General features: G+C 43.3%; 2 long non-coding RNA genes across 5 annotated transcripts; both read right to left on the reverse strand.

Annotated features, from left to right (window-relative positions):
- Positions 1-16853: 16853 nt before the first annotated feature.
- LOC310840738 lies at positions 16854-80346 on the reverse strand. Of its 4 annotated transcripts, none has more exons than XR_014562070.1 (5): positions 79779-80346; positions 64893-65022; positions 32023-32200; positions 28102-28214; positions 16854-18130 (listed from the first exon to the last, which is right to left on the reverse strand). It is a non-coding gene; the product is annotated as an uncharacterized lncRNA (long non-coding RNA). The 4 variants fall into 4 exon arrangements; XR_014562072.1 differs by lacking the exon at positions 79779-80346 and adding an exon at positions 72900-72976 and having other exon boundaries at positions 17446-18130; XR_014562071.1 differs by lacking the exon at positions 79779-80346 and having other exon boundaries at positions 64893-65551.
- A 9-nt stretch (positions 80347-80355) lies between these two features.
- Positions 80356-89140, reverse strand: LOC310840775. Its single transcript, XR_014562119.1, has 4 exons — positions 88874-89140; positions 86487-86687; positions 85186-85288; positions 80356-80487 (listed from the first exon to the last, which is right to left on the reverse strand). It is a non-coding gene; the product is annotated as an uncharacterized lncRNA (long non-coding RNA).
- Between the last annotated feature and the right edge of the window lie 55039 nt (positions 89141-144179).

Genomic DNA, 144179 nt, shown 5'->3' on the forward strand with positions numbered 1-144179 from the left:
GAGGAAACATTGGGGCCTGTCGTTTATTCTGTGGTGAGACTTGCATCTCACTCAACTAATAGCATTTTACTGCTCCTAAGAATGTACTCATGCTCATAACAGTTTTAGTGAGAGTAGAAGATTAACAAAATAGGAATTTATAGTGGGGCTTAGTAATCAATCTCTTTAGTGAAAAATCAATCTCTTTAGTGATAGGAGGTGTTGCTCAATACACATGTTCTAAGTCCCTTCAGTGCAACTGATAACAAGTTTCTGGGTGTGGGAACATGCTAGGAGGAGAACACCGTGATTTTTTGTTTCACTGGGAATGCAGAAGTCCCAAAATATGGACCACAAACACTAGCAAGTGGCCAGGGCATTAATTAAATTACATTTGGGGATATGGGGAGGAAAGAAAATTGAAAAATAGCAATCTGGCAATCTGCTTTGACAAAGTGCACAGACTGTAGAACAGAAACAAATTTTGGCAAGGGAAACAAACCAAGCAAAATCTCCTTAGTTGGAATTTCAAGTTCAGCATTCATTTCATTTTTAGCATTTCCCATTCAGAGTGCTGTGGATCGGGGGATTTAAGAGGGTGGCAGAGGTTTAAAAGCATGCAATTAATTATTTGTTTTAATGTCTTTAACAAGAATTTAAATTTAATGTCTAAGTTACATATCTCTGAGTGTCACACTTTGTAAGCAAATGTTAGAAATTCTGATTCATAAATTCTGGTTTGTAATTTTAAAATGGCAAGAAATGTAAATTTCCGATCCGTTTACCTGGTGGGAAATGCAAAGAATCCTAGAAACTGCAGGTTCCTAATGCTGATGGGAATTGTAGCCCTCTGTTTCCAGGATTCTTTGGGTGCTGCTTTAAGTGCAAGGTGTATGTGAGCCTAGATTTGAACCCAGGACTTGAACTCTAAATTCAACCTGCCGAATTTAGGGTGAGAGTTACTTGATTTATGGAACACACACCCCCACACACGTATGTTGGGCCTTCCTAAACTGCCTTTGGCACTCTTGCAGCTGAGAAGGAGGGGGAAAGTCCATGGATCAATTCTTTGATTTGGAGAGAGACCTTGCTGGAGCAGCTACATTGACAAGGGAAGGAGAAGTTCCAAAACTGGCTTTACAGCAACATGGAAAGGGGAAACAGAGGAAGAATGGGAAAACTCCCTTACAGATCTTCAACCCTCCTCAGAAGAAATAACAAGCCCCAAGCTGTTCCCTTCCATGAGCCTGGCAGCTTCCTTCCTGCATTTCTTTCCTGTCCCCGAAGGGATAGATCTGACCTTGTTTGGAGGACGACAGCGGGATAAATTGGCTGGATTTTACACTTTTTTAGTGTGACGACCATACCCTCCAACATTTCTCCAATGAAAATAGGGATGTCCTAAGGAAAAAGCAGGACATTCTGGGATCAAATCAGAAACCAGGATGGCTTCTGCAAATTCACAACTGTCCCTGGAAAATTAGAACATTTGGAGGGTCTGTGACTCCTCTCTCAGATCAAAGGCCATCTAGCCCAGGCAACACAGCCAACAGTTAGGGATGACAAAAGGTATTTATTTTTCAGTCTGCAAATTGAAAAAAATCTGTGTTCCCAAATCTTGCATGCATCTCTTACCCCGTGGCTGTAAAAAGGCAGCTTGGGAAGGGCAATTTTGAACTGGTTACACAATTTATCTCTGGCTGTCTGCCCAAGCTAATGTCAGCTTTTTAAAATGTGGCGTTGGGGAAAAAAATGGACAGAATTCAGTGTAATATGCACTTTGAGCCCAAGATACTGGTATAACACAGACCTCTTCATTCCAATCCTGTAAATATATTACACTGCTATTTGGGGTTGCCAGATTATTATTATTTTCTTCTTCTTCCTCTAGCAAACCTCTTGTAAATGTTCAGAAATTTAACAAGTGAGGCATATTAAATCCCTGCATCTCCATGTTCACAAAAGTGCTTCAGAAAGCTTTACATTATTTTTATTTGTTTTTTCATATCATGCAGCAGTTAAAGTGCGCAGGACGATGCCAGAAATAAAAAGGCATTCCTGCTGCTTTTCATGAAATTATGTTTTCATCGAGTTTTAAACAAATCTCTTGGAATGTCTCCTCCTATTTACCAAATACTTGTCTCTTTCCTCATTTTTTTCACTGCCGGCCATTGGAAGATTTCAAGAATGGGCTATGTGGAGAGGCAGTCTATTCTGGCCACCGTCCTGTGCAAGGCTTGTGTTAATATTCCCTGAGGTAAATATTTTCACATAGAAAGAACAAATTTATTTAAAGATACTCTTGAGATAGTACAAGGGCTTTAATGTAAGCATTGTGTCTGTCAGGCACTCGTGTCCAAAGGTTCGAAAACACCCGGAGTGGAAACTAGACAGAAGATACGCTGACAGGAAAAGGAATGGTCTGGCCATCTCCATCCGTGAAAGGTTACTTAGGGTATGTTCACTTATGCTTCACGTGAACTCACCACATGTTGAATGAAGTATTTTTGTGTTCACATAATGTTCTCATAATGCATGCACACCCTGTTTCTTTTGGGGTGGGAAATGGTTGAAGCTTTTTTTCTTTCTTGTCAAACTGGCTTCGCAGACATTAGAACCTACATGTTGATGCAGATTTGTCTTAACTTGGGCATGTTGATCGGAAGGTCGGCAGTTTGACTCCGTGCGACGGGATGAGCTCCTGTTGCTCTGTCTCAGCTCCTGCCCACCTAGCAGTTCAAAAGCACACCAGTGCTAGTAGATAAATAGGTACCGCTGAGGCGGGAAGGTAAATGGCATTTCTGTGCACTCTGGCTTCCGTCATGGTGTCCCAGAAGCGGTTTAGTCACACTGGCCACATGACCTGGAAAGCTGTCTGTGGAAAAACGCCAGCTCCCTCAGCCTGAAAAGTGAGCTGAGCGCCATACCGCATAGTCCCCTTTGACTGGACTTAATCATCCAGGGGTCCTTTACCTTACATGCAACAGCACTAACAGGAAAGACATGCAGACCCTCCAAATGTCTCTATTTTCCAGGTTTACAGAAGCCTTCTCCTGGAATGTTCCACTTTTGCTTAGAATGGCCCTATTTTCATGAGAGGAATGTTGGGAGTGTATGGAGTTATGTGACCCACGCACCCCCAGGCAAGGATAAGTAAATACACAACCTTTAGAAGACATTTGAAGGCAGCCCTGTACAGGGAAGTTTTTTTTTTTAAAGTTATTATGTTTTATTATGTTTTTATATCTGTTGGAAGCTGCCCAGAGTGTCTGGGGCAACTCAGTCAGGTGGGTCAGATATAAATAATACATTTATTATTATTATTATTATTACTACTACTACTATCAATATTATTGAATAGGACATCCCGATTAAAAACGTAAGAAACAGGAAACCAGCTAGGGAGATAGTTAGACCTTTGGATGACCAAGGAGTCAAAGGCTGGATCTAGACATGTCAAAGAAGCAAGGCATTTAAACGCGTTGTAAACTCATACAGGGAAATCTGGTAGGGAAAGACGGGACTCCACAGCGCCATCTGGTGCCACAGTGTTATATTGCATATACAACACATATGCAACGCTTTTTCTTTACCAATCCAGCCAAGTCCAAAGGAGAAAGTGGTGATTGTAGAGTAACTGAATTATTTGTGCCTGTCCCCACAGCAAAATATGCAGGGCAGATCCCTGCGCTTGAACTAACCTTTTCAAGCAGAGAGTCTGAGAAACTGTGGCAAATAGTTGTGACGAGATTAAGTTCTAGTCCTTATTGACAAAAACTGACTAAATCACCAAGTCTATGTGGAATCCAGCCAGAAGTTCTAAAGGAACTCAAATGTGAAATTGCTGATCTTCTAAATACACACACACCCTAAGGTGGATCCCAGGGCTGAAAAATGTTTAATGCAACACCATTAAAAAAATAATAATCCAGAGATGATCTAGAAATCACAGGCTGCTTAGCTGATGTCTGTTTTAGTAAAATTGGTTGGCCGTGACATCTAAAATCCTGATTTATAATAGCTATATTCATAATACTGACTGTGCCAGCAGAAGGCACCATCTAAGATACACTTTTTAAAGTGAGCTTTCCCTCTTTCGGAGAAGTGAAATCAGGCCATGGGAGGGAAATCAAAATATTTCCAGATTATTTAAAGACGCACAAGATAATGTGAGTGTAAACAAAAGCTTAATGTTTGCTGCTGCTGTGAATCAGAACAAACAAAAACAGCCTTACCTGAGAATCTGTAGCATGAAAACAAACACTTGGATGTCTGACAAGATTTCGAAACAGACTCAAGAAATAAAGCTTAGCTAAAGGGCTGGCAGCCTTTCCTTACTTCAATTGCAGAATCTGAAGTGTATTCCAAGAAAGTTCCTTCCTCCAGTGTGAGGTGTTTCCCCATCCACAAGTCATGCATTTTGACTTGGGTGGAATAATGTGCTCATACATTACATAGGAAGTGTAGACAGGGTTGGCACCAGCGCCTGGCATCCTTGGGTACGTGCCAGACCCTCACTGTCTGTGGGGCTCACAACTAACACATGCTCCTGGTCTTCTTCCTTCACTTTTCATACCAGTGCTGTGAGCCGCACTGGCACTTGCCTACGTGTTATGTAAATTTCCCACAATGCTCCTGACATTGTGTCACCCTGGTGCATTGTGGGAAATTAAAATGGTTCTTCCGTAACCACATTGTTGCTACCAATGGTCCCTGTTGCCATGTAAGCCTTCCAGGATTCATCAGAAAAGAGGGGGCACCAGAGTGAACTTTGTCCAGAGCCCCCTGAACTCTTGGTAGTTTGGTATTTCCTTTATATTAGAAATGTGATTGAAAGGACCAAGAGATCGGAGAAATCTGCCTTGGGATCTAGGAGCAGTTACTCAGGACGGGAAATACAATCATTTGGGAGAAAACATGGCTCCCCTGGAGCACACACAAAATGGTTTGTCTCCTGATGGAAGATAGAAAAGTCTTCATTACAGTCTTGGTTCTTAAAACTTGCTTTAATTTGTTGGAAGCCGCCCAGAGTGGCTGGGGCAACCCAGTCAGATGGGCGACATATAAATTATTATTATTACATGAAAAGAGCAGGAATGAAGATGATGAGCTGACCCTAGCTTACAATTCAAAACACAGGTTAGGCACTGAGGCAAAACCTTTGGGTTCAACCTATCTTTCTACACAATGCACCCCCACACAAAAAAATTGGCCTCTACAGACACACACATACACACACACACACAGAGGATCCTGTAATATTTCCAGCTTCTCAAGCTATCACATTATGTTATCCAGGAAGATAAATACACTAATCTGCCTCACCTTTTCCAGACGCTCCAAGTGTCCCTATTTTACAGAGACAGTCCCAGATTTATAGAAGCCATCCCGGTTCCTGGTTTGATCCCAAAATGTCCCACTTTTCCTTAGGATGTGCCTGTTATCATCGGAGAAATATGGGAGAGTATGGAGTGATGTGACGCCCCAAGCCGAGGAGATAAGTAACTGTACAACTTTTAGAAGACATTTGAACAGTGCTTTTTCTTCTTGGGGGGACGCATACCCCTAAACATTTTGTGAATCTAAGTTTGGCCTCATTGAGGGGCAGTATTCATATAAATAATAAAATTATTGTTATTATTATGAACAAGGACGTCCCTGTTTTCATCGGAGAAATGTTGGAGCATATGGTTTCCTAAAGTTCTATTCTCCCTCATGCTACAATCTAGACAAAGCAATATGTATGTCAGGAATCAATGCTGCTGAGATGATGGGGAAGTATATCTAAAGGTAAAGGTAAAGGTACCCCTGCCCGTACGGGCCAGTCTTGACAGACTCTGGGGTTGTGCGCCCATCTCACTCAAGAGGCCAGGGGCCAGTGCTGTCCGGAGACACTTCCGGGTCACGTGGCCAGCGTGACATCGCTGCTCTGGCAAGCCAGAGCCGCACACGGAAACGCCGTTTACCTTCCCGCTGGTAAGCGGTCCCTATTTATCTACTTGCACCCGGAGGTGCTTTCGAACTACTAGGTTGGCAGGCGCTGGGACCGAGCAGCGGGAGCGCACCCCGCCGCAGGGATTCGAACCGCCGACCTTTCGATCGGCAAGTCCTAGGCACTGAGGCTTTAACCCACAGCGCCACCTGCGTCCTTAGTATATCTAAAGGGACCCAAAATAAATTTTAGCAGGGATGCGCATAGAAAGCTGTTTCATACCGGGTCAAAATATTTGTTCACCCAGTCCTGTCTGGCAGTAATACACCAGGATCTCTGGCTGACATCTTTCACATCACCTGCTACCTGCTCACCTTTTTTAAAAAGCAGAAATACCAAGGGTTTAACCCACAACCTTCAGCATGGAGAGCAGGTGTTCTGACATGGAACTACCAGATCCACCTCAGCAGGTCTTGTATAGGATTTGAACCCAGGAATTCTTGCAATAAACATACCCCTAGAGCAAACCATTCCTTCTTTGTCTTTGGAGGTTCTTTCAAAAAAAAAGTATAAGTTCAAGATGAAGTAATTCTAGTGGCTACGTTATGCGATAGTGCCCTAGAAAAGAGAATTTTGTTGTTACCAGATTGTTTCAGATATTTGATCTTTCCTGATTCCATGAAAAGGTTTCAACTTCTAAGCATAAGAGGCTAGCAACAGATGAAGTTTGTTTGAGGTGCTCCATTCAATTTGGTTCCGAAAGTCACAGTTGCTCACATAAGTACTCCAGTGACCAAAAGTAAATTTATGATGATGGTTATACAGTGGTACCTCGGGTTACATACGCTTCAGGTTACAGACGCTTCAGGTTACAGACTCCGCTAACCCAGAAATAGTGCTTCAGGTTAAGAACTTTGCTTCAGGATAAGAACAGAAATCGTGCTCCAGCGACGCGGCAGCAGCAGGAGGCCCCATTAGCTAAAGTGGTGCTTCAGGTTAAGAACAGTTTCAGGTTAAGTACGGACCTCCGGAACGAATTAAGTACTTAATCCAAGGTACCACTGTATTGAAACGTATTTCCCCATGTCTCTTGGAGACTGAGGTGTCAAAAAGTGGGGCCGAATAGGAGGTTGAGTGGACTTCTGGGATCATTTTCTTCAATGGGTTTGCTTGTGTTTGTATGCATGTATAGATTGAGTTTTTATTTCCTCGTCTTATTTTTATTCTGTGATGTTATTGTTGTACTTTTATCGAAGATATGGCTCCCTGTCCTGAGATACTTAGGTTAGGAGTGGGATATAAACATTTTAAAATAATTTTAATTAAAATTTAAATATTTTTCAACAACATACGCACACACAGAGAGAGAAGGCTACGACTGGGAGTAAGAATGAAGAGAGTTGCTCAACCTCTCTGTTGATAAACCATCAAGTTGCTTTCATACCTAAAGAAAAGAATGTATGGGGGAACATTATCTTTTCTTCCCTATGGAGAGAGATATTTAAACAATCCTTTGAAATGGAGCCATTTAGTGCATGTTCTTTAAATTTGATTTGATTTGTTAACATCATTGAGCAAGTAACTAGATAGAAATATGTATTTTTTTTCTTTTAATGAACAGCATCCTATTCCATCAGCTAGAAATTTCCATGGTAATACATCTCCTTTTGAGGCATGAGATCTCTGACTTGCTTTTTTTCCCTAATGAGGAATAGTGGGGAGACCATCTGACTTATCGATTAAGCTACTATAAAGGCATATGTTGGTTCTTTTCCTGCTGCTGAGACAATGGCCTTGGCGTTAGAAGAGCAAAATGAGCTCAGTGAGAGTTCAAACTAACCCAGCAGAAGTCTTTCGGGGCACTTGGAGAACTGGGTGTGGTGCTTTTTGCCTTCTCCGTCTCTGTCTTAGCTTGTAGACAATTTTAAATGTACACAAATTCAAAAAAGGTATGTGGACAAGGGATAAGTCTTTGAGGGGTGAAACATGACAGGACACTAGGGGTGGGGTGGTGGCAGCAGGAGAGGAACAAAAGACTTGTCATAAAGGCATTATTTAATCAGTCTCTTCTAGAATGCCAGGCTTCATTTCCACACCATGACCTCCCTAATCAAAAGCCATCCAATTAAAGCAGTGAGAGGGCAATGAACCTATGCAAGAAATTCATAGGTCTCCTCTGTGGATTGTTCATTAGTCGTTCCCAAGTGCCCATTACGGACTTTACCCATGAAAATGCACCTTGAGAATAAAAGATCTACAGCAACAGCACATACACAGCCGCCAGGTGAATGGTATTCACTTTTAAAATCAACCCCTCCAGAATGGATAAAGTACAATAACCTTTGCCTACTTGAGAGGGACAAGTGATTTATCAGCTGAAACAAAAACAGAACCCAGTAAGATTAATTTCATACTAATCATAAAGTATTATATGAAAAACTAAACACACAAGCACAGAATGTGCAAAAGATTTTTAAGGAGACGTCTATGTAGCAATTAAACACAAGCATATGGTCATGTTTCAATAACTGCACGCTGATATATTCTAGAACTTCTAACAAATATGAAGTCACAATAATTAGCACTTCCAGTTTGACATCATTTTACAAATGAAAAACGAAGAGATTTGCCATTAAGCAGTATTGACGATATGCGTACAGTACCCATATTTGTCAATTTCATTAACCTTCCAAAATTCACAGTGCATTAATGATAGCAATACACATCATTCCAATATTCAGTGCAATTTCGCGGGGGCAAATTCCACATCCCCTCTTCCTTACAGCTGCTAGGAAACATTATACTTTGCAAATATCCCATTGGGGTAAGCAGATGCTAAACAGTTGAATCTGAATAGACTATATTATGCCCCAAAATCAATCCCAGATAAAAAGTAGGGAGCTGTTTTGAATCTATTCATCCTTTTTGGATACAGAACCTGCACAGGTTCTTTCCACTAAACATGGTCACTTCATCTGGAAGAAGGGATCTTTCCAGTATCAAAAGTAGGCTACTTTTCTAAGCCACATGAAAGGGATATCAGCCTTAAATACATAGTTGATCTAGGCAAAGTAATAAAATAGTATCCCATCTGGTTATAAAGCACCCATGTTTGGGGTGGCCACCCTCATCCATTTTAAGGCAGGCCCCAGGCTTGAGTAGACACTCGGCATACTGCTGCAAATGCCCCCTGTGCCTATCAGCCTCCCTGGAGCTACTGGGGACCCATCACCATCCCTCTTGGTATTGCCACCATCTCCTGATGCTGCTTGGGCCCCCTGGTGGCAGGAAAATTCATCCTGCCGCTGCTTATTAATCTGGGCAGGTAGCTCCTCCAATTGGTGCCAAGCAACAGCCATGTTTTATCTCCACAATGCAAATGAGTCAGAAAATATGGAAGTCGCCCAGCAGAAGATAACAGCTGTTGAGTAAACCTGCTGGGGCAATGGGAAGAGGGAAAATGTTGGTTCCCAGCTGCAGAGCTGCCGGGGCCAGCACCCATCACCAGCTGAAACAAGTGATGTTGGGAAATATGCATTGTTATTATTATTCTGAGTTGACACCTAACTTTCACTTTAAGGTCCAAGGATGGTTCTGGTGGGCCCTGACAGTGGCCACCCCTCCATATTCTATAGTGTGTTTGGTCTTTGGGTTTTTTATTACGAACCAGATTGCCAATTGCCATAACAGCCTCTTCCTATCTTCTGGCAACATGCACTGAACCCCCAGGTTCAGTCGCAGACGACTTGGGGGTTGCTCGCTCATCTCGCTCTATAGGCTGAGGGAGCCGGCGTTTGTCAGCAGACAGCTTCTGGGTCATGTGGCCAGCATGACTAAGCCGCTTCTGGCAAACCAGAGCAGCGCACGGAAACACCATTTACCTTCCTGCCAGAGCAGTGCGTATTTATCTACTTGCACTTTTGACATGCTTTCTAACTGCTAGGTGGGCAGGAGCTGGGACCAAACAACGGGAGCTCACCCCATTGCGGGGATTCGAACCGCCGACCTTCTGATCGGCAACCCCTAGGCTCTATGGTTTAGACCACAGCGCCACTTGCATCCCCTGAACCCCCAGCCTACCTGGCAGAAAGTCAGTATGTCAAATCTTCAGTCCTGGCTCAATCCACATGCCCAAAGTCCAAACCGAAGCACAGTCCCACAGAGATCCTGAAGCATCCAAGCTGAGGCGCACCAACATGGGCAGTTGAGCAGACACAGCCCCTCAGCTCTGCTTCCCTTTTGTTCTTTGAATGCTGATTGCAGCATCTGCGCTTGATGAGGCAGGTGACCCTCACCTGTCCTGAGCCTACTCCAGCTGAGGAATCACACCCCTCCTCCCTGTTGTCATGACACAACAGAGCTGAAACAGAATCCCAGCCCAAAAGTACTGCTAAGGCTGGATCTAGACACATCAAAGGAGCATTTCAGTTTAAAGTGTTGTAAATTTAAATATGGAACGCCTGGCGTGTTCTGGTCCATGGGGTCATGAAGAGTCAGACATGACTAAACGACTAAACAACAAAACAACAACAAATTTAAACATGGAAAACAGGTAGAGAAAAACAGGACTCCATGTTGCCACCTAGTGGCACAATGTTATATCGCACATGCAACACCTATAAATCGCTTTTTCTTTACCAGTCTAGCTGACTCCTAAGTCTCAGTACTGTTAGCTCTGTCTCTCTCCCTCCCTATGTTCACTAGCCAGACTGGTTGGACCTAAATAACCTGCACCCTTTTTTCACTTGAACTAAAGCATGCAATGGTTCAAAGGTTTTCTCCTCCTTGTGCCTCTCCCTGCCAAGGGTCTTCAAAACACATTGTTCTGCTTTTAGGGGAGGGGGGGACATATTCTATAACATGAAGAGATGTTAACATTGTAATCCTATCTGTATCTACTCAGAAGTAAGTCCTGTTGGGTTTGGTGGGCCTCACTCCTAAGTGAGTGTATATAGGATTTCAGTCTAAGGCTGTGCAAACCTATGCCAACTTACTTGGAGGTAAGCCCTATTGAACTCGGTGAGATTTAGTCTGAGTAAACATACATAGAATTAGGCTGAATGGCAAGTAATGAAACTAGAAGAATTCAACTGCTGCCACATTCTAGGAGCCAATACAGCATTTCCCCAAAGAGGTGTGATGTATATAAGCCATTTCCTTTTCCTATCTTGAATTAATGTAATTTCACACTAATTTAATATGGCTTTATTTCATTTTATTTTACTTAAAAACAGGCACCAAAGTTGCTTATTGGCTTGATAGGAAACCTTTCAAAATGTTCCCTTTTGTCCCACAAATCCACACTTATTTTTGTGAGCTCTTTCTATAGGATCAGTTGAATTAGGCAGGCATTCAATTATTTCTAGGAAGATTTGATTTTCAGTCTTCAACGTTCATTGTTTCAACATGATGAAAGTGGGAAGGGGAGGATGACAGCAGCTAAGAAAAAAAATGTTTGCACCGTTTTGAGCTTCTGTTATGATGAACAGAGAAAGAAATTAGTGCAATTATATACATGTCCGTGCACACAGATCTTGACATATTTATGTGTCAAACATTCCTCCAACACACACACACACACTTTTTTCACATTGAGGAGTGGAATATTGTCACTGAGGCTACTTGGCTTGTTCCCATACAGAAAGTGCTGAGGCTACTTGGCTTGTTCCCATACAGAAAGAACCTTTGGCGTTCCCATATTCCAATGGGCAATTCAGTCTTGGCAGAAATGTGCCAATGGATGTTATAAAGCAGCAGGCAGTGGGTGTGTGGTGTGTGCAAGCATTTCAAAACTGCTAACAGCAGCTCCGTTGTGATCCAAACAGCTGTGAGCAAAGACACAGGTGTGCTAACCCAACAAGGCCTGCTTGTGCCTTCCCAGTGTGGTGTTGGCCAGGTTTGCAAAGTTGCAGCTGACCACATAACAAACAAGGCTGCCTGAGAAACATCCGCTTGGAGTAAACATTGGGTATGCTTAGTGTTATGTTCAACTCTCCATAACTCTAAAGAGCAAAACACAACAACAGCAAATCCCATTGTCCTAAGCACTGGCTGTTATGCTGAGAAGGTCCCTCATCTTGGTTTGTGGACAGGTTGGGGTTTTCCTATAGGTGCAAATGTACCTGTCCAATATTGCTGGTCCGCCATGCCAAGCTGAAGTGTTCACCTGCCTTTTTATTGACAAGTCCATTCTCGTGCCCATTCTCAGACATCAGCACAGTTAAACAAACTTCAGAACAGGGCCTTTGGATATTTGCATAAACAATGCATTCCCTTGCCATTTAGAGGGGGAGAGAGAGATGTCTTGGCAGTGTAGATTAGTTGGAATTCAACCAGCTTACACTCCACAATAAGAGTTCAAATTGGGTTCCCGCACTCACCCTCCACAACAATTATCACCACGTAATGAGAGACTGCTGGATTTGAAGTGGATTGTAGAGCTAAGACTGCTTGCCTAATGAAAACTAAAATTTCTTTGGTGTGGCTAGCTGTGGATCTCCAGCTCTTGTTGGGTCTACAGCTCCCATCATCCCTAACCACAGGCCATGTTGGCTGGGGCTGATGGGAAGTGGAGCCAAAACAAAAATCCAGAGGGGCTGCAGGTTCCCCATACCAAATGTCCAAAGAAGACGCTCTAAGAATTCGTGCTGGTGCAAGTAGAGTGCCAAGCTAGCATTCGTTCCTCTCCTTCATGGCATATTCCCCCTTTTTTGTGACACGCCATAAAGCACAATGTACACCGAGGTAATAAAAAATATAATCATCTGTCCATCATCATTCTGGTACCCTCGAGAGATCCATGTCAAGAAAATTATTCTGCCCTGACTAAAAGGCACACACACACCTTCAACTCTGCAGACAAAAGCCCTTGCACATAAGTTTTGATGAGATGCAATGACTCTCCATCAACAAACTGGAACTTGACTAGTTTATGCACACAGTTCTCTGCAGTTAGGACCTAGATTAGTCCCTGCAGAGTGTTGAATGTGGCAGTTCTATCTAGGAATTCAGTTCACTACTACCTAGAAATAACTAAGGGCACCCCCTCACAAAGGTTATAGGAACAGCTTTTACATTCTTACAAGCATCTGAAGCCAGAAACAACCCTCCACAAATTCACTAAAATTAAATCGATCCAGTTACCAAAAGTAATAGGACCGATCAGACTTGCTTCACAAGAAACAGAGGTTTTTAATAATTGTTTTCTGTGCTTATTTTTTGAACAACTGCCTTGAAGAAAATCAGATTTCTAGTTGTGATTTCTTTTCGAAATGTAATTATTGCATCTAAACCCTTTCTTTCCCACATACACCATTTTTCAACTAGTCAACAGTAATATGATCATAATGTGCCATTAATTATTTTTTTCAGAACAACCTGGAAAACTTGACATTATTTTATCATGAAAGGATATGTCCCAGAATTTGATGGAACTTTTGTCCATCATGACCCCAGTAATTTCATAGAATTCCTTCCATTTACAGAAATCTTACTTTTAGGTAAGCACACATGGGATTGCAACCTAAGGTTGTCTTGGTAGTAAATTCTGTTGAAGAAGGTGGTACTCATGTTTTTAGTGAAAATTCATAGGACTGAGTGATATCCGAGCATGGCCAATGGCCAGCGACAATGGGAACTGTACTTCAGCTCCCTCTGAAGGGCCAAAGGTTCCCCACACCTGGGTTAGGAGAAAGAGATTTAGCATCCTGCTAGCCATAGATCTAATTGCCTGTTGAACCTCTTCTTACTGCTTGATTCTTCATAGAGCCTAGAATTTACTTCACTGTAGGAAAACTTGTCTGGATCCCCATGTATTCTACTTGTGTAGAGTCATACTGCTTGTTCCTATTTTCATCAAAACATTTGGTTTCCTTTCCCTATCTTGCATCAGAGCCAAGTTCTCTTGCTCTTTAACTTCTCTGTCACATGTCAGAGGGATTTACGTCTATGGATCCAAGATCGAAAGATGCAGGCTACAATAACTACAGCAGAAATAGAGAAAGGGGTGGTCAGTTTGGGGGGCGGGGACAAGAAGTCCATTTTTTTATTTCATGAAGCATGATTTCTTTTTTCTTTTCTTTTTTTAAATCCCTATTATTATTATTATTATTATTATTATTATTATTATTATTATTTTGTACCATTTCTCCAAAGCAGGCCACAGAAATTAAAATCAATTCACTGTTGTAGCAATTCATGCTAGCATAGTCAAAAAGCATACACAAATCGGCCTCATGTCAGCCTTTCATCATTCAGAGCAGTGAGCTCAGTGGCGACAATAGAGCTCATGCTATTGCATAGAAATGTGAAGCCCAATTAACATCAGAACACACGCTAATGTTCTAATGAAGTAAATGGACTTCAGATGAGGAGGGGGGAAATGCCTATGCACCAATTAGCTGACACCGAAGGCATGTGAAGAAATAGCACGAATAGGAACAAAACAAAAGAGAGGTAAAAGTCACAATTTAAAGTAATTACACACAGGGGCTTATGCCAAGATGTTGCAGTGCCCTTCATCACAGTGAGAGGCCAGCAATTCTTGTTCGTGGGATGTGGGCAATTCACATTTCACATTGTCTTTCCATGGTGCCCACATGCTCAATTTTACTGAACAACAGGCCCCACTGTAGTTTATTTACCTACTGAAGCGAAAACCCACTTTAATGTAAGAACGTACGCCGAGGTGTCGGCTTGAGCAGAAACCAAGCACAAAAGAACTCCTCCAACTTCATTTGAACAGCTGGGGAGAGTCTGTTATGTATCAGGGGAAAAAATTAACAAAGGCCAAAAAGGAAAGAAAGAAGGGAGGTGGGGGGGGGACAACCCAGCAGCTCAGCATAGAACTAGAGAGATAGCACTGCCCTTGCCCAGCTGTTGCACGATATGGAAGCGTCAGAAGAGATGGGGAAATGGAAAAGCAGCAGCACATCTGAGCAAAAAGGATGCTTCTTCCTCCCCCACATGAAGATGATAATATTATATAAAACGAAAAGCAAAGTCAACTCTGTTTTGATCTAAAAGCGGCCTCAGAAGACTGCGAAGGCAGTAGCTCTAAACAGATTGTGCACCAGAGGAGAGGAGTATTTTGTGGTTGTTGTTGTTGTTTAGTCGTTTAGTCGTGTCCGACTCTTTGTGATCTCATGGACCAGAGCACGCCAGGCACTCCTGTCTTCCACTGCCTCCCGCAGTTTGGTCAAACTCATGTTCATAGCTTCGAGAACGCTGTCCAACCATCTCATCCTCTGTCGTCCCCTTCTCCTTGTGCCCTCCATCTTTCCCTTCATGGATCACTGCCTTGCCGTGGTGAAGGGGCTTGAATAACTCAGAGAAGCTATGAGCTATGCCGTGCAGGGCCACCCAAGATGGACAGGTCATAGTGGAGAGTTTTGACCAAACGTGATCCACCTGGAGCAGGAACCGGCAAGCTACTCCAGTATCCCTGGCAAGAAAACTCCATGGACAAAGACAACAGGCATATAAAAGCTCATGTGGTACAAGAGGTTAAAAAAATAATAATCTGAAAAGAGTCTTCTTTGAAAATCTGGGATCAGGCTCACTGGTTTCAAGAAAGGGTTGGTTTTAAAAAACAACAACCAAATATTTAATGAATTCATCCTGTATATATCTGATCAAATCAAATGTTTAATTAAATAACTGACAGAATATGCTTTTGCACATTAGGTTTCTTATGTATCTTATTCCAGTATTCAATAAGGGGTTTCCTGTTATCTCGAAAAGTCCTGGCCTTTTGTTTCCCTTAATATAATCAAACGAAACCTGACAGTGTATCCATTATATGCTTTGCTGAACCCATTACAAAGATCAGGTGCCTTTTTATTTTGCCAGTTTTAGTCAATATTACCTTCAGCATGATTAATGAATTTCTTACCAGTCCTGCTGTTTTGCAATATCTTTAATTAATCCAAGTAGTAATACCTTGGGATCCAAAAGGTAAGCTATAGCTAATCATTTCTTTTAAAAGAAAGTATTAAAATAAGTCTATAACTCAACCAAACACTGTGTGTATTTGTATTTTGTATTTCAAACATGTATTCTCTTTTGTATCTCAAACAGCTTAACAGATACTTTCTGAGATGCATGCACAAAATGTACCATTAATATACCATTCTATAGGGGGAGAAGAGGAAGTTCCCGAAAGTGGAAATCTAATATTCAGACATACTATCGACCATCTCATGAAGGCTCTCCATCTAGTCAAAATAGATTAAAATGACTGTGAAACCGAACAAGAATTATCCTGATTAGTTAGGAGGATCATCAAATATCAGTTCAAAGATGGTTTATCTGCATTAGCTCAAAGCAATGAGAAAGTGCAAAGCTGTTGAAACCAGAGTCCTTTTCGTTGGAAATTCCCAGGTGTCAAAAAAGCTCATTTATGTATGCCACCACTGCAGCCCATGTTTTGTTAGCCCCAAAATTGAAAACAAGCAAGGTCCCAACTAAAGAAGAATGGCAACTTAAACTGATGGAATATGCGCAGCTTGCAGACCTAACATATAGAATAAGAGAACAAGAAGAACGTACATTTAAAGAAGATTGGAATTAGAAAATGTTTATTGAATATATGGGGGGCAGATTGTGTACATTTGGAAACTTTGGCAGGCTTGAGATAAATTCAACAGTGTAAACAAGTTTTATTGGTTGTAATAATGGAATACTGAATGGTTTAGCTTATGTAGAACATGCAGGGATATATGATATGCAAAATGAACCATGGAAAGAGAGGAGGAAAGTCACTGACATTTTAAGGTTGTCTAAATGAATATTCTAAAGTGTGAAACAGAAAATTTAATTTAAAAAGTGTGTGTGTGTGAGAGAGAGAGAGAGAGAGAGAGAGAGAGAGAGCGCAAAGCTGTTGCGCACCCTCCAATTCCTTCCCCACCTGCTGCGCACCGCCCCAGGTGCCCTAGCAGCTTCCTCCACCACTGGTAATGTGGAGACAGTCTAGCTTTCTTCTTCTCTGTGGTTTCAGTCAAGGTACTAGCACAGAGGGACTCTGCCAGAACAGAGTGGCCATATTTGTAAAGGGCAGACACTACGGCCAGGGTAACCAATATGGAACCCTCTGGATGTCGTTGGACAACAATTACCATTGTCTCTGTCCATGACCAATGGCCATGCAGACTGAGGCTGATGGGGAGTTGGAGTCCAACAATATCTGGACCATACCTCTGCTCTATAGAAACAGAAGTCTTAACTTCCATGTTATGGAACTATTGTTGATGTGATATCTATCCCAAGGGGTTTTCTAAAGAAAGTCACTAACAACAGGGAAGGAAAATACATTACAGAAGACTCACCTAGGGCAAACAAAACATGTGCCAACCAACATTACAGCTCATTTCCTATACCAGCACATCACAAAGTAGTAAGGATAACTTTTAAACTTCACCTCAATAGCCAAAGCTGGTAGCTGGCTTCAGTTTTTCACACCGTGTAGTGTTGTTCTAAAGGGATGTCTATTTACAACCTTAACTGTACCCAAAGAAGGTGGTGGTGCTTGTTTTTGTCTGATATTTATAGGCTATACTTTATAGTTAAAATATATAATTACTGAAGAAGGCATAATGAAATCTATTGTTAGACAACACACAGCAATTCTAATTAACAGGGGAACTGATAAAAGAATTTACAGTGGCACTGCTGCAGGAAAATGCAATTTCTTAGTATGGCTCTTGTCGTTTGTTTTACGGCACTGCGGTTCTTTTTGCATTCATGGTTGATTTGGGGAACTCATCTACAGCAAAACATTTTAAGTACCACCAGCCGTGTCAAAAAATACTACAGTGTAACAAGCAACAGAATTTCTGGGATGACACCACAGCTAGCAGCAGACAGGATGGTGGGACGGAGGCACTTACCTGACCTCCTGGCGGGTGAATAGTTGCTGATACCATGAGGACAAGGCGTGAGGCAGTGCAAACACACAGGCAGGAACCAGATTGGTTCAGCTGATTCATTTTATATGATGAACCGCCCGATGATCCTTGGATGAAGGGCGGTATAGACATTTAATAAAGAAAATAAAAAATAATTTGCACCACATTCCCATTAGCCACATTCCCATGTTGTGAAGTGTGAAAGGACTCCTTTAAAAAGTGTCAAGTGTGTTTTGAGAGGTTGTTGTTGTTTTTTGCTCCACTACATCTGCAGGAACAAATCCTTCCAGCTCTACAATTCTACGACTCTATGATTCTGTGAAAATAAAGAGTATGTAAAAATTAATTTCATGATCACCCCATGGTAAGATTTTGTCTGTAAAAGCTGATTGCATGAACTTACCTTTAATGCAAGGTACTTACAGCAATATCATCCTTTAAATGTTTGTATATTCACCATCAACACAAACTTCTGGATTAAATGAGAATAACCCATCACACCACATTAGATGTCAGAGTGTTGGGTTAGGACTGGCAAGAGCTAGCTTCCAGTTCCCACTTAGCCATAAAGCTCTCTGGAAGGGAAGTGTGAATCTTGTCACTTTGGTTTTTCTTTCAAATCTTAAATTCGGTTTTCTACACTTCCACATCAATTTGCAGCGTGTGTTTTTTTAGACAGTCTGCATAAGAATCCATCAGCATGTTAGCGTGACTTTCTCTTAATATGCAGAAATGCAATTTTGCCTAATACCCATGTTTTTGCCATTTTTCTCTGAATATTTACATTTTTTACACACATTTCATGCGAGTGTATATGCATTTTTTATATTTTTTACATATTACTTGTCTGGAGATCTGCAGATCTGCATTGCAGAATTTGGAGAAGTGCAAATTCTGAAGGATGTCTATTTTGGTTTATGTCTTGTTTCCAAAAAGAGGAAATAAGGCAAGTTTGCCTTGGAAGGCAAACTGAATCCAATTTCTTCCCCATCCCAGCTCTCTGGTGATATGGGCCCAGTCACTATCTCTTTCCTTTACCCACCTTGACAAGGTTGTGGTGAGAATAAAAAGGGGGCATGTACCTTGAGATCCTCAAAGCAAAGGCTGGATATAGCTGAATAAAATTAATAAATAGTGCGAGAATTGGGGTGAGTTTTTCTACGGCTCTGTTAATAACTCAAGAAACACAATGATGATGATGATGATAAATTTGTATCCCGTCCATCTGACTAGGCTGCCCCCGCCACTCTGGATAGCTTCCAGCATATATAAAAACATAACACAGTGGTACCTTGCTTTAAGAACTTAATTTGTTCTGGAGGTCCGTTCTTAACCTCAAACTGTTCTTAACCTGAGGTACCACTTTAGCTAATGGGGCCTCCCGCTGCCGCCGCCACACAATTTCTGTTTTCATCCTGAAGCAAAGTTCTTAACCTGAGGTAATATTTCTGGGTTAGCAGAGTCTGTAACCTGAAGCATCTGTAACCTGAAGCGTCTGTAACCCGAGGTACCACTGTAAAACATGAAACCTTAAAAGGCTTCCCTATACAGGACTGCCTTCAGACATCTTCTGAAGGTTATAGAGTTGCTCATCTCCTTGACACCTGATGGGAGGGCATTCCACAGGGTGGGTGCCACTACCGAAAAGGCCCTCTGCCTGGTTCCCTGTAGCTTCACTTCTCACAGCGAGGGAACCGCCAGAAGGCCCTCAGAGCTGGATCTCAGTGTCCAGGCTGAATGACAGGGGTGGAGAATACAAGTGTGCAGTACTGAGGCCCATGCATCAAGCAGCAGTCAAGAGCATCCAGATCTTATTAAAACAAAGAATGCCTACATCTGTTACTCAAGTTATTACAAAGCCACCAGTGTCATACTTAATAAATAACGAGGCAGGCTCTTTAAACACAAACCTGATGTAAACTTAACACTCACCAAAAAAAATGTAACGTTAAAAGCGAGCTGCCTATGTAGAAAGACTCCGACAATTTTCCACGCAAAGGAGGAAAGTGGAGCAGCCTGTGCCAAAACCTGGCTCTTTTTGCCCTAATCGCTGTGCTGGGATAGCTGTGCTTTAGTACTATTTGTGTAAAACAGCATCCCAGTGAAATGTGGGCCAGGAGTGAAGGAGGGGAAAAAACACAGAGAGAGACCAGCCCAGACACTGCTGGTTTATTAAAGTGCCCTTCAGTCACCTGCTCCATCCAAATCAAACAGCTCTGATTGGCGTTCCGTCTTGTAAAACGGGTATTGTGTGAGCAGTGGGCAGCTGGAGTCCTCTGAGAATCTTCACTTGTCAGAGATGAATCAATCATCTAGAAAGATGTCAGCATCTGCCCAAACCATTTTATATTAGAATAAATGGCAGATGGTGGTGTTTTTATATTTAATCAGTTCCACCAAATGCAGTTTCATCTCTTATAAAACTAAACCATCTGCAGCGTGTAGGTGTACAGATCTAGCTAAATGCCCGCTGCAGAACCCTCTTCTCTTAAAGGTAAACGGTACAAGTTAGTGGCAGCATTTTGGCACCATAAACTAGGGGAGGGGGGGAGATTTGACTTTTGCTTTTTAAATATCAGTGTGTTCTTGCAAAGGCTTTCAGTGTAATCATGCCAATAATTTATGTGTAGTATCAAGGCCCGTGCTTAATTCATAATTTAGATGGCACATATCTGCGTCAGCCTGCCCTGAATTACATGAAAAAAATCACCTCCCCCACTATGTATGTATGAACATACTTTTTCTTTCTTTCTTTTTTTTGCAAAGGCCTTTGGCTATGTGCAATGAAGTTTATTTACTTCGCTCTGGGTGTAATATTTGTCCATCTGCAGGCCAGTGTGATGAATCTTTTACTTGGAGGGAAGTCCTGCCAACGTGACAGGTTGCAATGCACACTTACCTTGGAGTGAGCTAGATTGACTAAAACAGGACTTACTTCTGATTAAACATATATAAAATAGCACTTACCTTTAAAAGGTTGTACTTTTATTCCCCGATAAGTGAGCACAGAATGATTTTTTTTTAAAAAAAATTATCATTGCTTTAATCTATTGCTTTTACTTAGCATTTTATTGATCAAATGTTGATAAATAGTTTTATCATTTTTCGTCATGAGCATTTTTCCTCATTGTTTTCAGGGCAGGGAGATGCTCGAATCCTCTACTTCAGGGATGAGGAGACCTGTGGCTGCCAGCTCAACAACTTAGTCTGGATTTTCACTTTGGGGAATATGGCAGCCCTACCTAGACTACAGCTTTCATTAACCCTTCCCAGGGGTGCCAACTTGAATCAACTATTGGGGAGGGCCTAGGTAAGCCCTGCCCTGCATAACTGATCACATGACACGGTGCATGCACACCATTTGAATGGCAATGCCCATGAATTTGGGGGGGCCCAGTCCCCTCAAATATTTTATTCGGGGAACCAAAGGGACCTTGGCCCCTAGGCTCCTCTGTCCCTTACCATTGGCATGGCTGGATGGGGCCAGGAACTTGCCTTATACCAAGTGAGGCTGCTGGTCCATTTAATCCAGTATTGTCTACACTCTCCTGGGTTCCAGGCAGGAAACTCTCCCAGCCCTACATGGAAACGCCAGGAATTGAACCTGCGACCTTCTGAATACAAGGCAAATGTGCTACCACTGAGCTACAACCCATCTGCAAAACCGATGGGAGTCAGGAGGGCTACAGATCCCACCCCCCTGCTCTCACCATATAGTACAGCGGTACCTCAGGTTACATATGCTTCAGGTTACAGATGCTTCAGGTTACAGACTCCACTAACCCAGAAATAGTACCTCGGGTTAAGAACTTTGCTTCAGGATGAGAACAGAAATCGTGCTCCGGCAGTGCGGCGGCAGCAGGAGGCCCCATTAGCTAAAGTGGTGCTTCAGGCTAAGAACAGTTTCAGGTTAAGTACGGACCGCCAGAACAAATTAAGTACTTAACTCGAGGTACCGCTGTATATGTTTAGCTGCAGAAAGGCACAGTTTCTACCACTCCCAGTTAATCTCTCTTTCTTCCTTTCTTTTTTTTGGTCACGATTTCTGAGTAGAGCAGGTTGGGTACATTGGCTGCATGGTATTTAACCAAGATGAAAAATAAAAATAGACACCCACAACTTTAACGTAGATTATCTTTTGAGCGCATACGTCTGAGTAGCACCATCTGGGTGGGGTTTGACCAACAGCAGGTTAGAGAGCTGATTTCAAATACAAGCAGATGGATTTCCCCTTACTTTTGGCTGTATGAAGCAAGTACACATCTTACCACCAACTGGACTATTTGTGAGCAAGTAGCATCGTGGAGAGATCAACTATTTCAATATATTGGACTGTGTTCCAGTGTATGCTTCGACTGCAGCGTTTTTGATGCTTCTCAATTCTTGGCAATCAATGTTTTGAATTGGAGTGTTTAGTATGTTCCAAGTCCAGTATCTTAAAAGTGCCTACAACATGTCAGAGGACATTTCCCCCTTCTTGTTGGTGAACTAAAGTATATGGGCAATAACATTACTAAGTTGCTAAGAAAAGTCTGGATTTCTTTAAGCATGAACAAACACACAAACAAACACACACACACAGAGAGAGAGAGAGAGAGAGAGAGAGAGAGAGAGAGAGAGACTTTTTTGGAATACCATCCTAAGCACCACTGAACCCAGTGGGACCTTTTAAGACGGTCAAAAACTAAGAATGCTTCTAGGCCACTACTATTTTTGCTTGGGATTCAATCACATGGTGACAAATTCAGGTTGTACAAATATAGTGGATTTCACAGTCCTGTGCAAAAAGGAAAATCCTGCTTATTGGATCAAAAGATCAGGAAAGAAGAAGAAGAGTTTGGATTTGATATCCCGCCTTTCACTCCCTTTAAGGAGTCTCAAAGCGGCTAACATTCTCCTTTCCCTTCCTCCCCCAGAACAAACACTCTGTGAGGTGAGTGGGGCTGAGAGACTTCAGAGAAGTGTGACTGGCCTAATGTCACCCAGCAGCTGCATGTGGAGGAGCGGAGACGCGAACCTGGTTCCCCAGATTACGATACTACTGCTCTTAACCACACTGGGCCAGGAAAATGCACTGGGAAGTAGGAATGTGGGTTACCATCTATTCAATTTGCATTTAAAGGCAGACATGCATAATTTGCATTTTCCAAAACAATATGTGGAAGGTCATACTCTGGACTTTGTTTTCTCAGCTGGGTGGGAACAGCGTGATCTGAAAGTGGGGGATCAGCCCCTTGTCATGGTCAGATCACTTTCTGCTAAGCTTTAGGCTTTCAGCACCTTTTCCCCTCAGCAGAGGTGGGGGACCTGTGAGATCATCATCTGAGACCTTCTCCGTGTGCCTCATCCACGAGGGGTCCAGAAGGTGGCAACACAAAAACAGGCCTTTTCTGCAGTAGCTCCTTGTTTGTGGAATGCTCTCCCCAGGGAAGTTCATCTGGTGCCTTCATTATACACCTTTAGGTGGCAGGCGAAATCATTCCTCTTCAACCAGGACTTTGGCTGATTAACATCCAATACCCTTTTAAAAGTGTTGTGGGATTATTGGTGTTATGTACTGAGTTGAATGGGATCCAAAATGCAGAGTCTGATTGGTCCTAGAACAATAGGATTCAGAATGCAACAGTCTGATTGGTCCTAGAACAATAGGATTCAGAATGCAGCAGTCTGATTGGTCAACAAGAGCCACCCAATCCAGCTCCACCACTGGAAATGAATCCGCAACGTGATTGGCCTACAGGAGAATCCCGGAATTAGCCAATCACGTGGGGCCCATTGCAGTGGCGTAGCGTGGGGGGGTGCAGGGGGGCGGCTGCACCGGGCGCAACATCTGGGGTTAGGGTTAGGGGGCGCAAATCCACGGGTTAGGAGGCGCAAATCCATGAGTTAGGGGGCGCAAATCCACGGGTTAGGGGGCGCAAATTACTTGCCTTGCCCCGGGTGCTGACAACCCATGCTACGCCACTGGCCCATTGTGTAAATAATGTATATAAAGCAGACATTCTGGGGGAACTTCCATTCCTCCTCACCACTATGAACTGAATAAAGAGCATGAAATCCACTCTCGACTCAGAGTATATTTCAATTGGTTTGCTTTGTTCTTATTATTATTATGCATTTTGTGTTTCTAAGGTCATATTTTTATGTTGTGAACCACCCTGAGATTTATGGGTGAAGGGCGGTACACAAATTTCATAAATCAACAAAATACAATAAAATAAATAAAAAGCCAGGATCTTCAGAAACGGCAAGTTTTACTCTCAGCTACATATAATTGTGTATCTTAACAGCCTAATGCATATAAACAACACTTCCGATTGCCAAATACATTTCGACCATACGGATGTAATTTACCTATCAATATGTGCCACTGAGGAAGACCGTATGGTCAAAATGTATTTGGCAACTGAAAGTGTTACTTGCATTAGGATGTTAAGTGGCACTCTCTTCTGTCATTAAAAAGACCCCGAAGGATCGGTATTGGGGTCTGTGCTTTTGAGCTTGTTCAAAAATGATCTGGAGTTGGGGTAGACAGCGAGGTTGCCAGGTTTGCTTGTTCAAGGTGGTTAGAACAAAAAGGGATTGTGAAGAGCTCTTAAAGGACCCCGCCAAACTTAGAGAACGAGCAGAACAGTGGCAAATGCAATTCAATGTAAACAAGTGTAAAGTGATGTTGGGGCAACAACAACAAAAATCTTAATTTCACATGTACACTCAACTGGCGTTGACTGATCACGAACAAGACCTTGGGGTCATAGCAAACAGCTTAATGGAGACGTCGACCCAGTGGGCGGCAGCTGTGAAAAAGACAAATCGCATGCTAGACATTATTAGGTTGGGAATTGAAAAACAAAACTGCCAATATCATAATGCCGCTATACAAATCTACGGAATACTGTGTACTGTTCTGGACACCTTACCTCAAAACAGATATTGTAGAGCAGGAAAAACTTCAGAAAGGGGCAACCAAAAGGGATGGCGCGACTCCCCGATGAAAAATTGTTGCAGCGCTTTGGACTTTTGAGTTTAGAGAAGAGGCAAATAAGAGGTGACATGATAGAAACTTATAAAATTATGAGTGGCTTGAAGACAGAAGGTTCTTGTTATGCTAAAACATTTGTATTTTCTCATTTGGCTCAGAAGCTGTTTTTGATTGGTATATACTGTACAGAAATACGTTGAGCAAAATTTACAGGGTAGGGTTGGTAGGTCTTAACTTGGTACATTTTGTTACTCAACCAATCTGTAGATCAAGCAACAGGTCAATAAGATCTGACTGCTCAAGACAGCAGTCCAATCAATGGAGTCTGGGATTAACTCAGAGCACTGAAATTAAATCCAGCTCCTGGAGCTATATCTGCACTGATCACCCACTGCCCTGGAAGATAGCCTTGTATGTGTGTGAAGCTTGGGGCAGCCACCCTTGCTTTCCCCCAACACCACTCCAAATGGCCTGTCACCATAGGCCATGGGTAAGCAAACTAAGGCCTGGGAGCCGGAGCCGGACCAATCGCCTTCTAAATTTGGCCCACGAACGGTCCGGGAATCAGCGTGTTTTTACATGAGTAGAATGTGTCCTTTTATTTAAAATGCATCTCTGGGGTATTTGTGGGGCCTGCCTGGTGTTTTTTACATGAATAGAATGTGTGCTTTTATCTAAAATTCATCTCTGGGTTATTTGTGGGGCATAGGAATTTGTTCAATTATTATAATTATTTTCAAAATATAGTCCAGCCTCCCACAAGGTGTGAGGGACAGTGAACTGCCCCCCTGCTGAAAAAGCTTGCTGACCCCTGGTCCATAAGCACTGGCTCCTGGGAGCCAAGGCACTGTGGGCCCCCCAGTGTGTTTTTAGGGGGCAAACCCCCTTAATGTTCAGAGGGCGTTCAGCTCCTCCCTCTGGGTCCTCACAACCTCGTGTGTGCAATGTCAGGACATTGTGCGACCTCAGGGTATTGTATGACGTTGCACACATAACACCAGGATGTCAGGCCCAATCGGTCGTCTGGAAAAGCTGGCATCTCTGCCTATCACCAACTCTCTTCGTCCCCAACCACTAGCAATGTACAAGGCAGGTGAAGGCTGGTGTGCTCTAGCCAACAGTGGCTCTTCAAGGTCTGAGCCGGAAAGACCTTCTTAGCCTGTCAGCTAAGATCCTTTAAGTGGCGATGGAACTCTGCTGTGACCTTGTTCTATCTGCCTCTGTATTTTCCTCCAAACCAGATGGAGCTTTGATAGTCTGTTTTGTGCATCCTCATCTATGGCATTTTCAGGACTCAAATAAAAAAGAATACTAATAATTGTTCAGAGACACCCTAAAAGAAATCAAAACATCAACCAGCAGTATGTGGGGGTTTGAGTTTGGTTGGTGGTTGTTGTTTTTTTTAGGAAATTCACAGCTTGCAACTTTTGGCTAAGCAGGCTCCTACCAGCACACCCTTTAACTAAGCCAACCAACCACACAGGAAGACCACCACTGCTGAGAATTCAGCGGATCTTTTATAGAAAATGACAATTATGGCACGGGGATTATCTGGAGCTCTCCTGTTGTTCTAGTGAAACATGCAGTGGCCCTGTGATGCACGTCGCAGCAAAACTTTGTGAGCCCCCCCCCCCAAAAAAAGTTGATGCAAATAAATTGCAAAGCCTACTGGCTCAGCTAGGGGGGCAAGTCAAGATAACAGAGACAAAACCTTTGGTTCTGTGCTCTGAGCCAAAAAGAGACCAAGTGCATCATTGATTTGAGGTGGGGGAAAAAGGATCAGTGAGAAATGGGGTTCCATTTGCATTTAAATACAGACCTGCCTAATTCACATTTTCTGAAACAATATGTGAACCGAGAGAGCCATCCTTCAGAATTTGCACTTTTCCAAGTTTTGCAATGTGGTTCTCCAATGTAGCTATGTGTTCAAAATGCATATATTAGAGGGGAAATTGTGCATAAAATGCACCTATTAGTGAAAATGACATACAGAAATGCATTGTATCAGGGGAAATTGCTTTGCAAAAAAGTGTATATTAGTCCAAATTGCATAGAAAATGTATATATTGAAATAAATTTGCTCTAAAATACTGGTGAGAGCACATGAGGACATTTTTATTTTTAAAAACTCACATGTGGACATGTGAAGAACTGAGCGTACAATTAGAAAAACTAGAAACTGAGAGAAACTGAAATTTATGAATTCTCCCGACATGCTATGGAGCAACAAGACTAGCAGTTGAATCTTACTTCGACACTGGTAACAGGACAGCAGGCTAGCATAGTGGGCACAGAGGAGGCCGCACAACAACCACAGCTCTGCCTTCACATCATGGATCTCTAGACCTTTTCATCACAAATTACTATATTTGGTACAATTCGATGGTGAGCGTGAGACTTTGCATCTCTGAATCTGGCTTTGAATGCTCCCTAATGGGGGAAATAACCCTGACATGTACATTTAAACAATCATTTTGGGGATAAGACTGGTCTAAAGCCTTCTTTCACATATGATATTTTTAGCTCTACAAATACAGTGGTACCTCGGGTTACACACGCTTCAGGTTACAGACTCCGCTAACCCAGAAATAGTACCTCAGGTTAAGAACTTTGCTTCAGGATGAGAACAGAAATCGTGCTCTGGCGGTGGGAGGCCCCATTAGCTAAAGTGGTGCTTCAGGCTAAGAACAGTTTCAGGTTAAGAACGGACCTCCGGAACGAATTAAGTACTTAACCTGAGGTACCACTGTAGTCTTTTATTTTAGTTCAAACATGCAATCCCTGACCTACAATCCAAAATGGCGCAGGGAAAATATTTATCTCGTGATTCTACCGAGTACGTAAACTTCCCTGCAGATTCCAAAAGGGAGGCCATTTTGAAATGTACCGAATTTCATTACAGCTGCAGTTTGATATGCATTTCCTTTGGAGTAAGCCGCATGGAACTCAATAGGGTTTACTTTTGAGTAAGCATGCATGGGATTGGACTGGTAGAGGTCAATCCCAAAATTGTCGAAGCACTCATTACACCGTGCTTCAACAGAATACATGCTGTGAAAATTTGCCGCTGATTGTAAATATGATTTGCTAATGTTCTCTGGGTTGAATGTACTGTGCTCTCCCCCCCCCCTTTCCATCTTTCCCCCTGCATGTAAATTGATCTACTGCGTCAAAACAGTACCATTTAAAACAAAAGGGGTTGATTTATAGCCGGTCCCTAGACTCATAAATCACACCTGCAGTGTGGTGCTCCAGAACTCCTGTGTTCTGCCAGCATTTACCTTTTATAAATGGTCGGGGCTTACCTCCCATTGTGACGGAGCCTAATACAATTGCATTCTTCTCTCCCAGCATTCCCTCTCATTATTCCCACTGGGGAATTCAGACCTCGATTTTGCATCCATGTCAGGTTTCTTTTCTTAAAAAGAAAAACAGGAAAAGGAATGTTAAATTAAATATGTAAACTTGTATTTTGTAGCTCTGCCTACTCTCAGACATGTGAGGTTGGGCCTTTGAGTTACCTAACAAAAGAGAGGGAAAAAGAAACATATTATTTTACTGATAAGGTAACTATTTTGAACAAAAGTGGCCGTATTTCAAAATATCACATGCAGAGAGTTTGCGATCTGCAACTAGCTGAGATACCTGCTTTGGCCTTGATGCCTTTAAATGCTGGTATTTGACCCTGTATCTTTCCATTTCCTTGGTCCTATTAAACAGGTTTTACCTGCAAGGTGTGTAAGAGAAGTGGGGGGGGAGATACCAATCTACTGACCCTATTTAACCCTTTTCTGTATTGTGTAACGCAATAGATAGTTGCTAGGCTCTATCTACCTGCTTTGGAACTAAGCATTTGCTCACCCAACTGCTGATAGTTTAGGAGCATTCCTCACACACAGGATCAATGGGCAAGAATGTGTATTTATTATTGCTACTGGTATTAAATTCACAGGCCACTCATCATTCCACAAGAGCCCAGAGCAGTACAGGAGCCTAGGGCAGGCTTCATGATGGACTTGGCCAGGCTAACCTATATTCACCTTCTTACGGACTAAGACCTAAATGCTAAGGGTTATATCCCATGCTCCATGAGCAGAGTTCCACTCACACAATGGCGGTACCCCTTCTTCTCCTTGAGCTCCCCCAAAATCTGCTCTGGAGGGTCCCCCAACCCTCTGGAATACATTTGGAAGAAGTGTTGGGAACAGCAAGAGAGGAGAGAAGGATTTTGTTGTTGTTGTGCAAACTGAAGTCTGCACCCCAAGTGGAAAAGTCCCCATTTCCCCGCTCTTCCAGCAGCGAAGGAATGCTTAGGCCTTCCAAAGTGGCATTAGGTGTGTGCATTGTGTGTACGCCTTCAACAGCATACAATCAAGTTTGTTGAGCATTCGTCCTGATTTGTTTGCACAAAGTTTGCACAGAGGTTAGACAGTGTTAGCTATTTAGCTATTCCTTTTTATTTGTTTGCACTGGGGGAATTATACAATGTTGCATCAAGCATTACCCTGCACTTCCAAGTGCAATTATTATTATTACTACTACTACTACTCCACCCATCTGGCTGGGTTCCCCCAGCCACTCTGGGTGGCTCCCAACAGAATATTAAAAACATGAAAACATTAAAAACGTCCCTAAACAGGGCTGCCTTCAGATGTCTTCTAAAAGTCAGATAGTTGTTTATTTCCCTGACATCTGATGGGACGGCGTTCAACAGGACGGGCGCCACCACCGAGAAGGCCCTTTGCCTTCCTAATCACAAAAAGGGAGTGGGGGGGGAGTGGCTTTGTTGGTCCAAAGCACCAAATCAACTTTAATTGTGCAACCCAGCTCTCAAATAGCAACAGACTGGAAGCACCTCAGGAAACCTATGTACATGGCTTGTACCATGATGGAATCTCCTCTCATGTCGGTTTCAAAAGACTAGAACTGAAAAGCTAAGGAGCTGGGTACAGTACCCATATATATCAAGAAGCAAATTCTTTACTCAATAGAGGTCTTTAGCCTCCCCCACCACCACCATTCACACATTAAAATAGCGGTATTCTTCTGCATTCTTCAACATGAATGAGTGGGGCCAGGGGCAGAGAGCTGAACGAAGGATTTCCCTTACTCCTTCCCGCATTTAATTGACACATGAAAAAGATAGTCCAGCTAATCTCTAAAAATGGTAATCCTTACAGTCTGAAATTGTTTTAGAAGAAAATTCAGGCGCCCTGACAAACAGGCTGAAAGGCTTTAATTGAGCAATGGCCTGGATCTGACCCTTATCCTGATCTCAGGGCCTACCATACGTGCTCCAGAAGGGCTATCCAATAGCAAAGCAGGATTCCATACTCGGCATTCCATTTCACTTACAAAATCTTTATTTGGGAAATTTGTTCTCTCAGCTATGGTGATGGGAATACACTGGGGTTTTGTTTGTTTGTTTGTTTGTTTTGCTTATCTAGACTTCTATGTCAGAAATGGCTCATTCCAGATTCTGCGTTTGGGCATTGTAACACCGCTGATGTATATATCACACGCAGGGCCGGATTTAGGTTTGATGAGGCCCTAAGCTACTGAAGGTAATGGAGCCCTTTATATGTCCAGCTGTCCTTTGTCAACAACGAATTGCGGCTGTTTTTTGTGTTGAATATATGCTATATGGTAATTTATGGACCTAATAGGTATCTAAAGCCATTTGCACATGCAGAATGTAGGGATCCTATATATAGAAATGAGCAAACCAGTGATATTTTAGGCAGCAGGCTAGGGGGTGGGGGCCATTATTAACATCACAGCAGCCTACACAACACAAAACACTGTTGCTATACGTAGGTTTTATTTTATTTGTTTTTTATCTTATATTTTGGAAATGTACATCCAGGTGTTTTTTTCCTTTAATTTTTTTGGGGGGCCCCAAGAGAGTGGGGCCCTAAGCTATAGCTTGTTTAGCTTATATGTAAATCCGGCACTGATCACATGAACCATGTAAGCGTTGCTTACAGCTCCTCTGCCACTACTACCCCAATATATCTTCCAAGTTACATGGGATTATAAAAATGCCTGGCACACTTTATCACTTAAAGTGAAACCAAAAAGGGTGAATAATTTGCCATAATGTAGATTCCGTCACATCTGCATAGCAAGGTACAGATGTAGATGTAGAGATATCCCTGAGAATACAGTATGTGCAGTGATGGCTGGATGCTGAGTGACTTTGAGTGGGAAGACTACGAAAAGGCTGGGGTTTGATTGGCATGAACGAAATCCTAAATACTGACTGACAGAGGCTCTACAGAGTTTCAGGCAGGGATCTCTCCTCCTACCTGGAGATGCTGGGGAATGAAACTGGGACATTCTGCATTCAGAGCAGGAGTTCTACCATTCTGCTAGGCCTCAGGAAATGATATCCTTCCTAGAATCAGTCTCCACTAGGGATGGGTGAATCTGTAAATTTTTGTTTCTCTCGGTTTCTCATTTTTCCAGTCTTAAATTCAGTTGTCCACATTTTCACATCAGCCACTGTTTTCTTTTTTTTCATTTCATGACAATTCATCAGCGTTTTAGTGCAAATTTACCATATTTTTGCAAATCAGTTTTCCCTTATATAGTGCATTGTGCATATCATTTTCACTAACAGATGCTTTTCTGTGCATCTCTCCCCTAGTGTATGCATTCTTTCAAACATTGCTTGTCCGGAGAACTGCAGTGCAAAATTCAGAGAAGTGCAAAATCAGAAAGTGCCTGATGTGCGTGGTGCACTGGTCACGAGCAAACACTTACCTGTGGAGATTTTATATGCAGCCAAAATCACTTTTTAAAAGGCATTTAATCTTTATACAACTGCTCTGTGGGCCTTGTGTTTTATTTCAACAAGAGATCCGTTTGGCAAATTTGGACTTGTGTTATATCCCTGGAGAGTGAGTTGGGTAGATATTGTCATATCATCACCACCATTAATTTCAATGCTTGGTTTAGGATTGAACAAGCTGTTGCACCTTTAAGGATTAATAAAGCAGAAATTCAGACTGAAGTGGCACTGTGAACTTCTTCAGAACAAGTTGTGTTTGTTTCCTTTTAGCACAGAAGTGGCATAGCAGTGTAGACTCCCTAGAGATGCCACAGCTATTTTCAGTGGTGACAGGCACCCACCCAGAGAATGACTTCTAACCTGTTCAAACCTCTTGGAATACTAAGCAGAAACTCTTCCTCCATAAAGCAAACAGAACAAATAACACACTCACACTTTTATTCCTGTAGCATCTGCCTCTCTTTCTATGGCATGCCAGCTCTGCAAGCTGATCGTGTGGTTTTCCACTCATAGATTTCAAAGGGAGCTGGATTAGACCAAATATGCTCTCAATCTGGGGCATGAGATTCCGCAGGGAACTGCGCATTTAAACCAAGGGCGATATACAGCATCTAATTAGAAATGAACAACAATAGAAGAGCAATGATTCATCCTCAATACATTATGATAACTCTTATTAGGGATGCAAAGCCATCTCATCTATGCTTTGGTTATCAACTCAGAAATTATGAAGTAAATTAGGTCTTCAGCAAGCTGATGTAATACTGGGGGGAGGAGGCGTGTGTGTGTGTGTGTGTGTGAGAGAGAGAGAGAGAGAGAGAGAGAGTTTTCAAGCATATAAAATGTTATTTTACATTAAATGAACCTGCTTGATAGGAGGAAGGAATGCATCTACGAACTGCAAAAACATGTTTTAAAGGCACAGGAAATTGTTTATGAAGTTCAAATGGAAGTTCGAATGTGTATTAAACAGCCACAATTGCCCTAGTAGATGGCAGCATCCAGACTCAATCCAGACTGAAAGCAGCACGTTGAGGATGAACGTGAATAATTCCAGATTGTGCAAAGACTACATGTCAGGGGTTCAGAAGGAGAGACACAGGAGGGGGAGCAAATGGAGAGTGAGGAGGAGGAGTCCGAGGGGGGTGGAGGCAGTGACAGTGGAAAGAGTTACTCCACAAGCCTCTCCAGCGAATCGGAGGACTCACAGAAGGGAGCACCAATGGCCAGAGCGAGGGGGGTTCCAGGGGGGAAGCCCCAGGAGGAAGGGGCTCGCGGGGAGTCCCTGAGCAGCAGTTGGAAGTCAGGACCAGCTTCCCCACCAGAGCGCAGTGGGGAGGGGGAGTCCCAGGAATCGGGACCAGTGTCCTCACCACCAGCGGGAGGAGAGGAGTCAGGTTTGGCCACGCCCACATCGGGAAGCGGGGAAACGGTCAGGAGGAAGGTTACCGGCTGGGCGCGCGCGCCAAATTCAAATGTACAGGCGAGCGGCACAGCAGGGAGCCCGGGAAGGGAGCCAGGTCCTAAAGCCCGCCGGAAGGAAGGGCAGGACTCAGGAGGCTCAGCGTCAGAGGAGTCCAGGAAGGAGGAAACCCCAGAGGGCAGAAGGACCCAGCGAAGGAAAGAACAGCGCAGGAGGTGGAGCCGGGCTAGGATCTTAAACTGGTGTGGGAGGAGCAGTGAGTCAGAGGGGACTTAGCCGGTCTAGAGTCAAGACGTGGGGCGGCACGCCCAGAGCTTTGAAATGGAAGCTAAACTTCAATAAAGACTTTTGTACATTATATCCACCGGGCGTTGGTCCTCTGTGAGCTGGGACCTAGAGGCAGTCCTGACACTACATTTTTTGTGTTACCGACAAGTTAATGCATATGCAGCATGAGAATAGAAGTCTATCCCTCTTCCAGGAATTCTGGAATTTGTAGCTCTTTGGGGGGAATAAGGGCGGGTGGCGCTGTGGGTTAAACCACAGAGCCTAGGACTTGCCGATCAGAAGGTTAGTGGTTCGAATCACCGTGAGCTCCCATTGCTCGGTCCCTGCTCCCGCCAACCTAGCAGTTCGAAAGCATGTCAAAGTGCAAGTAGATAAATAGGTACCGCTCTGGTGGGAAGGTAAACAGCATTTCTGTGTGCTGCTCTGGTTCGCCAGAAGCGGCCTAGTCATGCTGGCCACATGACCCTGAAGCTGTACGCCGGCTCCCTCAGCCAGTAAAGAGAGATGAGCACTACAACCCCAGAGTTGGCCACGACTGGACCTAATGGTCGGGGGTCCCTTTACCTTTAACAACTCTCAGCACCCTTAAAAACTACAGCTCCCAGGATTCACTGGGGGAAACCATGACTGTTTAAAGTGGTATTATGCTGCTTAAAAATTATAGTGTACACAGGGCTCGATTCTGGGAGCGACGGGAACAATGGAAGTGGGAGATAGAATTGAATATCCTGGAAGAGGGCATTGGCTTGTTTGCTGCAACCCTGAACAGGATCACTGCACACTGGAATATTTAGTTGCAGATCTTGTCTTTACTGTTATCTTTCCTGTGGAACCAGTCTACACATTTTAAATAGAGCTAAGCATATCTACTGTGGCAGCAATAGGTCCATGTGTCTGGCTGTTAACGAGAAGGTTGGTGGTTCGAGGCCATCCAGCGATGACTGAGGGCAGGGTTTGGACCAGATGATCCCTGAGGTCACTTTCAACTCTACAGTTCTATGATTCTGTGATTCTACTTATCCTTTGAGTTGAGTAAGAAGTGATAAAAATGAATGTGGTAAGACACAAACTGGCTTCAAGTCCACACTGAGTCATGGGCCAGTCACTATATTAGATTATAAATGTAAAAAAAAAAAAAAGGTAAAAGGTAACGGACCCCTGGATGGTTAAGTTCAGTCAAAGGTGACTATGGGGTGTGGCACACATCTCGCTTTCAGGTCAAGGGAGCCAGCATTTTCCACAGACAGCTTTCTGGGTCATGTGGCCAGCATAGCTAAACCGCTTCTGGTGCAACGGAACACCGTGACGGAAACCAGAGTGCGCAGAAACACCATTTACCTTCCTGCCGGAGTGGTACCTATTTATCTACTTGCAGTGGTATGCTTTCAAACTGCTAGGCTGGCAGGAGCTGGGACAGAGCAACAGGAGCTCACTCTGTCGTGGGGATTCAAACTGCCAACCTTCTGATCGGCAAACCCAAGAGGCTCAGTGGTTTAGACCGCAGCGCCACCTGCATCCCTGCATTATAAATGTAACGAATAATAAACCAACAGATCCTAAGGAAATACAGAACTGCATTATTCTGTCAACTATGTAGAATAACTTCTTTTCCATTGTCCTCTCATCAACACATTGTTAATTCTTGCATACTGTTTTATTGTCTTTATGGCAATAATTGCCAACGTGGCTCTCCTTGAACTACGATTCCCATCCTAGTTGACCACTGACCATTTTGGCTGGGGCTGAAGTGAGTTGGGTACAACAACATTTTGAGGTCCCCATGTTGGTTACCCCTGCTTTATAGCACAGAACTACTCAACTGAAATCTGTGAATGAAATACTGTATGTCTATTGCCGTGGTTCCCAACATGGGGCACACACCCCACAGGGGGGCAGTTTGATTTTTAAGGGGGGCAATTCGAGAATGAGTTAGACCAAGCTAATGGCCTCTTAGGCTTCCTCCACGTGAATATGAGCTCACTTTTTGAAAAATAAGAATTATATGTCACAGGGGGGCATCAGGATTTTAGAGATCCTTAGGTGGGGCATGGCCAAAAAAAAGGTTGGAAACCACTGGTCTATTGCAAGACAAATCATATACTGATAGTGATCATCTACAATTCAGGCACCATAAAAAATATTTTTGTACAAATGCATTTCCTTCTCTGCATCGATTCTGACAGGGCTATAAATGAGGTGGAGAGAGATTTGCTGGGATTCTTTTTTATAAACTGAATATTACAAATATATAAGAATTTGCACATGTTTATGCCACGTACTTATATTATGGAAAAAAACATAAATATTTGACCTGCTTCCATAATGCAGTGCTAATAAAATCTTTTAAAACAACAGGCGTCAAGAGGGATTTGCAATAGGAATGAATGGTTGTCTTCCGTAATTGTGTTAGTTTTCTTGGTTATAGTACTACTGCTTCTGTCTTTGTTTCCGACGTCCTTTTACACTGTGTTACTTGTGGCATTACGCAACTGTAGCTTTTTGATCAATATGCTCCCATGTCACACTTAATTTCACTCACACCAGCAGATGTGGTGTGATACACGGCATGTCACCATCACCACTCTTTATGCACACGTGTGCTTCTGCCCCAACACATCACATGTGTGATGGGATAATGAGCTGCTTGTGCGTAAAGCTTGATCCCTCCGGGTTTTGGCTGGTCAGCCAACCTGAGTCTCTAACGGAGCCCCCAAAGCATGACTCCGTCAGTCGCTGGTAGAATCCGACAGTGGGCGTCTACGGAACTTACTCCAACATAAAAGCTGTTTGACGGACATGCGCCTCCTGGACTCTCTGCGTGACAGCTTCCGGCGAGAGGTGGGGGTTCCTAAAGGGGGTCTTGTTACCTCCTCACTGTTCTCACTGGAAGTATCCCAGAGCCTCCCCTCCGACTCCCTTTCCCTTTGAGCTCCTGCTCTCCCCCTACTGGTTCCCTCTTCTGCTGCAGAGTCTCTCCTATTCTCCTGGAGCCTTTCTACCACCTGTTCTTCCGATGGCAGTTCCCTGACAACATGTGAAAATGGCAGGAAAGAACTGCATGCTGGGATACCATCCCCATCTTCATCCTGCGATTTCCCAGGTTAATGGAGATGCAAGCAATTTTTTTTCCCTGGAAGCAGTTAACAGAAAAATGAGCGCTTAACATCCACTAGAGTCACAGAAATGGCAATATTCTGCCTCCCTCACAATGTTTTGCGATACTTGCTGTTCAGCAAACCTGCACGGCATGAACAAAAGATGGCCCACTTGCGTTTCCCAACTTATTTTTAGCCCCAAGTTCAGTTCCAATCTTTTTATCTTTTAAAATCATGAATTTCCAGTATGACAGATAAGAGATCAGATATGTGTGGAGTTTTTACCCATCTCTTCAAAAGGAGAGCTGCTGACTGTCTACTGTATTATAATGGAAGTGGCGCTTGAATAACAATAGAAGGAACAGGCCTATTATTGCCTTAAGCTATAATTAGTTTTCTGTCAAAGAAGTAAGCAGATTTCAATCAGAACTGTTTTTTTTCTAAAAAGAAAAAAGTGAGGGGGGGGGAGAGAATTCAGGATCTTTGCAGCAGAATAAAGTGATTAATTCTCCTCCCGCAGAACTCACACCCCTAGATTGCTTTTACGGGCCTGTACAAATGTATAGAACTTTTACACATTTCTAGAATGAGAGTTGTTGTTCTTGCCTACTTAACTGTCACAGCTATCCACAAAGAATCCTGGTAGTTTTGTGAGGGTGCAGAGAATTACCTGATAAAGATCCATAATGTCCCTCACAGAACTACTGCTCCCAGAGTTCTGAGAGAGAGAGAGAGAGAGAGAGAGAGAGAGAGAGAGAGAAATCAATGTTCAAATCAATTTAAATTTGGGTAGCGTAGGGACACCCTTAGTGACACAGGTGGAATCTTTTGTTGTTGTTTAGTCGTTTAGTCGTGTCCGACTCTTCGTGACCCCATGGACCAGAGCATGCCAGGCACTCCTGTCTCCCACTGCCTTTTGGTCAGACTCATGCTGGTAGCTTCAAGAACACTGTCCAACCATCTCGTCCACTGTTGTCCCCTTCTCCTAGTGCCATCAATCTTTCCCAACATCAGGGTCTTTTCCAGGGAGTCTTCTCTTCTCATGAGGTGGCCAAAGTATTGGAGCCTCAGCTTCAGGGTCTGCCCTTCCAGTGAGCACTCAGGGCTGATTTCCTTCAGAATGGATAGATTTGCTCTTCCTGCAGTCCATGGGACTCTCAAGAGTCTCCTCCAGCACCATAATTCAAAAGCATCAATTCTTCGGCGGTCAGCCTTCTTTATGGTCCAGCTCTCACTTCCATACATCACTACTGGGAAAACCATAGCTTTAACTATACGGACCTATAAAAACCGTTCTGAAAATGGGTTTTTTTTAAAGTGTTTTAAAAAATACATTGAATTTTCCATGAGGCTCACCATCGCCATCTAGTGTCACATTGTATGTTGCACTTAAAACACACTTAAAATGTTTTATTTGCAACTGAGTCCAAAGTTCAAGTCTTGGGAAAGGCAGGGCAAACAGGGGTGGAGAAATACCTGCCAGGTTGTAAATGGATTCCAATGCCTTAAAAATTTCAGAGTTTATAAATGCTGAAAGGCAGCCATGAAATCATGGATCACTAGGAAGTGCGAAGGAAAGAAAACTGCTGTGTGTTGTTGTTTTCTGCAGGGACTGAAACTTGAGAATGGAGACCTTCATCTCTCTTCTGCCAGCTCCTTTGCTAAAATATTAGTTTAATATTATTTGAGAGATTCATCTCCTTCTCGCCCTCCTCTCCCCTCCCTGCTCTTTGTTGGCATCTCATTAGAGCCCATTAGTGCAATACTTGTTACAGTTCATTTAGGGAGGGGGGGAAATCATTAAACACATGTCACTTCAAAACTGTGCGACATAACATGAAATTGAAATGACCTTCGTTCTGGCACGGAGCAGCACTGACTTAGAGAGAGCACTCCTGAATTCTTAAAAAAAAAAAAAAAATGTTACTTAGCCTGATAATAGAATTCCAGCAGCATGCCAAGACAGCAAAGACCATTACCTACTGCTTGATAGCAGAAGTCTGCAGATTTCAGCTAGAACAAAGGCATTAAGGGTTAGTAACCTTTCCTTGTGAAACTGAACTAGAAAAGGGTGAGGAGAATTGCAGGGGGGACTGGGAAGGAATATAACAGAGAGAGGCAAGGATGAAATTAAAGAGTCTGCAAGCTGTTTTTACACCATGCAGTTAAAGAATCCTGGGAACTGTTGCTTGTTAAGGGTGCCGGGAGCTGTAGCTCTGTGAAGTGTAAATCAGGATTCTCAGGGAATGCTAACTGATTTAAAGGCATGGTGTGTCCGCGGCTTCGATTGCGGTTTTTTATTCTGAATTTAAGGCTGCGGTTGCTTCACTTTATGTTATAGGTTTATTATCGCATTTTTATCTGAAATATACTCGGAGTCGAGAGTGGATTTCATGCTCTTTATTCAGCTCATAGTGGTGAGGAGGAATGGAAGTTCCCCCAGAATGTCTGCTTTATATACATTATTTACACAATGGGCCCCACGTGATTGGCTATTTGCGCGATTCTCCTGTAAGCCAATCAGGTCGCGGATTCACTTCCACCTGGAGCTGGATTGGGTGGCTCCTGTGGACCAATCAGACTGCTGCATTCTGGAGCCTATTGTTCTAGGACCAATCAGGCTGCTGCATTCTGAATCCTATTGTTCTAGGACCAATCAGATTGCTGCATTTTGGATCCTATTCAACTCAGTACATAACATTATCTATAACCTTTTCCTCAAGAGGAGCTCTGGGAACTGTGTGCAGCCTGTTACTCCTCACAGCAGCCTATGGGGTAGATTAGGCTGAGGTAACTGGCTTTGCACAAACAAATCAAGGTGACTGTTCAATAAGCAGGTCATCTGGAAGCAGCCCCAAGTTGTAACACTCCAAACACAACACCACACGGGCTTTTATTATCGTTGCATGCAGCGCATTGGAGATCGCCTTGGGCACTGGGAAATGTGGAAATATGATTTTTGATTTAGTAAAAAAAAAAACCCCAAAGAACAAATGCATGAGGATATAGATCTAAGCCCAACAATCAATTGAGCCGATAGTCATCATTTGATTATTCTGGGCTGCATCAATTCTGGGCTGCATCAATTCTGGGCTGCATCAATAGGAGTATAGCATCTAGATCAAGGGAAGTAATAGTGCCACTGTATTCTGCTCTGGTCAGACCTCACCTGGAGTACTGTGTCCAGTTCTGGGCACCACAGTTCAAGAATGACACTGACAAACTGGAAGGTGTCCAGAGGAGGGCAACCAAAATGGTCAAAGGCCTGGAAACGATGCCTTATGAGGAACGGCTAAGGGAGCTGGGCATGTTTAGCCTGGAGAAGAGGAGGTTAAGGGCAAATATATAAAAGGATGTCAGATAGAGGAGGGAGAAAGGTTGTTTTCTGCTGCTCCAGAGAAGCGGACACGGAGCAACGGTTCCAAACTACAAGAAAGAAGATTCCACCTAAACATTAGGAAGAACTTCCTGACAGTAAGAGCTGTTCGACAGTGGAATTTGCTGCCAAGGAGTGTGGTGGAATCTCCTTCTTTGGAGGTCTTTAAGCAGAGGCTTAACAACCATATGTCAGGAGTGCTCTGATGGTGTTTCCTGCTTGGCAGGGGGTTGGACTCAATGGCCCTTGTGGTCTCTTCCAACTCTGTGATTCTATGATTCTATGATTAGACTAAAGTTGTTTCCACATGGGAAAGCTTAGATTTTTCTCAATAAACTGGAAGTGAAAGAAGAATAGGGGTGCCAAGTAGTATTTAATATAATGCCCTATTATTTCCTTCCCCCATGCCCAAGATCCTTCTACAAAGCGTGTTCTCCCTAACAGAGAGCACGTGTTGCGGTTGGGGGAACAGGCCACCTATGGTGACTAGGCAAATTTGGTGAGGAACCCGAGCCCTTAAGGGTTAAAATGGGTTACTGGGGATTTTTGAGTGTATCCAATTTGGAGGAGGGGTCAGAGGCTTTAAGTATTGGGGCCAGACGCTGGGGTGTCCTCTTGGCCGTTTTGCATCGGATCACCGCCCTCCCTCCCTTTTATAGGGTGGTTTTTTGTTTTGATCGCTTGACCTTGCTATGCCTGTCATGGGGTCGTTCGCCTTGGTGCGGGGGCCTGGTAGGAATTTTGCCATCTGGCTGATTGGCTGGTGCCATTTGGTTTTTGCCTACTGCGTAGCAAATCGTCACAACTTGTAAGGTTGGCGGTTAGGCATTGGTTAAATTGGTGCTTGGAGGGGTAAGTGCCTACCCCTCCAAATGATGCGAAAGGGAATTCCGTTAAAGGAATCCAGGGGCTTGCCATACAATTGTCCTTGTCCCCGGAGTCGGACCTGCGGCCGTGCAAGCCCCACAGGAACATGAGGGTGAGAAGTGAGGGACTGATTCCCAGCTTCATTTCTCACCCAATACTTGTTTCCCACGCTGGCTTCCGTTGGTGTCCGGAAGGGCCAGCTCTGTCCTTGAGGGCAAGGACAGATAGTCATAACCAATGCCTAAGCAACCACTCACATTTTTTGTATTTGAATAAAGTTGTGGCCAAAATTTATGCCAAAAACCTTAAACAAAAAATTGATGTGTGAAGTGTGAATTTTTTGGTGGGTGGCATTGTGGGACTCAACACGCAATGTTTACCCACAGGTGATTTCCACATGCTAAAAGTCCTTTTCCAATTATAATTAAAAGCTTCTGGTTTGTTGATTTTCCCATTTTATTGCTTCCTGTTCTGTGTGGTTGTGTGCTAAGTGACAAATTACCCAAAGGGTGCAATCCTATACATTAGGGATTATCAACCTGGTGCCCACAGGTGCCATGACACCTGTGAAAGCCTTCTTTGGCATGCCTGGGCATCATGGAGAGAAGCAGCACTGACTATACTCTCTCTCTAATTTTGTGTTATGCCGCCCAATGGCAGCCATGTTGTGTTATTCCACAACTCCATGGCAGCCATTTTGTGACCAGCACCTGCAACACTTTTCCAAAATTCAAAATGTACCCACTGGTCCAAAAAGGTGGATGACCCTTGCTATACATGTTTACTTAGAAGTAAGCCCTACTCATGTCTATGAGACTCCCCAGAAAACATGTTTAGAATTGCAGCCCGAATTGCCCCTTATTAATTAGCTTCCCATCCATGCTGGAAAAGGTGTTAATTACTGGTTTCTTTGCATTATTTTTATTTTGTTTCTTTGCATTATTTTTATTTTATTTCTTTGCTGTTAAGCAATTAACCCTGACTTGCTAATTAGAATCATCTGTCTATGAAATTATATGGTTGAGGAAATGGCACAAACCCTAAATCTCCTGCCTAAATCTTAACACGGGTAAATCATGTAATGGTTTGGTGATGAGCTGGCAATGGTGGAATAGGAGCATTGAGTCTTCAGTTGGATATTCCTTTTTTAAATAAAACATTTAAACACTGCTTTTCAGGACAGCTGTCCTCACAAGGCAAGATGTGAGGAAATGAACAGAATACAGCATGAGGGCAAAGTGAGATGATATTGTAGGTGTGAAGTCTCCAATGAATGCATTTATTCTGTGATTATAACTACGTTTAATAACTATCTGCCTGTAGACAGCAGGACCATTTAAATAAAAAAGCTAAATCTAGATGTAAAAGTCACTGTACGCCATATTCAGAGTAGCGCCACCGAAATCAATAACTTGCCCATTAGTTTTACTGAGTCTACTCTTGAGTATGACTGACATTGAATATATCACCCATAGTCTCACTTGGCGCCCATGTGTGGGTGCCCTTTTTATTTCTTGGTATCTGTTCACTGGTTTAAACCATAAAAACAAATCAATACATTACTCTCATACAATTGCAGTGCAATCCTAACCCCTGATCTGTTCTGCTGGAGAAGGTTCATATGCGACAGAGATGAGCCATCACCAAACTCAGCTATACAGGTGCAAATACAACGTTTCAAGTGTGTTGTAAAGTGCAATATACAAATGTGACACTAGATGGCGACTGTGAGCTATGGCAAATTCAATGTATTTTTCAAAACTTTTTTTTAAAAAAGCATTTTCACAGCGTTTTTCAATACATGTGTAGATTCCACTTAAATGGTGTGGAGAGCTCCACTGCCATGAAGACACCTTCTGTGCCCAGCATAGCAAGAAAAGCCATTGAACAGGGTGTTTTGGAACAGAGTGTTAATGGCTTTGGCTCTGCTAGATCCACAGAATTATGGATTTCCAGAGTGACCCATTCCTCGGGTCATATTTCTCCCTGAACAAAAGCTCTGGTCGCTTCAAAAACTCAACAGTCTGTGGAATGGGCAGAACAGGTACTAGTGCAATTAAAAACAAAACCAAGTGTCACAACCTTGCCAAACTGTCTCCTCATTGCCCAAGGCAGGCACCTCAGAAACATCCACAAACCTTGCATCATGTCCACCACATCACTGAAAGAGAAGGAAGGAACGTGCTCAATCTGTTCCCGAAACTACCAATGCCATGATTATGCAAACTATCACAAGTCCCCAGTTGTTGCTAAACAATTTTTAAAATAACGGGAGGACGGGCCTATCCAACAATAATGCGAGGACAGACCATGCTAGCTATGCCGTAAGTTACTTCAAAGCTCATTTCAAGCTGTCATAGATCTTAGAAGCTGCAACTTCAGAATTCAGTCTAGGCAAATAAGAATAATGTTTAGACTGTGCAGAAGATGTTCTACAGCTTCAGGAATGTCACTCCGATGGTGAGGGTCATTAACTTTCTGCATAATTCGTTCATTTCCCCCCTCAGCTTAGGATCTCCCCTTCCAACTGTCAAGCTTCAAAACTCCAAGATAAAGACATGATTGGTTCCTCAAATCTGCTTGAATGAGGGGGTCCGTTGCTACTCCACCGGGTGCGCTTTCGAAGCAGTGGCCCTTCTCTTAAGGTCTAGAAACACAAAAGACATTTTGTAATTGCCAATCCTTGAAATCGAATTGGTGGTGTTTCAGTGCATGACCCATAAAGGAGAGCTGTGGGGAACGCACATGTGTTTGACATACACTTTCCACCTCTTCGAGACTTACAGATGGAATCAAGATGTGCGAACAAGGCTTCCCAAACAGAGACAAGGGGATCTCAAGGTACCTGGCAGAGTGCCATGTGTCAGAGTTAAAGGAAGCAGATACGGCATGGGGTTTGGGACCCGCCTAGGTGCTGCTGACGATATCAGATTCCAGAACCTTACAGCAATAGGACTTTGCGAATAATGAAAAGCAACACAGCAATTCCTTTGGGAGAGGCTGGCTGCCAAATGGACGTGAATGTTAACGAGAGTGTCTTCTCCGTTTTGGAATGTAATAACGATTGTTTGATGGGGCTGTGTGCATTCCTTCATTTGGTGTTCTTTATTAGAAAGAAGAAGAAAAACTCCATTCCAAATAAAAAAAGAGAGAATAATTGTGTTATTAGCGTATTAGCTGTGAAACCACCAGCAACTGTTTCTTGCAGCAAACAACCTCTGTGGAACTTGTAGCAGAAATTTCACGTGCGACTGTGAAGTGATAGGAGAATGTTACAGAGCATGAACGTGCCATTATCAGCAGCCTAAACTGATCTACTGCACAGTAGTATCACTGAAGTCAACATGATGGCTCCCAACAATAAAGTATGAGTTATTCACAGTGCAATCCTGTGCATATCTACTCAGAAGTCGTTCTTATTAGGTTCCTTTAAATTCAAAGGGATTAACTCCTGGGTCTGCTTGTATCCGGCAACCACCTTAAACACAGCACTTAATGCTAGATGCCAATTTGTGCACACCTGCCACGCCTTCCTCCTTTTTGCACAAGGATATTTCTGGCTGCAGGAACAGTACGGGCAGAACCAATGACATGGTTCTTTCCTATATATGTGTGTTTAAGAGAATATCGTGCCTATCAGCCCCATAGGTTGTGTGAGACCTAAAGTGTACTCACAGTAAATCTCACTAGTTGGAGCTAGTGATATTAATGCTATAAATTTTATAGTATAAAAGATACACCAGGCAATATTTGTCTGTTTGCACAGCACCCACAGCAGAACATTATAGGCAACTCTCTCAGTACCCTACTAGAGAGGACATCAGTACTATTTTACTAGAAAAAGAAGTTCCAGAACTGAGTTCCGGTGAGATCCGGCTGAAAGAAAGCCCTACATTTAACCCTTCACACACACCCCATTTTCTTGCCCTAATTTAATGTGCTATTACTTTCTCAGAAGTATTGGGGGGGGGGACAGCCCTAATATGAAGTAGAAATTTCCCTACATTCCTTGCTTACATAGCATTCAAGAGTGAATTAGCCATCACTGATCCAACAGGATAAAGGCTGAGGGGATTTCTAGGCTTCTGCACTTGATTGACAGGCATTGATCCACAAAGGAAATGAAACCCACACATGCAAGCAAACAAGGGCTAGAGAAAAGGATTTGGGGCCTTAGAAATATGACGCCAGCAGGTAAAGTTAACTAGACCTTATAAACATCCAGCTGATATGAGTCATTTCCATCTCAGTCCATGTAATGTCCCTCCCATGTAGGGAGATGGGACACATAAGCATTAGAGCATTTATTTTATAGGAAGTTCAAAACATACAGTGAGAGAAAGAAATGCATAGCAAAATTCCGAAAACATCTTTGCAGATAACAGCTCGTCTTCTTTCCAAAAGAGGGGGGTTATCATACAATAGTCTTCCCGGATCCTTAGCTACAAGTGCAGCACCCAAGAGTCCACCTGCAACTTTTAAACCCGCCATGAGAAACAAGCAACCCTCATATATATGAAGTATTTGTAGAAAGCAGAGGGCATCCTCCAAATGCACTGGCGACCTCATTAAAGCAGGACCTTTCGGTCTTGAGCCTTCTACTTGTTTTCCTGCCACCAGCTATTCTCATCTGATATGGTGGTAAATCTATGTCCCAGTTTTACCATTTCAGAGGCTGGCGCTCACATAATGGAATGCTCCTCCATACAACCAACTTAGGACAGCTACACTGGCAAAGAAAAAGCATTTGATATGTGTTGTATATGCATTATAACACTGTGACACCAAATGGTGCTGTGGAGTTCCATTTTTGCCAAACCCAATTTCTCATACAAAGTTTACAATACAGTTAACGGAAACATTTCTTTGATGTGTCTAGATCCAGCCATAGTAGCAGTAGCTGTAGTATGGTGGGGCTGCCATCTATACACCTGAAGTGACTCCACCAATACTGGCTAGTCATTGGTTGAAGGGTTTCCTGCTCCTAGCTTGAGCAACATGGTCTCTTCCTGGGCTCTGTTGCATTCCTGTATCCTTGGTTATTCTGTGGCCCTGGCTCACTCTCTGACCCTGTCTCCTAGTTTTTCTTTGATTGGCTCTTTTGGCCCAGATTTCTGGCTTGTTTCACATCTTTTGGCCCAGGGCCCTGCTCTGATTCACCTCACATGGAAATCTGTTGAAGGGCCACGGACAACATGGTGCCTCCAGATTTTGCTGGCTCCCATCATCCCTGACCTTTTGGGCATCCAATAATAACTGGAGGGCATTGGCTTCCCCAATCCAGATCATAGGCTTCCCACTTAGGGTGTGGGTGCCAAGGAAACCATGGGGTGGAAATCCAACTAAAGAGTCCCATCAGCAGAAGTCCTATGCAAGGACTTCTGCTTACGCAACAGAGATTCTCCCCTTCCTCCTTCCATATGCCCCTGAAATTGGCCAGGGGTGTGTGGGAAGAGGAGAGGGTGATTGTTCCATATGGCAATCTGCAATGTTTGCCCTCATGGACTGATCACTTTAATGCAACACTGAATTCCTCCCCATGTGAGGTTGAGGGCAGGGCTAGCACTGAGTGAAGGTGGCTCTCCTGTTTGCGAGAACTAGGCTTCTATCACTGTGGGGAATATCCGACATTTAGCACATTCTCCCATAAGCTGTGTAACATCATCAGAAAGCCAGCCCAAGATAAGGGCACTGCAGAATGACTGAATAATATATGAAAGCAGCTGCTCGTCAACAAATATGACAAAAGTGCATGATTAGCTATGATTTATTACTCATTTTTACAGTAATCATCTTTACTTTCCCACCTTTTTCCCAAGGAACAATGCACAGTGTTTCAAACAATCCCTGCCTTGAACTGATTTGGTGCCAGTTTTATGGTGTACAATGCAGACTTAGGCAAATAAAAGGCTTAACCGTTTGTTTCCCTTCACGACGATTAAGCATTACATTGGAATACCTAGTTAAGCATTGGCTACAAGCCAGAATAGGAAGCGATGACAGGAAGCTATGCCTTTATACCATAAGCAAGACAGGTTCCTCACCTCCACAAGGTGACAAGCAGGTGTCTTCCTATACACAACTTCTCAGTTGGGGCAGGTGTGGTTAGGTCTGTTGGAATTCTAGCCCGTCTCAGAGGTATGTGCCTATCTATTCAGGCACCGGCTGAATTCCTTAGACCTCCCTCCGGTGACTCCCGGCAGAATAAAACATACACGAGGTCCGTTCCGGCGATTTTCCTCAGGCTGTGAGGAAAACACACCAACTGCTTCTCCTGCTTCTCCTCCTCCCTGCATATCCCCAGGGAGGGGAATCAGACACAGACAGAAACGTATCTACATGTCTTTATTTGTGTCTTTTAGCAGTCATACAGTAAAGATGTCTGCTCTCTTCAACAAAACAGAGAGAAACTCAAAACTCCACCCATGTACATCCTGTACAGGTCATATGACACATCCTGAGCTCACATCCTGTGCTCAATAAGGAGAATGGACTGCCCCTTCGTTTCCATGGCAACAGTCACATACTTCCTGTTTGGCTTTCCAGCCACAAGCAGCAGACTGAGCTGATAGAGCCTTTGCTTGCTGCAGCATTGCTGCTTTAGAATAACATACTCCCCCTAAAGTATCAATGCGTGCTGCGAGCAAAGCGTCATCCAGAGAAGAAAACAAACAGTTGTTATAACATTCCCCTGTTGTTTCAGTTCCACCCTTGGAACTACCCGCCACTGGTTTTACCAATGTACCTCTCTGGTTGTGTGACTTCCAAGGAATGAGTGCTTCTGCATTACCTTGGTTAACAACTCTCTGTTGTGCCTTTGTCTCTGACTCAGACACAGCTTCAATCTGACCTTGGTTGTTTACAACAGCAACAGCTAAGTTAGCAAACTCTTGTGAATACCTCTTGGGTGGTACACCCTTCGTTGCTCTCTCAGACCTACGTAAGAGGTGCTGCTCTTCTTTGCTTTCTGGTTCAACCTTTGGACTCTTTGGAGAACCAGTACCAATGGTAAACAGTGGTTCATCCTCCTCTTCTGAGGGTCTAGTCATTATGTGAGATTTCCTCTCAATGACTGTGACAACTGAGCTGTCTGAGCTATCGCTGTCATCATCAGTACTACTGAACTCAATAAGATCAAACTCATCATCATCATCATCAGAATCATCATCACTTCCTGTGGGAAATGTGTGAACAATCACTCTCTCCTGTTCAGGAGCACTCTCTAGAAATTTTGTGAGAATCACCTTTCCGGTTTCAGACAAAATTACTCTGTAGAGACCCTTTTCATAACCCACAAAAATGCCTCTGGCATTCTTTACTCCACCTGGAGCTTCTGTTCTCACATGAGACCCAAAAACCTTGAAATGGGCAACAGAAGGTTTTCTGTGGAACAGTTTCTCAAAAGGAGAACTTCCCAACTCTTTTGAAAACTTTCTCAACCACGTATAACAAAATGACATTAGCGACTCAGCCCAGTACTCATGTGACAGATGTGAACTAAGCAATTGCGCTTCCATTCCCTTTTGCAATTCTTTGTTCACCCTAACACAGACACATCTGTTCCAAGCTTCTTCGGAACTAGCAATTTTGTGTCTTATCCCTTTCTTCTTCAGGAACCTCTGGAAATCCTGTGAAAGAAAAATTGGCTTCTCATCTGTGCAAAGACAATCTATGTCAGCATCATGCATATTTTTAACCTTGTCACAAAACTCTTTAAACCTTTCTAAGGCTTCTTGCGGTCTCTCCAAAAGATAAATCCAGACAAAACCTGTAAAAGAATCAACACATATTAGGTAATACTTTGCATTGCCTCTAGATGGTGCTAAAGGACCAATCACATCAGCATACACCCGCTGAAATGCCCTGTTGACCCTCGAGGTCACCTTCTTGGTGTTCTCCTTGGCTACACCTGCAAAAGAAATCATGTTAGAATCACAATAATTACATTCCATGTAATCACTTTGATCAAAAGTCAACAAATACAGTCCATCTTTCTCTTTGGCAGAAAGATACAACTCTCCATCTTTGTAGATCTCGCAGTTCTCATCATCATAGGACAGTTTTAGTCCCTTCTTGGCAATCTGCGAAACACTGAGCAGATTATACTTCAATTCTGGAACCAAATAAACATTGTCTATAGTCAAGTTCAGACTTTTAAGATACACAGTTCCAATTCCGGTCGCTTCTAGCTCTTGACCGTTGGCCTGTTGTACCGCGAAGCTTTGCTTCTTAAACGACGAAAACAAATCCCTGCGATGGGTCATGTGAACCGTCGCTCCCGTGTCCAAAACGAAAGAATTCCCCACTTCTGGTGTGGCTTTTAGGGACATCAAAGCCTTTGCAGTCTTTGCCTTTGGCTTGGTGTGACCTTTGTCTGACGCCTCAGACTTTGTGGAGCTTCCCTTGGCTCCTCTGTTCTGACGTGGCTTCTTACAGTACCGCTGAAGATGCCCAGTCTGGTCACAATTGTAGCATCGGACAACGTTCAAAGCTACGGCGTTTCCTCCAGTAGCTACAGCAGTGGGGGCGTTAGAACTCCGTTCTTGGCTCCCCCTGTCCTTGACTTCCAGGGCGGCAAGTCTGTCATGTTCATTCAGAACGACGGCAAAGACCCTGTCCGACGTTAGATCAGCTGCTGGGAGAGACCCCAGCTGACTGGCAACTGTTTTGTAAGTCCGATTCAGACTGTTGATCACCATGAAGCAAAACACTTCCTCATCCAGACGGAAATTGCGTTCCACCATCTGTTGACGCAGAAATTTCATTTCCGTCAGGTGCGCTTGAACATCTCCATCAGGCGCAAGCCTCAGGTTGGTCAGCTTCTCAAAATACAGCAACGCTGAAGAACCTGCATCTCTCTGATGTGTCCTTCTCAGCGTGTCCCAAACATCTTTCGCGTGCTCTAAAGCCTGTATATGGATTAGCTGAGAGTCTGACACGCACAGAATTATAGCTGTTCTGGCCTTCACATCCTGTGACTCCCAAGCACGCGTTGGTGCTGCAGGGATGGGGTTCTCAATCACCCCAAACAGTCTCTGATTCTGCAGCAAGGCCTTCATCTTAATAGACCAAGATGCATAATTGTCACTGGTCAGGAAGGGTGGAGAAGGCAGGCCTCCCCCCTTCTTGGCATCCATTTTGAGTCCTTGCATTGACTCTCAAACACAAGCCTCTAAAATCCAAAAGCTGGCTTGTTTACACTCTGTGCACCTGGCAGCTCTCAACGCTGACTGCGTTGGAAATTTCCTTTCCAACAGTTCATTAGTTTGGGCCTAAGTCAAAACAAAAGCTTGTTTTTGCCTCTCCGAGGCACTGTGTGACTGTACAGCCCTTATCCTGAAACTGGCCTGCGTTGCTAAGCAACAGCATTCCTTCCTTGGACAGGATTAACCACAGGAATGTTTGGAATGCAGAGCTCTTGTCTCGGAGCTGTTTTACGCATACACTGCTCCCCGTGAAGCAGAGAATAACTCAATCTGCGTTCACTCTTCTAAGCCCGAAATCTCATACCTTTGGGCTCCGTTGCTTTGGCTGTCAGCTTCCTCTGGTCAGCTTCTGGCTGCAGAGAATCAGCTTTCTCACCTCAGGCTTCCATGGAGGCCACTTTTTGATGCAGAGGTCGATGAAAACAGCAACCATCCTCTGCTACCACTGTTGGAATTCTAGCCCGTCTCAGAGGTATGTGCCTATCTATTCAGGCACCGGCTGAATTCCTTAGACCTCCCTCCGGCGACTCCCGGCAGAATAAAACATACACGAGGTCCGTTCCGGCGATTTTCCTCAGGCTGTGAGGAAAACACACCAACTGCTTCTCCTGCTTCTCCTCCTCCCTGCATATCCCCAGGGAGGGGAATCAGACACAGACAGAAACGTATCTACATGTCTTTATTTGTGTCTTTTAGCGGTCATACAGTAAAGATGTCTGCTCTCTTCAACAAAACAGAGAGAAACTCAAAACTCCACCCATGTACATCCTGTACAGGTCATATGACACATCCTGAGCTCACATCCTGTGCTCAATAAGGAGAATGGACTGCCCCTTCGTTTCCATGGCAACAGTCACATACTTCCTGTTTGGCTTTCCAGCCACAAGCAGCAGACTGAGCTGCTAGAGCCTTTGCTTGCTGCAGCATTGCTGCTTTAGAATAACAAGGTCCTCAAGCAAAAATCATGGTTTAGGGTCTCAAGCAGGGCTGAAACAACAAACCATGGTCAGCACCAAATATAGTTGTTTTATTTATTTTAAAACAAAATACTGTATACAGTTACACAAAAAGACATTACCAGAACAATGGGGGGGCAGTAGCCTTCATTGTACATAGATAAGGGAGGAAAGAGGGGGAAGACAGGACTCGGGGGAACCCTAAATCAGTAACCCTGACTTAAAATGGCATAAGCAACCTTATGCCAGTTTATAAGGGACGCGGGTGGCACTGTGGGCTAAACCACAGAGCCTAAGACTTGCTGATCAGATGGTCAGCGGTTCGAATCCCCGCGACGGGGTGAGCTCCTGTTGCTTGGTCCCTGCTCCTGCCCACCTAGCAGTTCAAAAGCATGTCAAAGTGCAAATAGATAAATAGGTACTGCTCCGACGGGAAGGTAAACAGCGTTTCCGTGCGCTGCTCTGGTTCGCCAAAAGCGGCTTAGTCATGCTGGCCACATGACCCGGAAGCTGTACACTGGCTCCCTTGGCCAATAAAGCGAGATGAGCACTGCAACCCCAGAGTCGGTCATGACTGGACCTAAAGGTCAGGGGTCCCTTTACCCTTTACCTTCACTATGCCAGTTTATCCGTAGAAGGGGCCCAATAATTCCCCCCCCTTTTTCCATTTAATAAAGTAGCAGTAAATATAGTTAAGCCGGATGTCTGCACAGGGTCCCTCTGTCGGATTTGAACTACCATAGTTTTCCGTGTATAAGACGAGTATATTTTATGTAAAAATAATCATAAAAAGGGGGAGGTCGTCTTATACAGGGATAGTGCATAGGGGTGACGATTGGTTGCTGCCGCGAGCTGAACATTGTCAGTGTTGTTTTGGCAGGTGATTGGTGGCTGCTGCAAGGGCTGGTGATGATTGGCTATCGCAGTGGTAATTGTGCAGACAATCGCTGGCAAACCCCTCCCCCCCAAAAAAGCTTAACAAATCAGCACAATCTCCCCCATTTTCCCAAATGTGAGTCCCTCAAAATTTGTTGTTGTTTAGTTATTTAGTTGTGTCGGACTCTTCGTGACCCCATGGGCCAGAGCACGCCAGGCACTCCTGTCTTCCACCTGCTTCCCGCAGTTTGGTCAAACTCATGCTGGTAGCTTCAGAACACTGTCCAAGCATCTCGTCCTCTGTCACCCCTTTCCCCTTGTGCCCTCCATCTTTCCCAACATCAGGGTCTTTTCCAGGGAGTCTTCTCTTCTCATGAGGTGGCCAAAGTACTGGAGCCTCAGCTTCACGATCTGTCCTTCCAGTGAGCATTCAGGCTGATTTCCTTAAGAGTGGATGCGTTTGATCTTCTTGCAGTCCATGGGACTCTCAAGAGTCTCCTCCAGCACCATAATTCAAAAGCATCAATTCTTCGGTGATCAGCCTTCTTTATGGTCCAGCTCTCACTTCCATACATCACTACTGGGAAAACCATAGCTTTAACTATATGGACCTAGACAGCATCTTAAAAAGCAGAGACATCACCTTGCAAACAAAGGTCCCCCCAAAAATATGGTACTGTGGTACCTCGGGTTACATACACTTCAGGTTACATACGCTTCAACTTACATACTCTGGTAACCCAGAAATAGTACCTCAGGTTAAGAACTTTGCTTCAGGATGAGAACAGAAATCGTGCTCCGGTGGCGCGGCGGCAGCAGCAGGAGGCCCCATTAGCTAAAGTGGTGCTTCAGGTTAAGAACAGTTTCAGGTTAAGAACGGGCCTCCGGAACGAATTACGTACTTAACCCAAGGTACCACTGTAGTTCTATTTTCCTTATTAAATTAGCCTTCACCTCTGTATCTCAATCCTAACCATATTTATGTGGAAGTAAGTGACACTGCCTCCAATTTACCCCCAAATGGGAACAGGGCAAGAGGAACTGCATGTTAACAGCAGCAGATGGATGGACTCACAGCCCCTTTCTGCATTCTTCCATTTCATATGAATAAAGTCCAAATGGAACTATTGATATAAAGCTCCTTTTTAGATTATATATATATATATGCAAGAAAGTGTGACAGCCACCAGCTTTAGCACTTGCTCTTGTTCCTTACTGTGCAGCTGCCTCCCACCCTAAGGAACTCGTCCTGGATGATGCTGGAATGGCATCATTCCTGCAATGAATCTCCACTAGCTCTATAATGAATACATGCCAGAAACAGCAAGATGCAGGCAATTGTTCTTGCAAAGGGGCTGGATTCCCAGCTGCTGGAATGGCTGGCCGTTTTGACTGACACAACTGACAAAACGGGTAAATAAATTATAAAGTACGAGAGCCGCTCCGGTGGACGAGTAGGGCTAATTTTAAGCACGTGAAACTAACCGTCTGCTCTCTGATTCTTGGCTTTTCTCCCCAGCTCAGTTCTTGGTTTGGCCTCAGCCATGAAAATAGCCTGTTTTGTTGGAAAGCCACATAATACCAGAGCTCTCCATTAGTACCAAAGATCAAAGAATTGGTGCTCTTCCCACCCTATTGTCATAGTTAAAAGCCGGGAAGAGCACAGCATGTAGATAGAGAACTGCTGGAAAATCAGCTTGATGGTTTATAAAAGAAGAGAGAAAAAGAAAAGGAGGCAGCAAGGAATATATCTGCAATGCCACCAGTAGTACCATAACAGTAGAGGAGTACATTATTATTCTTTTATACTGCCCTCCGTTTCGAGAGGAAGAAGAAAAATGTGGCCACAACAGCTGTGTTTTGAATGCCGAATGGTATTTTTGGTCCTCCTTCCTTGCTGAATCCATATTTGGTGCTGAGGCAGCCTCAGCAGGGTGAAAAATAATTCCATTCTTGACTGGAAATTCCATGAGATAAAACATTCTTGCACTTGGTCCAGTAGAAATAACTGCATTTCCATTGCAAATTCCACAATAGTTATCTTGCTTTTGGTGTTTACACTGAACTTAAATATTACAGATCTCCTCCTCACCCCCTTCTCTCTCTTTCTCTCATCACACACAGACTGATTTCTGTGATTTGTTCACACCGCTAAAGTTATCTTCTTCAAGCCAGACTGTGGGTTGATCTATTCATTATTGTTTATATCCCACCTTTCTTCCAAGCTTGCCGAGGTTAGGCCCATCTGCCTTCAGAAAAAGTGCAGCATTGCACACTGAAACCTAGAGCGTGCCCTACAGCTCCTCTTCCACTGGCAAGTTGAGACTTCATCTATGTATTGCCACTAACCACGCCCGTGCCCATCCTACAGTAACTCTTAGTGTCCTATATTTTCAATAGGGAAATACAGTGGTACCTCGGGTTAAGTACTTAATTAATTCTGGAGGTCTGTTCTTAACCTGAAACTGTTCTTAACCTGAAGCACCACTTTAGCTTATGGGGCCTCCTGCTGCCGCTGCACCACCACCGCAGCACAATTTCTGTTCTCATCCTGAAGCAAAGTTCTTAACCTGAGGTAATATTTCTGGGTTAGCGGACTCTGTAACCTGAAGCGTTTGTGACCACTGTAGAGCAGAAATTTTAAACAGCTGATTAAATGTCCATTCTTTTCTGCTAGAAGTTACTTCATATACAAAAGCCTTTAGGAGGGGGTGGGCGATAACTGAATGTGAGCCATAGCCCTATGAGGAAACACATGTTTTGTGTGCAGAAAGCTCTCTCTATGGTCAATCCGTAGCACTTCCAGTTAAAGCAGGAGTCAGGGAACTGCCATTGGCTCAGAGGCGAGAGATAGAGGGGCAGTTGTGTTACAGGGAGCCTCTGAAAATCTTGCAAAGCAGTTCCTCTTCCGGCGAGGAGGAAAGCCCCACCTCCGGTGGGGGAGAGGTGCAAGGACCAGAGGATGCTAGAGAGAGCCTTAACACCATGCCTGAGCAAGCTGGAGAGGAGGGAAGCACACCCCTGCCATCCCCAATCATGCACAGTAGTTTGAGGCACAGGGAGGGGCGGAAAAGGCTGGGGGTGACGAAACTTTTATGTTGGGGGAGGTACAAAAAGAGACCACTCCCGGATTCTGCTAGCGATTGAGCCAGATATGAACTTATGACACTCTTCACTGTAAATAGTTTGCACCAAAATAAAGCCTGTAAAAGACAGGCCGGAGTCCTGCCTGGTTACTCTCGAGCAACTGCAACAGCACCTGACAGCAGGGGTGGGCAACCTCAGCTTTAAGGCCATGATCAGCACCAGATTTAAAGGACCCTCAGCATAGTGCGGGCAATAGGCCCCCCCACACAATTCAACATACACACACCACCACCACCCCAATGCAGCTTCATAATATTTTTTTGCACTCTCTGGGGACCCAGGTGGTTATTTGAGTAGTAGGTGGGCAACAGTGTCACTTCTGAATGGGAGCCAACTTAGTTTGCATCCTGGATGGCTGCCTTCCACCTTTATTTGCCCAAATTGCAGCACTCCAGTTTACCTAAGTATGAGGCAGCGTCGCTGCCTGCCTGCCTGCCACTAAAATAGTCATCCAGTGGGGATGAAAATAAGCATCTGGGACGCTCAGTCAGCAGACCCCACAATCACCAAATCTTAAAAAAAATGATCTGGCAAATTTAACTATTTTAAATTATGAGGAAATTAACTGATCTAATAATAATTAGATGGTGCCTTTGTGAGAAGAATCTAATTTTGCAAAAGGAGAATAATATTATGAGTTAATAAAATGTAACAGAAATTATACTAGTTTGGTCAAGGCTCTGGACACTATCACTGATGATATATGTTACTTGGTACTCAAACCCTATGAAATTAAAGAATTACTTTTGGGGAGCGGGAGATATATTCCTATCCAGATTGTTAGATATGCAGACACTTTGCATTTTGCTGAAGTAGATTTATGAAGACCTATCAAAATACCTGGTCAAGTTGCCTTCCTTGAGGGTTGCCATTTAACAATGTTAATTATTATACTTCAGCTCAAAATAGATATGGAACATAAATGTAAAAAGTTCATCATTTGCAGTCATACAGCTGGGGAAATAAGATTACACACTGAGGAAGGGGGGGGAAAGAGCAAGACAAGTTAACATAATATAACTCCCCCTGGTATTATTGAGCAAAATCTGTGTCAACAAAGCATTCCTGAAGGAAAGGGAGCGGGAGAGGTCATTATAATGGAACTGAAAAGCTGCAACTAGAAAAGCTAAGTTGAATAGTAAGTAATAAGAACCCAATCAAACTTTCACACCATTTTCTTAAATTGGCCAAATTCAGAATGGTGAATCCTGAATTTCAAAAGTTTTTACTTTGGATTTCAGAATTCAACGTTAAGGGGTGCTTAAAATATCAATTCTTGAAGCCTAATAGTAGTAGTAGTAGTAGTAGTAGTAGTAGTAGTAGTAGTAGTAATAATAATAATAATAATTATTATTATTATTATTATTATTATTATTATTATTATTATTATTATTATTTATTTATACCCCGCCCATCTGGCTGAGTTTCCCCAGCCACTCTGGGCGGCTTCAAATCAAGTGTTAAAAACAATACAGCATTAAATATTAAAAACTTCCCTAAACAGGGCTGCCTTCAGATGTCTTTTAAAGAGAAGATAGCTACTTATTTCCTTCACATCTGAAGGGAGGGCGTTCCACAGGGTGGGCACCACTACCGAGAAGGCCCTCTGTCTGGTTCCCTGTAACCTCGTTTCTCGCAATGAGGGAACCGCCAGAAGGCCCTCGGCGCTGGATCTCAGTGTCCAGGCTGAAAGATGGGGGTGGAGACGCTCCTTCAGGTATACAGGACCGAGGCCATTTAGGGCTTTAAAGGTCAGCACCAACACTTTGAATTGTGCTCGGAAATGTACTGGGATCCAGTGCAGATCTCTCAGGACCAGTGTTATGTGGTCCCGGCGGCCACTCCCAGTCACCAGTCTAGCTGCCGCATTCTGGATTAATTGCAGTTTCTGAGTCACCTTCAAAGGTAGCCCCACGTAGAGTGCACTGCAGGTAGGGTCTCAGCCTGTGTACCAGACAGAGCTGGTAGACAGCCACCCTGGACACAGAATTAACCTGCACCTCTATGGACAGCTGTGAGTCCAAAATGACTCCCAGGCTGTGCACCTGGTCCTTCAGGGGCACAGTTACCCCATTAAGGACCAGGGAGTCCCCCACACCCACCCGCCCCCTGTCCCCCCAAAACAGTACTTCTGTCTTGTCAGGATTCAACCTCAATCTGTTAGCCGCCATCCATCCTCCAACCGCCTTCAGGCACTCACACAGGACCTTCACCGCCTTCACTGGTTCTGATTTAAAAGAGAGGTAGACCTGGGTGATGAATTTTAAAGTTGATATGGTTAAGAATCAGCTTCCGCATTCAATAGATCGACATATTAAAACAAACACAGCCTCCTCCTTTGTCATTCAGAACGTTGAACATTTTTTAATTAGGAAAATGTTTTTTAAAATGAATTTGTAGAAGTAAAGTTGATGTAGAATTTGCATGCATATGCCAACCTTGCCTCCTACGGGCACGTGCGCACACACACCATTTCAACTCAGTAAATTATCAGAGGTATGCTGTTGTGATAATATGACCAATGGTAACATCTCGTGTTCCAAGTTGCTACTGGGAGCATTTAATCAGAAGTGCTCCTTTGGTACCCTCAATTGCTCTGGAAGCTCTATAGAATGTCAGGAAGTAGGACTGTCAATGATACCATTTACCAATGGTCGCTGCAGAGGGCAAGGAAGGGTAAAACTGAGGGATCTCTCCCTCAATATCTGGCCTCCCCATTTCCCAATGATGCTTTCCTTTTTCATAAACAGCAGCATGGCTTTGTTTCATGCATCTGTGTGTATTGTGCAGTTAGCCCCTGGAAGGCAGTGCTTTGCCAAGGCCACCTCTGTGTGAGATTGACAACTGAAAGAGGACTAGAATATGCATTCCCCAGAGCCAGGCAAACACTTTAGAAACTATGCCACAATAAAAGAATATTTCATGAAGGCCTGACCCTGAACCTTGGTTATGATCACAAAATGAGATGTCTTTCATGCCCTCCAACATTTCTCCGATGTAAATAGGGATGTCCTAGTCAACAACAACAACAACTATAATAATAATAATTTTATTATTTATACCCCACACAACTGACTGGGTTGCCCCAGCCACTCTGGGTGACTTCCAACATCTATAAAAACATAATAAAGCATTAAACATTTTTTTTAAAAAAAAACACCCTATCTGGCTGCCTTTGGATGTCATCTAAAGGTTGCATAGTTACAGTGGTACCTCTGGTTGCAAACAGGATCCGTTCCAGAGGCCCATTCTCAACCTGAACAGAATGTAACCCACGTCTGTGAGTCACGATTCATCGCTTCTGCGCATGCGTGTGACGTCATTTTGCACATCTGTGCATGTGCGAGCAGCGAAACCCGGAAGTAACCCGTTCTGTTACTTCCGGGTCGCCGCAGAACACAATCTGAAAATGTTCAACCTGAAGCAAACGTAATATGAGGTATGACTGTACTTATCTCCTTGGCTCGGGAGTCGCATAACTCCTTACCCTCCAACATTTCTCCAATGAAACTAGGGGCATCCTAAGGAAAAGCAGGACATTCCGAGATAAAATCAGAAACCAGGATGGCTTCTGTAAATCCAGGACTGTCCCTGGAAAACAGGGACACTTGGAGGGTCTGGCCTTTCATTGGACCAACAAATCTTTATACCAGATGAACCCTGCCTTTGACAGAGAAGCCTCCTCCTAGAGCAGGGATGAGGGGATCTGTTGCCCTCCATATGTTGTTGGATTCTATCATCAGCCTCAGACCAGCATTTTCAGTACAGTGGTACCTCGGGTTAAGAACTTAATTCGTTCTGGAGGGCCGTTCTTAACCTGAAACTGTTCTTAACCTGAGGTACCACTTTAGCTAATGGGGCCTCCCGCTGTCGCTGTGCCGCCACCACACAATTTCTGTTCTCATCCTGAAGTAAAGTTCTTAACCCAAGGTACTATTTCCGGGTTAGCGGAGTCTGTAACCTGAAGTGTCTGTAACCTGAAGCGTCTGTAACTCAAGGTACCACTGTAATAAGAAACGATGGAAGTCATAGTCCAACAACCTCTTGAGAACCCCAGGTACTCCATCTGTGTTCAAGTGGCTACTTTCAGAAACACTTCTCTCACACATTTTGGTTGAGATGTCTTTTAAAAAAAAAAAAGACAAAAAAACACAACCACCTTCTGCTGCCATACTGAGAAATGGAGTCATCATTTCTACTTACAGGAATCCCTTCATATATATTGATTTACACACATACACAAAGCAACTGACATAAAGTAAGTTCTTAAAAGCCGTTGGAGAACGTTACTTTAAATGTCCCAATACACCTTAAAGAGTGTGTGGAGCCAAAGGATAAGATGTGGTTAAATATGGTGTGACCCCAAACAGCATAAAGCATATTCATTTGTGCTCATGTGCACACACACAAAGACTTCATGTGCATACTGATATTCTACCAAATTTCCCGTCTTTCCTCTCTGGTGGTTATCCAGGCATTATAGCTAGCTATATGTTATACTGAGGCATGTCTTATCAGTCAAGCCAGACAATTTAATAAGAGAAGACCTGTCAAGCAAATAGCATTAGCTCTTGAGAAACCCTTTCACCATCGTTCCCCCAAAACAGGAAGGTATTTAGCAAGAGGTGTGCAAACTGGCTGTAAATGCAATACTCGGAGTCAAAGGTGGATGTCATCAGTTAAAAACAGGTTTAGGAATGTGCAATTCCTTGCAGCAGAAATACTTGAGCCATATGTTGAAATCTGTTTCTGTAGCTTAAGAACACGCATTACCTTCCTCCTCTCTAGAGTTGCATATTGTCTATTCCTATTTCTTTTATTGATCGGAAGGCTCTCCCCATATATATGACCATAAGCAACAATCAGTCGAAACAAACAAGACATGAAGTATTTTCAATTATTTTGTTGCCAGCATACATCAGTTTCTGTATTATTCACTCATTTCAAGGCAAAGGACAGAATAGGTTACTCCCAGGAACCAGTGATGGCTAGTAAAGGTAAAGGTAAAGGTACCCCTGCCCGTACGGGCCAGTCTTGACAGACTCTGGGGTTGTGCGCCCATCTCACTCAAGAGGCAAGGGGCCAGCGCTGTCCAGAGACACTTCCGGGTCACGTGGCCAGCGTGACAAAGCTGCATCTGGCGAGCCAGAGCCGCACACGGAAACGCCGTTTACCTTCCCGCTGGTAAGCGGTCCCTATTTATCTACTTGCACCCGGAGGTGCTTTCGAACTGCTAGGTTGGCAGGCGCTGGGACCGAGCAGCGGGAGCGCACCCCGCCGCAGGGATTCGAACCGCCGACCTTTCGATCGGCAAGTCCTAGGCGCTGAGGCTTTAACCCACAGCGCCACCTGCGTCCCCCCAGTGATGGCTAATTTAGCTCAAAAACTACAGCTCACATACAACAATTCATACAATGTAATTTAGGTGCGAAGAAATGTCTCTGTGTTATATAAGTGAATTGGAGGAAAGTTCTCTATTACTTTGGCTGCAATTCTACAAACATTTACCTAGAAATATGCCCCACTGAACACAGTTCGACTTCTATAATGCTGTGCACACACAACATTTTATTCTGGCACCTTCATTATATAGCTTTCGGTGAATGCTAAAGATCTACCTCTTCACTCTGGCTTTTGACACTTGAGATGTATACTTTTAGGACCCACCCTATTTATGTAGCTTTAACTTGCTTTAAACTATTTTTAATATTGTGTACTATTGTACTGTATTTTAATATTAATGTTGTGTTTTAATTGTTATAGCCTGCCCTGGGAATTTAGGGTGAAGGGCATGTAATAAATTGTAGCAGCAGTAGTAAAATCAATGAAGACATGGGCTAATGTGGACTCAGTACATAGTCCACACACAATCTAAACCTCTTGTTTTGCCCCTGAAAAGTTCTTCTTGGGAGTCTGGTTTTGTTTAGAAATAAAAGCTCATTGCAGATGGATTCTGTTATTACCCTGCAGCTTGACAGTTTCAAAACATATGTATGTGGTCCAGGCCATTGTGTGCAGGGTGAATCCACACTTGCCCAATGACATTGTGGGTGGACGTATACCAAGATTGTGTTACGTGTATGTGCATACACGTATGTTACGTGTACATGTACGTACGTTTTACGTGCACGTCAAGGGGCAGGAGAAGACAGAACCACCCAGTGCCTTCCCACACTGTATTCCATACACACCCTGTATTTAGATAATCACACTACATGTGTGGCTCAGCATTGTGGGCAATGACTCCGCCTTCATACCTGTCCTTTCCCACTGCCTCTCCCAATGTCCACTGCTATGCAAGGACTGGGGGCAGAACCTGCAACTGGACTAAAGGGTGCTAAGCCCCTCTGGTGAGTTGCTGGCTCAGGTCTTATCCTACATACATCTGGATTTTGCACAGAAATGGCACTGACCTCCTGTACTTATTACATTCCGTGGCCTTTTGGCCCCACTATTGACAGTTTTTTCCTGTCCGCCTTCTTCAACCTGGTGCCCTTTACCTGCTTTGGACTACAACTCCCATCAACCCCAGCCATTGCTCTCTTGATCCCCAGCTGCAGATCCCCAGCTGAACAGAGAACTTCATGAACATGACAAAGCGGGGCTGCAGTCCGTGGATGTTTGTACTCTCTTTAAGGTGCCACAGGACTCTTTACTGATGGTTTTTGTTGCTGCCTTGGGTGGAGGGCGAGGGCAGCTCCCGGGATGAGAGTGTCAACCTCCCAAAGCCAGCTGAAACTATGGTGTTTTGTAAAGCTGTGTCCGAAACTGCTCAGAGTTTTGCAAGCCTTCAAGAGGAAGGAGTTTCGATGTGGGAGGGGGAAAAAACCCACCATCTTCTCCTAATGTAACCAGTTTCTTCAAGGTCCGTCATGAGCATTAGCTACCACAAGCTCCTCAGCTCTGCCACATAACTAAACCCAGGGTGGGAGGGGGGAATCCAAGAAATTATCCAGCAAGCTTGTTAAGGTACGCCCTATAATAAATTCATAAAATGTGCCATAACAGTCATAAAGTCACCTTCATGTTGGTGGAGAGAGCCAAGATGAGATTTACACACCTGCTTACCCCACCCCTTGTATTCAGGATTAAGTGGGATGTAAGCCATGTCTGGACCTTGCGCTGGCCTTCTCTGTTGGTATGGACTTCACTCAGGGATAACAGTGTTTGCTCAGGTGCACTATCTTGGGTGTTCTCCTGATTTCTAACACAACAACCATTCTCTCTCCCGGCTAATAAAAGCCATTGACAAGGCCAGCAGCCTATGAGTTTTCTCTCATGTACTTCTTCTCCTTTCATAAACCTCTTTGAGTATACATGGGTGTCAACCTTTCTGTGGAAACACCTTAGTTGGAACACACTTGCATTTTCTTCATCAACTTTTTACTGAGACGTGTAAACCAATGACATGACATCAAAGTAGCAAAAGGCACATGCTGCAATCATTTAAGGACTACATATTCCTTTAAATGGTTCCCAGTTATGTCTATCACCCACTCCCTTTCCTCTTAGATTCTTAAATAACTGGTTGATTTGTCTGTTCTGTTTTAACCTCTCCTGTAGTATTCAGCTTCTTTTGCTTTCTTGCTTCTAGGCACTAACCATCTTGGCTTCAGCAGAAAGGCTATGTATCAGACACATCGGTTATCTGGAGACGAAATATGCTAAGGTATATGCTACACAATACACAAATACACCAATTAGAGAGGAGTAAAGTAAAACCTAAGTTCCCCCCGCCCCAAATCAAGAAGATGTAGGCATATCCTGTACTCCCCAGTACCATCTTCCGAATCACATTGTTCCCATCTATGACATGCACAGCCTGAACAACTGGAGGGGGGAGAGATCATTGGTTGGGAGATCCCCCTAAAAAAAATCTGGACACCCCCCCCCCAACCCTGAAGGATCTGGTCTTCAAATTAGGAATCTTGAGTTCAAGGTTGCAGATGTTTGCTCAGCTTCAGCTTCTACACTTCAGCTTCTACACTGGCCTTCCCCTTTTCTTGGAGAAAACCAGTCTGGCCAATGTCATACATGACTTGATTACACCCAGATTAGATTACTACAATGCACTCAATACAGAGTAGCCTTTGAAAAGCATTTAGAAAATCCAATTGGTTCAGAATGTGGAAGCAAGAGTTGTAACAGAAGCCCCTTTTTTCAGGTCACAAAACACCAATATGTACCACTTTATTTGCTCCTGTTTTCCCGGGCAAATGGAAGTTCTCGTTCTTCCCTTTGAAGCTCTAAACACATGTGAGGCCAGGAGAATATCAGAAGGACCAGCTCCTCTCCTATTAACCTAACACATATGATATCTTGCTCCAACATTGTCTGAAACAGATTGTGCTGTGTATACTGTATAAAACTCTTTGACAGGACACCCAGGGTGTGGAGTTTGTGATCTTTAGAGTAAAACTTAGTTCCATACTTGCTTTGGTTTAGTTGCCAGTCCAGGATGCTAGTATTTAAGCAACCACCTGACCTGAGCAGTGGTTGAAAATTCTTGCTCTTTTTTATTTGTTTTACTGCCTCTGCTGTTTTGTTTATTGTTTATTGCTGTTATTGGCAAGTGGTCATTTTAAGAATATTTGTATTCTATTTTCCTAGTTTTCTGTTTATCATGAGTCACCTTCATTGCCCCTCGTGGACATAAGGTAGGACAGAAATATTCCAATAAAAAAGAATCCCCCTTCTCTTTTCTTGATTGTCTAGGGCAGGGGTAGGCAACCTAAGGCCTGTGGGCTGGATGCAGCCCAATTGCCTTCTAAATCCGGCCCGCGGACCATCTGGGAATCAGTGTGTTTTTACATGAGCAGAATTTGTCCTTTTATTTAAAATGCATCTCTGGGTTATTTGTGGGGCCTGCCTGGTGTTTTCACATGAGTAGAATGTGTGCTTTTATTTAAAATGCATCTCTGGGTTATTTGTTGGGCATAGGAATTCGTTCATATCCCCCCCCAAAAAATATAGTCCAACCCACCACATGGTCTGAGGGACGGTTGATCAGCCCACGGCTGAAAAAGGTTGCTGACCCCTGGTCTAGGGGACTTCCAATGCAAGTAACGTTTTACATGGCAAAAATGTGCTGGAGGATATTTCAAGAAAGAAGGAGGGAAGCAACCTGTATTGGGAATGGAAAATGAATGCAGCAACAATGCTTCTCTGTTATTGTTTTGTTGGAAAAAACACATCTTGGAGGCTGAGAGGTGATGCTTTTGATGAGACAAAGAGACAGCTTGGGCATGGTTGGCTCAACAGCACTTCAGAAGGAAAATCAAAGGAGTGCCGTCAATAATGGTAAGAACAACCAGAGAGACCGAAGGAGCAAAATTTGAATTTGTCCTCCCTCAACTTCTCAAGATGATCATACCTTCATTAAAGAGTTCCTTTCTGTCAAAGGGCATATCCTCTATGGTCCACCACCATGCTGTGAAACAGAAGTACCAAAAGTGGAGATCATGCTTTAAGGAAGAATAGCACATAGCTGAATGTACCGTAAGGTTTGGTTTCACCACGCTTCATACAGAAACCTGGTCCAAGTGTTTTTTCTAATATATTTTTAGAAGAGTATAAGGATTTTATTTTTTTTAAAAAGGCATTTAGTTATGGTAGTTTGCTACTTTTATAGAAACTGCTGTCCAGTAATAAGCCTTCTGGCCCATAATGTCATGTTTGCAGGCTTTGTTGTAAAAAGGAGTGGAGCACTGGCTAGATTTCCCTTAATCTGTGTAGCATTAATTGTTAGAGGAAGCAGGAGCACAGCTTCCAATTCCAGTAGGCCTGTGTCATTTGACAACTCGGCCTTTTCCCAAGCATGAGAGGCGCAATGGCTGAAGGTCCCCATCCTCATTTATTTCTAAAAGGACTAACAGATGAAATTTGTGAACTTTATTCCTACAACAGGAGATTTAAAAACAAACAGCACTTGCTGTTGCACCTGTTGGAAAGTTGACACAGAATGGAGCGGGGAGAAGAGTCCAAAGGACAATGATTTTATGAAGGAATAAGTGGCTCTCACAGGACATTTATTGGGAGACGTCCCTTCCAGCTGGCTATGTCTCCTCACCTTACGTGTGGGATGCTGTTGTGTACAGGAGAGATAGGAGAGGTCATTGTTCCTAATCTTCCAGAAATTTGTAGAAGATTTTACCTGTGGTCTGCACAGCCACATTCCCATATATGGAATTGAACAGAACCTACAAAGAAGAACATCTGGATGTTAGAACAGCTTATGGTCTCGGCTGGTCTACTTTCAACTGCAAAAATGAAATTTGCTTTCTTACATTTATTTACCACCACGTCTTACATAAATGCCCACAAGCGGTGACTGGAATGTAGAGAGGATCCCGTAACAGAGGAAGTGCATGGCTTGTGAGGAAAGGAGAAATCTTCCCCTTTTGTTTTTATCAGAAGGCTTCCTCTTTCTCTTCAACTCCTCTCCAGAACTCACTGTACCATGCACAGGTCATGCAATCCTATCTGTGACTAATAGAGGAGACTTTTGCCAAATATTTTATTTTGAACTTTTGACAGTGTGAAGATAAAATATTGTAGGTTTTAATCCAGCAATGTATCCTCCGGAAAGTTGGTGGGGATGAAGATGATCTTTCATATATTTGGGGCCTTAAGATATTTATGGCTTAAAACACCAATATGAACTCCTTGAATCAGCCCCAGGAACAAAATGGCAACAAGTGCAGCTGTTTTAAAATGGAGGGGGGTTATGTGAGTTCTAAATGATTGAAGTTACCAAATCACCTTCAAAGCTAGTACTAGTATTCACATGCTGACTGTGTATAACTGAACTACACTTTTCAGAAAAAGGCTTTTTGAAGCATATTTTTCTGACTAAAAATTGCAGCTTCACTTTAAAATAAGGTCTCAGCTAGATGAACGGCTAATTACACTTCACAATTAGTAATATTTCACTTTCTCGATGAACTCATCAGAAAGTGCTGCAAGGTACTATGGCTGTTCTGCGACAATGTCAATAGGAACGCATTCAATTTTCTCACACGCATAAACACGGACGTTGTGAGAAACAATTAACACTTCATTAATATGATATAAAATGCTAATTTACCTTCCATCCCATGAGACCCAAAATACCCTTTTACCCGTATGGGCAAATAATTGTTATCGTGATGCAGAGTGTTTGAACCAGGTTCACAGTGCGTTGGGAGAAATCATTGTATACGTTCTTTGTACAATAGCAATTAGTTAATGAGAAAGAAGAGTGGCACATCTTTAACCCTGTGACAGATGAAAGCACCCTGTTATTCCACTTGGCTAAGGTACTCTGTGCCACAGCAGGCCCAAGATAAGTATGTATATTGGTGAATGGCTTCTAATCTCATTTTTAAGAGTAGATTGAAATGAAGAGCTACAAGCACTGCGGCGGTAGTTGTTACAGACAAGAATTGCCCACCGTAAACTGCACAGCACAGACATTCACTGGCAGTTCCCAGTGATCAAAGTATTTGACTTAAATAATTGATTTATTTACACTAGTAAAAAAGATATTATCATACCACTGAGGAATTAAAGACACTCACGCACGCTTTGCGCTTCGCAATGCCCTGCGGGTGTGATTAGGATATCGCACATCAAAGCGGATTCGCTCTGAAGGATTTCATACAATAAATTAATAAAAATAATTGAGTTAAATAATTCCTCTGATTGCCGGGATGCCTTCTGCAAGATCTGGCACAAGATGCTCTGTGCAGAGTTAACAGCTGCACAGCAGTCAGATATAGACCCATCTAGGAAAATTTAGAACCCCGCTCAGTTTGGGGCTCTGGCATTCCAAATTGCTCTGCTGAAATACACACACACTTTGCAATATACACAGCACCACAAGCGAAAATTAGCAGCTGTTTGACAGGTTCCCTCACCCCTTCTTAGGGTGTAGTAAAATGTACCCATGTCCAAACACAGCAATGTTTCTCTTCTCCCACCTCTGTTCTGCATGCTGCCGGCAGGATCAGAGAAAGGCCTCATCATGATGAAGGAGACATTAATAACTAGATATTATGAAAGGGAAGGAAGCCATTTTTACTGGCGTGCTCAAGTGTATTGAAACATGCTGTTCCTCGCATAAGGAGTTCCCTTTCATTCCTTTGTAAAGAAAAAAGATGTCTTTGCACGATATCTTGTGTGTGTGTTACAAGACAACAATACCTAGGCCCCATCTGCACTATAATGCAGTATCATGCTGCTTTATACAGCCATGGCTTCCCCCCCAAACAATTCTGGGAACTGTGGCTTGTTAATGGTGCTGAGAGTTGTTAAAAAAAAACTCCTATTGTCCTCAGAGAGGTACAATGGTCAAGAGCTTCCTGAAAAGAGGGGTGATCATTAAACCATCCTGGACTTGTAGCTCTGTGATGAGAATAGGGGGGTCTCCTAACAACTCCCAGCAGACTTAACAGCGGTGCCATTTTTCTAGAAAAAGAGGTGCCAGAATTCACCTTGTTCTCTTATAAAATGGCAATGGTGCCCACTTGAGAGGTGCCGGAACTGAGTTCCAATTAGTTCCAGCTGAAAAAGCCCAGCTTAACAGCAGTGGTTCGCAGGACTCTTTGGGTGAAGTAATGGCGGTTTAAAGTGGTGCGATAATGCTTTAAATGTATAGTGCAGATGGGGTCCTAGTGTGGGGTTACTGGACAGAGAGTAACCCAGTAGAAGGCTTGAAATCAAGATACTGTCCAGCCATGACAGTCACTGGATGACCTGGGTCAAGCATTATCTCTCAGCCTAATCTGCTCCACGGACTCACAAGGATGGGCAAAAGTGGGGAAAGCCAATGGATATTGATCGGCACCTAGGTCTTCAAAATCCATTAGATAGATAGTCCTGGCACACTGTAAGGAGAGAAACACCAAGGGAAAGACCAATGGCCCATGCTCAATGAATCCAGCTCCTTGTCATTCTGCCTAGGCTGGCGAAGCCAAAGTAATGAAATTGCAACAGTTCTGGTTGCAGAGTAACGACAGCCCAAAATGCTCCACATGTGAATTGGGCTTTATTCTACTTTGCATTATTTCAGGGAACGTCATATTTCAAGTGACAGCTGTTGTTGCTTTTTTGTTCTCTATGCTTATGTGGACCTACGGAAGTGAAAGTAGTTCTCATCAGCAGTTTGGTGCCTGTGATAGGAGCAAATCAATCTATTTCCATTCAACACTGTTTTCACATGTGCTCCGCCCTAAGCCCATCCCATTTCTGCATTAATCCGCACCGGTTATTATTTTTAAGTTCAGGCTGAAATTCACAAAGATCAAATTCCTGAAGCCTCCCTACTCAGGAACAAGATTGAAGCAGAACTAGCTGATTGTCCTCCCCACCCCCACTCCAATACCATTAACTATCAGACCTTTGGAAGTCATTAAATGATTCACTCGCCCAACATTATTGACCTATTAAAATGCTTTTCATGGAGTTGAGCATTGTTTTCTTTGGATGGTGGCCACTGGCTGGGATAACACAGAGATATGGTTCCCATTCCTTCTTAATGGGAGATGTTAGGAACTGAACCTGGCTCCTGTATTTATGTGGAACTATGTAGAAGGATGAGGACAACAGTCAGAGACAGAAATTTAGTCACCACCAAGGGAATAAAAAGGTAAAGACAAAGGGACCCCTGACCTTTAGGTCCAGTTGTGACCGACTCTGGGGTTGCGGTGCTCATCTCGCTTTATTGGCCGAGGGAGCCGGCATTCGGCTTCCGGGTCATGTGGCCAGCATGACTAAGCCACTTCTGGTGAACCAGAGCAGCACACAGAGACGCCGTTTACCTTCCCGCCGGAGCGGTACCTATTTATCTACTTGCACTTTGACGTGCTTTCGAACTGCTAGGTTGGCAGGAGCAGGGACCGAGCAACGAGAGCTCACCTCATTGCGGGGATTCGAACCGCTGACCTTCTGACTGGCAAGTCCTAGGCTCTGTGGTTTAACCCACAGCGCCACCCAGAAATGACTCCGCAACAGTGCAACAACAGTGCAACAACAGAACAGCAGGGAAAAGCACGAATGCAAGTTTGTTTAAATAAAGTTCTTCATATTATATTACTCCTGCTTGATAACAAACACCACTTGTTATAGGCGAGGATATTAATAGGCAAGATGTTAAATTGTTTTTCTATATGCAACAACAGCAGCAAGAGTATTGTTAGCCCAGAAATGGAAACAAGAAGAAATCCTGACGAAAGAAGAATGGCAGATAAAATTAATGGACTACGCAGAATTAGATAAAATGACAGGAAGGATTCGAAACTTGCGGGACCAGAGATTCACAGAAGATTGGAGGAAATATACGAACTATTTGAAGAGCAATTTGTAATCAACAAATTACGTTAATAGGACTACAATAAGTTTTGTAAGGAGAAATATATGAAATATTGCACAGTAAAGAAAGAATAGAATATTAGTTATGAGATCTGAATGTAATAGTGAATGTAATAAATGTATATTCAGTGAATAGATTGGAAAATTTTCAGATGTGATTGATGGAACTAAAAAAAAAGGTATGAGATATGAAAATATGTTTAATTATTGTTGAAAATGATACGTTGAAAACATATATATATATAGAGAGAGAGATATATATAAAACACTACTTGAAATAGCATCTGCTCTTCAGAACTCCTCCCCAACCCATCCCATGTCACCATCCCATGTCAGACAGACTTCATCTCTATCACCTGTTCAGCACCCATGGAAAGATTTCTCCTTTTTCAACAAGCCTTTTAAGTAGAAATCTTTATCCCCACCTGTGTCTCTATTGGATTTGGAATAGGTTTTGCATATGAAACGGCTTTTAATTTTCCACCCATGTGGAATTGTTGAAATTGTTTTTACATATGGGATTTTAAAAAAAATGTGTTTTTTGTTGAAATTTTCACTGTGAAATCGCTGCAAGGTATTTTGTGAGGTGCAATCCAGAAATGTGATCAAATGCATAAATAAATACTTGTGTGACTCAGTTTATGTTTCGAACAACTAACCTGGGCTCAGGCCATACAAATATTCTCATTTCTTGAGAAACATCATGAGATGCTGGTGTGCTTTTCAGTTGCTTGGGTGGCAGGGGTTAATTAAAACAACAGAATTTTTTTTTAACTCAACAACAATAAAATCGGCTCAAAACCTGTAGAAGCAAATTAAACATTAAAAAAAGCTTCAAATATTAAAAGTGAGCTGTGTGGGCTGACAGCTGTTCCCATGACAAGGGTCTTTAAAAATCTCTTTTAAAGGTTTCTGAAACAAATCTCTGTGGCAGTGTGGGAGCAAAGAGCTCTATTAAAGCTTTCCCAAGTGGAGGGAGAGGAAAAGCTGAGAGCCAGCTAGGTAAATAAAGGAGGACTCCTATGAAATCAAAATGATGCCTATCACAAATCTGAGAACCTTCGTGTTTACAAGGACTCACTGTTAAAGGGGAAAGGGATTTTACTTAGAAATGTCGGAAATGTTTAATTAGGCCCAGTTCAAGTGGTAACAGTGACCAACCACTTTTTGGCTCCACAATCCTGTGGAGCTGTCTTTTCTGAGAACTCACACCACCACATGGAGCCATAGAAATCCCCTTCAGAATCCCATGTTGAATTCATGGAAGGAGGAACAGGATCACAGCTGTAGTTCACACACACCCTAACCTCTGGGCATTGAGCCAGACCTCCGTTCAGAGCCTAAACACAGAGTGTTGTGCACATGGACCCTGTGCAGAATTTACACAAAGGTTGGGGTGGGCCGGCCATTGTCGCCCCACCTTTCTTCCCATCCATCCAATGTACCCTGTTCTTTTGTGATGTAGGCAAATTGCTCAACAGGTTGCTTCAGTCCCAAACCTGCAATCATACAAATCATATTGGAAATGGAGACCACACTCACAAAGGCACAAAGATAGCACAAAATTGTTTCGGACCAAGTACTGTGGCCCTATAATCTCTCAGTAACTTGAGCGGGAGTGCCAGTCTTTACATTTTTAACAGATCCTTAATCAGTTAACTATAGGGATGAATGAATCTGTTAGCTTTGAGGGGGGGGTTCCATATTAAATCCAGTTTGCATATGAGCTTGTGATTTAAAAAAAAAAACCTCACAAAAATTCATCAGCATATCAGTACACATTTTTCTTAATATACACATTTTGCAATAAATTTCCCCCAATATTTTTGTAATGCTATTTTCCTAATTTTTGTGCACATTTTGTCCAAACAGGTGCATTTTTGTACACACATTTCAGTTGGCAAACTGTATCACGAAATTTGGGAAAGTGTGAATTTTGAAAGATTCGCTTTGTGTGTTGTGCATTGTTGTGCCGAAGAGCAAATTAAAATGCAAACCAAATCGAAAGCCTCCCCATCTCTAATGAGGAGGGCCATTTTGTATACACAGTGAGCAAATATGTTCATTATATTGTGCCTTACTTGGGATGAGAAAGGAAGACTGTAAGAAGCATTCATAACACTTTTAAATAAGGAGGAATCATCAAGCTTTGCACTTAATTCTGTTTCGACTGAGAAGCTCTAAGCATTTTGCACTTATTACAATAATACTTACAACAGTTTTTTAACACCAGTAGTTTCCACCCCCATTATAATTCTCTGCTATATTGCCAAATTGCACGCTAGTATCTGAGGGGGGAAGTTCTCGTGCTGCAAGACACCTAATTTTCACATGAAGAACCGTTAGCATGAGGTGGCTGAAAAAACAAAGGACTCATTTTCAAACATTTTCCCTGGCTTTGTACTTTTCCTCTCTTCCTTGCCCCCAAATTAGGATAGGGCTCCCACACACAAGCTGCTCAACATGTAAAAAATGAGGCAGTAAAAAGTCCCCGCATGTGAGAACATAACTACCTCAAAAATAAAGGTGTGAATTGGTTGCAAGCCCTCACTGGCTCACAGAATTTGCTAAATCCTTGATGTCTATGGAGGATATCAACACTGTCTTTGACAGCCACTTTGTTGAATACCTGACTGAACTGTAAAATAATAGTAGCTAAATTCTAACTACTAAAAGAATCAAAATACCCCCAAGCCAACCAGCCAACCATCTTGTTCATGTGTGCAATGGTGTTTGGGCTAACATTATTTGCTCCACGTCTGCCCCTTCTGCCTTATTCTGTCTTCATGCAGTGGCGTAGCATGGGTTGTCAGCACCCGGGGCAAGGCAAGTAATTTGACCCCCTAACCCATGGATTTGCGCCCCCTAACCCTAACCCCCAGATGTTGCGCCCGGTGCGGCCGGGCCCCCCAGCACCCTCCACGCTACGCCACTGTCTTCATGGGAGGGTAGAAGGTAATTAATGCCATCTTGAAGAAGAACGTGGTCCCAGTCACATTGAGGGAAGTGTTCATGATGAAGAAGAAACTCTTTCTGGCCCTGAACAGTCAGTGACAAATATCCTTTTGAGGAGCATGGTACTTGAGCAGAAGATGCCTGTCTGCTCAATTCCAGGATGAAACAGATTGCTTAGACAAGTGACAGGGAACATGTGTCCCTCCAGATGTTGTTAGACTCCAATATTCAGCTGTCCCTGCCAGCAAGACCAATGATCCCCAGGCCACAGGTACCTCATTACTGACCCAGGCCACTACCAATCTTGAATCAGATGCGGATTGGGGACTGAAGCAACTTTGATTGCCCTGTTGGACAGTTATTGCTCAAGTAAGAGTGTAGCTGTTGATTTTCTGGACCTCTCATGGATTTTCAATACTATCAACCCTAGCATCCTGCTGGATTGGGGACCATTCCGTGGAGGTGCACATTGGCGGATTAAGGGTAGGCAAATGGTGGGATTCTGATTGTGCAGTGGGCTTTCCCCCTTCTCCTCTCTCTCCATGCCACCCCAGTTGGTTCAGGGAGGAGTTCAGGACAACCCTCGGGACAGTGAATAGGGAAGGAGAGGGTGGGGATCGGTCTATCTGTCAAGCCAAAATGCTTGCCCTTATGGAACAAGCACGCGATGTTGAATTCCTCCCTGTATATTTAAACTTCAGAATCCACTGCCGCAAGGTGTGTTGATGGCCCCCAATTTAGGTAGCTTTAAAAGGCAACTGGGTGAACTCACCATAAGAGCTATATGCTACAGAAGGAGCAGCATGCTTCTCTGAATACCAGTTGTCACAGAGGGCTATTGTCTTTATATCCTTCCTATGGGTTTCCTGGAGAAGCAGCTGATTGGCCGCCATGGGACAGAGGAGGTTGATCTTGTTTTTTTTTTTTTAATAAATTTTTATTAGGGGTTTTTACAAAATAAAGTACAAAGATAAACAACCTTTCTTTTATCTCAACAGAGTTTTCATGACTTCTTTGGACTTCCTCACATCTCCCGCTGCCATTTTCATCATCATAAATTTTTCCCAGCAATTTATCATCTAATTTGCAAATTTTATAACCACTTATTTAAATATAATCCTCTGTAAATTAATTTCTCTTAATCTCACTTTACATCCCATTTCGATCCGATTTTGTGGTGGCCAATTATTTATGATCAAACATCCTACTTAACTTTCCACCAAATCACAATATTTTTGTAAATAAGTCTTAAATTTCCTCCAATCTTCTTCAACCCTCTCTTCTCCCAGGTCTCGAATTCTGCCAGTCATCTCAGCCAGTTGCATATAGTCCATCAGCTGCATCTGCCATTCTTCCAGAGTGGGTAGATCTTGAGTTTTCCACTTCTTGGCAATAAGTATCCTTGCTGCTGCTGTTGCGTACAAAAAGAATGTTCGATCCTTCTTTGGCACCATCTGGCCGACAATGCCCAGGAGGAAGGCCTCTGGTTTCTTAAGGAAGGTATACTTAAATACCTTTTTCAGCTCATTATATATCATTTCCCAGAAGACCTTCACCCTGGGACAAGTCCACCAGAGGTGAAAGAATGTTCCTTCATTTTCCTTACATTTCCAACATTTGTTGTCTGGCACATGGCATATTTTGGCTAGTTTAACTGGGGTCATGTACCACCTATATATCATTTTCATTACATTTTCCTTCAGAGCATTACATGCCGTGAAGTTCATCCCCGTGGTCCACAACCTTTCCCAATCCTCAAACATAATATTATGCCCAATATCCTGTGCCCACTTTATCATGGCCGACTTAACCATTTCATCTTGTGTATTCCATTTCAACAGCAAGTTATACATTCTTGAAAGTACTTTAGTCTTAGGTTCTAACAATTCTGTTTCCAACTTCGATTTCTCCACCTGGAATCCTAGCTTTTTATCCTTTTTAAAAATTTCTTGAATCTGAGCGTAATGTAACCAGTCTCGCACTTTGTCTTTCATTTTTTCCAAACTCTGCAATTTCCAATTGTTGCCCTCTTTCTCTATTATTTCCCAATATTTCGGCCATTTGGCCTCCATATTGGGTCTTTTTCGGGCCTTAGCCTCCAGAGGTGATAGCCATCTTGGAGTTTTATTTTCCAATAGGTCTTTGTATTTTGTCCAGACATTAAACACTGCTTTCCTGACAATATGGTTCTTAAAGGCCTTATTGATCTTAACTTTGTCATACCATAAGTATGCATGCCAGCCAAATGCATTGTTAAAACCTTCTAAATCTAACACATCAGTGTCCTCTAGAAGTAGCCAGTCTTTTAGCCAGCAGAAAGCTGCGGCTTCGTAGTACAACCTTAAGTCTGGCAGGGCAAAGCCCCCTCTTTCTTTCGCATCAGTTAATATCTTAAACTTAATTCTGGGCTTTTTGCCCTGCCAGACAAATTTAGAAATATCTCTCTGCCACTTCCTGAAGCACTCCGTCTTATCCACAATTTGCAATGTTTGAAACAAAAACAACATCTTAGGCAATACATTCATCTTAATAGCAGCAATTCGGCCTAACAAAGAAAGCTTCAATTTTGACCAACTGTCCAAGTCTCTCTTAATTTCAGACCAACATTTTTCATAATTATCCTTAAATAGACTCAGATTTTTTGCTGTTATGTTTACCCCTAGGTACTTTACTTTTTTAACCACAGTTAGTTCTGTTTCTCTCTGAAACCGTTCTGACTCTGCATCTGTCAAGTTTTTTCCCAACACCTTAGTTTTCTGTTTGTTTAGTTTAAAGCCCGCTACCTGACCAAAATCCTGAATCAATTGTAACACTCTTTTTGTACTAGATTCTGGCTCTTGCAATGTCAAAACAAGGTCATCTGCAAAAGCTTTAAGTTTATATTGTTTCACTCCGATCTGAATCCCTTGCACCAACCGGTCCCCTCTAATCAAGTTCAAGAGCACCTCCAGGACAGAAATAAACAGCAAGGGGGAAATCGGGCAGCCTTGTCGTGTCCCTTTTTCAATCTTAAACTCTTCTGTAACCACATTGTTGACTATCAGTTTTGCCTTTTGTTCTGAATAAATCGCGTCAATCCCATTTTCAAAACCCCGCCCCACTCCCATTTCTTTTAAATTCCCCTTCATAAATTTCCAAGAAATGTTATCGAAGGCCTTCTCCGCGTCTATAAAAATTAGAACTGCTTTAGTGTTAATATTTGTTTGCAAAAGTTCCAAAATGTCAATAATGTTCCTTGTATTAGCAAATAAATGTCTTCCTGGGAGAAAGCCTGCCTGGTCTTTATGAATTATCTCATTTAAAACTCTTTTGAGTCTTCCTGCCAAAACGTCAGCAAATATTTTGTAATCCACATTTAAAAGGGAAATGGGACGGTAGTTCTTAAGTTGTGTCTTTTCAGTTTCTGATTTTGGTATCAATGTGATGAAAGCTTCCTTCCACGATTCAGGCGCCTTCTTTCCCTCCATAATTTCATTGCTGACCTCCATCAGTGGTTGAATCAAATAGTCACTTAATGTCTTATAGTACTTGGAGGTCAAGCCATCTGGCCCTGGAGACTTGCCCAACTTCATATTCTGAATGGCCTGTTCTATCTCTAGTCGTGTTATTTTACTATTCAGGAGTGATCTATTTTCTTGTGATAGTTTTTTAAGTCCATTTTTCTCCAAAAATTTTGCAATCTCTTCCTCCTTTTGTGGCCCTTGAGTGTATAATTTCTTAAAATATTTCTGGAAACATTTTCTAATTTCCACCGGGTTCTGAATATTCCTTCCTTCTATTTCCAAATTTGTTACTATGTTCAGCTTTTGTCTCTTCTTCAACTGCCAAGCCAGCAGTTTCCCACATTTATTAGCCGATTCAAATGTTTTTTGTTTCATTGATTTAATCTTCCATTCTATTTCCTGATTTATCAGTTTGGAATATTGTGCCTGATGAAGTTTAATTTCTCTCAAAATCGGCTGTGACTTCGGGTTTACTCTTAGTTTCTTCTCTAACTCTTTAATTTTCCCCAAAATCTTGTCCTTTTTCTCATTTTGTAGTCTTTTCTTTATGGCGTTCTGTTGTATCAAGAACCCTCTCATCACAGCTTTGCTTGCGTCCCAGATTGTTCTTTTTTCCACAGCAGTGTTCAAATTTATCTCAAAATAGTCCTTTATTGTTTTTTCGGCCTTCTTAATAATCTCCTGATCTCTAAACAAGTTGTCATTCATCTTCCATCTAAAGGAGCCGGTTGGTAATAATGTCATGTCCATTTTCAACGCGTTATGATCGGAGCAGGTCTTTGGGCAGATTTCCACTTTCTTCACCTTAGGAGCCAGACCTCTAGAAATCCATATTTGGTCAATTCTTGTCCAAGTCAGTTGGGCTTCAGAGAAAAATGTTCCTTCTTTCCCTAAGGGGTTCTTTGTCCTCCATATATCAATCCAGTCCATGTTGTCTGTCATTTCAAAAAAGGTCTTTGGTAGTCTGCCTTCTTTAGTAACCTTTTGGCTTTGTGACCTATCCATGTTTGTAGAAACGATCCCATTCATATCTCCCATCATAATGATGTTATCATAGTCCAGATAATCCAGCATAATCTCATGCAACTTCTTGTAGAATTCTGATTTCCCTTCATTTGGAGCGTAGATTCCTAATATCAAAATTTTCTCTCCTTGGTGCTGTATTTCAATTGCCAAAATTCTTCCATGTTCATCTTTAAATAAAAATTTTGGTGAGAGGCTCTCCTTTGCATATATCACCACTCCTCTCTTCTTAACTAAGTCCGAAGATATAAATTCTTGGCCTAACCTTTTATTTACCAATATTTTTCTGTGGAGCCTAATCACATGTGTTTCTTGTAAACAAGTAATGTCTAGTTGCTCCTTTTTTAATATGTGAAAAATTTTCTTCCTTTTTTCCGGACTGTTACAGCCATTTATATTCCAACTTAAAAGTTGCAGAGACATCCTGGATAGATCTGTTTAGTTTCCTTGGGATGGTATTTTGTTCTGTGAGTCTTCAGGGTTCTGAGGTACAGGCACCTGTGGTGGTTCAGGCCCTGAGGGTAGTTCAAGTCCTTTATGAAGGTCCTCTCCGTAGGCAGTCAAAAACTTATCCCTATCTTCCAAAGTTCTAATTTTAATCTTCTTCCCTCTAAAGGTAAAAGATAGTCCTTGGGGAAAGTCCCACCTAAAGATGATTGAGTTACTTCTCAGCAGTTTTACTAAGTCCAAATATTCAGATCTAAGATCCAACAGCTGTTTAGGAATGTCCTTAAAAATCTCAATTCTTTTGTCCGAAATGTTCAAGGAGCTTCCGTAGTGCAGGCCCAAAATCTTGTCCCTTTCCTCCTTTGATCTCAACGTAATCAAACAGTCTCTGGGCCTTTCTCTCTTTGTAAGTCTTCCAAGTCTGAAGGCTGACACAATTTTAAAGTCTTCCTCCTCTAGACCCCAGAACTTGGAGAATTCTTTGGTCAGAAACTCAGCTAGATTACCTTCTTCCACTTCTGGTATCGATCTTATCCTTAAATTAATCTCCCTGTTCCGAAGTTCCAACATGGAGAGATAGGTCTGGTGTTCCCCAACCTGCTTACTGAGCGGCCTTACTTCTTTTTCCAACTCTCCCACTCTTTGGCTGGTCTCTTCGGCCAGTTTCTGATTTTCACCTGCAGCCTCCTTCAGTTGTCCGATTGCTTGTGCATTCTGTGCAACTTGCCCAGATAATTTGTTTAAAGTTTCTGTATTAAGGTCAATTTTCGCAGTTTGTTGATCAACTTTCCTCTCCAAAGACTCCAATTTCTCAAGAATTCTCTCTAATACAGAACCAGATCCTCCTGAGGCCATCTCTTCTAGTTGTAAATCCTCAGTTTCTTCCTCCCCTGCCTGTGACAGGGAGGTAACTTTTTCCTCCGAGGGCAAAGTGGGCACAGATGATCTGCGTGCTTGTGAGGCTGCAGTTACGGTTGTCAGAGTTGTTTGTCTGGTTCTTAATCCCTTTCTTTTTGCGCCACTCATTCCAAAGTTATCTAGCAGTCAAGGTCAAGCTGAGTTATTCCCATGGGAAAGCTACGGCCCAGGTGGTAGCAATCAAACAGAGGGCCGGGAAATAGAAAGTAAAACAATGTTTTTGTTGTAAATCCTCAATCCTCTAGGGGGAGCATAAAATGTCCTAGGAAGAAGAGTCCATTCCACATACGAAATCTGAACCAATACTTAGGGATCTTCACAAAAGTAGTTTTAGCAGAGTTGGTTTTAAGTTTGCCACAATATTTCAAGTTGTGCTTACTGGAGTTCCAAAATGCAAAAACGTAACCATTCTGAACTCCCTCAGACTGTCTCAAAGTTTAAATAGAATGTATCCAAATTTGCAGTCTGACAGTTCTACTGCTCAGGCAGTTCTGACACCTGGGCTTCTTAAACAGAATTGTAATCCACAAAGAAAGGAGTATATAAGTCCTAATAAAAGTCCAAAAATCAATTGCTTACAGTCTTTAAAGGGAAAAGTAATCTCTGCGGGTGCTCAATCTGAGCTGTCAAAAGTTCTCTCTATGCCTCCACTCCTCCTGCTCTTTGCTTTAAAAGTCAATGGCTGCGGAGGACGGACTTCCTTTTCCTCGTCTCTCCGCTTTCAGCTTATTTTCAATATTTTTAGTCCCGAAATTTAGTAAGGTCCTCAATTACTCACGGGTTGTTGCGTTTTAGAATCTTGTGTTGAAGGAAGAAAGGTCGGCGCTCACCGGCAACGGCAGCGCGGCTTCGCTCCGCTGAATGCGCATAGACCCACAGCGCCGCTACCCCCTCTGCGATCCGGAGCCCCTTACGGGGTTCCCTCAACGTTTCGGGGGTAGCTCCTGGCGCCCGCCGGGTCCCGAGACCGCAGGCTTCCGCTGCCTGCGGTTTTCCAGAATGGGTCTCCGCTTCGCCGTAGCGGACGACCCTTTTCCAGCGTAGCTTCCCTCTCCCGGTTAGGAAAGGGCAGCCATTACCGTTCGCGCCGCCTCCGGAAGTCCAGAGGAGGTTGATCTTGATGGACTTGTCAGACTGCTCCCATAGGGCTCCTCGTGTTCTCATGATAACCAAATGCAAGCAAGGGAGAGAGAAAGTGAGATTATTTTTTATCAAACAAGAACACACACACCACAATCCACAGAACATTAAGCAATATTGTAATTGGCTTCCATTTTGGATCATGCCCATTTTTTTAAAAAAATTGCACTCGACTTGGCAACCAAAAATGGTGAAACTTGAAATCGGGTAGAGTGGGGCAGGGAGAGGCCTTAGTTTTAATTCCTAAACAACACTTCAGTGCCAGTTGTGAAGTTGGCCAAAGTTTTGCCATCATGTCGTTTGCACTTATCAGAAGCCCTCAGGCAAAAGGAGTAACAGGAAGTAGGTAGGCTCCAAATTATTATTGATAAGAAACTCTCATTCTTTATCGTGCCTGGATAGGTACACTCCGTTAACTGGGGAGGGAGGGGGGACACAGAAATGGTGTTGGGAGTTTAGTTCTCCATTTCCTCCGACTCCTGAAGGACAAAAGTCAAGTGAAAATGATAAAGGTGGTAACATTCCCATTTCAAAGAGGTGTGATCCCATTTATTCTGGCATGTGCCCCCCAGCCTCCCACTATCATGCATACAATTAAGTTCAAATCTCTAAAATCTTACCTGTAATTGGAGCCAGCTGCAACCTTCTGACACGTGCTAATTGCCAGTAATGATTTAAGTGCAGTAAATCCACATGCTGCAATTGTTTTAAATAAGGGAATCTCTTGCAGCTTTTTTTTCTGTGAGAAGGAAGGGGCGGGGGGGGGGGAGAGATGAGGACCTGCTAATCTTTGCTTCTGACTTATCAGATCCTCCAGTCACATGTTTGCCATCATTTTCATGACCTGATAATGTGTTTATTAGAGCCATAATGTGCAGGTGGAAGTATAAAGGTCTCAGTAGCCTATGAAACACGCCTATAATGTATTTACTGTGGGAAACCTTCAAGTCACTCTCGGGCTTGCCTGTTCTCAAAAACAAGGGCAGCCAAACTAAGCGCCTTTCAAGTTAAAAGTTCTTTTGATATTAGTGACCTGCTCCATATGTGGAGCAAAAACAAAGGGTTTGCTTTAGGGTTGCCAACTCTTTTGCCAGACCCTGCTGTTCTTTCAACAGCAGCTTCATCTAAAGGAATTAGCAGGCGATAAAAACTTATACCATGCCATGGAAAACACATCCGCTACAACATGCCAAGGCACAGGAGCAGACCGGGTCATCTCCCCCCCCCCCCGGTCAGTTGACAGTCATTTTCTCCTTCCCAGTCTCAGGCAATGCCTTCAGCCACAATGATAAGTGTTTAGTCTGGCATCACTGCAATTTTGGAAAATCCCTTTAAAAACAAACAAACAACAATTTAGTGGGTGGGTACAGTTCAAGGGAAACCCTGCCAAAAAAAAATCAAGGAAGAGGGTTACAGTGGTACCTCGGGTTACATACGCTTCAGGTTACATACGCTTCAGGTTACAGACTCCGCTAACCCAGAAATATTACCTCAGGTTAAGAATTTTGATTCAGGCTGAGAACTGAAATCGTGCTCTGGCGGCGCCCCATTAGCTAAAGTGGTGCTTCAGGTTAAGAACAATTTCAGGTTAAGAACGGACCTCTGGTACCGCTATTACTTATCATGCTTAACCTAATGAAGTGGTCATAGGTTTTCCATTCCCTTAGCCCCTCACATTTCCTAATGTTAAAAAAAGCCGCACACTGCTTGTAATGGTGTCTTGCTCTTTCTAAGGCTGGTAGCCAGCAACTCCTTCTACCGCTGGTTACACACCCTGAGAATATCCCAAAAGGGAAGCAGCACCCCCCCACACACACACACACACCTGAAATAGTTCTTCCCCAGCGGAAAAGCAGCCTCCATTTTCAGAGGGGAAACTATATTCAAGAAACTGAGGGTGGAAAGAGATTTTCCGTCCCAGCCTGAGTTTGTAAACATGTCGATCCACTAGCATTCTGATTTCCCTCTGTGTGTTTTTTTCCCCGAGCAGATTTTATTTTTCTTATTAGAAGACTTACCTGACCATTGACCTACTAATGAGGACAAGTTATGGGCTGGCGACATCAGAGCCCATAGTTAAGCTATGGAACTTGCATAGGATGCAGTGTTGGCCCCCAAATTGGATGGCTTTAAAAGAGGAGTAGATAAATTCTTTGAGGACAAGGCTATCAAGGGCTACTAGCCATGATGGGCACGATCCACCTGCAGGATTGGAGGCATCGTGCCTCTGAATGCCAGCTGCTGGGAACTGCAGATGCGCAGAGTGCTGTTCTGCTAATGTCTGACTTGCAGGATTCCCATAGGCACCTGGTCAGTCTCTGTGACTAGATGGGCTAGATTCTTTATGACAAAGGCTCCTCACCTATATTACAACACACATAGTATTTATTAGCTGGGCTAGGTAGCCCGAGGTAAAATTGCAACATGTACAAAGCAGAGATAAAAAAACCCTAGGTTATCAGGGTGCATTGGGATCTTATCTTGCAATGCAATGTTTAGGCGCACACATGTTCTTCTGGTACATACCTTAAGGACTGCTGACTTCTAATTTGCCCCCCTGCCCAGATGTTAGGAAATCTTCCTCAGATATCTCTGGCATCAAAGATGACACAAGTAGTGACCCAAGACGGGGCCTTTTCAGTGGTGGCATCTCATCTCTGGGATGCACTATCCAGTGAAGCTAACCTGGCAGTGCCACTGATGCCCTTCTTGGCACCTTCTAGCCAGAGTTGGAGAAACTGGTCCTCAAGATGATGCTCGTTCACATTCCCATCATCCCCAGCCAGCAAGGCCAGTGGTCAGGGCAGATGGGAGTTGGAGTTCAAAATGCCTGGAGGGTCACAGGTTCCGCACCCCTCGCTAGGCTTTTAAATCTCCTGTTTTACTTGTTGGATCAGACCAGAGATTCATCTAACCCAGCATTCTGCTTCCCACATGTCCACAAGTAGGACGTGGAAGCAGCAGCCCTCTCACACTGCCTTGAAGAAAGCATATGATATGACAAATAAGCATTAGTCGTAGCCTTTGACAGATTCCCCACCCACCCCTGCTCCACAAATATGCCTAAGCTCATTTTAAAGCCATCTAAACGGCTGGCCATCACCTCATCTTGTGAAAGTGAATTCCATAAATTAGCTGTGTGCTGTACTGTCCAGAATCTATCTTTTGTCTGAATCTCCTCCAATTTCATTGGATGACCCTGAGTTCTGGTATTACGAGGGGGAGGAAAACATGTCTCTTTCCCTTTTCTCCATGCCATACATAATCACCATCTTATCTCCCTCTGTTGCCTTTCCCCCGCTTGCTCCCTAAACTAAAAAGTCCAGCACTTTGGAAATTTCCCTCTTAGGGATGTTGGCGTGTTAATCCTAACCTAGTTCTAGTTTTTATCTCTGTTCTCCTGCTTTTGAACTAATTGTTCCATGGTGATTAATAATTTTATTATATGTATTGGTTTTTAATTATCGTACTGTACCTTAAGTACCCCCCCTTTTTTTTACCTTTTTTTTTTTTTTTTTTTTTTTTTTTTTTTTTTTTTTTGCTCAGTTGACAAATGGAAGAGAAATGTTCAAAACTGGGAACCTTTATGTAGCAGTTTTTCTACGTTTGTTCTCCTTCACCGTGGCAATGTGGACTCAGTGACCTCTTGCTAAGATTTCCCGAAATATTTTATTTGTTAAATTTTAAACAAAGCAATAATATTAAATAAAAACATGCACCCCCATCCCCAAGACCACACTATTGTAACTATTCAACTTCCCAAAATGTCAACATCTCTTGCGATGGTTTGACCCCTTTCCATTTTAACAGTACAAATTCTGCAAACCTTCCATAACTCCTCAGAATCATTTCTCCTCCATACTCCCCATCTTATATTTGCAGGTTGGGTATCATCATTTATCAGCAGATAGGGTTTTTTTAAGTTTCTGAATAACTGATTCTTATTAGTATTGGACCTGATCTTGCAAAATACACCAGGCACAAACCAGCTTCAGCTCTTTCAAACCTTTGTAGTCAGTTCACATACAAGCACAGGGGAACATAATTTAAAAATAATAATTAAAGAACAGTCTCTGAGAGGAGATATGCCATTGTGTACTCTCGAACATATTGAACCAGTATAATAATTCCAGCAGTATGTGAAGCAGTTGTGCAAGGAACTGGGGTGAGCGAGAGACCCCCCTCCAATGAATCATGTTGGAAAGAGGCTCTGCTAAGTGTGTGCTGCATTCAATTCCAGCAGAAGACAGACAAAGGGGGCAAGTGGAACAGTTTAGCTCAACAACGATGGCTGAGCTTCTGGGGTTAACGTGGGATTTCTGTCTTCATGTAGTTTGGTTCACAGCTTGAACAGTGGCAATGTTGGGTCCTAGCAAACAATTGGTCTCTGAAAACTATAGAGGTCTCTGCCAAACATATCATCAGTGGCTGCCGGCCATCTCACAGCCCAGTCCCTGAGGACAATGAGACACTGTCTTGGCCGTTCCAGAACAAATGCCAAAACTCTCTTTTCCAAAGAGGTGTTTAGAATGCTCAGAGCAAACGGCAATCTTGCTGGCTTAACATTCTTAAGTGCTTTAACATTTATAATGTTCCTGAAGCCTGTTCCTGTGCCCAGTAATCTCCCAAATCTTCATTTTATGTAAACTCTATGCCAGTGCTGACCATGCCCAGACTAACACCTCTTGGAACAGGGTTCCCTACAGCAGAAAACCATGCCAATGTAAATAAATACACCAGTTTATTGGGCGATCTATTCCAAATCTCCTTCCAGCTTTCACTAGTTCCAGTAGTTTCGAGACCTGCAACAGCAGCAGATTTAATGGCTCCACCTGAACAAACTGTTTGTTCTAACTTTAATTTTGCAAATTGCTGGCAAACTGTTGCTCTGCATGCAGGGCAGAAAACACAGCAGTGGGGCACTGCTAGACTCCTGGAGCCAGTTTCCAAGAGTGGAGACTCCACAGCTCAGTTTAGGAAGGTAATAGCAGATAGATGGGCCAGCTACCAGGTTGACCCAATGCCCCTGTTGTAGATGCTTGGATTTCTGCAGGGCTGGGCCTATCCAACCAACTCCATTTCTTCACACTTGGTAAGAAGTTCGGGGCAGTTCCATTGCTCAGTGGTAGAGCACATGCTTTGCATACAGAAAGTTGCAGGCCCAATATTTGGCATCTCCAGGTAGAACTAGAAATACGTTGGCCAGGTGTCCTCTGTTATTCTGGACAGTTCGCTATTTTAAGTTTCTGTCCAGTTAGAAATTAGTCCCCCAAAAATCCGGTAGGAACTCTGTCCATGTGGCCATGATCCCCGCAATTTGTTCTTTGTTATTGGGAGAGCACACTGCTGAGACTGCAAATTTTCATCTGGCACATGTTGCAATGATGAACGCTACTGCTCATAATGCTCAGCTTCTTACCTTTTCCTAACATGGCTCCTGCATGCTTAAATCATTACCTGAAAGAATTTCAAGGAACTAGTTGAGGTTGGTCAATTAAGGCAGATGGGTTGGTGTCCTATCACCTCGATTTGTCTTCAGCTAGCAACCTAACCTGCCTTCCTTCTTATTTACAAACTACCTAGGGGCCTGTCACTGCCTACGAGCTTCATCCTCCTTATTCTCACTGTTGCCTGTATAGAACTCAACAGAGAGGAAGAGCAAAACAAAACTAGAATTACCGTATTTTTCGCCCTATAGGGCGCACCGGCCCATAGGGCACACCTAGTTTTTTTTGAGTGCGCACTGACCCCTCTCGCTCTCCAGGCTTCAGCGAAAGCCTGCATTCACCCCATAGTACGCACACACACTTCCCCTTCATTTTTGGAAGGGAAAAAGTGCGTCCTATAGGGCGGAAAATACGGTAGTTAACTCCCCTTGTCATTGGCTCCAGCACCATCTAATGTTGACCTCCATGCCTTTCACACTTTCACTTCTAATTTGCATGAGCAAGCAACATGACTTTTCCTGGCATGGAGAAAACTGCGGCAATGGAGAAAAACTTCAACAGTTGTTCAACTTCTACTTGCCTGCGGAGGAGCAGCTTTTCTGTTGTCTCCTTGGTCATCATTATTGCCATCCTTCATTGCTGGTTGATGAGAGATGAAACATGATGTTCTGTAGTGGGAAGTTCTACATAAATACTGGGGGTGGGTGGGGAGGAGATCCATCAACATAGCAACAAAGGAGGGATGCATGTCAGAGGCCACAAATATATTGAGGCCCAATGTATTTCAAGTTATAAGAAGAAGAGTTTGGATTTGATATCCCGCTTTATCACTACCCGAAGGAGTCTCAAAACTGCTAACATTCTCCTTTCCCTTCCTCCCCCACAACAAACTCTCTGTGAAGTGAGTGAGGCTGAGAGACTTCAGAGAAGGGTGACTAGCCCAAGGTCACCCAGCAGCTGCATGTGGAGGAGCGGAGACGCAAACCCGGTTCACCAGATTACAAGTCTACCACTCTTAACCACTACACCACACTGGCTCTCATGTGCTGGTCCTATATACTGTCCATGAATTTGGCCCTCACAAAATGTGAACCCCAGTTCCAAATGCTTCTAAGAAACAACTGACAATTAAGCAAGGAATAAACTTCAGGGACCCCCCACAATACAATACAATGCAAAACAATACAATACAACTTATTCCTTGTAATCAAATTCCAGGGCAAGTGGAGGGGGAGTGGATGCCTCAACAACTAACACTGAAATTTAACTCACAGAATTACAGGCCTAAATTAATTTATGTTATTAAACTTCTTTTGAGATACTTGCTTTGTATAACAATGCAGACAATAAATTGTAGCCTGACAATACTGTAATAAAAACAGCAAGAGGGAAGAATGTCTTTGTCATATCATTGTTTATAAGATTTAATGCTCGGTTTGAGCTTGACATTCAGGGCCAAGGAAAGTGATGTTTTCTTGCCAAAGTCTCCCCGACAATATACGTTATGTTTTGTCTATTAAGGGCAAAGGCATGGAAGAACAAATATGATGAGTCATTTATGTGCTTAAAAAAACAGGGAGTAGGGAGAGGGAGTTGTGATGCTTGCCTGCCTAGTCACCTGGTGGCCAAATATTATTCACCAGAGGAGACCAGGTAAAAGATTATCGGGTGAGTGGGGATGGAACAGGTCAAGTGAAGATGATGGTGAGGATGATGGATGAGGATGAAGATTTTATTTATACCCTGCACATCTGGCTGGGTTTACCCAGCCACTCTGGGCGAATTCAGACTTTAGATGAGTATGAAGTTCTTTAACTTCCCACAATGTTCTAGCCATGGAATCCCAGGACCTTCCTAAACTTTAAGCTTTGGTTTGCTTACTTGAAATGGCTTTTTTGTGTTCAGGACTAAGCTTTCAAATGCCTGCGGTTGTAGCAGATATTCCACTCCCCAGCTGGTTCTCACAAGAATGTTCATTGCCAGTTGAAACACACATCCAGTGATGGTTTGCATGTGCAGATCCTAAGCACCATAACAAGTGTGTGCTTCCCATTGAATTCAGAGGGACCTTCTTTTTGTGTACTGCAAACGACAACAGTTTAAATTTTCCAGTGTGAATATTTCACACATCAAGTAGCGATAAATCAGCTGATGGGATCAAGCAAAGTATATGTGTATGTGAACCAGTCCTATGACTTTTTTTCTCTCTCTCTAGATATTTATATGAAAATTGAAACATGCCAAGATATCAATATCAAAGCACTAAAATATAGGCAACAAATTAGTGGATGAACCCTACTCAAAAGAGTGATTATTAGGTTGGACAGGGATATCAACTGGAACTCTGCAAAGCGCTGTCGCAGTTAATCATGATTTTGCTGGATGGCTACAGAATATTATTCTACTAATAACCTAGAAAAACTTGTGTAGAATTGCAAGCATTTTGGAGGACAAGCTTGGAATTCTAAATCAGAATCATACCCTAGACAACTGGACTGAACATTTTAAGAACAATCATTTTCAAATCTAGGAGATCCAAATGCATGGGGGTCAGGATTGAATTAGTCGTCTTGTTCTTTTCCTTTTCTTACAAGGCTTCTTTGTCTACATGTATACAGGATCGGATCCCTTGTTCGTTTCAAATGAAGGTTGAGCCTGGCAAAGTAATAAAAATAGAGAATAACAAATTTAACTGCATGCTTGCAATACTTCATAAGTGGGCTGCTGAGAGCCATACGTGTTTACACTCCTCCCCTGCTCATGCAGTCAAAGTAAATGTGGGGGGCAGGGGCCGTCCATTCACCCATTGAAAAAAATGATTTAATAGCTGTGATTTTAATCCATACATATAAGTTCACATCGGCAAGTGTTAGGTGGTTCTAATACTGATGCACTGTGAGGTAACTTTTAGGTTAGGTAAAGGTAAAGGGACCCCTGACCATTAGGTCCAGCCGTGGCCAACTCTGGGATTGCGGCGCTCATCCCACTTTATTGGCCGAGGGAGCCAGCGTACAGCTTCTGGGTCATGTGGCCAGCATGACTAAGCCGCTTCTGGCGAACCAGAGCAGCGCACGGAAATGCCGTTTACCTTCCCGCCGGAGCGGTACCTATTTATCTACTTGCACTTTGACGTGCTTTCGAACTGCTAGGTTGGCAGGAGCTGGGACCGAGCAACAGGAGCTCACCCTGTCGCGGGGATTTGAACTGCTGACCTTCTGATTGGCAAGTCCTAGGCTCTGTGGTTTAACCCACAGTAACATTTAGGTTACTTCAATTAAAATAAGTAGTTAAGGATGCCAAGAAGTAGCTAATCCAGAAAACGGCTTTGACAGTATTGCAGAATAGTGATTTTAAAACTGGATTTACCCGCCTTAATGACTATGATGGAGAGAGAGAGAGAGAGAGAGAGAGAGAGAGAGAGAGAGATATGAAGGAATCTTTTGCCCAACCTTGGGCTTGAACCCACGACTCTGAGATTAAGACTCTCATGCTATACCGACAGAGCTATAAATACATACATGACTAATGCATGGCCTTGCTCATAATGTAGGGACAACTTGCCAGCTTGTGTAATGTGCAATGACTATTGACTATCGCAGTGAACTACTTGAGCGTTGCAATGTGTGATGTACACTGTTTCAGCTCTGCTTGTGGAAATGGACTCTCTTGCCTAATTGGTGTGAACAATTGCTAACAAGTATTGAGGAAACTCTTACTATGCTGAGGCCTAATGTTCACAGGAGGACTGTGGGACATGGCGAGGGCACCTAGAAACTGCTGTAGTAGCTTCTTAAAGTTGGGTTTTATTTGGTCCTCATTTATTGCCTGCATTTATGGACCCATAAATGTCCCAGCATGCCTCTCACCCCCTCGAAGGAGACCAGCCTGCAATGAGAAATAGCATTGTACTATAAACTGTTCTGTCGAAACAGCCTCACCGTTAAAAAGTTCTGTGATATTTATCATGAAAAAAATCCCATGTAAACAATAACTCACCAACCCCAGAGGACCTTTATATCAACCACAAAAGAGAACTGATGATTCAAATCTCAAGGGACAGTATGAGGGGGAGAAGGGGAACTTGCGATAACCATCTTTCCCAAGGAAGACTGAATTATGAGTCATTTTGATAAGCTCTTTATTATTGATGTGGTATGGTCCATGCAGCCATGATGCTAATTGGATACTAAAGGGTATGTAGACCAGTATATATCAGAAACAGAAACTATGAATAAGTACATTGTTTTCTCATGTTCGCCCTAACCTACCTTCAAAAAATTAAATCCAGGCAGTTGCTCTAGTCTAGCCATTCTTTACTGGTGGCGTGACATCTGCTGAATACAACCTCCCTCCATCCTTCAAGCAACTAAGCTGAACACAACCTGTTGTTTCTTGCAGCAACACACATGGACTTCCTGGAAGACAACACAGCATCTTCTAAACTCCTGCTACATCTCCTGCCACCTTAAATTTTATGTATGCTTATGCATGTATGGGTCAAGATGAGCAGTGCTTTGTGCCCAGTCAGACCATTGGATCATCTAGATCAGTACTGTTATGAATTGGGCGGCGGGGCGGGGGGGGGCGGGGTTGGACTGGCTGATATCTTAGGTCCCTTCCAATTCTTGGGATCCCAACCAAATCCCTTTGCCAACTAGCTTTGGCTGGCTAGTTAAGGACCACAATTTAGCACAAATTAGTTGCTCTGTGCCATAGAACCAATGGGTGGGCCTTTCCCCCAACACTGCTCACCTAGCTGCTACAAGGAGAACGATAGCCAAGGTGGGTAGGTTTGAATCTGGAAGCAAGCTAGAAGCTGCAGGTAGAGGACATGTTTCAACCTTCTGCTGAGCCCTAAGCTGGAATCAGGGCTTCTCGTGGAATCTGACTGGGGAAGCAAGTTTGATTGGTGTATTAATGCTGTGAGACCCTTTTTGCCCTATGCTCAGGTTGTATATATGTGTAAATATAACCACATATCCTAAGGACACCACAGCCTCTGCTGGCCTTCATTCCAAGGAAACCAAACCCTAGGTGAGGGCTTGGAGACTGAGGTTGCATAGAATGTCCATGCTGACTGGTAGTGGCTTTCTATGACTTTAGACAAGAGTCCTTTGCAGTCCTTTTTCAAGGTGCCAGAGATCAAAGTTGGGACCTTCTATATATAATAAGCATATGATTTACGACTGAGCTATAGCACTTTACCCACAAGCAGTTTGAAGAGGGACTAAATACAGTATGTCCTCAAACATTAATGCTTCTTAATGCTAGGAGGAGAAAATAGAGAGGGGGCGAGCACAGTTGCCAGTCACCTGTTTTGTTTCGCTGGGGTGCAACAATTCAAAGACTTTTTATCACTCTGCACCTGGTTGATCTTTTGACTGGCCTGGCCAGGATGCTCTTTTTATTTTATGCCTGGGCTATGTTTATCTTTAATTGCCTGTTCCCTGAGGCTGAGATTTAGAACAAACAATAGATTGTAACACTATCTGCATGTCACGTGGCTTGATATACCTGCCTCAAGGCCCCGGATGAGAAGCCAATCTACTGTACAAGTTTGTTTGTTTTATCTAATTATACTTGTGGAAGTGATGAGTGTTTTCTTTACTACCAGAGTCTGAGAAACCCAACTCTCTAACAGGTGAGTCCAGCATACATCTCCATCAACAGACCTGCTGAGGGCATCTATCTGCCTGACCGTGTCATTAAATAGTAAAAACCATAAACCAACCAGCTCACAATATGGATCAACAGACATTAGCATTACACACAACCGAGAGTCCTTGTGACCTACTTAAACACTTCTCTTCATGGAACTACTACAGTAGTTCAGCATGAGTGTGCAGTTGTGGTAGGCAAAAAGTAGGTAAAGGTAAAGGACCCCTGGACAGTTGAGTCCAGTCAAAGGTGACTATGGGGTGTGGCACTCATCTCGCTTCAGGCCAAGGGAGCCGGCGTTTGTCCACAAACAGCTTTCCAGGTCATGTGGCCAGCATGACTAAACTGCTTCTAGCACAACGGCACACCATGACGAGTGCCAGAGTGCACCTTCCCACTGCAGTGGTACCTATTTATCTACTCACGCTGGTATGCTTTCAAACTTCTAGGCTGGCAGCAGCTGGGACAGAGCAACCCCCATCATGTAGATTTGAACTGCTGACCTTACAATCAAGCAAGTCCAAGAGGCTCAGTGGTTTAGATGCCCCCTGTGCCCCTTTCTGCGGTTAGTACATTACATGGGTACAATAGTAGATTACATGGGTGCCTGTAAATAGTGAGGTAAAGCTGTTCTTATCTGTATGTATTTTAACTTCACATAGAAATGCAGCAGACTTACTGCTATCATTCGCATTTCACAGTGTTATAGGCAACACTGCTGTCCCATTTGTGCAAGAATTTCTGCCTTTGCAATGGGAATCCCCCTTCTTCTCCTCTCTCCATGCTCCCCCTATGGTCCATCAAACCTAGCAGGCCTAGTGTCTCTCATATTGCACTGTACAGCACCTTGCATTCAGGGATCAGAGCATTCATGAGGAGTAAGAAATTAGCTATAATCACCATCATCTCCCCCTAGAAAAGAAGCTGCAGAATCACCTTCCTGTGGAATACAGAGATGGAGAAAGCAGCCTCACTGTGGTAGGTTGAAATTGGCAGCTTTTGGTAGCTGGAAAGCACTGATATTATTCTATCAATTTTGGCCACTTAGCACTGATCACCTGTGTCAACAAGGAATTTCCTCCTTTCTGTATATTGTGAGCCATCCCTGTTGCACCTGCAGGTGAGGGAGGAGATTAGATTACCTCATGAGTATTTTTTTAAAAAAGAAAAAAGAAAAGAAGCAAACAAACTTTTGCTCCCTCTTCCAAACTACAGTACTTTTCAAAGAAAAACACCCCTGAGTCAGTCCTGAGTTGCCATTTCACTCATATCCAAAATTCCCGCCCCCATAACCTTCAGACTTCACTGCTATGCATGCACAGCTCAGAAAGAATTGCCTCAGTGTAAGCAACCAAACCACCACCACCCCCCCAAAAAAGTGGAAGTTTGCTTATCTCAACACACCCACGCTGCTGGGACACATTCTACACCTGCAGTAGTGCACTGCTGAGTACAGAGAGAGCTTTTTGTTATTTGTAGTATTCTGCATGTGTTCTTTCTTTCTCTCTCTCTCTCTCTCTCTCTCTGTGTGTGTGTGTGTGTATGAGTTGTGTGTGAGGGGAGAAAGAGCAGGCCGCAAATGGAACTCACATGCCAGAACATGTTGAAACATGTTGGTTTCACTACCTGAACTGAGGCGACGAGAGAGAGAGAGAGAGAGAGAGAGAGAGAGAGAGAGAGAGAGAGAGATGGGGTGGGGGTGGGGTAGGAGAGGGAAAGGGAGAGAAAGGCAGTGGGAGTAATTAGCGAGCCACGTTTCCAATGCTGCTGCTGGCATCGCTCCAAGGTCCCATGACCCCTTGCAAAAATGTCACCCGAGGATATTGCTAAGCAAGCTGCTCAGGCGAGAGAAATAAAAGTCCCTGGTGTTCCCGTTTCCATTGTGCAGCACCTTGGGCTTTAGTTAACACTAGTCTTCCACGATTCCAGTGGTCTTGGTTTTTTTAAAAGAAAGAACAACAACAACTTACCAATAACTGTACAGTGGTACCTCGGGTTAAGTACTTAATTCGTTCCGGAGGTCCGTTCTTAACCTGAAACTGTTCTTAACCTGAGGTACCAATTTAGCTAATGGGGCCTCCTGCTGCCGCCGCGCCGCCGGAGCACAATTTCTGTTCGCATCCTGAAGCAAAGTTCTTAACCTGAAGCACTATTTCTGGGTTAGCGGAATCCATATCCTGAAGCGTATGTAACCTGAAGCGTATGTAACCCGAGGTACCACTGTTTTGGTAAGAACTGTATACAGATGAAGTTGAAAGGTGAGAGCTTGCAGGACACACCTTCCTCTGCAGGGGATGAAAGTTAAGATATAGCAGTGAAATAGGAATTTGTAGTTTCTTTTTCTGTTTCTTCTTTCTTTTGGTTTCTTTCTTTTCTTTATTTCTCATAGATCAGTTTGTTCTCTTATAATTGTATTGTGAAAAGTGCAAAAAAAAAAAAAATCTAACAACAACTTGCCCAGTCTATGTATACCTATCAACTTTCCTATGGAAATATATCCCCAAAGCATGTGCATGGGGCGGGGGGGGGGGGGGGGAGAGAGAGACTAAAGAAGGAAGTGCTACTCAGTGCCATAAAATCTAAGGCCAATTGCCCATTAATGGAAACCTGGCATATAAAAGATCCCTCTCATGGTCGGCTCCTTCAAGAAGCAGCAGCGATTGCCGCAGAAGGATAAACAGGAACTTGTTAATGCCAACTTGCAAAGGTTAGATAACGAAAGCAGGTGCTGAAAGACCCTTTTCTTTGAACACTTGGCTTCCACCTGCGAGAAGATCTCGCTGCAGTATTTCTTACTCCCTTACAATGCAGACCATTCCAACAGATACACCCTATCGATTACAGAAGCTTTTGCTTTTTTTTTTTAATAACAATCTCCTTATTCAGTCCATGTCCTTGTAGTGGGCAGCTTTACAATGCTCACAATCTACTCTCTCCTCCTCAAAGACTTCATGTCCACATTCTGACCTCCCCCCTCCCAACACCCATCGCCGGCCTTGGCTTTGAGAGTGGGTCTCCCACACTTAACCTCATCTTGTACAGCTGCAAGAATTCTGCTATACCCATGGAGGGGTCCTCCATCTGCAAGAGGTTCCCCTTGGTTACCAGGACATGCAAATGCTATGAAGAATGATTGGAGATGTGGAGTATCATGGAAGCCACTGTGCTGTGTACACATTTAAAGCACACACACACACACACACACACATGAGAAACCTTTGAACTATAGTTTACCTCTCACCAGTGCTATTAAAAAGGGATGCCAGAACTCACCATGAACACCTCTCTTGTTCTCTTATACAGTGGTACCTTGGTTTACAGACTTAATCCGTTCCGGAAGTCTGTTCTTATACCAAAGCGTTCTTAAACCAAGGTGTGCTTTCCCATAGCAGCGGGGGACTCAATTTACAAATGGAACACACTGAACAAACAGGAAGTGGAACATGTTCTGCTTCCAAGGCAAAGTTCACAAACCAAAACACCTACTTCAGGGTTTACAGCATTCTTAATCCAAGTTGTTCATAAACTAAGCTGTTCTTAAACCAAGGTACCACTGTACTGGCAATGGCGCCCATCTGAGAGGTGCCAGAACTGAGTTCCAATTGTGGGGGGGGGGGAGCCCTGCCTCTCACACAGCTACAATTCCCCTTAACAAATTGCAGCTCCCAGGAGGAGGTGCTTTAAATGCATGATGTGGCCCTAACCTATTTAGGACTAGGAGCTGTCAGTCTTACAAGGGCTATTGGGCACCGTCTCCCCTCAGTTCCAAACAGCACATCCGGTGGTCAGCTATGATGGGAACTGGAGCTCAACAACATCCCAAAGACCACTGGTTCCTTGCTTCAAAGCTTAACGCTAACATTTTGGCACTTGGTGCTTCTGCTGGGGGGGGGGGGCGGGAATTGTTGAATGTTGGTTATTGCTCTTTGTATAAATAAGTGAAAACAATGAAGTAGATGAGCTAAATATGTATAAAAGCAACCACACAGCGCAGTTCTTTTCTAAAGGGCAGGTTTCACATAAATCACTTGATTTCTCTGCACTTGATGATTGACAGCTGTATGTGTGAATGAGCTCCATTAAAAAAGCCCAGGGTTGAGGGGGGCGGAAAAGTCACGACTACAAGCATCAGATCATGTGTGCCATCACTTGATGTTTCAGCATGTATTGAAAGCGCAGGGAACGCGGCTCAAAAATCCACCAGATTCTGAATCACAAACTGTGCTCATTAGAGAAATGGGTTTTCTTAGCTGTTGTTGTTTTTTTTCAAAATCCCCAAAGCACCGCTGGTAATATTCATTTGACTTCTTTACAGTCAGCATCCAAATATTTATTTTGTCAACTTAGCGTTTTGCAGACACTTGGGGCGATTTTGTTGTTGTTGTTGTTGTTGTTGCTCCTTCATAGTCCAAGACTGAGGAATAAACACATCTTTTTCATTTTAGGGCATTAGAGCCCTTTTTAGTCAAACACTTGATTAAAAAAATTCAACCGGCAGTAAACTGAGCACCACATCATACATACACATTGCTTTATTACTCCATTCGTGTTCTTATATTACAACCAGCTCATAATGTACCTAACCAAACCGTCTGCAAGTGTTAATTACAGAGCAGAAAAGAAATACTGTTGCAAAAAGCTTATACATTCATAGCATTGTTCTCTTGACACAAAACTGAGAACGGCTTGCATAATGTCAACATTTGTGGATCCATCTAATCTATGGAAGCAGACAGGAATCATTTGAAATCTTTTCATGAGATTTGCATTGAGTGTGCATCTGTTACATGGGAAAACTGCTCCCAGCACACACTGAGCTGTGACTGTGAGGTCCTGCATTGTGGTAGTGGGTTAGACTAAGGCAGGATGGGGAGACTCTGGCCCATGAGTCAAATCTGGTCTTTTAGGGGTTCAAATTTGGTCCATGAGGCTGTATTCCCCAAACCACACCTGCCTGCCCATACACCTGATGTCATATGTAATACCTTGCAGAGATGTATCCCCTCCAATGTTTCTCCAATGAAAATAGGGATGTCCTATTCCATAATGATAAATTTCATTACCTTATACCCAGCCCTTCTGACTGGGTTTCTCCAGCCACTCTAGAAGGCTTCCAACATATATAAAGACATAATAAAACATTTTAAAAACCTTCCCTATACAGGGCAGCTTTCAGGTGTCTTCTAAAGGTTATCTCTCTCCGTGGCTTGAGGAATGCATAACTCCATACCCTCCTACATTTCTCTGATGAACATAGGGACAACGTAAGGGAAAGCAGGACATTCTGGGGTCAAAACACAAAGGGGGATGGCATCTGTAAATCTGGGACTGTCCCTGGAAAATAGGGACACTTGGAAGGTCTGTAACTAGCAGAAGTGTATCCATGCAGCCCAATTCCCAGTCAATGCCTACCCTGGGGCACAGACATTCTACATTTCTGTTTACCCAAGAATACACCTCAGTATGAGACTGCCATAATCTTGCTCTTTCTGGTCTCAGGGCTAAGCCACTTGCTTTTTGAAGAAACCCTAAATTCAGCTTTTGTCTGGAAATGTGATGCGCCGAAACCAGAGGTAGCTTGAGAAATCGTAAGCAGCTTGTTCCTCTCCCCCACCTCCATATAGATAGAGATGCAAAGAGCAAATGGATCTGGGCGAGATGTATATGACCCACATTTCCAGGCAGGCTATAAACAAACAAAACAAAAAAGAGCAGAAAATGTTCGCACCAACTTAAGGGAATGGATTTATATGATGAGGATATGACACGGAACTACAAAAGGAAGTAAATACCTCGTAGACATTGAGCCAGCTTAACTCACTTTAAGATCCTGATGCTAAATATTTGCTCAGCCTCTGTGTTTGCAGTGCCAACAGATCACATTCCTATAAGTCACTGCTGCTGTTTCCTCTTAGGATGGAAGGAAATTCTACAGTCACTTATTTATTTATTTTTTTGAAAGACCATGTTACATGCATAGACGGTGGCCTGCAAAAATAAGGTTTGTTGTAGCATGCTTTAGTATGCTCTCCACACAGAAGTTTACGTAGCGCAGACCCTTATGTCTTTTCAGAACAAATTATTATTATTAATCAAATTTGTTTTCCTCCAAGCCTTTTAAACTTTCATTCTGTCTTGTGAAGGCTGCTGGAATATTCTTGCTCTCTTGTTTTTGTGCAAGGCTATTCTAACTGTATGCACAAACAAAAACAGGTCACCTGGTGTCATAATGCTGTCAGGTGAATAGGGATTTGATCCCCAACTCTGCTGAATTGGCTGTATTCAGACCCGCCAAGTGGACAGTCCTAGATTTACAGAAGCCATCCCCAATTCTGATTTTATCCCATTTTTCCTTAGGATGTCCCTATTTTCGCTGGAGAAATGTTGGAAGGTTTGCTGCATTCTTTCTATTAGTCCAAGCCTTTTAAACCTTTATTCCATGTTTTTAACGCTGCTGGAATATTACGGCAGGGGATATGGGGGTGGCACTAACCTTCCAACTTTTTCTATCCTTCTTCCTTCTCTGGGAGCTCTTTGGAGCTGAAAGGCGAGGAATGACATTTGTCAAATCAATAATAAACAAGTATGCATCCCTTCACAACTGCAGGTGGCTTTCTGTGTTCTGTGTTCCTATCCTTTGGGCCACACCACCAAGCATTTAGTCCAGGATCGGGAGTTGCTGGACCCTGACACCCACCATCAACTCACATGACCAAAGATAATGAATGATGGGAGTTGTAGTCCAAAAACACCTAGAGTGTCACAAGTCCTCCATCAATGATTTATTCAGACATCCCTGTCTTGAACTGACTGTGAGCGAGCCAGACAAAAACTGAAAGCCAGCTGAGCATTATTTGACGCTGGGGAGATGGAAAGCCCATTTGGTTTATGACACGCAGACTGGTCTAGCAAACGCCACAAAACTACCCAATAACAAACTAATTAGAGATGTGGCATTTGCCCGAAACTTTCATTACTAACTTGAGCAACAGGAAGGGGAAGGTAGAAGCTTGTGGGTTCCAGGGGAAATTTCAAAATCTCCCCCTTGCCATTTGGAACTTCATCTCACTTAAATGACTAAAAGGGAGACCAAACAAGCCTAAACCTTAAAGATTACTGGTGCATGAAATAATTGAGAACTACTTTCAACCTGAAAACAATTTCACTTCCTGCATGTTACCACAAAGAACCTACTTAATAAAGTTCGTGCCAATGCAGTTTTGCATCTGCCCTATTTATCCGTGTAAAAAAGCTTGTCAAACAACTTTTGCAGGTGTCAACCCCAGTGCATATAGACATAAAAATTCTATAGGTCAGCTTCCACCCCTTCTAACAATTATTAAAATAAGTTGCTCTTACTATAAAATATAAACATTGAATGAAGAAGAAATTTACAAGCATCTGCTAGCTCCAATAGATCACAATTCAAGGCTGGTGAGTTCCACTTGGTTTGGTGTGTGACCATTCTGCAAGGCCTGAACTGAAGTGATGATTACTTCATGGCCGTCTTCCATGATTTCTTGATCCATACATCACACGTAAGTTGATTAAGCTAGCTATTCTGTTCAGAACCGGTGGGGTGGTCATACCAATGGGCTGGAAACCAAGCCCTTTGATTCACGAACACTTCCCAGTTAGAGAGCTGGGGAAAGATACTCAGAGGCATTCTGTTATTATATCACAAGTCTCAGTATGAAACCTGGCATTTTCTGGGAAAGGCAGCATTCCGGGTCTAAGCTGTGGAATGTATTAAGCACAGTTCAGGACAAATGTATGTTTTGGTTGCATCCATTATACCCCATTTTCCATATAACGTTCCTTCCTAAAGATCAGCTATTGACTACTCATTCATGATTGGCTCAGAAACGATCCAAAGGGCCATGTGGCCAGCCCATGACACCTACCTGCGCACAGGTATATTTCTAGATTTTCCCCATCTCTCTCCCACTTCCCCTGCCCCAAAGGTCCAAAAGGGCTCTTCAAAGACACCCAAATCTAAGAACAATTTACAGAACCAGAAACCCATCAGGACCAAACTTGGTGAACATACCAGTCCCATCTGCAGTTTTCCCAGGCAAAAATCCCAATATTTTAGCCTTCTGTTTGGTTCCTTTTTTCAATTCTTTTCTTTGCACTGTGTGATCCACTGTCTTAATATCACATGAGAGAACCGCACTGAGCTTCCTTGAGATATCTGTGTTAAATTCATTAGTCTCAAATTAATGCCTTTTAGAGCATATCTAGTTATCAGGTGCACAACACAGGTTGTCGCTGTAGTGTTATCTCTTCTGAAGTTTGTTGACATTACTATGGAGGCACGTTCAAAATTATTACAACCGGCACTAGTTAGACAAAATACTCAACATAACACAGTCAAACTAAAAACTGTCAGAGCTGTCAGACAGTCAGTCACAAAAAGCCACAGTTAAAAAAAAAGGTCTTTGAATGCCATTTTAAAATATCAATAAATTCTTAATTACGCAGAATGAAGTGATAGACTGGAGTGGCAGAACTCTGAACTGTACCACTTCAGCCTGTAGGTGAGGAATGATCATATTTTTCAATGTGCATATAGGAAACCAGCATAACAGAGAGAAGCTATGCAAAAATATTCTCTCATGGACTCGCTCACTGCATGCAGGGAGTTTCTCACATGGGATTAAAAAAACAAAAAGCAAACCCTGCTGCCTATACTTCAAAGTAAGTAGATCAGTCCCTAATTCTATCAACTTCGGTCTACCCTTCCATTTGTATAGTGCTTTGAATGGACATAATTTTTATTATTTAAACCCATTATTTAAAACCCCTCCAAATTGATCCTTGTTGCTGCCAATGCTTTTATTATTTTGACTTTCAGAAATCCTTATTGTTGTATGTGAACTGTTCAGTCTTTGCCTGCAAAAGATACACACACACAAACACACACACACACACAGACATACATATGTAGTAAGTCTAGCCACTCAAGTGTAACTAAAACAAGCTCAGATACACGAGGAAGAATGCCTCTCTTTCCACCCCCATCTCTTAAGAGATAAACAAAAGTTGCTAAATAGTACATGTCAACAGACACATATATAAATCCCTGGCATTGTTGCTGCACAATTTTGGGCTTTAGAAAGGATGGATCTGTGGGGGTGGAATAGTCATAAGGATAAAGATAAACCCTTATGGAATATAATGTATATAATTTCCATTGCCGCTGTGTGAGCCTAATGCTTCCTTGGTGATTCAAGTTCAGCACGGACTGCTGATATTTCTAATACAGTTAATGCCCGTGTGTGTCCTCAGTACACATCCACACTCTTCATTTTTAAAAAAGCAGTTCTGATCGTGTGTGGTTTTTTTCATGCTTCACTTTTAATTAAAAAAGGGAAAAAGAGGCAAGTTTCTAATAAAGAAAGGACCTGGTGCAAGGAAAGTTAGTGTGTTGCTGGCAACCATTCCACAAAAGCAACGGCAGTGCTGCAACTTCCTTGTGATCCTGCGTGCTCCCAGGGGCAAAGTTGAAAGCGTAGTAGCTGCAGAAGAAATGACGTCTATAGGCATCCACACCTATCTAACAATGGCACCACCCACCAATCAAAATAATACTCACCAAGGGGACACCCCTATATTAGCCATACATGGATGGTCCCAGTCAACAGAAAATGATAGCTGGGACATAATGGCGACATGGTGCAAACTTTCCTGCATGCATACAATGCACTGCACAGGGGTGGGGAACCTGAGGCCTGGGGGCCGGATGTGGCTCTTTGCCTGGCTCCCAGGCCACACCTCCTCACCAACCATGCTTGGGTCCCCAATAACTGAAGGCTTGCTGCTTCCCATATAAACCTACCCAAGTCCTGAGATTGTCAACACAGGACCATCTCCATGTCCCCTTACAAGTTGAGCCATGGTAGGTGGGTGGAACAAAAAGGCATTCTCATTAGTGCTGCCTCCTCACCGACGCAGAAGACACACACACACACACACACACACACACACGGTTAGTGACCACTCCTGTGCCTTTTTGTAGCCAAGCAAAGACCTTTTCATTTCCATGCTCCTAATATTTGGACGTGCTTTAATGTGATTGCCAACCATGTATGGAAAGGTATGTTTTAGGGTTTATATTAATTTTGCTGTAGTATTTTGTGGGACGTTTTCTTAGCACCGCTATTTGGAATTGTGGAGGTAAGTGAAATGCTTGCTTTCAACTATGTTATTATGTGTGTGTCACTCAGGGAACAACTGCTAAACAGAGGTACCTCCAGCATACTAGTCATCACCAGGACGAAACCAAACACTCAGTAGACAGAAACATGTAGCTTGGTTGTTTATATCAGTATACCTGAAAGAGCGTCTCCACCCCCAGTGTTCAGCCTGGACACTGAGGTCCACATCTGAGGGCCTTTAGGTGGTTTCCTCACTACAAGAAGTGAAGTTACAGGGAACCAGGTAGAGGGCCTTCTCGGTAGCGGTGCTCTCACTGTGGAATATCCTCCCATCAGATGTCTAGGTGATCTAGAACTACATAACTTTTAGAAGACATCTGAAGGCAGCCCTGTATCAGGAAGTTTTTAATGTTTGATGTTTTATTATGTTTTTATATGTGCTGGAAGCCACCCAGAGTGGCTGGGGAAACCCAACTAGGTGGGTGGGGTATAAAATAAATATTATTCTTATTCTTATTCCTACTTGCCAAATGAACTGGCTCTGTGCTTTTGACAACTTGTGCTTACCACATTTAGACACACACATACACAGACACTTTCCCCTATATTTTAAACTAAAACTGCTGACACATTTTCAAATTTGTCTCTACCATCATGTGGCCTAGCAACATGGCTTTAAGTTGCTTGTGTTCTTGGGATTTCATGCTAGGTGTCATGATTCTACCTTTGTGGCACACAATCCGAGCCAGGCAGGTTTTTAATTCCATCATGCAAGAGGGCAAAAGTGTGTGTGTCTCTGGGGGAGCCATCGACAGAAAGCTGAGCTGCATCAGCTGACACAACTCTGCCTTTGGCACTTGACACATATTGAGCAAAATTTCCACTGAGTTATCTGCAATACAAAGAGAGCCCTTGATTATCCTTTCACACAGAGGCAGCAGAAAACTTTGCCTTCCTATATTAATCAGCCCTATTAGCATATGGACTAATTGGAGCATCATTCTGATCTTGCTTTTACACCCTAGATAACTCTTTGATGCTTTGCTCCGGTTTTAGACAGGATACTCTGACTATTTTTGCAGCTGTTATTAGCAACGCTTGCATATTCCCGGTGCCATCTCACACAGCCAAGCTGTCGGTCCTGCAGGGTCCTCCCATCCAAACCCTAATTGCACCCCATATTCAAGTATTGTGCTATTTGATTTTATTTTAAGTTATGAAAGCATCTTGGTTAAAAAGGAACATTTTGCAAAGCAGGCTTTTTTTCTGGTGGAAAGTCTTTACTTCCCAGAAGGCAAGAAAACAATTGTTTCCAGTAATTGGACAGTTTGATTAGAGGCAGGTGGTGCCGAGCTGAGGAAACTGGAGCCACGAAGCCAATTTTAGCGTCAAGCACATTTCCTTTTACTTTAGGATCCAGCAGCATAACATGCAAATTGCTTCCAACAACAACCAAAAAGACAGGAGGAGAGAAACGTAAATTTAGTTCCTATTTATTACCTCTAAGTAACAGGCACTTTGTTCAAAGTTGAGGTTTGCAACATTTCATACCTATTTTGTGCCTAGCAGCACAACAGCAGCAGCAGCACAGGGATATAAGATCATGGGAGCTAAGGAGGCTACTGGCTAGATCATGAAGTACATCTTTCTGCAAAGGCAGATTAGAGGTAAATTTAGGATCTGATCCCACAAATGTCTGCTCAGGCAACTAATCTTAGCTAATGCTAATAATCTCATTGACTTCACTGGACTTTGACTGCAGGTTGTTCCGAGGGGATCTCATTGGAAAGGACTCGAATGAACTTCAGCGGAACTGCTAGGCTCTAGAGCCAAGCCTGTCTTTGCCTTATGCCCCACCCCCCAGTGCACACTGACTGGCATCTGTCATGCAGACATCAGATACATTAAATCTTGCATAGAGAGAAGTGCTGAACTGACCGCCACACCGGCTACTTCAGTCCGACAGATTACAGCATTGAGCTAAACACCTTCGAGGTAATAAATAAACAAGAAGCATAGAACAGGAGTGGAGGAGAAAATTAAATACAGTGGTACTTTGGGTTACAGACGCTTCAGGTTACAGACTCCGCTAACCCAGAAATAGTACCTCGGGTTAAGAACTTTGCCTCAGGATGAGAACAGAAATTGTGTGGCGGCGGCGGCGCGGCAGCAGCAGCAGCAGCAGGAGGCCCCATTAGCAAAAGTGGTTCTTCAGGTTAAGAACAGTTTCAGGTTAAGAACAGACCTCCGGAACGAATTAAGTACTTAACCCGAGGTACCACTGTACAGTGTTACCTCGGGTTAAGAACTTAATTTGTTCCGGAGGTCCGTTCTTAACCTGAAGCACCACTTTAGCTAATGGGGCTTCCCACTGCCACCACGCCGCCAGAGCACAATTTCTGTTCTCATCCTGAAACAAAGTTCTTAACCCGAGGTACTATTTCTGGGTTAGCGGAGTCTGTAACCTGAAGCATATGTAACCTGAAGCGTATGTAACCCGAGGTACCACTGTACAGTGTTACCTCGGGTTAAGAACTTAATTTGTTCCGGAGGTCCGTTCTTAACCTGAAGCACCACTTTAGCTAATGGGGCTTCCCACTGCCGCCACGCCGCCAGAGCACAATTTCTGTTCTCATCCTGAAACAAAGTTCTTAACCCGAGGTACTATTTCTGGGTTAGCGGAGTCTGTAACCTGAAGCATATGTAACCTGAAGCGTATGTAACCCGAGGTACCACTGTACAGTGTGAACCTACCTCATTCTTACTTTCCAAAGCAATACACCAACTGAAACACAGCTATCCTTCAAAACCCAGGCTTCGTTTTGTGACACGGTTCTCCAACCATGTAATCTGTACAGAAATGTGTATATGAATCACAGAATCACAGAAACGTAGAATTGGAAGGGTCCCAAGGGCCATCTAGTCCAACCCCCTGCAATGCAGGAATCTCAGCTAAAGCATCCATGACAGATGGCCATCCAACCTCTGCTTAAAAACCTCTAAGGAAGGAAAAAGTGTACCTAAAAATAACATTTAAAACCCATTAATTAGGGGAAATTGTGTTCAAAAATGTGCATATCAGGCAAAATTGCATTAAAATGTGTATAGTAAAAATTGCAAACTGATGCAGAAATGTGGAGAACTAAACTTAAGATGAGATAAATGAGAAAGTGGGTGACCCTGAAACAGACAGATTCATCCATTCCTAGTCCAGGGTGATATCTGCATTTATTGAGGGTAGGGTGTTACTCATTACTATTTTTTAACATTATTTTTCAGTTGACAAAGGGACAGTGGGCGTCTTTTTTCAATTAATAAAGGTGTTACATTTAACAGGAGCTGTTTTGCAAAAGACGTGGCAGAAAATACGCATTTATCATCATGGGAGAATGCTGCTAACTGCCTCCATAGTGTGCATGACATTTATGGTGGTAAAATGCATGTTTTGTCCCATGCAGATTGCATTTGGGTGCAGTGTGCTTACAACCATTTGCGTGCATGCGTCAAAACCCAATGAAGCCCTTAGGCTCAATTCAGAGCACTGCACGTCCAATTGTGCAGCACAAAGCGGGTAACTCTAGAGGTTAAGATGTCCAGATGTAAAATAATATTTCTTTAACATATAAAGTGCAGGGGGGATTCCCTCCCAGCCGCCATGAATTCCCCTTCTCCCCGTGAACTCATCACACATGCACACACTCAGAAGTGCTCTTATATTTCTGCTTGGCCCCAAATTACATTTGGGGAAATCAACATGCAGCTGTAGCTGTTGTTCCTGTTCTTCTCTAGACTCTGTCATTTGGGATTTTCCATTCTGATGTAAGCAAAACCTGCGCCTATGTAATGCCCACAGACCCGGTACTATAAGGAGATGCTAAGCTTTCAAGCACTTGTGTGCAGACTGGGTTGGGGAGCAGGGGAAGAAGAAGAGGAGTTTGGATTTGATATCCCGCTTTATCAGTACCTGAAGGAGTCTCAAAGCAGCTAACATTCTCCTTTCTCTTCCTCCCCCATAACAAACACTCTGTGAGGTGAGTGAGGCTGAGAGACTTCAGAGAAGTGTGACTAGCCCAAGGTCACCCAGCAGCTGCATGTGGAGGAGCAGAGAGGCGAACCCGGTTCAACAGATTACAAGTCTACCGCTCTTTACCACTACACCACACTGGTAGATACACAAGGGAGGAGGAAAAGGTTTCCAGGGCTTTGGAAGTCAGGAACTCCATCTCCCATCAGATTGCCTTGAAGGGATCCTTCCTCTTTCCCAGTAAGGGAGGACAGCTGGAGAAACTGGGGGTCAAGGATGCTCCATTCCATCGCCAAAAAATCAGCCAGAATTCTGTTTCTACTCAGCATGCTCAGTTCTTACTGAGCTGCATTAGGGTGTCTCCCCCTTGAGTTTTTCCCAAATATTTTTTGTACTTCTGTGAAGCTTGGGGTCGCTCCTCCCATAGCTTGCCAATACCTCCTTCTTGTGTCCAAATGGTGCTGTTTTGTCTGCATAAGAACCCATAGTTGAAGAATTGGTTGCACTCAATTTATTTATGGACTGTGTTTTTCCACAAATACACCTGTATTCAAAGCAATTCACATAAATACAGCCTAAACACAACAATGATATATAATAAAACTTGCACTATCAGTACAAGCTAACACAAAAAATGATTAACAGATATCAAAATCACTAATAGATATCAAAATTTAAGTGAGCATAAAGCTCACCAATAGGTGAAATGAAAATACTCACTAACTTCCCTTTCAAAAGTAGCTCCAAAGCTGAAAATATGAACACCTAGTACCTAGTACACCTAACCCTTTATGTCTCAACCTCAAAGGTCAGAGATCTTCTAAAAGCAACTCCTTTACAAAGGTTCTCAGGGGTGGAAGGTGAAGCAAGGCGGGTGGGTGACAAAGTCTCTCACCTCACCATTAAATTGAGGCTGCTGTTAGTATATTTAATTTATGCACTAAGTGGAAGCTGCTAAAATTTGAACTAGCAGATGTGTTGCTCTTGAAAACCCATTGCTGAAGCTTGAGAAATGGCATTCTATGTTTTTAAATATGTAGTGAGTTGCTTGAAGACTTCTGTGTAACAAGTGACTAACAAGCCTGAGGAGGAGGAGGAGGAGGAGGAGGAGGAGGAGGAGGAGAAGAAGAAGAAGAAGAAGAAGAAGAAGAAGAAGAAGAAGAAGAAGCATTCTTTTACTTCCACTGACTGTCTTAAATCATCCAACATTCAACGAATGTCCTTGAGTTCTGGTGTTATGAGAGACTGCAATAAATGTTTCTCTGTCTACACCTTCCATAATTATATACGCCTCTGTCATGTCCCCTCTTACATTGCCTTTTCTCCAAACTAGAAAGCCCCAGATGTTTCCTCACAAGGGAGTTGCTTCATCCCCTTGATCATTCTGGTTGCCACCACAGAGCACTTCAAAAGCATCCAGTTCCTCTTTCTTCATGTCAATGATGTTAGTTGCAGAATCTGGTAAATGTATAGCTAGAGAGATAGAGAGATAGATAGAGAGATGATAGATAATTTATTACGGTCGGAGACCAGCTTATAAAACACACTTGGGGGTTCAATACCAGAAGGAAAACAAACATATAAAACAATGTACAACAATAAATTTAAAATTTATAAATGTGATAAGCATATAGACACTTAAAACTTTAAGATAAGCTACCGCAGAGAGATGACCCAGAGTCACCCATGGAACCGAGTTTGGGGAATTTCTTAACGAACCAGTTTGAGTCGGGGGATGGTCTGCACATACAGATCTGTACACAGAATCTGGTGACCATCCAGGTCTTCTTATGATCTTTGCCTGACTGGTAAATGTATGTGTCTCTCAAAATTAGGGATGGGGTTTTCTGAAAATCTCAATGTCAAGCTTATACACATGGATTTCCACCCCAATCTTGCTGCTTGGTCTGGATGAGAAGCAAGTTGTTGTTCTTCTCCAGTTCCACCAAAAATATGAACAATTATCCTACGAATTATTGCATGCACACTGTATGCATTGTTACACGCATACTGTATCCAACTCTGCATTACAAAGATGTATGCAAATGTATGCAAAAAAGAAAAAAAAAGCAGAGACATCACCTTGCCAACAAAGGTCCATATAGTTAAAGCTATGGTTTTCCCAGTAGTGATGTATGGAAGTGAGAGCTGGACCATAAAGAAGGCTGATCGCCGAAGAATTGATGCTTTTTGGTGCTGGAGGAGACTCTTGAGAGTCCCATGGACTGCAAGAAGATCAAACCTATCCATTCTGAAGGAAATCAGCCCTGAGTGCTCACTGGAAGGACAGATCCTGAAGCTGGGGCTCCAATACTTTGGCCACGTCATGAGAAGAGAAGACTTCCTGGAAAAGACCCTGATGTTGGGAAAGATTGAGGGCACAAGGAGAAGGGGACGACAGAGGACGAGATGGTTGGACACTGTTCTCGAAGCTACCAGCATGAGTTTGACTAAACTGCGGGAGGCAGTGGAAGACAGGAGTGCCTGGCGTGCTCTGGTCCATGGGGTCACGAAGAGTCGGACATGACTAAACGACTAAACAACAACAATGCAAATAAGACATGAAGTCTGGCAACATCAACCCTGCTGTGCAGGAACCCCTTACAGGTGACCACAGTGCCAAGAGATAGACCATCAAGTTGCATATCTACAGCAGTGACCAGAGGAGGAATGACCGCTGGGAGGAGCACAGAGAGAAGAAACACCATGGCGTGTCTATAGCAGCTCAACGGGGCAACTTCATCTACCCCAGCTGCAGTAAAACATACCTCTCCTGTATTGCTCTCTACTGTCACAGCAGGTGCTGTAACCTTCCAGCAGTTTGACTTATTCCTCAAAACGCACTCCTCCATTGTCTCCTGAGACAGACAGATACCAGCAAAAACTATATGCATATACCCTCCACGTTTCCTAAAGTATCCAGAATATAAACAGATACATTCAGCCATGCAAAGATACTTATATATTAATACTTTTAAAATTATGCAGCAGAAATACAGAACCACATGAAGCTTGACTCTTTCATATGCATTATACATATAATATACAAAAATAATGTGGAAAACTTTGCATATGATTAGTTGGGCCTTAAAAAAATAATAGGCAGGTGCTTGATGCAAGAGGTGCTTGAAGATCAATCAAGTTGGAACTGCCAAATTCAGTTTATAAATCCACTTCTTCATCCCGAGTCAAAATAAAAGGTTTTCTTGCACGTGTCACATCTCTGTTTGATTCTTATCTAGATGGTGCCTGATTTTCTTTGGTCATGTGGTTCACTTCCTTCCATTTTATCCCGTGTACGGCATCGCTCAAGATTGTGGAATGCTTCTTAGGCTGTCTTGCATTTCTATCACTCCACTGCAAATTAAGTTTTCAGATAGTTTGATTTCAGAATCACCTGTTTGGTTTGATCCCGATCTTCTGTAGCAATTCTGCTTCATCCCATGGGAAATTTGAGTCTGTTTCTGCCATCTGTCCCAATTTTGTTTTTTGAATGCCAAAGAAAAGGAGGGAGACAGAGCGCTCTCTCTCTCTCTCTCTCTCTCTCTCTCTCTCTCTCTTTCTTAAGCAATATTTGAGCCTTCATAAATGTCCTCGCCACTGGGCTCTCTGGTCTCTTGTTCCAAAGGCAATCGCAACAGTGCTTCGATTTCTGCCAGAAAGTACACCAGAGAAGTTAAAACAGACAAATGTAGTAACCTTTACAAGCTCAAACAATTTGGCTCAGCAGCATGCTCTTGTCTTCCTTAGGTCAGATGGCACATTAGGTTAACTGCACTTTAAAAACTGCCCATTATGTTTTGAAGGAAAAGCAGCCAATCAGCAGCTGTCGCTGGTGAACAGACATGACCGCACAGCACATTGCAACGTCCTCTCACTTCCCTTGCCATTGATCATTGGCTGGAAAAAGGAGGCGAGAGGGAATGGAAGACCCCAGCCAGGAAACTTTTAGGAGCCCACCCCCTGCAGCACCTTGCGTGAGTGGCCACATTCACAGCATACATTTAAAACACTGTTTACCAATTTAAAGAGTCGTAGGGATGGATGAGAAACTTGGTTCAGTTCACATTTAAAGGCAAATCTACCTCATTCATACATGCTGCAACAATGCATAAACCGAAATGCAACCATCCTTCATAAATTTCCTCCTGGTTTTTATTGTATTGTATTGTATTGTATTTTAAAGCACCTGTTTCAATTTTTTAGTGCAGTTCTGCAACTAATGTGTAGGAAAATACATGCACCAGGCAAAGTGTGTATAAAAATGCACACATTAGTCAGAGTTACACACAAAAAATGTTTTATATTACTGTAGAGGAAATTGTTACAAGAATGTGCATATCAGGCAAAGCTGCTTAGTATAGGAAATTTGCACTGAAATTATAATGAATTTTCACAAGAACTGTTTTTTAAAAAAACTATAAACTTGATGTTTGGAGAATTAAACTTAAGATTGGGGAAGTGGAAACGTGGAATTGAAATAATATTCATGCTGACTCTAGTCCCTTCATCTGTTAGGAGGTAATTTCACAGTTTGGGGGCTACCACAGAAGAAACCCGGTCCGATGCCATCATCTCTCACACCCCAAAGGGTGGTGGAATGGTTCTAGGGACTCCTAGAATATTGAAACAAGCAAATTACTTAATTTGTGCACAGAAAGAATAAACTTGAAAGGTGTCAACAAATAAGGCTTGCTCAGAGAACAGAAATCCAAGCATGTTTCAAGCACACAACTCCAGAGGAAGTACAATATATTAAAATATGACTGAGTAAATATTCTTTGTTATGGAATATGCTTTGCATGCAAAAGGTTCCAGGTTCGAGTCCTTGTATCTCCAGGAAGGGCTGGGAAGCACTCCATGCCTCAGACCCTGGAAAATTGCTGCTGGTCATTGTTGATAATACAGTGGTACCTCGGGTTAAGAACTTAATTTGTTCTGGAGGTCTGTTCTTAACCTGAAGCTGTTCTTAACCTGAGGTACCACTTTACCTAATAGGGCCTCCTACTGCTGCCATGCTGCCGTCCTGCGATTTCTGTTCTCCTCCTGAAGCAAAGTTCTTAACCTGAGGTACTATTTCTGGGTTAGTGGAGTCTGTAACCTGAAGCGTCTGTAACCTGAGGTACCACTGTACTGAGTTAGATGCACCAATAATATAAGACAGCTTCCTGTGTTCCAAAATCCAAAATTCTGGAGGAACATATGCATTTCTGAACCTCTTAAAAATTGTATTATTCCTAGTGAAAAATCATATTCTCCCTAGTGAAGATTGTGTTAGGGTTCCTGTTCTTTCCATAAATTCTGTTTTGCACCCACTGGTTCAACTCTCGCTGATGCCCGTCTACTGGGTGCTATTCTCCAGTTTCCCTGGGGAAAGGTTGGAACTTTACGAAACTTCGTAAATATCCCCAAGGGTTTTAACAGGTGAGCAGTTGAGATGCTCCTGCATAAAATAACGTAGGCAAATACTTAGTTACCAACAGGTGCATCTGTTGTCAAACCAGATGCTTACATGAGTGACACTGCTCATTAGTTCTGCTTCCAGCAAGTAGCTTGCGTTTGTACCATCCCTACCAGAAGTCTTCACAGCCTGAATCATCTCCGGAAAGGACAAATGCTGCCACTTAGTAATGTCTCAGCTAGCAAGCATGCTGGTGATGTGACAGGTGTTTGCTTCTCTTGGCAAGTCCTGATCTAGTGTCCATGGGATTTTGTTTTGTTTTGTTATTTTGTTTTGTTGGAGGGAGGGAGGGGCAGATTATAGGCAGGTTTTTCTGAAAGTTTGACAGCATCCTTCTCCAACCTATGGCTCTCCAGCAAGTTGTCATCAGCCCCAGCCAGCATGGCCAAGGGCAAAAGACAATAGGAGTTGCAGTCCAGCAAAATCCAGAGGACACCAAGTTGGGGAGATGAGCTGCTCTAACAGTTCATGTACGATACGATACAATACGATAATCTTAATTGTCATTGTCCCATACAGAAAAACGAAATTGAAAATCTACATCAGACATTCCGAAACCAACAAGCCTGCTATCCCAGCTATGCCAGCCTGGTTAGCCCCCTATAACCTCTGGCACCCCATAATTAAATACAATATACTCCCATAGAGACTACCTTACACTGCGTTTAAAACCCAAATTGCATTTGAATAGAAACTGTTTCTCAGGTAGCTAGTCCTAGTCTTTATAACCCTGTACCTTCTTCCAGAAGGCAAAAGCTGAAAGAGATCATTTCCGGGGTGCGCACTATCCTGCACTATCGCTGCAGCTTTCTTATGGCACCTGGAAGCATAGATTTGATCCAACGTAGGGAGAGTGCAACGTACTCTGTTTACACTGAATGTTTTGGTGCAGTCCAGAAGAAGTCAACAGTGCACGCAATAGACCTAATCATTGCTTTCTGTGAGAAGTCATTTAGCAATGCTAAATCAGGTGGCTGACTTTAGTAATAAGTTGCCTATTTAAGTTACAAAACCCACAAATTTCACATATGAGTTCCGTATGAAAACGCAAATACATGCCACCTGATCTCTGAGCCTTGTTCATTTTTTATTCTCAATTAGTTGCTGCAGGCATCAGGTGAAGCACAAACGGTTAACTCATTCCCAGACCCTTGTTCTCAGAATGCTGTCCAGATATACAACGGGTGCTAAGAAATAATCAGTCACCCTCTGTGAAAAGGCAGAATGCAAATATTGTTAAAGATTTGGAGTACTAAGAGTCTGTTAGTGAATTTGAAGGCAGCCTGGGGACTCAGCTCGATTGGTAAAGAAAAAGCGATTTATATGTGTTGTAGATGCAATATAACGTTGTGCCACCAGACAGTGCTGTGGAGTCCCGTTTTTTCTCTACCAGTTTTCCCTGTTTAAATTTACAATGTGTTTAAGCTGAAACACTTCTTTCATGTGTCTAGACAGAGCCTGAGAGAGTTGCCTTGGAATCCAGTGCTGCACTGCTGTGGGGAACAAGCCCCTTTTGATATGACCATGCGGTAAGATCTGGACTCCCTCCATCCAAGCTCAGGTGTAAGTATGTGACTAAATCATATTTCTTAAAGCTACGACAACCTCCAAAGGAACACAGACGAGCATGGATGAGCACCTGGGACCCCCTGAAATCTTATCAGAGCTCAGCAGAGATTGCAGGTGGTGTCCAACTATTTTAAATAAACAAACAAACAAACAAACAACCTAGCCATCTACTGCTTTGGGGGGGCAGCAAGCCCCCCCAGATGTTGCTGGACTCCAACTCCCATCATCCCTGTCTGTGCTGGCTGGGGCTCATGGAAGTTAAAGCCTGCCAACATCTGGAGAACCACAGGTCCCCCCACCCCTGGTCTCAACGATGATCTCACACACACTTCCACATATTCTTCTTAGTGCTCAACAAGGCTTAACTGATCATCTTATACATCCTGTATTAATCTACTTATACTGTGTGTGCTTAACACACACACAGCTGCTTAAGTAGAGTGTGTGATGCATAGCACTGGCTGATCTCGTTGGCAAAATTTACTCCAGCCTCAGTAGAATTCCATTTTTGGATATTTCTGGGTTGGTTTTTTTTCATTCTCGCTGAATAATTTCGAGTAGACATGTACGTAGAGAGCTTGAATGGAGGAACCTTGAATTGAGAAGCTGACTGAATGTGCAAAGCACAAAATAAATTTAATTCCATCGTAATTAGAGTCAATTATGTAATCCCCACCACTCTGAAAACATATCATTACACTTCGCATGCTTTGTGCCACTCATTTCTGGAATACTAAAACCATTTTGTAAATGGCAGGCTGCAGACTGAGGAGCTGCTGGCCATAGCACAAGGAAGGAATGACAGCAGTAGACAGCAGTCTTCCCCTATTCATTGAGCCACTTCTAATGAATCTCAGTGAAGCTTAACCCATCTCTGAAGTTATTACTCCCAAACAAGGGTCTAAGAAAGCAAGCCATTAAATCCCAAAGAGGCTCCTCTATGCTGGAAAATGCTGAATGCACGCAAGTTCCACATCTGTTGGCCAAGCCTCAACTCCCAAGCAAAGTTTTCTCCATCTGCCTTGCCAACTTGCCACTCTCCTATTCTAAGCCCAGACTAAGTTTCACTCCAGCTGTGCAAATGGCCATTCCACGAACAGCTGGATTTACAGCATGATAAGGACCATAACCAGCCATGCTCATCACTGCACTTCCTCCAGATGTTGGTGGTGATGCCTGCACAGGGGGGTTTCTGTGCATTCACGTGCCAACACACATGAGCTCTGCTTCTGCAATCTGTGCCCTTCAATTTTCCAGGGAAGCATGTTCCCCCCCCATCCTGATGCCCTCCAGACGACCATGGAGATGTTAGTTTCTGTTTCGCCACTGTGCAGCTGCTTAGAGTCACAAGGCTCTGTTTACATTCCAGAGACATTCCAGGCTGTTGGAAGTCTCACGGGAGACGGATGTGACGTTAGTGGTTTCCTGTTCCTTTGTTCCTTTGTTTCAGTTGCTCTCTGCTTTCATAGAGAGAGGATGTATATTTCTTTGCTGTCTGCGTAGTAAGAAAGAAAGCATAGCGATGTAGTCATAAATCTCATCACTTCCCTGTGCTGGAAACTCTGCTGAATGGGAATGTGCCTGAGGCCTCATCAAAGGCTCGGGTCGTTAATTATCTTCGGAGGACTCGGCCGGAGGAAAATGAGGCTTTATCAGCTTGGCCGAGCGGAGATGGTTGGAGTTGGTCAAAGTTGTGCACAAAAAGCCATTTGGAGGGCACAAGATTGAGGAAGGTGGTTCTAGGTTTGCATGTCAACATCCTCTACAGAAATCACTTCCAAAACGTGGAGATCATGTAGGGCCAAGGACACATCAGCTCTATAGCTGATCCCAGGAATGGAGCAGAAGCATCGTACGTGCGTTCTGTGAGCCAGTGTGGTGTAGTGGTTAAGAGCGGTAGTCTTGTAATCTGAGGAACCAGGTTCATGTCTCCGCTCTTCCACATGCAGCTGCTGGGTGACCTTGGGCCAGTCACACTTCTCTGAAGTCTCTCAGCCCCACTCACCTCACAGAGTGTTTGTTGTGGGGGAGGAAGGGAAAGGAGAATGTTAGCCGCTTTGAGACTCCTTAAAGGGAGTGAAAGGCGGGATATCAAATCCAAACTCTTCTTCTTCTCTTCTTCTGTGAGCACAGATATAGGTGTTGTTAACATGCAAAGGGTTTCCCTCTCTTTACAATGATGCCTTCAGCAACAATAGTTCGAGAACTTGGCATGTGCACAAACACACACACAGAGAGAGAGAGAGAGAGAGAGAGAGAGAGAGAGAGAGAGAGAGAAAGGCAGATTTTAATGCCCATGTCACAGGAACGTATGGGACAGGACACAGCCAGCCACTTCTTTCCCCAGAGCTCCCACCACTGTACTTGTGGTGGTCTCCTGCCAGCCTCCAGCCAGAGGCCATTATGCAAACAAACATGTATAAATTAGAACAACCTCGAGATAAAAGGAGGGAGGAGCAGGGAGAGAATGACGAGCCAAGGAAGAAACACTAATTAGATTCAAATGGCTTGATTTGCCTTGTTTGTTAAAAAGAAATTAGTTACCAGAAAAAAAGGAAAAATGTAAATTAAGAATAAAGAGCTCCCCACAAGAGGAGCCAAAGGTTTTTCCACTAGAATCCATGACGAGTATCTGAAAGAGGGAATTGTGTCTAATTAAACATTATTTTATGTCATTCTAATTAAGATGACCTCATATTATAATTAGAGATATGCTAAATTACTTGGAAATAATTAGAATGATTGGATACCCACCGCGTGTGCCAGTTTGGAAGGCTTTAGTGCTCACAGTGATTCTGTTCACCTCAGTAACTTTCAATCAGAGGCTCCCTCTGTCTTTGAATGGTAAGCAGGTATCTGCCTGCCTTCCAGGGGGGAGAGACATTTCTCCCATGTCAAGTGACGTCACTCTGTTCCTTATTAGTTTTGCACTCACAGGACACAGCACAAGGAAAGGTTATGTAATACGGCGTCGACGTAATCCTTTGGCACATATCCAGTATTGAGTCATGCACGTTGGAGAACCACAGTGTTCTTAAGAAAACAGTATTATTATTATTATTATTATTATTATTATTATTATTATTATTATTATTAGTTCTCATCACAATGAGAGTGCCAGGGCAGAGGTGTATCCCAGATCCGTTTTAACTTTCCACCTATATCTCAGGAGGCCCACTCAGTTGTAAACCCATGTCTGTCATCAGTAATTAAAGAAATGGTACTGTGCTGTTTTTATTGTAATTATTGGTATGTTTTAAACCAAACTAAGGCCTGGGGGCCGGATCCGGCCCAATCGCCTTCTAAATCCAGTCTGCGGGTGGTCCGGGAATCAGCGTGTTTTTACATGAGTAGAATGTGTCCTTTTATTTAAAATGCATCTCTGGATTATTTATGGGGCCTGCCTGGTGTATTTACATTGGTAGAATGTGTGCTTTTGTTTAAAATGCACCTCTGGGTTATTTGTGGGCCATAGGAATTTTTTCATTATTTTTTTCAAAATATAGTCTGGCCCCGCACAAGGTCTGAGAGACAGTGGACCGGCCCCCTGCTGAAAAAGTTTGCTGACCCTGTTTTAAACAGATTTTATATATGTATATAGTTTCGATTCAAAAAGTTGTTTTTCAGTGATTGGTTTTTCTATGTTTTTAGTGATTATTGTTTTTATCTATTAGCCGTCTTGAGCCTCATCTGGGGAAAAGGTGGAGTATAAACAGCAGCAGCAACAACAACAATAACAACACATCAAGCCCTGGCAACTTTCAGAACTATTGCAACACATTTGACTAGAAATAGAAAGTTGGGACAGGAAATCTTTTAAAACACTTAGGATGCTTTCATAGCTTTTTAAAAAGTAAATAACAATAATAATATTTTAAATAATATTATACAGTGGTACCTCAGGTTAAGTACTTAATTCGTTCCGGAGGTCCGTTCTTAACCTGAAACTGTTCTTAACCTGAAGCACCACTTTAGCTAATGGGGCCTCCCACTGCCATTGGAGCGCAATTTCTGCTCTCATCCTGAAGCAAAGTTCATAACCCGAGGTACTATTTCTGGGTTAGCGGAGTCTGTAACCTGAAGCATTTGTAACCCGAGGTAGCCCTGTATTTTTAAAAAACATTTAAAAGGAGGGATTTTGATTTTTGCACTTATCACTGCCTTCCCTGAACTTTTGTGACGAGTTCATACTGCAGATTAACTTAATAAGATACCTGTACATTAAAAACAACAACATTATTTCATCAGCAGTAAGGGGATGAGGAAGGGAGAACAAGGTGGTGGGGTTTATGTATTCATTTCTTATCCATGTATCCATCTTCTGCCAGACACACAAGCACACCTTTGGGTCATGGCTGCAACCCCCCCGCCCCAGTACCATACTACGGAAAACAATTACAATTACGTTGTTCAGTCATGTGAACCCTCCTCAACAGAAGCTGGTGGCACAACACCAATGTTAGAACAGCATCCCAAAAATAATGGACATGGATGAGTCCCCAGAGAAATATTAAAACGAATGCTGCAATCATTAGTATTATAGTTTTATTCGTCTAAGTGGCTAGGGACACATCCAAAAGGCACGCTTAATTAGAAGATCATATAAATGCTAATTCTTTATGGCAACATGGGCATGGGACTGTGCAAAAGTACATTTTCATAGCAAAAAAAAAAAGTTTCAGAGAGCAAATGCGCGGATTATGAAGGGTGGGGGATCTGTGTTTTGCTTTACGTGTATGAATAAATTGCGTTTCTAAATCTAAATCAAAATGTATTAAGTCCTACAGTTCAGGATTGTGGTGGGGTCAAATGGTTAAATTCCACCCTCCCAGCACCATTCTGGATCCGTCCCCACTCTGTGGCTGCTATTTAGCAAACAAAAAACAAGCGCACAAGGGCCACTCCTGTGCTTAACCCCACACACTTCCTTTGGCCCTCTCTCTATTCCTCTATTCTATCGGCAATGTCTCCCCCTCTTGTAACATGACCCTATATAACAGGGGCAGTCAGGCCTGTTAAAGCTATGGTTTTCCCAGTAGTGATGTATGGAAGTGAGAGCTGGACCATAAAGAAGGCTGATCACTGAAGAATTGATGCTTTTGAATTATGGTGCTGGAGGAGACTCTTGAGAGTCCCATGGACTGCAAGAAGATCAAACCTATCCATTCTTAAGGAAATCAGCTCTAAGTGCTCACTGGAAAGACAGATCCTGAAGCTGAGGCTCCAATACTTTGGCCACTTCATGAGAAGAGAAGACTCCCTGGAAAAGACCCTGATGTTGGGAAAGATGGAGGGCAGAAGGAGAAGGAGACAACAGAGGACGAGATGGTTGGACAGTGTTCTCGAAGCTACCAGCATGAGTTTGACCAAACTGTGGGAGGCAGTGGAAGACAGGAGTGCCTGGCATTCTCTGGTCCATGGGGTCACGAAGAGTCGGACACGACTAAACGACTAAACAACAAAAGTCAGGCCTAGCTAACATGACCAATGGGCAGGAATGATGGGAGTTGTAGTCTAACAAAGTCTAGAGACTGCCACATTGGCTACCCTTACTATATTGCTCTACATAACTACAGAACCATAGCATTTCAGGGGACATGATAATACAGCATTTCAAATGCAATCTGACAAATTTGCAATAATAGTAAATTAAGATGTCATTAGTAACATTTTATAGCAGCGCATCCATGTGCCTCTCACAGAATATTTATGATTATTTAACTATAAAAAAGTTGCATTCCGTGCTGTTTTTCTAGAAAAAGAGGCTCCAGAACTCACCATGAACTTCTCCCTTGTTCCCTTAGAATGACAATGGCACCCATCTGAGAGGTGCCAGAGTTGAGCTCCTGTAAGGAGCATCTTTAAAAATAGCCCTGGTTACATTCCACCTCAAGACATTGCCAGCATGGATCGTTATACCAGGGACCACCAACATTATGCCCATGGATGTTCAAGTGCCCATAGGGTCCCCTGCTGAGATTAGGCTTGAAATAAGCCTTCTCTTGTAGCCAATGGATTAGGTTGTACGATGTTCTTGGCTGCCCAATATTTCCTCCATTTTGCAAATGTGCCCACGGGTCCCAAAGGGCTGTCGGCCCCTGCATTACACCAATTCTAAATGATCTACATTGGTTGCCTATTGTCTTCTGGGCTGAATTTAAAATGCTGGTATTGACCTCTAAGGTCCTAAATGACTAATGGTGGTTCCCTCATTGCAAGGAGTGAGGTTACAGGGAACCAGACAGAAGGCCTTCTCAGTAGTCATGCTCACCCTGTGGAACGCCCTCCCATCAGATATTGAAGAAATAAACAACTATCTGACTTTTAGAAGACATCTGAAGGCAGCCCTGTATAGGGAAGTCTTCAGTGTTGGATGTTTTACTGTGTGTGATGCTTTAATTTGTCAGAAGCCGCCCAGAACAGCTGGGGGCAACCCTCCCCACCCCAGCCTGTCAGAGTCCTTAGATCTGAGGGAGAAGACCCGTCTTTTGATCTTACTACTAGGTGTGGTGACACAGGATACAACTTTCTCTATGGCAGATTGCCGTACCTTGGAATTATTTGAGACACAGACACTTTTGATATCATAGCACCTCACCTATGAACTTTGGGAATATGAGGCCACTGGAAGTTCCAACCCTGGATTTTTACCCACTCTTATTTAGTTAAGGTGGGATGCAGGTGGCGCTATGGATTAAACCACAGAGCCTAGAGCTTGCCAATCAGAAGGTCGGCGGTTCGAATCCCCGCGACAGGGTGAGCTCCCATTGCTCAGTCCCAGTTCCTGCCAACCTAGCAGTTTGAAAGCACGTCAAAGTGCAAGTAGATAAATAGGTACCGCTCCAGCGGGAAGGCAAACAGTGTTTCTGTGGCTGCTTTGGTTTGCCAGAAGCGGCTTAGTCATGCTGGCCATATGACCCAGAAAAACTGTCAGGGGACAAACACCGGCTCCCTCAGTCAGTAAAGCGAGATGAGCGCCGCAACCCCAGAGTCGTTCGCGACTGGACTTAACTGTCAGGGGTCCCTTTACTTACCTTTATTTAATTAAGGAAGCCATGTTGTTGTCGTCCTAAAACCCTGTAACCTGCCCTGAGTTCTGCAGATGACAGGCATACTCTGAAGTAAACAAAGGGGAACTCCGTTCTGAATGTCAGATGCTTCACACATGAATCGCAGTCCTATTTCCTGCACCGTACCAGCTTCCCACAGCACACATGTTGTGTGAGAATATGAGGCACAAATCTCCATTTGATGAGGACAGGTGCCAAGGCAAAGCCGGGTTAGCTACCATTTTCAAGTGAGTGACCATTGTGAATTTCAGGGATGCCCATCTGCCCTTCACACATTTCAATGCCAGTGCTATTTTTCTAGAAAAAGAGGTGCCGGAACGCACCGTGAACTCCTCCCTTGTTTTCTTAGAATGGCAATGGCGCCCACCTGAGAGGTGCTGGAACTGAGTTCTGTCAGGTTCTGGCGGGTGGGGGGATCCCTGACCGTAATCACACAGTTTTAAACGACTGCCATGTAAGCTGCAGCACAGCCTTACGCCTTCTCCTCCTCCTGAAGCAGTTTGGTGTTCCGAAATCCCCACTTTGAGCATTTTATGACAGCGACATATATGAGTCCCATCCTGTGGTGACATTTGTACCCATGAATAATCATGGAATGAAGTGGGCAGGGGGGGCATAATTAGTATTTCACTTTGCCAGAGGGAGGTACTTAAGGGGGAAAGTGCCTTTTAGTTAGGAGCAGCTGATATTTGTCAGCTGGAGGACGGGGCTAATTAAATGCATCAGGCAACGGTGACAAGAAGCTGAAAAACAGCCTGACAGTTCTAAAATGACTTATAGCACATGATTAAATATAAGAGGTTTTATTAATACGCACACATACACGCACAATGCAAACAAACACACACAGGTGTGCGCCCCTCATTTGCTAAGTACCTCCTGCGCTTTTTTTGTTCTGGTGCTTAAACAGGTGCAGAGCAGATTCCCCGCTCATCAGTATATCCTCTGCTTCCATGGCAGCATATTGGTTGCCTAGCGGGAGGCTGCCAGAAAGGCTCCACCTTACAGAGTGAGACAGACAAAGAAGGAAAGGTCGGCTTCAGGTGTCCCTTCGCCTGGAGGAGGAGAAATGGTTCAGAGGCAAAAAGCAAGCGAGCAAAAAAGGGGGGGAACCACCGTAATGAAATTGCTTCTTCAGTTCCTCCCACTTTTTGGCATAGCAGCCGGTGGGTAGAAAGTTATCAACAGCACATCTCAACTACGTAATGTCCATCTCAGCCACAGAATCCTAACAATTTCTTACCCTCCAACATTTCTCCGATGAAAATAGGGACATCCCAAGCAGACTTTTAGAAGACGTCTAAAGGCAGCCCTGTATTGGGAAGTTTTTAATGTTTGATGGTTTATTATGTTTTATATATCTGTAGGGGACGCGGATGGTGCTGTGAGTTAAACCACAGAGCCTAGGGCTTGCCAATCGGAAGGTCGGCGCTTCGAATCCCCGTGATGGGGTGAGCTCCTGTTGCTCGGTCCCTGCTCCTGCCAACCTAGCAGTTCGAAAGCATGTCAAAGTGCAAGTAGATAAATAGTACTGCTCCAGCGGAAAGGTAAACGGCGTTTCCGTGCACTGCTCTGGTTCGCCAGAAGCAACTTAGTCATGCTGGCCACATGTACCGGAAGCTGTACGCCGGCTCCCTCGGCCAGTAAAGCGAGATGAGCACTGCAACCCCAGAGTCGGCCATGACTGGACCTAATGGTCAGGGGTCCCTTTACCTATATATTCTGTAAGCCACCCAAAGTGGCTGGGGAAACCCAGCCAGATGGGCAGAGTATGTATGTATGTATGTATGTATGTATGTATGTGTTTGTTTGTTTGTTTGTTTGTTTGTTTGTTTGTTTGTTTGTTTGATTGAATGATTGATTGATTGATTGATTGATTGATTGATTGATTGATTGATTGCTGAATCATTGTTTCACAAGAAACATTCAGGAGATGCCTGAAGCATTTGCACTATCACATATACCCCCAAATTCACAACAACAACAGCCAAGCTTCCTGGGGATTGGGAGTAGTCTTGTAAGAAATCTTATAAATAAATGCATAACATTTACCAGTTCTACATTAAGCACTCATTGGAAACATAGCCACCCGTTTTCCCTAAACTTTAATAAGTAAGTACATTATAGTGCTAGTGCCAATATAACATTTTTAAAAAAGGTTAATTTTCCGTTGCCTGAAAAGGCCTGAGTCTCCCTGAAGGGAAACCACAAAGACTAGGATGTTCCAAACTGCTAGTAAACAGTATTAAAACAGCTCCTTTGAAAAGGCCAAGAAACTAAAATATTAAGTGGGATAATTTCAATTCACCTGCACAAACCACAGAACTGTTTCAAGCCAACTATACTTATGTATTCAACATAATTAGCCCAATATCAGTATCTTTGTCTGTCTCAAAGAGAAAAGATACGGTTTCTCTTTGTAATAAAAGCAAACACACTTTACCTCTGCACACACATTTGGCACCCCTGCATTCTGAAGCACCTGTAGTAGATTTCTGTATTTATAGCCCTCTTGGTGCAAGTGTTTTCAAAAGAAAAATCATTTCCATATACAGCACCTATTGTTCCTCCTTATTATTCATGCGCAAGAACCAAAGATCTGTTACAGTCTGTCCCCCCCCCCCCCGCATCTTTTCCCTTTCGTTGACATTGGGAAATAAATCTCAGCATTCTCTATGGGCAGCATTTAAAAGGCTTTAAACCCAGGCTTACAAAATAGGTGCCAGATTGTGAGGAGAATCTCAAAAGGGTCATTAGAAGTGCCATGATTGCAGTTTCAGTGGCTGAAAGAAGATTGGGGGGGGATCTTGAATGGGATGGTGTCCCTCTCCAGTTCAACATTCACAAAGATGAAAATCTAAAGAGAGCTGCTTTTGAGAGCAAGGAGGAAGAATCTGAATAGGTCCACTTAGAAATCTAACACATGCTTGAGAAGGCAACATAAACAGCAACTTCACAAAAGGGATTTTCCACAGGAATGCAACAGGGGAAGGAAGGGTTAAATTCCTTTCCCCCCCCCCAGCTGCTGCTGCAATCCCAAGGTGATTTGCATTTTTTAAAAAACATGCAAATTAAAGAGTAATACAAGTCTAGTGTAGCCTTTAAGTAGCATTTTTAAGGCATTGATCACACAGTTATGACTACACAGTTGTAGTCCAGGTTCTCAAAGGCAGGAATAGTCCCATTGTCTCCCTGACCTCCACCACCTGCCCCACATTCAGTGTATTCACATTGAGATACCTCAGACCTCTTCTTGGCTCTATGGCCAAGAATACATCTACACCATACATTCAGTACACGTGACTTCCCCTTAGGAATCCTGGTAACTGTAGTTTACCCCTCAGAGATATACAATTCCCAGCACCCTTCACAAGTCATGAGCTTTAAATCAGTGTTTCTCAACCTCCAGCTGTTGCTGGACTACAACTCCCATCATCCCTAGCTAGCAGGGGCCAGTGGTCAGGCATGATGGGAATTGTAGTCCAACAACAGCTGGGTTGAGAAACACTTATTTAAATGTATTGTGTGCATGTGACTTTAGAGCGCTAGTTGCAATATGCTCTGCAATGGAAAGAGACCAGCAGGGAAAAGAAAAGGGAGGGGAAGCTTTAACCTTGCTAAAAACTCTTTGCTCACACTTTTAAGGTACCCCTTTTAAAAGGGAAGTCTATACTCCTGCTCCAAACTCCTGTGAACTGTACAGAGAAAGAGGGTTAAGGATGTGGATTTACTAAACAGGAGCAACTTTGCATGAACTTGTTTCTGACGGTCACTATTTTGTTGCAAGGGTTCAAGAGCACACCAAACTTTAGGTTTGAGCAATTAAAGTGGATTTAAGTGTTCTGCTGCCCTACCACAAGAATGCCCCTTAAAAAAAAAAAGTATTTTGCCACTAGGAAAACGCACTGAAAGGTGTGAGATGAATGAATTATAAATGCAAATATGTGTAAACACCCTGCAAGCCATCCCTGATGAATGAAGAACGAATGCTCACTTTTGTATAAAACCACCGCCAAGCAAATCACCACATAAGGTTTGGTTTGGTGTGTTGTTGTTTTTTTAGCTATTTTGATTTGAGCATAAAATTTCGGTATGAAGCCTTCAGAAGCACACCTGACTCACAAACACAATAAAGGAGACAGGAACAAAACATAGGAGCAAGCTAGGAATTGAGGAGCCAGAAGAGTTCAACTACATAAACAAATAAAAAGTATGCGTTGTTCAAGTATAGCAGTTTTCTCAGAAACAAGGACAAAATCATAGTAAAGCATTTTAAGTTTTGCACCAACAAATCAGGACGGATGCTCAGTTGAGTAAGTCACCTGGAGGAGCTTTAAGGATTAGTGTGCAAGGTGTGCAAGTGTGTCGATACAGACAAGGCCCTGTGTCTTGGACTAAATGCTCCAAATATCTTCCAGCACTATGGTTTTGTTGTAGGTGCACCTTCTTGCTCATGTCACATGCTATTCTTTGGGTCAGGCTTCCAGAAGCTGCCTAAGGAACTTCACTATCCTCACTCCTTCTTGTCCCACTTTCTGTGGACACCTGGAAACCCAGGCAAAGAAGAAGAAGAAGAAGAAGAAGAAGAAGAAGAAGAAGAAGAAGAAGAAGAAGAAGAAGAAGAAGAAGAAGAAGAAGGGCCTATCACTGCAGACTCTGGCAGCATCTCTCCAGCATTTCAGACAGGGGAAATTCCCAGCTCCTACCTGGGGATGCCAAGGACTGAACCTGATAACTAGCGCATAGAAAGCAAAAGCTCTACCACCAAGCCGCTGACCTTCCCCAACAACTGCATACAGGGAGATAGGGTCTGACTATATAGGGCATGGGAGAGACCAAACCTCTGTAGCAGAGGGCATGATCCGTATGAGTAAAAATATGAGCCCTGGATCTACTGCTGGCTTCTCAAATTAAAAGGGCATCAGGTGGAAGGGATGAGAAAGAGGGGAGAACTCATGCTGACACAGTGCTGTGCAAGATGAGCAAATTGTTTGACTTGTTATATAGTGGCTTTGTATGTTCAGCTGCCAGCAGCAAGGGTATTCAGCCCATCCTATGGGAATGGCAGCGAAGAAGAGGAAGCGGGTTTTTTCATGGCCCTTTTGCATAGCAAGCCTGCCAGAGCCACAGAAAGAAGGGAGAGTCTACCCTCATTTGCCATCACTGTGTTATAGCTCCTAGAGAAGCACAAGCCACACCAACTGCTGTTCTATAGGTTCAGGCTACGGGTTTTTTTCTGCCAGATAGCTTCTTGACTGCAAACAAAAAAAAAAATCATGTGGGCAATAGACCGCATTGTCTCACAAGTTGTGCAACTTCCTTCATTTGCAGTTTCATAAGATGGGCTGGATAAACACGGCTGGAAGTGTTTATCTGGTTGCACAGAACTAGAATAGGTAACCCATGAAATCCTGTGCAGTCCTGTTATTACACCTAAAATCTAAGCAATCTAAGCTTGGGGGATACTAATGTCCTAGAAAATTCTAGGTGTCTCAGGATGAGGATGAATTCCTGAAGTGCCTGCATAAAGCGAAATGTAAGAACACAGTGAGAGTGTTAGCACTTAGATAACGCAGATGGGGTCCAGAGAGAAGATAAATTCTGCTAACACTTCGGTGAGGAAACTGGAGAAAAGCAGTGTATAATTTGAGGAGAAAGGAAGAGAGAGTTATTTTCTTTCTTAGGCCAGGCTTTGTACAGAGCAAGGATTCATTCAACCAAACATGCAGAGGAAAACTCCCTCAGAACTACACAACAAATCAGGGCATGTGCTACCTCAGCGAACACCATGTTACCATACCAGGTTGCTAAGCAACACCTCTACTACCACCCCTACCCTCTGAGTTAGCTGAGTTACTGATGATGGAAATAACCCTTAAGATACAAACTGAATGGCCCCTGCTGCTACGTAAGAATCCTGATGCATCAGACCAAGGGCTTATCTAGTTCCACGTCCAATTTCCTACAGTGACCAGATAGGTGCATCTTGGGAAGCCTACAAGGTTCCCCCAATGTTGTTCCCAGCTGATTATTCTTCTGTCTCAGAACCTGGAGTCAGCATACAGCCGTGAAATGAAATAAAAACACATCGGATTTGCCCACAAGCCGCCCATGAGAAGGAAAGGGAAAGGAAAGGAGGGAAATTAGGGGAGGGAAATCAATTTGACTACACCGAAGTGAAGAGGTGAGTTTTTAACAAGAATTTGAACATGATTAACAGAAAATCGCAAGCTGTGGCAAAAAAACAAAACAAACCCCACCAACCTAAGTAACAGAGAAGTGAATTTCCCATGCACGACTAGTAATTCCCATGCAAGGCAGCTCCCATGTAGACAAACGCGTCAAGAAATATATGTCATTAACCTCGAGAGACAGAGACAAACGGCCACACAGCGAAAGGTAAAGGGGATTGTGTTCTGTAACAATAGCTGCCTCAAGCAAATGGGAATTACACATGCCTCTTCCACCAACATATTACTACAGTATATCATGCAAAGAATTATTGAAATGCCACACTTGCAATATGCAAAAGAGAAGAATAAAAATTGGGTGGTGGGGTTTTTTTTTGCTTTGTCAATGAATGTATATCACTCCCTGTCTTCAGTGAGCAGGAAACACACTCATTCTCATTCTCGATCTCTGACACACTCACACACAAAGCTTGATCCATTTGTGTCTCAGATCTTTTCTTTCAACCCTTTCTATTTGCATCCAGTTTTACAGGATATGCAATGAGAATGTAGCGCTGTGTATGTGTGTACATACACACACACACACTTTATTAACACATAACACTGGCAGAAGGATTCCTTGTGTTCTCAAGTCCTTGTGCACACACAAAAATTGCCACATTTAAATGTAATCATTTCTGCGTCCGATATACCCATAGCAATCTGCAAGGACTGCAGTATGGATTATATCCCCCTACCCTGTGGCCAGACAGATGCTACTGGGATACAACTCTTATCACCCCCAGCCAGCATGGGCCAATTGTCAGGGGTGGTGGCAGTTCTTGTGAAAGCACTTTAGGAAGGTCACAGGTTCCCCATTCCTGGTTCAAACACATATACAAACCCAACCCTTGTTTCAAATTAAGCCCTAGTTATTGGGAGGGGGTGGGGAGAAAAACTAGGACATCCACCTTACGTTGCAAAGTCATGCTGTGAATAGTTCTTTGCTAAAGGATAGGCGTCCGTTGGTCACAAAGGGCTCTTTTGTTGTTGTTGTCTAACCAGAATAAGGTGAAGGATAACCGTACGGTGGTACCTCAGGTTAAGTACTTAATTCGTTCCAGAGGTCCGTTCTTAACCTGAAACTGCTCTTAACCTGAAGCACCACTTTAGCTAATGGGGCCTCCCACTGCCGCCGTGCCACCGGAGCACGATTTCTCTTCTCATCCTGAAGTAAAGTTCTTAACCCGAGGTACTATTTCTGGGTTAGCGGAGTGTGTACACACACACCAAAAAAAAAACCCTGTGGCTGGCTTTAAGGGTCTGAGACTATGAACTTAGTAGATTTGAAAAGTATTTTTTAAAAACAACACCTGTGTTTGATGATGATGCCACCCATCTGACTGGGTTGCTGCAGCCACTCTGGGTGGCTCCCAACGAAATATGTAAAATGCAATAGAATGTCAGCCATTAAAAACTTCACTAGCAACCACTGTAGTCTTATTTGGAAGACTGTCCTAATCTGTTGCCACCCAAAGCCAAGGAATAATTCCCACTGAAATTGGTGGAACTTACGTCTGCATGAACATGCCTCAGATTATGCAGCTAGTTTAGAAGGATAAGATACGCGCATATGAGGGACAATAATCCTACATCTAACCACCTGGAGCTTGGTTGGCAGGCTTTGCTGCTAAACATTATAGTTGCTTGCCTCTTCAGCAATGGCAACAGGCTTAGCAGAAATGACAAGCTACACGCTCAGTTCTCTCATGCGTGTAGAGGTTTCCTGGCAAATGGCAAGAGGTGCTATGGAAAGCCCATTAGTATATAGTTGGTGTTCCTGTCCCTGCACTGGAAAATCTCATTCAATAGAAGGTTGCTAAGAGAAATGTTGTTATTCTTCCACACATCTCTTCAGCAAGAATTTGAGTTTGCCTCTTTCTTCAGCCAGTTCTTACAGAGACTATTTAGAGGTTCTTAATAAGATTCTTAACAGTGGAGCTGCAAGGAATCCTTTATATGGCCAACTGAACATGCTTTCAGGGGTCAGTTCGGAGGTCTGTGCATTTAGGTTGCTTTCTCAGTCTATGCCAGAGCTCAGGGTGGGTAACAATCTTGTTTGGGCGGGTGTATAAAAAGGATGCCGTCTGTTTGCAGTTTTCTCCATTGAAGTCCTGCTACGGTGATCAGAGAAGTTAAACCTGACAGAATTTCTCTGTCTAAACTACATTCCAAGGATCTATCAGGTTCCGCAACCCTAGATTTCATATAGTTGGGGCTCTTTTTTTCAGCCAGAACTCACTGGAACTCAGTTCCAGCATCTCTCTTTAAAAAAATAATAATTTTTATTGAATGATTTTATGTTACAAAAAAAAAATACAACTATACCACCACAAAGTATAATTGAGAAATAAAAATCACATACTTCAATATTTAGTTTGTTATTTGTTATTTGCCATCTTATTTCCTCCCAAACATTCCATACAAAACACACACACACACACACACAAATTAAGGTAATAATGAAAGTAAATATTTTTTTCCCTCTTTTATCTTACAAAATCTTTTCTTCAAGTTTGACTTCCTGTCAAGTCCCTTCGCATATATTTTATCTTACAATCGAATGTACACAAAACAATAGATCTTTCTATATAGTTCCAGCATCTCTCAAGTGAGTTCCGGCACCTCTCAGGTGGGTGCCATTGCCATTCTAAGAGAATGAGGGAGGTCTTCATGGAGAGTCCCGGCACCTCTTTTTCTAGAAAAATAACACTACATATGGTAAAAGGTAAAGGGGACCCCTGACCATTAGGTCCAGTCGTCACTACATATAGTCTTATCTTATTTTATCTTCACGGATAAAATAAGCAAATTTGGGTGAGAAATAATGGTTCGCCAGAGGCCATTTTATGAGCAGCAGTTTGATCTTGGGCCTCCTCTGTCCAAAACCAACTGCGCCAACCAAGACTTATTCCTATCATTTCCTGTGACTACTGAACATTCTTAACTCTTACCTATTGGGATTTACAGGCTCAGACCCAGAACACTTCTTTTTTTATTCCCAGGCCCTCACACCTGCAGAATGAAGATAACAACACTTAAGTTACCTACCTCTGTGGGATGTTATGAGGCTTAATTAATGTTTGCAAAAGAACTTTGAAATCCACAAATGAGGAGTGCAAAAATAATCAGTTTATATTTCAATTTCTCCCTTTAATTAACAGACTGCCAAACACATTTTCCGAACCACTAACCTGCCTAACATTTAAAAAAATACCAAACTGAATGTTTTTTTAAAAAGAAAATGTGCTAAAAACAATAAGACCAGCCAATCAATGTGATTCCCTGTTCCACAAGAACAAAGCTTTGGGAGCTGACATGTGGCTTTGTTTTTGGATTTTTAAGGAACATCTACCTTCACTCTTTTTGTTACATTATATTCGGCAGCCGATTCATTGGTTACGGGATACCGCTCTTGATTTAGTAACGGCTCAACATTCTGAATGGGATTTCAAACGCGAGACAATTTGGTGAAGGCTCGGCAAATGTCAGCTGACGCCTGAAACAAATTGTTGAATTAATTCAGTCACCTTAACACATGACTGAGAGTGTGTTCAAATAAATCAGTGATTTACTACCCCATGGCAGATGTGACTGACGTAAACACGGTGGAGGCTGGGCAACCAGACCTTAGCTCTACCAGATGAAATTATCTGAATTTTTATTTTTATTTTTTAAAAATGTTTTCCCCACACCCCAAATCTCAAAGCCACACTCTTTCCTGTCACACACAATCCATTCCATTGTAGAGAGGACCCTTGCCAAGGTCCCAAACCTTGCCCAATCAGGTCTCTGCACCACTCAGCCAGTTTCAAGCCAAAAGGATTCCCATGGCCAGGATGTCTCACCCATCTGTCTCCTGGCAGAATAATCATCATCATCATCATCATCATCATCATCTTACTGGATCTACTGGCTCTTTGCTCTGGCTGTGCCGTTTCCCCTTCCCTCTTGTTGTCACAATCTGAATCCAGCTAAGGTATCTTGAGGCGAACTGGTCTACTTGTTATTTCACCTGGTTGCTAGCATGCTCAGAGTTCCTTCCTTCAAGTCATGTCAACATGTTACCCCACTGGTGAATGAATTGTACTACTTGCCAAATAGTTCCCAGGATAATTTCAAGGTGCTGGTTTTGGTGTAGGTGTATAAAGCCATTTGGGCAAAACCACATCTCCCTGCCCTACACCTGACGTCATATACAGTGGTACCTCGCATTAAGAACTTAATTTGTTCTGAAGGTCCGTTCTTAACCTTAAACTGTTCTTAACCTGAGGTTAAGAATTTAGGAGCAGTAGTGTTGTAATCTGGTGAACCGCGTTCACGTCTCCGCTCCTCCACATGCAGCTGCTGGGTGACCTTGGGCTAGTCACACTTCTCTGAAATCTCTCAGCCCCACTCACCTCACAGAGTGTTTGTTGTGGGGGAGGAAGGGAAAGGAGACTGTCAGCCGCTTTGAGACTCCTTCGGGTAGTGATAAAGCGGGATATCAAATCCAAACTCTTCTTCTTAAAATAAATAAATAAATCTGAGGTACCACTTTAGCTAATGGGGCCTCCTACTGCCATGTCGCCACCACACAATTTCTGTTCTCATCCTGAAGCAAAGTTCTTAACCCGAGGTATTATTTCTGGGTTAGAGGAGTCTGTAACCTGAAGCGTCTGTAACCCGAGGTACCCCTATATGTGGGATATATCCTGCCTCATATAGCCAACCTGCTTAACTCTAATTAATGCATGAAGGGTTAAGACCACAGAGTAAGCTGTCCTGTCAGGCTTAGCTAGGTTAAACCCCCTCACCTTCGGAGGAAGGATTACCAAACTCTACATCTTGTCTCCTTTTCCACTTTGTGAACCAACTAGTAATGATGTCTGGGCTGGTTGCTCTAAGGCCAGACTACATGGCTTTAGCAAGCCATCTTTGTGTTTCTATACAAACAATTTAGAAGCATTTACTAATTTTGCAACTAAGTTGTGCTGCCTGTCTTTTCTTGCTGCTTCACGGGAAAGCACAGGAATCTGACCTTTGAAGTGTTTATAAGTAAGCCATTTTTACCTTACCAAACATGTGGTCTCTTTCTATGCCAAGGGAAGTGGGTAGCTTTGGAAGAAACTTAGAAGGGGGTATATTAAAGGTCTAACAGCCTATATTTCCATGGTTTACTTTGCTGCATTTTTTGTGATTTTAAATCTCAGATTCAGAACTACTTTAGATTACATTTTAGTAATGTCTATTTATGGTTCTTTGTAAAACACTGCACTGAGTATCTCAAAATAAAGGCAGAGTATAAATGCTTGAAATGCAGGAACAAATACCAAAACAAAACCCCAAAGTGAAATATAAAATTCTCCAAACCCTATTTTCCAGATTTGTCCCAGCTATCAAAAGTAAAGCCATATAAAATGTCTTACAATGCTTCTCAAAAAAAAATATGATTCAGCTTTGCAGAGTTTTCATGAAAGGAAATTCTGGGGCCGTGATCAACTCACCAAGAACACCACAGTAGAATCCCAGGCAGCCGAAACCTTTTATATAAGATGGTGGGCTTGCTCCCTGGAGAAATCTGAGTTTATATCATCGTCTGTCACTAAGCTTTCAAACTGGCCTTGGGCAAATTGCTTTCTGTCAACCTGAGATCTCCCTCTCTAAAATGGAATAAAAATTACCTCCCCTGTGTGATGGTTATGAGGGCAAATGAGGAAAGGTGTATGAAGTGTTTTAGTCATGCAAGATGTAAACAGCATGCATGGTTCTGAATCTAAGCTACTTGGGTTTGCTATTTTCTCAGAATTTCACTTTATCTCATACTTCACAGGTTAAACAGCCACATGAGGTGCAATATTAAAGGTAATCACTGCCATGATGATTGGGTCAAATTTGATGCTACGAATAGCACATGATTGCTTTTGACGTATCATGTTTCTTCCCAGGAAGGCTCCTCCTATGTTCCAAGAAGAAACAAAGCAGAGTTCCCAGGTCATGTTAGATACCCGCTGTCCTTTTCAATTTGCCCCTGAAGCAGCAGGCAAGAGCCATTGCTTCTCCAAGTCCCAACCTCAGCCATTTCATCCTCTCCTCTCTCCCTTCAGCAGTGTAGAACACTTCTCAAACTGCTCACTACGGCATGTGGGCAATGACGGCATACACATGACATTTTATTTGACAATCAACAGAGACTGAGTGCTGGGGGGGGGGGTTCTAACATAGTCCACACACAATCTAGACCAAGTGCTTTTTTTTCTTTTTGTTGGCATTGCATATACAAAAGATTTCAATCGCCACTTCCTTTTTCATTCATCTGGGGCATGTGCAGGGAGGAAAAGGCATGGGTGACCTAACCAAAACATTTCAAAGAGCAACACCCACCCTTGTAGAATCATAGAATTGTATAGTTGGGGATTCCAAGGGTCATCTATTCCAACCCCCTGAAAAGCAGTAATCTCAAAACTTGTAGAGTCATAAAATTGTTGAGTTGGAAAGGATGGCAGGGTCTAGACCAGTGGTTTTCAACCTATGGGTCCCCAGATGTTGTTGGACTACAACTCCCCCATCATCCCTGAGCTCTGGCCTTGCTAGCTAGGGGTGATGGGAGTTGTAGAACATCTGGGGACCCACAGGTTGGGAAAAGCTGGTCTAGATGGAAAGCAGCACGCTGAAGATGAGCGGGAATGATTCTAGATTGAGAAAGAAGACTACATTGTTGTGCTACAGATGGGGCAGTGTGTACACAACCAAAGTGTACCCAAAAGGAATCCAGAAAAGGCAGATACAGCTGTGGCTGCCTCATCTCCTAATTTAAAGATATATGGGTTATGACCAGGGAAACATATAATAAAAATGACCCCTCTAATCCACAGACTGCCACCTGAGGTGCCTTCACACGATCACTGAATGAGAATGAATTTTTCATCTGATCGCTAGTTCCACAATGCTCTGATCCAAACAGATCCAGTGAGGAGGCAAAAGGGGGAGGCCCCCCAGCTGCATCGCAGTTTAAATCACCCGTGGCCACGCCCCATGCTGGCATTGGTTGGCTGGTATGACACAGCTGAGGGTTGCTGTGAGGGGGGCATCAACACTCCAGCCCCCCCCAAATCAGATCACGGCAAGGGCCCAGATGCCTGGCCGCAATACCACCCACTACGAAAGGTGAGTGGACATGTAGCAGAGGCAATTTTCTCAGAGCGGTTTGGAAGGGAAGAAGTGGGGCTGCTGGAGGACCATAGAAAGGAGAATAATTGGTCTAGAGTTAGAAACAACCTTTGTTCCCAAGGCATTTGTAAGATGGAGGCACTACAGTATAGAAAAATGCTGTATTAATGTTGCAAAGACTTCATTAGTACAGAGGTTAATTGCCTTTCCCTGTCATATTTTTGCTGCCTACAACTGTGTCGTACCGTTGTTTGCTTCATTAGTTTTTAAAGTGGAACAGCTAAAGCTCAGGTTATTGAAATAACAGGTGCATTAACTGTGCTTCTGTATGGCGCTATCTGCTTGCAGCGAACTGATTAATCACCTCCATTTCCAGCACCAGCAGCCTTGCGCCTGGAGGAGAGCCAGGAATATGGGTCAGTGGGGGAAAGCCTTATCAGCACTCAGTGCTCCCACCTTGTACCAGGAGAAAGTAGCGTTCCCGTTTGCAATTCCCCTGGTAATCTTACAAGAATTGCAGTCGTCTAGAAGGAGGTGTGGAAAAGAGCGCCTGGTGGCATTTGTGAAGTTCCAGTCTCTGCGTTACTCGATGTTTAATATTTGTTTGAAAGACTGTAAGTGCCTAAGGGGTACAATATTTCACAGGAACGAATGAAGCTGCCATATATCGAGTCAGACCACCAGTTCCCTTTAGCTCAGTATTGTTTACACTGACTGGTAGCAGGTCTTCAGGGTTTCAGGCAGGGACATTCCCTGACCAAGCTGATGATGCTTAGAACTGAACCTGGGACTTCCTGCATGGACATCTCCAATTAACTATAGCCTCTTGTTTCATCCAGACTTGGACGCTGTGGTTACTTGGTCCAAGATGATCTTTATTACAGCTGCAGCATTTAAAAGTATTTAAAAACTAGGTTTTAAAAGGAAGCACAGTCGTACCTCGGAAGCCGAACAGAATCAGTTCCAGAAGTTCATTCGACTTCCAAAACGTTCGGGAGCCAAGGCGCGGCTTCCAATTGGCTGCAGGAAGCTCCTGCAGCTAATTGGAAGCCCTGGAAGCCATGATGGACGTTCAGGTTCCAAAGAACATTCGCAAACCGGGTTTTGCGGCATTCGGGAGCCAAAACGTTCGACTCGCAAGGTATGACTGTATAGGAGAAACTAGGGAGGGCTAGAACAAATGTCAAAGGGAAATAGAATGGATTATTTATGGAATTAATTTTTGGTAAAGAACAACTAGATTGCTTTGCAACTGAGAAAAGTACCCAAAGAATACTTGGCATTGGATAGTTATCAGGTGGTGCATATTTTGGCTTATTTGATTGAGGTATTATCTTCTAAATCGGCCTTGTTTTGTTTTCTGTCCCTCACTCAAGGTACATGATGTTCCTTTCTCGTTCCTCCAAATGCCTCCCTTTAAGATCCTTACCCCTTACACTGGGATTTCTCACCTGTCAGAAGATACCTACTCCATCACATATTTATCTTCTCTAATCCAGTTAAAACTTCTGCAGGATTGAAATCCAAGGTTCTGCCATTCTTGACACACAATGAATTTCCACATTCCACACCCCCCCACCCCCATGCATCCTGCTGTATTCCCTCCACCCCACCTCAATCTCTTGCTATTAATGTAAATATATTCTGTTTGAGGAGCGGGAGAATGTTACTCTACATTCTTTCAGCAACTCTGCACTTGAGGGTGGGTCTAGCCATGCACAAAAGGATCCCATCTTTCAGAAAACACTCTTAAAGCAATCTATTGATTTCCATTCATTTCCCAGTCTTCCTCCCTCCCTCCCCCCATATCCCGGAGAACAAATCACTTGCAGTATAGTACACATGAGCAAGAGAAAATAATTACACACACTATATCTCAAACCCTACATAATTACACTTTAAATTGGTTTATTCTGAATCCTTTCAGCTCATCATTGTTGCCCAACTCTAATCAAGCCTGACTACTGAAGTCAATATAACAACATCTTTACCTTTATGCTTCTGCCATCCCTATCTCCTATATAAGCTTCACAGCCCTGTAGTCTTATCGAACTCCTGGAATTCAGCATGTAATGCAAAGTCATTGTCACAATCTCGGGCTTGACTTTTCCTCGCTATTAACACTATAGGACTGAATTTTTCAGAGCGAGCCATCGAAATAATTCTGTCAGCCTCTCTCTCTCTCTCTCTCTCTCTCTCTCTCTCTCTGCAGCATCAATCTATATTTGTGCTTATAAACACGCTCTTCAGTTTCGCTTCCCATGTTTCCATCTCCCTTGAATGTTTTCTGTGAAATATGCAAAACCTGCTTAAGGCCCTTGTAGATTACTTTCTTAATTAAAATATTTCTATTCTGCCCTCAAGGCAGCTCACAAGGTAAGTTAGAACTATCTACAAAATGCACCCAATAATAATATATAAAAAAGATTATGGCAGACCCAGAACTTCACAAAACGGAGCAGAGTCCGCTGGGGGGGGGGGGGTTGGGAGGGAGAGGACAGCAAACAAAACCATACTGAAGTTGATCTAAACACCAGCAATGGAGGGTCTGATGAAGCTTCCAAGGAGAGGGAATTTCACAACCGAGGCATAAGAACAGAGGAAGCTCTCTCCTGTGTCCCAGCTAATCCAATGGCAATGGAATCCAAATCAAGGCCACCCACCCACCCAGTCTGTTAGCGGCCCACCCACTGGGGGAGTGAGTGAGTTAGCATATGCACCATGCAATCGTTTACTCAGTCGCCATATTTGGGGCCAGGGAGTAATTTTCTCCTTGCAAGTTTTTGCCTACCTCATGGGCAACTGTCGCAACTTTGGTGGATAAGGCATTGAGCTGGATCCTTAGTCATGGGGGTGCCCTGTTAAGGGGGTCCAGGAGAGCTGACTCTGTCCGGGAGTTCACACCAATGAGCCAATGCACCTGAAATATACTCGGAGTCGAGAGTGGATTTCATGCTCTTTATTCAGCTCATAGTGGTGAGGAGGAATGGAAGTTCCCCCAGAATGTCTGCTTTATATACATTATTTACATGATGGGCTGCATGTGATTGGCTAATTCCGGGATTCTCCTGTAGGCCAATCAGGCTGCAGATTCACTTCCACCTGGAGCTGGATTGGGTGGCTCCTGTGGACTAATCATACTGCTGAGTTCTGGAGCCTATTGTTCTAGGACCAATCAGACTGCTGCATTCAGAATCCCATTGTTCTAGGACCAATCAGGCTGCTGCATTCAGAATCCCATTGTTCTAGGACCAGACTGCTGCATTTTGGATCCTATTCAACTCAGTACATAACAGCACCTCTCCCAATGGAGGCCTATGCAGGGTTGTGGCACACAATCCATGTCAGGGGTGACTCCCCAGCACAGAGTCAACCTCACTGGGTTCCTATCAGGCAGCATGCAGGCTGCCTGACGCTAGACACATGCCCAATGCATTAGCCAAACCTGCAATCTTGCTTCTAATCAATAGAGTTTTGGTATGGCCTAGTTCAACCTAATTCCAGTCTCCTGTCAGTTGTTTTAGGCCTCCCTGAATCAGCCATGGATATTATGTGCCTGTGGCGGCAAACCTGCTCTTTAGTGCTAGGGTTGCCATATTTGAAGAGCATAAAAGGAGGACATATTTGCCCACGTCTACTTTTAACTATGGATCGCTAGAATGACTCTACCCATGAAAAAGAGGGTGTGCCCTGGAAAAAGAGGACATATGGCAACGCTAGCAGAGCCAGGGTCAATCCAGGGAAAACCCAAATTGCTGTATGCTTCAACTGAGCGTGAAAGAGTGGGACAACAGGAGGTGTGGCTAGGTCTCCATGCCCATCATTCAGCCCAGACACTGAGGTCCAGCACTGAGGACCTTCTGGTGGCTCCCTCATTGCGAGAAGTGAAGTTACAGGGAACCAAGCAGAGGGCCTTCTAGGAAATGGCGCCCTCCCTGTGGAATGCATTCCCATCAGATGTTAAGCATATAAAGAACTACACAACTTTTAGAAGGCATCTGAAGGAAGCCCTGTATCGGGAAGCTTTCAACGTTTGAAGATTTATTGTGTTTTTATGTGTTGGAAGCTGCCCAGCGCGGCTGGGGCAACCCAGCCAGATGGGCAGGGTATAAATAATAAAACTATTATTATTATTATTATTATTATTATTATTATTATTATTAGCCCTGTCTCACTTTTGATGCTGTAGTATAATTATTGACTGATAGCAGTAAGTAATCAGGGAGGGGGGTCTGTAAAAAGAACAATGGTTTTGTGGCAAGCTGTGCAGATGGGAGCAGTAAGAGATCAGATACCTTGAAATTGCCCATAGTTACAACTGGCAATCCACAGTTACTTTTTCTTCTACTTATACAAAGTATAGACATTTGCATGAATTTAATTTGCTTGCCTTATGTGGGTCACACTTTATCAGATGTAACCCATTGCAACATTCACTTACAGAGACAGGAACTTGGAACAAACTCTGCTGGGAAACAGCCACTGAAGGTTCCAACTATACGCCATGAAGTTTTCAGCTTTCAGGAGCAGCTACCCATACTAATGGAACGAGACCACACAGTTTCCTTCTCGTTTTATTAAAACTCAAGTTCCAGTTAACTCTGAAAGATTAATAATTGTGCAGCGCATGTAAGGAATGAATCTTTGTATCTCATACAGTCAACCAGCCTTGAACCTTCAGAGCTGTGCATCATCAAAATCATTCTCTGTGACCGTAAATGCATTCATTTGTCTATATCTGTCCCATAATGCCATTTGGACTTCCCACTACTTCCTCACTGTGGCTTTTGCATTTCGACTTCAGAATCCTCTAGGGGAAGATTTAGTTTAGTTTCAACCAAAGTTCTCAGAGCAATATTGCTCCATGTATGCAAAAAAGAGAGATAATCAGTCATTTTTCACCTTCTACGCATGCAAACTAAATACCAGAGTTAAACCACATTTCCTAAACAAAACAAGTACATGTTTAGTGCACAAAACAAAGGCATTACATAGAAAGGTTAGTTAAAGCCTGCAGTCTACCCTTTCTTTCTACTTAGAGGCATTGCAAGAGATTTGTCTTTTCTTGTCACCTGAGTCCCAGGATGCACACGGTTATTCCTAAGGTGCATGTTGATCTATACTTAAAGTGGGGTGCAGAATCTAAGCACTCTTAAAAATATACTGTGTAATAGTGTAATATGTACTGTCGCTCCCCCTCCACTCCCTGCATGCTCCCCTCATTTGATCCAGGGGGGGGGGGGTGAGTGACTAGAATAAAGCAGACAGAGTCCAGAGTGAAAAGAAATGGGATAATAATTCCCTGAGGTAAACTGAACAAGAACAGGGTATAACTAGAGGGGAAATAAAACAGAGGATTTTGCCTTATTTTCAGGGTTCAGACCTACGGGGGGGGGGGGGACTTCTTCAGAACTCCAGGTATCAGATCTCTAACTGACTATCTGACCAATCAGAATCTGCTGTCATTCAGACCAACAGCAGAATTAACCCCTTAAGTCACACATTGGAAAATTTTCCGATTAGATTTTGCTACAAATTGTCACACGCACCTATCAAAATCTCTTTGTCCACTTCCTTTACTAAAATATGAAATTGTAAACCCAGCAGCACTTCCTGTGCTGGGCTGCACTAAGAGCAAGGAGTTTGGGGCTAATCACCAAACACTGGGAACAGTCAAGAGAAAAGCTGATGACTCTCCTGGACACCTCAGGAAAGTGGTTCATCTCACATGTTGTTTCAAGACACTCTGGGTGCATTCAGGCATGCAGATTACTGTGTAAATTTTCCTGATGCTAGCACTTCTCTGACATTGCTTTTACACTGGATTGTCTGTCGTGTTACGGAATTACTGCTTTTTAAAAAAAAATCAATATACTGTCACATTGCATTCATTTTAAATGGTGAGAAAGAACAGTAATGATAGAATACCACCCCGAATTTCATAAAACGAAATTACAGCACAAAAATCCCATGGTTTTATGAGTCAGCAAACAGATTTATTTATTTTTTCTGGAAAGAATTAACCTGGAAATGAGTGCTGAACTTCCACCGGATTCGACTGTATTTCCAAATGAGGGTTGTGTGAAAGATCACACAAAACACAGAAATTATCGGGTAAGGAAACATTGGGGGAGGAATGGGATAAAGTCCTGTCTGGATGCAGCCTCTGTTCCTCTACTGAACAACAAGCTTTTACTGCCTGCCCATTCATTAGGCAGCTTCTGTCTTGCTGTGACATCAGCATAAAACTTGCATTCCTTTTGCCTGTATGGCAAGTGCCTCGGAAATGTAGGAGACAGCTTCACCGGCCTTCTTTCTTAAGGACCCATGCAAGTTATTTGCCCTTACTCAACTCTAGTTTCTAGGTTCTGATAGGAAAGGAGAGTATTCATGTAGTGAACTATATATCTAGGAAAATGTCATGCTTCGTACATTCAGTTATCAACCACTCTGGCAAGTGCTTTATGTTATCTACAAAAAGCAGACTGCGGAGGGGAATGAACTACAGCAAATCAAAGTATATTACTAAGAAAAGAGGGAAAAGCAGCATGCAAGGCTTATAGTGTGCTCCCAGCTGTAGCCACAGCTCTATAAATAAGTTTGCCCGGTTTATTACGTAGGACAATTAATGGCTGCCTAGACTTGGCATGCAATCACAAGCCCTTGAAGGGTTGCCATGTTTTCCCTGTTAGGGCTCCAGGGTATTTAAGAGCTGCCTGGCAGGCAGAAGTTCAAGAAGTGGCCCCCATTTCCATGCTAGGACAATATCATACCATCCAACAGGATGTCATTTCCGGGTCCACATTCCCATGTGAGTCACATGACCCATAGAAGATTGTGGCCCCGGAAAAGCTTTTTTTTTTTTCAGGCACGGTGCCCAAAACATGCAGTTGGGGGCATTGCACGAGATTGCAAACCCCCCAAAAAATGCTTTTTTCAGGATGAGATCTCAGCCCAAATGCTCTTGCAGGAACCATTTTTCTGGGACAGTTGACAAGTATGCAATATTGTAGCCTGAGTGATTATGATTTGCCCAGCGCCATCCAGTGAGCTTTATAGCTAAATCGTAATGTTGCCATTCAGCCACTCTGGGCAGCTTCCAGCAGAATAATACAATACAGTAATTCATCAAAAGCTTCCCTAAACAGGACTGCCTTCAGATGTCTTCTAAAAGTCAGATAGTTGTTTGTTTCCTTGACATCTGATCCACAGGGTGGGCGCCACTACCAAGAAGGCCCTCTGCCTGGTTCCCTGTAACCTCACTTATCGCAGCGAGGGAACCGCCAGAAGACCCTCGGTGGTGGACCCTGTTGTGCCTTTAACCAGTGCCTCACCTGCAGACATTCCACATTGCTTTTTTAAAAAAAAACACACACACCTGAATTGTTGAGTTGGGGTCTTTTCCAACTCTGCAATTCTATGAACCCCACTGGAATGCCCTGAGGGATTCATCTCCGAATACCTGCCAGTATACAGGTCATCCTATGAGGCCACTGAAATGTGCCTGAGGTGGGGTGGGAAGTTAACGCATATATATATATATATATATTCAGTACTGCTAATCTCTTGAATAAAACTGATCTTGTGGCTTGTTTAGCAAAAGTGCAAGGAAGAGGAAGGTGGCTGTGGGGCAGGGGAGAGAGAAACCCTCTTCCTTTAGCCTTGTTTATTATGCGGGGGGAGGAAAAAACCCAGCGATGGCCAGTGATAATGTTGCTCAACGGTAGGAAATCCTGTGCCTGGATGCCACCTCGGTGAATACATGGCGCAGTCAGAGCGTTAGTGCCCTACATGCCTGTGCAATGCAAGTGGAAAGACCAGTAGCAGCTGGCAGGAAATGGGTAAAGAAAGCTGACCACAGATAAACTGTTAGGACGCTGAGTAGCAGCAGAAAATATACTCTGGGAGAGGAAGCAGCACTGTCAGGTTGCTCCGTAGTGGAGTGCATGCAGTACATTCGCCCTGCTATTGAAGTATGCAGCCGCCAGATAATGGTCAGGGGACACAGCTGTCAAGCTGTGATGAAGTAACTCCCTGAAGCCCAGGGCTTGCTGTGGTACAGCTGCGGATGTTTCTGTTGAGGAGGATAAAGGCTGCCTGTCAGAAGAGGACTGAAGCAAATTCAGTGTCATGTGTTGTGAGAGCAAGCCATCAGCGTGGGCTTGGAAAGGCCAGTCGGAATCCTCAGTGACAGAAACATGACTGTGTGTGTGTGTGTGTGTGTGTGTGTGTGTGTGTGCGTGTCTATCACACACACACACACCTGGGGCAGAAGACTTGCCGTTTTAAAATACAGGATACAAAGCAAGGCACTTATGCTCCTAGGTTGCTGCTGGTTATGCATTAATCACCCTGCTCTCATAAGTCACAATTCTCAGGCACTTCTCTATACAGAATGGCCTCTCAAGACCCATGGGGAGAAAGAGAGTTTTCCCTGCATCAAAAGCAATCTAGAACCCTTTTTGTAATTAGGGTTTTGTTTTGTTTTGTTTTTAAGACAAATAACGGGGAGAAAAGTACAATTGGAGGGAAAGAGAGGAGGGAGAGAGAGAGAGAGAGAAGAGATGGTGTTATTCTTTCATTCCATTACCTAGTGTTAGTGTAGGTGTCCTACACATGAATAGGGTGTGGTGTGTGTGTGTGTGTGTGTGTGTGAGAGAGAGAGAGAGAGAGAGAGAGAGAGAGAGAGAGAGAGAGAGAAAGAGAGGTGTTGGGGGATACAGAGCTTGGTTGGTTGTGTTCAGTTGCTTTCAGTGTGGCTTGTTTATATGGCGGGGGCAGGTTGTTGGGTCAGGTAAACCATATTGATTCATATGCTATTTGGGGGGATAGGTCATTGTCCTATTATGCTGTGTATGAGATAAAGGGGAACTACACTGGGGCGAAGGCATCCTCCTTTGCTTGTCCCCATGCTAATTTAAGTTTGATGGCTAACTTTTCTAGTAGGGCGGTTTCCCATACATTTTGGTACCAGTGGTCTATGTTCACTCCTGATAAGCCCTTCCAATGTCTACTTACAATGTCTCTTGCTGCCAAAATCCTTTTGGAAACAATGGCAACAATACATATTACTCACTGGAGCAGGTAGAGCAGTGTTTCCCAACCGTGGGTCTCCAACTGTTTTTGAACTACAACTCCCATCACCTCTAACTAACAAGATCAGTTGTCAGAGATGACGGGAATTGTAGTCCAAAAACACCTGGAGACCCAAGGCTGGGAAACACTGAGACATTTTGACTGTCCTTTCGCATGCAAATGTCTTCTTCTGCCTGGCCTGCTTGGATACTGAAGTTATCCACACCACGCTAAATGGGCTTTGCAGTTTAAGGAATCAATGGATATTTTCACCTGTTGCGTACTGCAAACCTCACAATCAAAACTAGCTAAAATCCAGGAGAAACCTAACTTTTTGACAGCACCCATCTACACAGGCCTTCTGAGGTCTAGCAATCTCTGTGCTAGGAAGTGGTTTGTAATCTGCTCTCCAACTGCATGGCAGCACTGCACTTCCAGCACAAACCAGTTGATCTGGGTTTGCTTTGTGTCAGCCGAAGTGCTGCAGGGTAACAACAGCATTTGTACTCTGGCTGACCCTCAGCAGACATGGGATTTGCTGCTTTCAGTGAAATGCACACATACAGCCTTCTCCAGGCGCCTGTGAAGTCAAAAGTTCCCAAAAGCTTTTGGCAATAGGCTGCAGAAGCTGCGCGTGCAAAATTTCGGCGTCCCAAAGCTTTTAACCAAATATCAGCTGGGGTGAAAATTTGGACATCTCCTGGGGTAGGAAAGTGACCAGGAGAGGACCTGCTTCCTCAAAAACACAAAACTATGGTGTTGCTGTGGTTTGTTCCCATGCACTTCATACAGAACTACATAGGCCCAGGCATACAGTTACTGGTGTTTACTCTTCTTTGGTGGCTATTGATGAGGTAATGCACTAAATGGGCAATGGCAGGCCACTACCGCTACTGAGAGGGATGGAGATACCTATCTTTTAATGTTTGGTGTTTTACTATGTTTTTATATATGCTGTAAGCTGCCCAGAGTGGCTGGGGGAACCCAGCCAGATGGGTGGGCTTTAAATAAATTACAGTGGTATCTCGGGATGCGAACGGGATCCATTCCGGAGCCCCGTTCGCATCCTGAACATAATGTAAGATGCGACTGCGCGTGCGTGGGTCGCATTTTGCCGCTTCCGTTCATGTGCGTGACGTCATTTTGACCGTCTGCGTATGCGCAAGCAGAGAATCCCGCAAGAAACGTGCTCTGTTACTTCTGGGTCACCACGGAGCGCAACCCAAAAATACTTATCCTGAAGCGTATTTTCCCCGAGAAATGACTGTATTATTATTATTATTATTGCAAAGTGACAGCATGAGAACATGGCATGAGTGTGGACCAGTGTCAGTGGCCTATGTTGGCCTCGCTGGCAGTTCCAGGAGCCATACACTGATCAAACAGGCCCCAGGCGTACTCTGTTGCCTGCCAATAAATGCCTCAGGTTCCCCTTCCCATCATTTGCAGAGGTCTCTGCTTCCCATTGCACAAGACGTTGCTGGTCTGACTAAACCCATTCTGTTCATCCAACATGATGCCTGAGAAGCATTGTGAGCCGCGCTATTTTTCTAGAAAAAAAGGTGCCAAAACTCACCCTTGCTCTCTTATAATGGCAATGGTAGTGGGGCAGACATGACCTGGAAGCTGTATGTCGGCTCCCTTGGCCAATGAAACGAGATGAGAACCGCAACCGGTCACAACTGGACCTAATGGTCAGGGGTCCCTTTACCTTTACCTTTTACCTCACAGGACCACTGTGTGGTTAATTTAATAGGTTTGCAGTGTGTGCTTGGTTGTGCAGTGCCCACAAAAACCTGTCCAGTTTACAAATGTACCCGCAGGCCCCAAAAGGTTGGCGCTGCCGCCATAGGTCCTCTTTGCTCATGCTGTGTACACCATGAAACACTAGTCAGTAGTATATATGAACATGAAAACAAGGGCTGGGACATTGTGGGCTGAAATAGGGATGTCCTATCAATAATAATAATAATAATATTTATACCCTGCCAATCTGATTGGGTTGCCCCAGCCACTCTGGGCAGCTTCCAACATATTTTAAAACATAATAAAACATTAAACATTTTTTAAAAAAAACTTCCCTATACAGGGCTGCCTTCAAACATTGTACAGTTGTATAGTTACTTATGTCCTTGGCTTGGGGGGTTGCATAACTCCATAGCCTGCAACATTTCTCCAATGAAAATAGGGACGTCCTAAGGAAATGTGTGACATTCCAGGATCAAATCAGAAACTGGGATGGCGTCTGTAAATCTGGGGCTGTCACTGGAAAATAGGGACACTTGGAGGGCCTGCACACACACATATACACACACACACACACTTAAGAAAAAGAAGGGGTGGGATGAACCAGGGCTCACCACAAAAGACCTAAATCTCAGGCCCCCATAAAAACACCCTCATATTTCTCTAAGCAAGAGTAGGGGCAATCCAAAAGCCCCATAGCCTTGATAACTGTTGAGTTCCCAGGAACAGCCTGATGAAACAAGCTCAAGATATACACATGATTGGGTTTCAACAGTGGCAATGTTAACAATAGGATTGCCACTGTTGAAACACAATTGTGTATATCTTGAGCTTGTTTCATCAGGCTTTTAACGACAAAAGAATTTTCTCTCTGAGGGAATGACCTCAAGGCTGTGTTCCGTAATGGCCGCCCATGATGGAGAATGCCAAGGGTGTCTTGCCGAGATTCAGAAGCCACAAGGACCCACAAAGAATGTTTTGTGCACATAAATCCTGTCTAGGGTGGGTGCTTCCAGCTAAGTGTTAATAATAAAGTACAACGGTATTATCCCAGCCCAAGAAAAGGGAGGGACTGTTCTTGAAGAGGGACGTGGTCCTCACTGTGGCGATGTTTTGTTCCTCAGGGAGAGAGAAGCTGCGTGACCAGGGGGTGGGGGAGAGAAAAAGAGAAAGAGAGAAATTGTAAAGCTGCAGGCTGCTGCCTGGGCCATTTTGATTTCACAACCTTCCCTGCGACCAGAGCAGTTGGTGCACGGCTGTGACTTTTGCCCAAGTCATCTCCTTCCAAAGCAAGGTCCCATTTTTCGATAATGAAAAATGACAACGCCTCACACCTGGAGTGCGGCTGTTGCTGAGCTGCATCCTGCACCAGCTCAGGAGGGGTTAGCTTAAAATGAAAAAAAAAACCGAGCTCAGCTGCGCAGCTGACTCA

Source organism: Podarcis gaigeae (genome assembly GCF_964106915.1).
Source record: "Podarcis gaigeae genome assembly, chromosome: 3".
Lineage (NCBI taxonomy): Eukaryota > Metazoa > Chordata > Lepidosauria > Squamata > Lacertidae > Podarcis > Podarcis gaigeae.